Source organism: Mytilus galloprovincialis, chromosome 10 (assembly GCF_965363235.1).
Source record: "Mytilus galloprovincialis chromosome 10, xbMytGall1.hap1.1, whole genome shotgun sequence".
Lineage (NCBI taxonomy): Eukaryota > Metazoa > Mollusca > Bivalvia > Mytilida > Mytilidae > Mytilus > Mytilus galloprovincialis.
In genome coordinates, this window is record NC_134847.1 from 42,940,565 (window position 1) to 43,084,743 (window position 144,179).

Below are 144,179 nucleotides of genomic sequence, written 5' to 3' on the forward strand. Positions count from 1 at the left end.
ATAAGGTACGGAGTTGAAAACTGCATTCATTTATGTCTCAAAAAGTATTGCTGCATTATGTTTTAAAATTTACGAAAATAGTTTGATCAACTATTTTTTACATATGAAAATGTCTGTACCAAGTCAGGAATATGACAGTTGTTATCCATCGTTTGATGTGTTTGAGTTTTTCCCATTTGATTAGGACAGGAACATGTATATTGACTGTTCCAAGATTAGGAACTTTCCGTTCTGAGCTTTTTCCCCGAGTTCGGTATTTTTGTTATTTTACTTTTTTATATTAGTGGAAGATATTAGCAAGCAAAATCGAGGGAATTGTGCAAATGATGATACAAGCATGAAAATTACCTCAAAGCATCATTATTATATTCTTTTTAAGAAATAACTGCTGGCCATTAAAAAAAAATATTTTGTTCAAGATGGCCACGGCCATTTTCTAAAATGGCTGTTTTCTTCAGTTTGAAAATACTGATTTTTCTCGAAAACTTTTCTTTGAACTTCTTTTAGTAAAAACCAATTATCCGGTTTGGCGGCTACCTTCCGTTCATCACATATTTATTAAAAGTGAATATTTGAAATATCCAGTATTTGCGCATGAGCGAAAATGTTACAAATTCTTTCAAAAAACATTTTAACTATTTACTATATATTTAGGGATTTTGGATTTCTAATGATATTATGAATTGGTTTAATAACATTTACCAAGGTTATGATACACATGTATTTAACTTTTTTTGCGCATGTGTAAACTATTTATAGACATCAAGAGCGATTTGTATGCACTACCAGGCAATTCTCGGGTATTCGATGGATAAGGTGAATCCCGGAAAAACATCAATTGTAATTTCAGATTAGCACCTTTTGGAAATGCCTCAGCACATTCACTGGGAATGGCCTGATTTTTACGGAAAAGATAAGTTTATCGTCATGTTTGGTGGATTGCACATTGAAATGACTTGTTATAAAACTCTGGGTGTTATATTGCGTGATGCATGTAGGGGTTGGACATGTTGTCTTAGATTACCTTAGCCGTATTTGGCACAACTTTTTGGAATTTTGGATCCTCAATGCTCTTCAACTTTGTACTAGTTTGGGTTTATAAATATTTTTGATTTGAGCGTCACTGATGAGTCTTATGTAGACGAAACGCGCGTCTGGCGTACTAAATTATAATCCTGGTACCTTTGATAACTGCTTACTGAAGCCAATTTTGCAACACCAAGAACGGCGTATTCGTTTTATATATGTTCAAATGTACGTAGGACTAGACAGGCGCATCAGACAACTGCATGTATTTTGCTTGAACTGTTAATTTCGGATTATGAAAGCTAAACTCAGAATGTATAATTATGTCATGACTCTGTGACGTTCAATGATTTAAAAGACTGGTGTATAGAGTAATCTCGATCACAGTTTAATTATTGGCGTTCAATCATAAATTAAGAACTTTTTCTGATTTTGGTATTATGCTCATTTCATTTGTGAGATTTCGTACTTTACAAACAGTCCGTATAAAGCATGATAACGTATTGTTTTAGGTCTTGATCGTGTAAATTATGCTCGATCGTTACCGACCTATCTCCAAGATATGACTTCCCTTTCCGTACATCACCCACAGGTGACAATGAAAATGATAATTTCACTGTACGTAAGACCAGCAAATTTCTTTCTTATAACACAATTGATCAGGCACAAAAACAGAATAACGCAATTGTGAAGGGCGATGTTGGTGCCATAGGAATAATCGAAGATCCCATTTAGACAAATGGATGGTAGCTGCACCAGGAGTCAGTTTTTTAAAAGATGAATTTGAAAGGTCTTGTGGTTTGGTTCATTCTATAACAGTTGAACGACCTAATGAAGAATCTACAAAAACACAAAAAGATGTCTTAAAACAACTTTAAAGACTTTGTAAAGTGATGAACCAGTTTGGAAATTCATTTATAGAAGAGTTGTCAGATTTGTAAAAAAATCTACAGCATTTAGGAAATTGCTAAACAGGTAAATAAGATATGTAAATAAACTCCAAGATATTGGTGCAAACAATACGAAGCTCTTTTGAAGCAAATGCAAAACAAAGGAGAACCTGCTTTTTATTACCAAATAAAAAATAAAAACTTCTTATTTTGGCCGCAAATTGAAACTGGAAACGTCTTTGTCAAAAACAAAGCTAGAGAACCTTAAAAGTGATTGCGATATATTTTTCATTTCTTGTCACAGTAGACAGTTTTACTTGGAATATTTCTTTATCCATAAAAACCAAACTTCTCCGTCTTTATCTCTGGATGTTTCTTGAAATAATGGTATTAAATCGCTGCAAATGGGTTTACTTGAAATATTCTGCGATTTTCTGATCCAAATTCTGACGCATTTATCGTTGGTGGGGCAGCAATGGTAAATTCCAGGTCACAAAGTTGTGCAAAAATATTTGATGATTATGCAAATGATGTCATACTGCCTTACATAAACTCTTGCATCGATAAGTATTCAAGAGTAGACATTGTATTTGATGTTTACTAAATGAATAATTTAAAGACTGTGACAAAGGTTTTTGTGGCAGATGGAAAGGTGTTGGTTCTGGTAGAACACCAAGGGTTTGGAGTAGTTTTCTCTGTGTAGATGACAACGAATTGTTCAAGTTTCTTGCTGACAAAATAGCTTCTTAAGAGACTAGTAAAAATGTGTATGTTACTCATGGTCAAAATATTCTTTGCAATTTCAATCAGGAGACTTCCTATCTACCCCTTGTAATCATGACGAAGCAGATACACGAATGTTTGTCCATGTTCGGCATGATTATAAAAAGTGTTGTAAAATGTAATTTGAGGTAGTACTGACACGGATGTAATATTATAGTATCAAGAATTGAAGCAATCGCAAAACTAGGTAGAACACATTGTGGATAGATTATAAAAGGAATACAGACATTTGATGGCTTCCTGTACGTGACATATAAAATGCGTTTGGTCCTTGTGTAGCTGCTCTTCCTTTCGTCCATACATTTAGTGACACTTTGTCGAATTGTCGTGGGAAAGGGAAGAGGTCATCTTGGCTAACAATGGAAGGTTTTTCAGACGTAAAGGATGTTTTTCTTTTTACTTAAGTCTGAAGCAAGGGACGATGTGAATTGTTTGCCAGGAAACAGCGGCATTGTGATGCAATTCCGCGTACAATAGGTTCTTTTCCAGAGTACATGAAAAGAGAAGTAAATCAAGGAGGAGTTGTTTGGGCTGTGCCTGATTCATGTATTCGACAGGTATATGTACCAAGTCGTGAAAACTTGGGTTGAATGAAAGAAAGAATCAATGACAGTTGGAAACCGAAATGGACTTCTGTGACTGCCGTTGCATCCTTGTGTCAGGAACTTTTGAAATGCGGACGCAAAAAAACAGCTGTGTTGGTAACTGTAAATGCTAACGTTCTGGCCTTCATTCTACGGGTTGTTGTAGAGGCAACTGTCAGATAATTATAAGATAAGCAACCTGTCTTTCTAACCAAACTAGGCATTTAAATTTAACAAAGAGTCTTATCATTTGTTAAGTTGATGGAAATTATAAAAATATTTTCTCTATATCTGCATCCATGTTGGAACCGGAAATCACTATTTTCTTCATTTATGTGTTGTTTTGTCTTACTTAGGAACTGTTTTTAACGTTTTATCATACATTACATTGGATTATACCTATAACACATCTTTAAAGGACTTACATCCCTTTTGAAATTGCTTGAAAGTATAAAAATTGAAATTTTTGACTTTTTTGCCAGCATTTTGAAACCGGAAGTCACCTTTAGTTTCATTACTGTATTGTCTAGTCGTAATTTAGGAACTGTAATTTACTTTTTATCAAATCTAACATTGGATTTAACATGTAACACACCTTTCAAAGGATTAACGAATTATTGCCAATTTATAATGACGCCATTTCCGAAATGTGTGGTGGCCATCTTGAAAAATTGATTATTTTTTCTGGCCAGCAGCGAAGTTTTTATAAGTATCATTTAGTCAACCTTTATACCAAATTTCATACTTGTATCACGATTTGCACAATTATGTCCATAATATCTTCATGGTGTCATTTATTTCCACAAAACTACATGTTTCTAATATTGAAAAAAAAAATGATAAACAATCAAGGTGGCAAAACACATTATGACATATAAACCACTTTTAAAAGGAACATGATGATTATGTCTCGGACTTGGTTCACATGTGGACAATTGTCATTATGCAGCGTGCGACTTTGTCAAGGAAAACTATAAAAAAAAATATTTACAAGTAAACAATCCTACTTGATTGTAATAAATTTGTAAATGAAAATTGCATATTATTATCATGATCACCAGGTGGGCAATTCGGGTTTTTATGAAGCTTGTTTGAAAGCACCAAAACCGCTCTGTTGAAGATCCATTGGTAGCCTTTGATCTGTTTGTCTGTGGTTTCTTTGACATATCCCCATTTCACTCTCATGATTTTATCTTATGAACCTATTACAAGTTTAATGCGACGCTGAGCATCTATTTTGGTGAATCTAAGGTAATGTGTAGACGTAAAGTGTGCATTTCATATTTTACTTGTATGAAGGGAAAAAAGTAAAATCACAAAAATACTTAACTCCGAGGAAAGTTCACAACGAAAGTCCGTAATCAAATGGCAAAATCAAATGATAAAACACATCAAACGAATAGACAACTGTCATATTCCTGACTTGGTAGAGTCATTTTCAAATGTAGAAAACGGTGGACTGAACCTGGTTTTATAGCGCTAAACGACCTCTCACTTGTATGACAGTCGCATCAAATGGTTCTATACGGGATCGTGTTTGATAGAGTAATGGCTCTTTTTTGTCTAACAGTATACACTGAATTTGTTCAGATATTTGATTATATAAGAATTTAGAAGATGTCAGTGGTTTGATTGCAAATAAGACAACTTAACACTAGAGACCAAATGACATAAAAATTATTCACTATAGGTCATGTTACGGCCTGAGCAAAGCCCATACCGCATATTTAGTTTTTAAAGGACCCAAAATGATAAATAATGATAAATAGGTAAAAAAAAAAATCAAACGAGAAAACAGCCTTCTTTTTGCACAAACAAATGAAGGTAAAACAAATATGTCACCAGCAACATATGGCAAACACTGAATAACAGGATCCTGACTTCGGACAGCCACATACAGAATGTGACGTGCTTAAACTCAACTTCCTTTAATTTGAGACAGCGCGCAACAGTACAACATAAAAACAAACTAGAAAAATGTCTGTTTCAGAGTTTAGATGAAATTCATACCAAAACCAGATAGTTCAAACGCATATCACTTTTGTTATTAAAAATTTTCCCAATACTTGGTTGGAATACTTTTGATCATTATCTTATTACTATATGAAGTTCGTGTCTTCTTTTTCGTATGTGCTTTGACTTCACGTTGCCGAAGATACGTTCACTCTTTTCAAGATAATTCCAACAACAGTGAAATTTGCTTAAATCAAAAACACGTTTTAGAAGCAATAACTCCAAAATGGATTGTCCATTTTTCTGCTGCATTCTACGCAATGACTATTTGCTATAACTGTTTTTGGTTTTAGGTATAGGCCACAAAGTTGTTTTACTCCGATGTTCTTATTTTAGCAATATATAGGCCATAGTTGATGATTGATCAATTCAACGGATGCAATTTTCAAACGATATACCATTAGGAATATTCGGAAAAAGAATGTTTGGTATCCTTTTTGCCTGTAGTTTCAGAGGGGAATAAGATATATCATATTTTGAAAGGTATAACAAGAATTAATCTTAATGAAACCAAACATTTAGGCTTTATAAATTCCATGCGTCCAACACTTTTTTTTAGAGTTTTGCATGAACTTGATTAGGCTTTGTATAATTTAAAACTATACAAAGCCTTATCTTCATAGTATATGTATTGACTTCACTACAAAATAGGTGATCGTTATAAATTGAAGTTCGCGTTTTATTACTTAAGAAATATATCCTGATTTCCATGACAAAGTTTGCAATTTTCAAAGAGTTAATGAACGTCATTTTGTTTTAAATACTGGTCAGTAGCGTAGCCAGGGTTGAAATGATATGGATGCAAAACTATCGCCGAGCGGGTGGCTAAAATAAATTAAGCCATTTTATGCAGAAAATTATATTTATTTTCCCTTTGAGCACATGTACTCCCCCAGAATGCGACACTGGTTAGATTTTTGTTTAATTTCAAAATACCCACCAATTCATATAATATTTCCAACAGAATTTTATTGTTTTTTTTTAAACTAGTACCGTCATTCAATTCATCAATATTCGCTGAAAGTTTCCCACCCATTCTTATATTTGACATCTCAAAATCAGACCCATTACAGCGGCACTTTTTCTTCGGAATATAGGAACTGAAGTGTCACGTACAGGAAGTGATGTCAGAATATGGTTGTTTAGTTCTTAGTTACGTTGCGTCAGATGTAGAACCCATTGCCCCGCTTGGCTCAATTTCAGATGAAACATGTCCGCGAGTCTGCGTAGCATCATCCCCTACGCTTGTCGTAGCCGACGACGTAGACTTTTTACGAAAAAAAGTACGAGAACAATTTTCTACGATTTATCCATCTTATTTACATAAACTAAATTACCCTTAATGAAATATCCACGGACACTGCTTCGGAAATGATTAGACATTTTCCTCATATTCTCATCCTTCTTACATTTGCATGAATATCTCAAGGCCGTAACTACCATTTAGACAAGTGAGGCAGTTGCCTCACGAAAATTTCGACACTGATTTTTTTGTATGTTTATTGTAATTTAATACGAAATATAGTCATTTGTTGTTCTGTCTCAACCTTAATTTCCATAACTTGTGACCATGCCTTTTAAATTATTCTTCCCGAATATAACTTAGCATCTCAGCCGATGATGTTTTTCAATTACATTAATCTAGTAACGATAATAATCATGGATTTGTGGTTAAATATAAAAAAGAAGATGTGGTATTATTGCCAATGAGACAACTATCCACAAAAGACCAAAATGACACAGACATTAACAACTATAGATCACCGTACGGCCTTCATCAATGAGCAAAGCCCATACCGCATAGTCAGCTATAAAAGGCCCAGATAAGACAATGTAAAACAATTCAAACGAGAAAACTAACGGCCTTATTTATGTAAAAAAAGAACGAAAAACAAATATGTAACACATAAACAAACGACAACCACTGAATTACAGGCTCCTGACTTGGGACAGGCACATACATAAATAATGTGGCGGGGTTAAACATGTTAGCGGGATCCCAACCCTCCCCCTAACCTGGTATAACAGTACAATATAAGAACGAACTATAAAAATCAATTGAAAATGGCTTAACTCATCAGATGGACAAATATACAAGTGGACGTGGCCCGGTACTTATACATCCCGACACAAAAAGACACAATGAACAGATCTGAGAGTACTCGCAGTTATCTGGCAGCTAGTTCAAAGCCACTAACAACTAATAAAAAAATCATGGAACTAAGACTAAACTATCAATCCGTACACATCCAACATCCCATGGATTTAGTGTAAAGAAGTCATCGATAGCCAGAGAAATACATGACCTTGTGCGATGCCAAGTTACAGGTATCGACAGATTGTAAAACAGGCTCTTGCAGAAAAGGGAAAAGCGAACTGAAGGTGAGGACGGAATAATTCTAGTTGATTATGAACAGGGATTAAGAAAAAATTGGTATTGAATATAACTTCATTTGAACTAATCGAAAAACTGACTGACAAAATAATTAGGTAATGGGGCATCGCACGGGAGCAGTCCTGTCTGCGTATTTATTTCTCCGTTTTACCAGCTTTATTCACTCTCTTTACAGATAAACAAAATATAAATGATATTAAACCTGCATGGAAATTTTTTTATCTATGTTTCTTTAACGTTAAAAATTGAAGAAAAAAAACCCCATCAATATGACATTATTGAGGAACAGCCTGACCTTTAAAACGGGATTTTGTCTTTAATATAGTTAATTCGGGACTACGAAATTTCATGTTTTTACATTCGAGACTACCTGATACATGTGTGCATAGATGAAATAGAAAGGAGCGTACAACCCGAAATTGCTAGACATTGAACATGCTGAAAACTGGCAGCAGGAGATCTTGAGATTGAAAACGAAGTTTACAAATAAGGAATAAGTTCCCAAATACCTTCAGAAAGCTCTTACATACGCACATCTGGACTTTAACCCAAACGTACGACGTATTCTCATCCTTTTCTTAACTCTCCATGTGACAAGCGTCTGCTGTGCATGTTTTTGTTCAGCCCTAGGACGACTGAAAACTTGGGAAAGGTCATGCATTAGTGGCAGAGATTGTGCGGTCCATCCATGCCCCATGTTCGTATCAATAAGGATATCAGCAGACCAAATGTTCTGAAATGATTTGACGAAGGCAGCCATATAAAAAATTGGCTAACTCAAATTTGATAACAATTTCTATTGAAAAGGCGTTTGTTCTATGTTCTGGCCACAGACTCAAATTAATATTTAAATGTATATCTGACATATATAAATTCAAATAAAGTTGTTAAAAATTTGGTGTAAGTAATTTATTTAATTAAATATGAAAAATTTTATATAAAAAGTGTCCAAATTTGAAATATTGTCAAGCTCTCTGGAACACATGATGACTGATTTTTATATCTTATTGTGCTGAACAGTTCGAGTAAAAAAAAATGAAATTGAAAAGAATTGACGATACAAGACATATAGATTATATATGTTGGTATTAGTAAGTCCCAAGCAGAATTTCTCTGCATGGTGAGTTACTTTTTGAAGAACTCGTAAGTGGTGCTGCAAGCTACATGTATTGTTTCATGTAATTTTGTCCTTTAGTTTGGCAGAAAAAAAAACTCTCACTAAAGCTGAAGACATTGGACCAATCTGAATTAGTTACCACAGACATTTAGTATGTCTCTGATTTAACTGGTAAAAAAACTTAAGGTATGGGTTGATATAAGAAAGTTTTATAAAATTGTGTTGTTTTTTTTTTCATGTCAAATTTCTATGCTGACAATTTTGTAAATTTGAGATTTGTTTCTTCTTTTTTTCTTTAAACAATTTTTTTTTTAATTATTTCAACTTCTTTGTTCTAAATGATTGAACAAAATACATATCTAAGAATTTTGAAAAGAAAAAAAAAATAATATGGGATGTACATGCAAGTTTCAGGTATAAAAATCCTTTATTATACCCTCACCTGGGACTAGTATAATAGTCCCAGCCCTCACCAATTTTCTCGACATTTTGGCTAGGGAAACTGACTTGATTGATTACTAAATTTGAAATTTTATTACCCCCAAAACTACTTATGGGGAATACATTTTTTTCTCATCATGGATTTGTATAGTACTAGTACTACTACTATACAAATGAGTTATTCTTTTATTAATATCATTGATATTTTCCACTTGTATCACAACTTTTGGAAATCAGTAATATTTCAACAAGACTGAAACGGCAGAAAAAAATCCTCGATATATAAGTAAAAAAAAATGAAAACTGTTTCTCGTGAATATTGATAAAACACATAGAGGTCTATTACTTGATTTATTTCACTTGACTGGGCGGAGTTTAACCGGTTCGCTCATAATAATCAAGTCCATCTATAGAAAGGTGCTTTAGGATAAACTCATTAATGAAGTGTCCTGTCATCCTTTTGTAAATTCATTTGATGACACTGATAGGTGATTAAAAATCAGTAATAATTAGAACGGCAATCATTCTTGTCACACACATCTTCAAATAAACTGTCCTTATGCAAGTTAAAACGTACGCTCCGCCCGATCAATTGAAATACCATTGGTACCGTAATACAAGCAAATTACCAAAGTTTAGCTCTATAAGAAATCCGCATTTACAATGTCCGTTTACGTTACAATTTTACACTTCAAAGTCATACATCCGGTTTATATTTTAGACTTGTTTTGGAAAATATAAATATTGAAATGTTGTAAAGAAGCATAATTTAGCTAGTTTGTCGCTTCAGATATAACCTGCTGACGATACTTTCTATCACATGAAATGCTTTGCTACATCCTATAACAGTGGTACATGTACTTTTACTACAGGAGTCAGAAACTCAATTGAGTGTTAAAATATAACCACTATGTATACATGTACATGTACTGTATACACATGACACACATTTCACCTTGATGTAATCCCTCACATGTACATGTAATTCTGCCTCTATTCAAAGTCAATGTATAAAATTAAACCCATGCTTACAAAAACACATATTAGCTTTTGATCAATGTTAATTACTGCAGAAACATATATACTATCATGTCTCTGATTACTGTCACAAGATTTTGATTTATATTCCCTTTCAACCTCTGGACAAACATTTACAGTGTCACTCCATTGTCATACTTAAAATAAAAAAAAATATTGATCTTCTTGAACATACATGAAATATTTGCCACTTGACATTAAGCATCGAACAATCAGTACAAGTACTTTTTTTATGTACTTGAAGAAGTAAATATTAATATACTTATATAAGTAAATTTGAAGGGTAATTATACATGTACAAGTGTATTTTGATTACTTGTATACAAGTCAGGGATATAACTCTATAGGGTTATTACAGAAAAATAACATACATTTGTTATTGTGGACTAAAAAATCAAAGAAAGTTTTACGATAACATATGTATGTTACATGTTTCTAAGGGACAATATACATCTAAGGTTTAATTAAAATTTATAAAAGTTCTATTGATATTACTTTTGTCTACATGTATACTGAACTATTTAAAGATATAAAAATTCATAGTTTGCCAATTATGCATAGTACAGTACACTTATATGTTTAATACAGCAAAAATATGCCTGTAATAACTAAAGGGTGTTATCACAGCTTCATTATCACTTCAAAGCATTTGCTCAGACATACATCATGATAATTACAATGTATTTAAGTTTATTGTAAGAAATAATTACCAGAGCATGTAATGAGGTTCTGCGCAAGTTTCTCAGTAACTCCCAAGTGTCTTAAATAATAAGTTACATTTCTTTAATAACCTAGCCTTGTTATCACAGCTTAGTTTATCTCTTAATAGCCTTGTCTCATTGATTTACCATGTTTAATCAAAATTGTATTAATCTTATTAAAACATTAGTTATCAAGGCTATGCATTTAGTTTCTGCACAAAGTCTCAAGAAATCCCTAGAGCCCACTATAAATTAAATAATTTTACAAATAACAAACACATGTTATTACAGATTTAGAAAATACAAGGAATAAAGACTTAGAGTAGACAACTCATGAAAGTATCTGTAATGACACATGCAAGTTATTTTCTGTAATAACCCTATAGAGTTATATCTCTGACTGTTCTGTAATAACCGTATAGACAGATAGAGTTATATCTCTGACTGGTATAGGTAAATATTTTTTTTGCTAATTAATTATGTCTCTTAGACATTCAGATTTTTTTACTTGTACTTAATATATACATATGCATGTAATTATTGATTATTCTCCCTTTAATCACAAATTCACTGTAAAAATAAACTGAATCACTTTCTTTCTTCAGTGCAAGTGTACAATGAAAACATATTTATATAATGATATAAGAACTGTATAACATATGATGCTGTAAAATGAATACCTGTAAACTCTGTTTTCAGATCTAGATCAGTGTACAATGGAAAAATATCTATATAAGGGCTGTTTGACATATGATACTGTTTAACAAATAAACTATTTTCAGATCACCATCTACAGCCATGTTTGGGGCAGACATTGCCTACATGGAGGGTTGTATGGAAGATGAGTCTTTCACAGACTCCTACTTACCTGAATATCTCTATCCTGCATTCAGATTACCTAACCCATGGCACAAGCAACCTGATATAACACAGCTAGATACTGATATCGTTGTCATAGCTGAATTCTCAGAATTAGAGGGACCAAAACCAGTGGTAAACGAAATTATTTTAAAGCATTTATTATGGTCTGGAAGAGGGGTCCTTCATATCTCTTTTTTTTTTAATTCTTTAGACCAATTTTCTATATTCTTTATCCATTATTTCCACTATTCTGTATTCTTTATTCATTATGCTCATTATTCTCCATCTTTTATAGTTTAACACTCCCTTATTTTCTATATTTAACTTTTTTTGTCAATATTTCTTTTATCTGATTTTGACTTTTTTTTATTTGCCCTTTATTCCTCACTTTTTGTCCCATACTCTGAATTCTGTAAATCTCATCCAGACCCTCATAAATATATCGTGCATATACTGAAAACAGGAGATTTTTTTATTAAGGGGAGTATCAATGCGAATTTCTTCATTTAATAAGAAAACTTGTTAAAATACAGTACCCTGTACATAAATTTAATCTTTTTTCCAGTTCAGAAATAGAGATAAGACAAACATAAAAATAAAGACAAACAAAAACAAACATGGAAAAAAAACCTTTTGAAAAGGTTTGACATTTGAAGAACCGGTAGAAGAATTTAAATTTTAATCTCTTGCAAAAATAGAACTTTTACAAAAATATTTTCCAGTCATTAAAAGTATAGTTTTATAAATTGATACAGCAAACTGAAACAACATTACTATTACAATAGAAACAAACAATGAAAATATGGTACAAGGATGTTTCCACACCTAGCCTTATTTAAATATGCATGAAGCATAGATTTGGCAAGGGTCCTATGCATATTTAGAATATTTACCTTTGATAACTTACTTTATAACAAAAGAGAGGTTTTAATAATTAATGGGAGATAACTCTTCTGCTTATCAAAATTAAATGTTTTTATACGACCGCAAAAAGGTTTTGCTATTGTATTGTATATTGGTATCACGTCATAGTCTGCATCTTCGTCGCCCGAAGACTGATGGTTGCTGGATAATAACTTTAGTATAAGTAAATAGAAATCAATAAAATTTTAACACAATGTTTATAATCACAAAAGGAATTGATTGATTTTGGGGGTTATGGTCCCTAAGGTTTAGGAATAAGCGGTCCAAAGGGGCCCAAAATAAGCATTTTTGTAGTTTCAAGACATTAAATTGGAGTTATCTTTCTTTGTCCAGAATGGTTGTTGAATCACCTAAAACCAATGCTTTATAAAATATTCTTTGAAAATGGGAGTAACCTTTCTTTGTCAAGAATAATATTTGAATCAACTTAAATCAATGCTATATACAATATATAATGCAATATTTACTTTTACTACCAACTGATAAATGAAAGCAATCTTTACCATTCAATGATTACAAGCACTTTGATTACCATTCTAGGGTTATGCCCCTTTACAAGTGGAAAAAATTGAAGTTTTTTTCGTTTCTGTTCTCTTAACTTAAGTTTGCCTCAAACTAAATTTAATGAAATGTGTATATAATGCTTATTACCTCTAAACTCAGTTTAAGTTCAATTTTTGGCAGCTGCACTTTTACAGTTCTTGAGTTATGTCCCTTTATAACGTTTTATGCTAGTGGGGGCATCATCTGTGTCCCTTTTGACACATTCCCCATTAATTTCTATACGACCGCAAAAATTGAAAATTTTTTGGTTGTATATTGGTATCACGTTGGCATCGTCGTCGGCTGAAGACTTTTGGTTTTCGCACTATAACTTTAGTTTAAGTAAAGAGAAATCTATGAAATTTAAAAACAAGGTTTATGACCGCAAAAGGAAGTTTGGGATTGATTTTGGGAGTTTTGGTTCCAGCTGTTTAGGAATTAGGGGTCAAAAAAGGGCCCAATAAGCATTATTCTTGGTTTTCGCACAATAATTTAAGTATAAGTAAATATAAATCAATGAAATTTAAACACAAGGTTTATGAACACAAAAGGAAGGTTGGGATTGATTTTTGGAGTTGAGATCCCAACATTTTAGGAATTAGGGGCCAAAAATTGGCCCAAATAAGCATTTTTCTTGGTTTTCGCACCATAACTTTAGTATAAGTAAATAGAAATCTATAAAATTTAAACACAAGGTTTAAGACCATAAAAGGAAGGTTGGGATTGATTTTGGGAGTTTTGGTCCCAACAGTTTAGGAATAAAGGGCCCAAAGGGTCCAAAATTACACTTTGTTGATTTCATCAAAAATTGAATACTTGGGGTTCTTTGATATGCCAAATCTAACTGTGTATGTAGATTCTATATTTTTTGGTCCCGTTTTCAAATTGGTCTACATTAAGGTCCAAAGGGTCCAAAATTAAACTTAGTTTGATTTTAACAAAAATTGAATCCTTTGGGTTCTTTGATATGTTGAATCTAAAAATGTACTTAGATTTTTGATTATTGGCCCAGTTTTCAAGTTAGTCCAAATCAGGGTCCAAAATTAAACTTTGTTTGATTTCATCAAAAATTAAATAATTGTGGTTCTTTGATATATGCCAAATCTAACTGTGCATGTAGATTCTTAATTTTTGGTCCCGTTTTCAAATTGGTCTACATTAAAGTCCAAAGGGTCCAAAATTAAACTAAGTTTGATTTTGACAAAAATTGAATTCTTGGGCTTCTTTGATATGCTGAATCTAAACATGTACTTAAATTTTTGATAATGGGCCCAGTTTTCAAGTTGGTCCAAAGCAGGATCCAAAATTATTATATTTAGTGTTTTGCAATAGCAAGAAATTTTCAATTGCACAGTATTCAGCAATAGCAAGAAATCTTCAATTGCACAGTATTGTGCAATAGCAAGAAATTTTCAATTGCACAGTATTGCGCAATAGCAAGAAATCTTCAATTGCACAGTATTGTGCAATAGCAAGGATTTTCAATTGCACAGTATTGCACAATATATATATAGCAAGAAATATCTAATTGCACAATATTGCGCAATAGCAAGAAATATCTAATTGCACAATATTGCGCAATAGCAAGAAATATCTAATTGCACAATATTGCGCAATAGCAAGAAATTTTCAATTGGAGTTATCTTTCTTTGTCCAGAATAGTAGTTGAATCAATTTAAATCATTGTTTTATACAATATACACAATATACTACGAACTGATAAATTAAAACAATCTTTACCATTCAGTGATGACAAGCACTTTTTTTACATTTTAATATTTTATGATGTATTTAGATGTGAAGTTATTGTTGCAAACTTCATTAGAAATTTGAATTGAGATCAGTTTTGGAATAAGGGAAAGGGGGATGTGAAAAAAAAATTGGGGTGGGGGGGTTCAATTTTTCTCATTTCAGATTTCAGAAATTAATATTTTTTTTTTGAAAGTGAATTGCTCAAATGCAAAAAAAATGTTAAGTTCATTAGACCACATTCATTCTGTGTCAGAAACCTATGCTGTGTCAACTATTTAATCACAATCCAAATTCAGAGCTGTATCTAGCTTGAATGTTGTGTCTATACTTGCCCCAACCGTTCAGGATTCGACCTCTGCGGTTGTATAAAGCTACACCCTGCCGAGCATCTGGTTGATTTGTGTCATCTAGATTTTTTGTTAAAGTTATCTCCCTTTTAATTTCATACAGTTTGTAATTAAGCTAGTCTTGATGCAAATGGAAAAGTTAAGTTTTTAAACAGTTTTGAAGCAGTAAAAAAAAACAAGCCTTTCATTGTGGACCGTTCAAGGTAAAAAATATACATGGAAGGTTACTTGAATTGAAATATAATTCTAAATTTGTATGCAGGTTTCCAAATAACTTCTTTAGGGAGTAACAATGTTTTCAAGATGTCTTCCATTGGTACAAAAATGCTTTAATAGAACAGCCCTATAAATAGAATGCTCTCAGTCAAGTTCATTACCATATATTAACGATTCTATTTCAGATAACCATTCCAAATGACAGAGAGATACATTTTGACATTAATGATTTTACAGTGAGGATTATGTCAGTAGATCTTGGGTCATCTGGACAACAGTATGTATTATGTTTTGACTTTCATTTTTAAATCCCTGCCACCAATAGCCAGGGGGCATTTTGTTTTAAGGTCTGCACCTCTGACCATTCATCTATCTTGTATCAGGTTTGAATTTTTGTTTAAGCAAATCAAGAGACATTTAATCTCTAGTCTCTATGTTAATTTTATGCTTCAGTCAATCTCCTTGTGGAGTTGATGTGAATCCCTCTGACAGTTCTTGTTTTTTTAGGTAAAGATTGCATGAAATGCATTCAAAACCTTATGGGACTGACTTGATATCTAAATCTTCCAAGACTTATCACTACCTTTTTGATACACAAAATATAGTGCATTGATGATAACATTCTAGACATCCTTTCCAAGAACATTTCAAGAAATTTATCGATGTTATATATGTTCAGATATTCAAGGCACAACATGATGGTACACTTGTCAAGAACATTACATAAATTTTGCAAGGGGCAGGAATCTAATATCTGCTCTTTAATTATAAAACATGTCATTGTTAAAGTCATCTCAATTTAAAAATTGGAGTTATCTTCCTTTGTCTAGAATTGCTGTTAAATCAAATACAACCAATGCAATATTTAATTTTACTTCCCACTGATAAATTGAAGCAATCTTTACCGTTCAGTGCTTACAAGCACTTTGATTATTTGATTGGTATGACATGTATGATAGTATCTGAATAATTGATTTACGCAATTTAAACAACAGTAATTTACTGTTACCTCTAATTTGGTTGATCTATATTGAATAAAGTTTTAGTCACACCAACCTATAGCTTAGTACACCTGATCTATATTATGATTATAATGTTAGGTTTTAAAATCATATGTTAATTCAAATTAAGAAGATATGAATCATAACACAAAAAATATGCTGAAATTGTGAAAAGCTTTGGAAATTGAAATTTAAGTTAAGAGGAAAAAAGATAGTCACAAAAGAAGAAAACATTCTTGACAACTTTGTAATTTGAAATGTCTTGGTAGCCTCATGGTAGCACACTCAGCTTAAACAAATAAGAATACTGTGGATTCATTTATTTATGTGGATTCAGGAAAACTTGCTTTTTTGAGAATAATTGTCAATTGATTTCATGATTTTGACAAAGTTTGGATACATTCTTGTAGAAAATTTGTAATTCGTTATACATCGGAATTCATGGTTCCAGGGTAACTAAGAAATCCACAAAAATTGGTATCCAACAAATAATAAAGGAGCCACAGTTTACTTGACATATTGAAATCATCTCACTTGTTTATAATTTTAGGGGTTTTAACATGCCAGAGGATTCACAGGTCATGATGTCAGATACAAAAGAGAATGTTTATGCATTTGTAAGTAAAAGACAATTGAGAATGGAAATGGGGAATGTGTCAAAGAGACAACTACCTGACCAAAGAGCAGAAAACATTCCAAGGCCACCAATGGGTCTTCGATACACTAAGAAAATTCCATACAAAAATTGTTGTAAACTACTGTAAATCAGAAATTATTGTGAGGTTTTTATAAATGTGAATAATGCGAGTAAGTATTAAAGTATCGAAATAATAAGAACTCGTAATCTGATATCGGATACATATAACTGTATGCTGATTTTCCTGAAATCGCAATAATTAATCTCCTATTTTTTATCCTTTCTTAAAAAATCGCAATAATACATGCACGCAATAATTTCTGAATTTACAGTATGCAGATTGCATATAAATTAGAATAATAATTATTTATTGAATGCAATAATGCAAGGGCCCTTTCCGAGCATATACATATACACATATAAATCCATATGGATTTAAGTAGAATTGACAAAATTGGAAGTAATGGTTTTACATCTCAACTTTTTTTTCCAGGTACATCATTTTTTCCTGTTAGACAAACAAGCTAGGGGTTATTCTAGACCATTTGCTATCAGTTATGTCACTCCAGATCAAAGGTACATACATATAATGTTATATATAAGAGATCTAAATATTTTACATTAATGGGCATTATGTTTTCTGGTTTGTAGGTCCGTCTGTTAGTCCGGTAATCCGTCCGTTTGTCCGTCTGTCCCACTTCAGGTTAAAGTTTTTGGTTGAGGTAGTTTTTGATGAAGTTGAAGTCCAATCAACTTGAAACTTAATACACATGTTCCCTATGATATGATCTTTCTAATTTTAATTCCAAATTAGAGATTTTCCCCCATTTTTACGGTCCACTAAACATAGAAAATGATAGTGTGGATGGGGCATCAGTGTACTGGGGACACATTCGTGTTTAAATTATGTAAGGTATAGCTGTATCATAGGAGTATACGCCAATTTGTTTTTATTCCAACAGAGATATGATAAATATAAAACACATATTTGATAAATGTTAATCTTCATTGAACTTGATCAGTACAAGAAAAGCATAGAAAACATGTAAATTTAGTGAAGATTATAGTTTCTATTGCTTCTGTTAAATATTTTCATAAAGCGTTTAGAGTCTTGTAAGTTGAAAAGCAATTCTATGTAATGACCGACAATTGAATTTTCTATTTGGGGCTTGGCATACAATTATCAATTTTCGTTTCAGGAAATTATTGAACTTTTATGAGGAATTAAGCTGCAATTTTAAAAAGGTATTTTTATATGCAGGGATCTCCATGGCCTGTTTAACGATGGCGCCCCACCATCGTTCAAATGCCATCGTCAAATGACCAGCGCCATCGTTAAATTGTCTTCTGCCATCGTTTAAAACTGTTATCGTTTTTATAGCTCAACGCCATTTTTTTAGCAATTATAATCATATGCATGTAATTGCATAACCCTAGGCTTTTTATATTATAATTCAAAAGAGTTAATTCTAACGCCTGAGGGATATCTGGATTAAGATCGCTAATCACTTGTACCTGAGCTTGTACAGGTAGATCAACAAATCAGACAGGAGAATATTATCTGAAGATCGACGATTGATTCGTCGAATAATTGAACTAAGTTTCCGCAAATGCTTATTATAATTTAGATTAAGTAAATAGATTACTAATCAAGTTACAAAGAAAACAGTTTAACAAGTCAAACACATGCTTTTATTTTGACTTACGCAATCAGCATCCCCCTTTTTAAGAAGTACAAAATATTAAAGACGTAAAACAGTTATTATTATTTCATCGCAAATAACTCGAGTTCTGCTGTAAGGGTACTATAGAATTACTTTAAAAGTTAAAGAGGGAAAACTTACTATTTCCTGTAAACAAATTTTGTATCGTAATTCCGAATTCATTTCGTAGTTTACAATCAAAATGATACATACGCATTTCCGGTTTTTATTCAGCCTCGAAAGATGCATGTTGCATAGCATCAATTTGCTGGATAAAGTCATTAAAAACCTTTTCATTTGTCAATGTTTGCTTTACAAATCTCTTTAACCTTTTACATAACCCGTACGAATAGTTTTGTTGTTGCTGCAAATGAGCCATACCGGTAATGCCTAATGGGTTCATGACTTCTGAATTTGACAGTTTCCATGAAAAATAAGCTCCACATGATTTTTAATCCCCCATAACAATTACCAAAAATTGCAAGAAAACTACATGGGGACCTTCATGACAGCTATTGGTCATCATCTACTAAAGGGGGGACCATGAAGGCTTGGCAGTTGAACGGTTACAAACGGCAAGTATTGAAAATATTTATAATGAAAATTCAAATAAATATAATTTGAATAAGCAATGAATTAGCATGTTCACCACTCCTTATATGGAGGGATGAAATACTTTCGATCGCGCTACACTGTATGGCGTAGACACGGTTTGTGATGGTGAAAGTTCCTCCATCGTTCAATTTTCATCCATGGAGATCCCTGATATGTACATTTAAGTTTTTATCTATATAGTTGCACTGTCATAGTACTGTTTGTCTATTAATATAGTATGTCCCTCCTTCTATTTCAATAAACCATCTTGCGATTCTTGCCTCTCATCATTTCAATCTTAAGTAAGAAACAATACTCTAAACCATCTACGTTTTGTGACTTTTTTTCAAGATATTTCCTTGAAGGTGGAATACAAGTCTCAATCCTAACATTAATTGCCTTGTAGGCAGGTCTGTCCCTTAGGCCTAAATTAATATATTGTTTGTTTCCTCAATCCCAACCCTGCCAAGCCAGGTGTGGGTAGGTAAGTAGGGAATTAATTTTATTTTTCCAAAAAGCTTGAACATTATTGGAGGATCCGGCAAGCCTGAAAATCCAAAATGAATAAAATAATATTTGACTTAGTTTTGACAATAAAATTTTATCAGTTGCCACAATTTTGCAGGGTCGGTCAGGATTGGGGAAACAAACAATGTTTAATTTTAGGCGCCATTTCCAAATTCCTGGATCCACATCTGTTGCTATAGAAGGGAAATAACAATATGTCAAATGTAAATGTAATGATACAATTTTGACTAAGTTTGATCTTACTACATATAAAAACACCAACAAAAAAATAATTTGTGAAAATAAATCTCCTCAAGCTTAATAGACAAATTAAAAATGGTAAAAAAAAATATCAACAAAAGTAATTAGGTTTTATGACAATAAATACATATTGTTTGAGAAAACTATCAACTGGACAGAAAAAGACAAGTATATGTTGTCCGTTTATAATTATTTAAATTATTAAGAAACTAAGGTTTGAACTCCCTCAGGCAAAGTTGACTTTAGATGAATTTGGATATTTATTTTAGGTATTTTAGTCATATAGCTCTTCGATGGTTTCGGTACTTACACATCTTCAGATTTCAAATATTTAGCTTTGAGCGTTCCTGATGAAGGTAAATCCAGAAAAGGGCATAGAAATATTAAACGTGTTGTTTTCAATTTTTTAACACATTTTGTAACAGTGAAAACTTATCAACAATACCAGCTTGTCATTTGGTAGGCTGGACCTGCATTTCCTCAATAAAAAACTCATCAGGGACACTTGAATAAAAAAAGTTTAATAAAACATTAATTGAGAAGTAAAAGAGCAGTCACATGACCCAATCATGTGACTCAAAATTTAGAAGGTTCTGCCAGATATATCAGTGATAATCTAGTTCTGGGTTATAAAGGCCTTAGTATTTGTACAATTCAAAGTTTTATAAATTTGTTTGTGGATGTATACATATTTGTTATGTTCTTTACCTGTAGATTGCTAGATATCTGAAGTATGGCAACAAATTGGTTTTTAAGAATGACCTAGATAAATTTATGATGGATTTACAGTACACTAAAGGTAAGCTTTACAACTGGTATACAACCAGTTCAATATATATATAAAAATTGTTTAAATCAGGAAAAAAAATCCCACAAATATGTATATGTTAACAAAATGATTCCACAAAAATACACTAGATTAAAAAAGCATATGTTACTTTAAAAGAATGTTTGCTCCTCTGTTTCAAAATTACAAGCTTTTAACAAGACTCTTACAAATTGATAGTACATAATTAACTAAACTTAAAAAGTAGAAAAAAAAATAACAGTCAGTGCTCTTGTTTTTGAGATATAATTCAATTCAAATTTGGCAGGAAATTATTCTCTCTAAATTTTACATGCATTTAACATTGGCATCCTTTTTTTTCTGCAAAAAAATGACTTTTTAAACTATTTGTAAAAAAATATAAAAAGTAAAGTAAGATAAGCTGGCAAAATTTTTATTGACACTATATTTGTAGATAAAACTTAAATGATTCTGAATGATTCTGAATATCTGACAAAAAGTCAAACACAAAATAAGTGAACATCCTTAACAGATTAACATATACATGATTTATGCATATTCTCAAGAAAAAAAAGAAAATATGATTCTGTTGCCAATGAGACAGCTCATCAACAGTAGGTCATAACACTGCCTTTCAAAATAAGCAAAGCCTATTGTTTATATAAGTCAGCTATAAAAGGCCCTGATGTGGCTGTAAATTCAGGAAGTATTGCAATGTTTTTATTATAGTGAAAAATGCAACAGGGTTATAATCACAAATATTTAAACTCAGGTTAGAAATTTTTAATTTGAACTAAACAGAATTTTTATCAAGATGCCAAAAGATAAATGCATTTTAATTTAAAATGACAAAATGGCAATTATAAATGCATGCAATAATTTCTGAATTTACAGTATTTTATTATTAAATGTTTTACAGACCAGATGGTCAACAGATACAGAACTACAATACAGCCAGGTCAGACTGACCAGGATAACAAGCTACTGCAGTCTCTTAAAATACTGGAATCACAGATCTCAGAAGTACAGGGAGTCCTGAGTCAACTTAATCCTACTTTGGTATGTGAACTGTGGAAGTGTGTAGATATTAGGAGATGTGGTATGAACGCAATGACACAACTCTCCATCCAAGTCACATTTGTAAAAAAGTAAACAATTATAGATCAAAGTATGGCCTTCAACATGGAGTGTTGGTTCACACAGAATAGCAAGCTTTAAAGGGCCCTCAAAATGACATATGTAAAACAATTCAAACAGGAAAACCATGGGTCTAATCTATTTAAAAACAAGAAACACTTATAAACCACATCAATAAACGACAACCACTGAATAACATACACTTATCTTTATGCTTTTGTATTCTTTCTGTTAAACTTTTATTCATTTATAACATTATTAGTTGTCTTTTCATATACATACAATTTTTTGGCTAGTTGAAGTGATCTGCAATAGTTGTGAAAATTTATGATTTAGATTAGAAGGATATTTTGAAATTTATTAAAGCCATGCATATATGAAAATTAAGAAATAAGTATAAATCAACAATATAATGAAATGATATAGACAAATCAATGTCTTTTAGTATACAATTAATTGAAAAAACAGAACAATTAATAAAAATTAATTATTTCATAACAGCCATGAGATTCTTATTTGCAGAATGATAAAAGATTGGAACAGAGATTTTCAAAAATCGAAGAAAGAGCTCAAGCTAATAAAGGAAAACCAAAGCATGATAACTTAAGTCTCTGTGACTGGGAAAGTATTGAAACACCAGAAAATCAAATACAGTGTAAGACTATAAATACCTTTAATAAGAAGATTATGTAGAATAGTTATTTGTCGAGGTGCTGATATGGGTCGAGGGATGATACCCGGGCTGACATGGAAAAGGCCATGTATTAATCTCTATTTATAACTGTGTAATATTTGCCCCTGGATGTGATCAAAACAAGAATCAATATATTATATATTTAAACAAATTTTTTAGAAAATATTAAAGCATTCATAAAAAAACCCATCTATAAACATATCTTAGCTTTTCAATTCAGACACTCAAATTTGACAAATTATGTAGTTTTGCTCTAAACATGCTAAAACGTTAGACCAAGAAATATTTTGAGAGGTTATCATGGTTATGGAAATCAGCTAACACATTTAACTATCCTGATTGTTGAAATATTCACTTTGTTCCATGTTTATGACTTTTCATTCACTTCAATTATTATTTTTCAGTTCTCTCCCTTGGTAGTGTAGCAGACACAGATAACTTATTGTTCTTTGAAACCAATCATTACAAGGTAAATTAATTTTGCAGCAGCTAGACCACTTCCTGTCTATCTTCCAAATAGAGGAGGATCTTTATGGGGTTTACAAAATATGGATATTTTTTTTTACAAAAATAAAAGAGATTCTAGATTCCCCCCCCCCCCCAAAAAAAAAAAAAATAATTTGTAATATATATAAAACAAACTAAAAAAGAGAAAATATTCTAAAAAAAATTAAGGATGTAGAATTTCATGCAGTTTCGTGTCTCTTTACTTTTCTTCACAATTTGGTGTTTTTAAGAGATGAAAATATGTTTTGTTTTTGTGTTAACCTTTTTCATAACTATAATTGTGCATTTTTTTATCTGTAGTATAAAACAAATTTAGTCGAGTGTCACAATTACATAGTTAAAATCAAGCAGTTGAAGGACTTGGTAACTATCTAACTTGTCTAGTTTAATATAAACCTCATACAAAAAACATTGATATTTTCTGACATTGACCATATATTGTATATATACACCATTCCATACCTATTGCAGGGTAAATCCTTTGAATTTAGGACATATTTTAGTGGACTTCAGCTTAAGTCAACCCTATTTAAATGAGTCTGTCGCGGTGAGGTGGATTAAATGTTACCCTTGTCGGTACATATGTCCCAAAATTACATTGACTTTCTGTTCACTAACTTTAGATTGATTGCCTCAAAAACAAATATTAAGAAACTAGTGCCCAATGCTTTTTACCACGTAACACATACTCAGTTCAATTTTGGAAGGGTCACTTTTACCGTTCTGGAGTTATGCCCCTTTTTAGCGTTATTTGCAAACAGGGGCACCATATGTGTCTCATGGACACATCCTTTACTTAATTTCAATATTTCATTTATGGATAAATATTTAAAGAAATAATATCTTTTCTGTATCTTATAACCTATAGTTCTAATTTTAAAGAATGCATTTTTGTAGCCGAAATTGGTAGAAATCTCAAAAGGAAGAAAATTTGATTTGCATTTAAGAGGGCTACATGAATTATGTTCTTGGGGAGCCAAAGAAGGACTTCAGAAGCTGAGACACATATACCAGGTTTGTTTCACAACTTTTATTCATCTTGACGATGAAAATGTATCATACTTATTTTTAGATATAAATTTAAAACTGAGGGATAATTTTTGAACTTTACTTGATGTGTATGCAATAAAACATGAAAACAACACTTTATGATTTTTAAATTGAAATGTTTAATGACATATTCATGCAGTTTGACTAGAAAACAAGGAAATTTTTGAGTTGTAAATATATGATATTACCTAAGGTAAAGTAAACCTACACTTTCAAATATATATATTTAAAAAAAAAAATTGTATTAAAATTTTTTATGCTACATGTATATGCAAATTTTAGAATCATGCATAAAAAAGAGGCAGCAACCTTACTGCAAAAATAGCTTTAACAGAACAATTAAAGTTTAATAAATTAAAAAAAAAATGCATTGTCTTTTATCTTAACCTTTTTGATTGATGTTGGTTTTAAATGCCACTTCCAACACAATTTATTAGTTATATAATAGCGGTCAGTTTAAAGTGGTACAGGAAATCAGAGTGTACAGATAGAACTACCAACCTTTAGTAAAAAAACTGACAATCCTAGTCAATAAAGATTGGAGTCAAACAGGCTAGCCATTTACAGGTTGCACACTCACAACCTCATTCTTGACAGGCTAGTGGTCCAATAGTTTAACTTCTTTGCCTTCTCTTAACCTATTTGTATCAAACAACAAAGGCTTTTGAAATATCACTGTTATTTATTAAAGTTTTACTTAATTTTTTTTCCAGTATTTCAAACAGGACATTGCAGTTCTTCAGATGGAGAAAAGAGACCTGCCTTTATTTGGTAAGAGATTTATTGCTGGTTAAAAGTAATTTCTGTATACTTTCTAAAACATGTCCTTGAAAGTGACATTTCTCTGAAAGTTGACTGACTGTAAAATAAAATGTATGTTTGTCATTAAATATTCAAAAAGTAGTAATTGTCAAAACTTTTAGTTGCTAAAAAAAACCCACTGAATTTAAAAAAAATAAAAAGAATAAAAAAAAATAACAAACTCACAATTTGACACAAAGCAATTACTGTGTTATTTTATATTAAACACCAACAACCAAATTATAAGCCTGGGACCCTTGATAGATATTTCAACAAATACCTATCTATAAGAATTCTATTTATGAATGCAGAGTCGGAGATGTTATTGTAAGTTATTTCTACTTCAGAACAGATTTTACATTCTCATTACACATATATAAAAAGTTAATTTAGAGGTTTTTATTAATGCAAATGATGTGACTGGATGTGTATCACAATAGTAATAACTTGCATCTTGATATCCTATACCTAAATTTTACTAAAATGACAATAACTAATTGCCTGTTTTATGTCCTTTCTTTTAATTTTGCAATAATTAAAGCATATAATGATTTCTGAATTTACAGTAACACATATTAAGCTATTTTGAGATTTTGATTTTGCATCAATTTTAAAATCTGCTTTCTGTAAAAAGTTTAGGTAATTAATATAACTAACTGTACAGTTAATTCTTATCATTAATTACAGAAATCTGTATTATGTCTTAATTTTATTTATCAATTTTCCAGATCCACCTGCTGGTTTGATGACCTTTGGAAACAAGTTCATAGGTTCTAATTTCATGACTAATATTGATAAGTAAGTTACATATATATGTATATATAACTGTAAATAGAAATAAGGTAATGTGGTATGATTTGCAAATAAGGAGACAACAATATATGTACCAAAGAAAAGCATGTCTAAAGGACATGTATGTACAATTGCATATTTTTTCATAGTTGTGTGTTATATTGTAGTCACCTTGCCTGTACTTCCATTTTTCCTACAAAAATATCCTTCTCGCTTTTTGGGAAAAGATTGGATGAAATGCAATCAAAACCATATGCAATGATATGAGACTTATTACTTTAATATCTAAATCTTCCAAGGTTTATCACAACTTTTGAGATACACAAATATAGTGCATTGATCATAAAATTCTATACATACTATTCATAAACATGTCCAGAAATTTATTAATGATTTAACCACTTAGATATTGAAGAAATGATGTTATACTTGTCATGAAAGTTACATAACTTTTGTGTGGTGCAGGAATTTAATATCTGTTCTAAAAATATCAAATATGTCATTGTCAAAGTAGTCTTTTAAAAAATGGAGTTATCTTCCTTTGTTCAGAATTGAAGTTTAATCAACTTTAACCAATGCTTTATACAATCAATATTTGATTTGAATTCCTAATGATTTATTAAAGCAATCTTTACCTTAAGCTTGAGTGCTAACAAGCACTTTGATTTTCAAGTACTTTTTAACTTCATATTTGGTCTGACAGCAGATTTACAATGATGAGTTTTTATGTGCGAGTACTTTTTATGCTTTATATTGAAATGTAATTTAACCTGTATTAGTATTAATATAAAGACTTGTTACTCATTTAGAAATTTAACTGCCAAAACTTAAATCACTACACTTTTTGTTACAGAATCTGTATCAGTACATGTTGTTTTATGAGAGTACCTGGGACCAGAACTAATGTGGAAACTTGGAACATGTTGGGGCACAGCTGGTCATCAGTAGGTATATTTTAGCAATGTGAAGACAACCAGTACCATTTTGCTAGAGGTTAATGGTTAACTTTAATCAATGATACATTAATATATGAATTTACAGTATATAAGAATAAGGAGATGTGGTACAATTGTCAAAGAAACAGCTATCCACAAGAATTTAAATGACTTAGATTGGATATAAGCAATTACATATTACTTTACAGCCTTCAACAATGAGAAAAACTTATGCTGTATATAGCCAGGTATAAAAGACCTAGACAAGAAAAACATGGAACAATTCAAAAGAGAACCCATTTAAAATCATTGTTTACTTATACCCAAGATGATCTGCTTAATTTGCAATTGGTAACCTACAAATAATAATGAATCCACGTAGTGCAGTTTTGTTCAATTTTTTTTTATTGTGCTTAGGGTATGGAAATAGGTTACAGTACATCTTGTTAGACCTAGTGGTCAAGATGCACAACTACACAGCCTAAGTTTAAATTCTGATAATTAACTTGAAATTTTTAGAACTGTATACATGGTATATTATTTGCAGCTTACTTTTACATCAATATGTATTGAATGAGATTCAATAATATGTAGAAAAAAATAATAGAATAGTTTTACAGACTTTTGCGTTTCTTTATTTGCATGTGAAAGATTCTTTCTCAATTTACAGACAGACACTCTGTCCAGTTTCAAGTCAGTACCAAGTTCTTTCCAATCAGTAGTTAATGACGATTCAGACTCCGATTCCATGTTATCAGCTACAAGTGATCTAGGATTTTACTTGCAGTAAGTGATCTCTCTATCATCCATGATCTATTTCCCGCTGAACATCAAACACCTGTCAATCAATCTTTAGTGATCTCTAAACTGTACAGACTCAGTAAAGTATGTTATGATTAAAATGAGATGTAGAATTCATTTAAAAAAAGAAATGATCAAACAACTCATAAAAAGAACAATAGATTAAAGAACTGATTTCAACTATACTGTGTGTGTGATTTTTTCAAGATCTCTGTAATATTATTGTGGGTTATTGTTATTCATAGGATACCACTGCCGCTGTGGTCTTGTTGTAGAGTGTTTTCCTTGTGTGCAGGAGGTCATGGGTTCAAACACTAGAAGGATCAAATCAATTATTAAAATTTGATATTTGCTGCTTCTCCACTAAGCACACGGCATAAAGGAGTAAGAACAAAGATTAGATTGCTCAGGGTTTGAGTAATGGGTCAGGGTAGGTCTTCCTGCAAGCTGTCACCTTGTGAACTAACATATTAAAAATCCAGCTAAGCCTGTCCATTTCGTACAAATCATATTACATTACCTCTAGCAGGAAATTCCAAATGTTAGTTCGGAAATTTATATTCGGAGTATTCGGACTTTTCCGAGCTCCAAAAAAATATTTTCATGCAAAATGAGAGGTTTTAAAAAAAAAAATCCAAGCTGGTCTCCGCATATATTCGGAATTTCAAACTTTTGTTTGGAGATTTATTTAAAATTCTGCATTCTATTCGTGAATTATTCCGAGTTATTAAAAATTATTAGATATATATATATAATAAGCATGTTCTTGTACTGTATATGCATTTAGTTCAAGCAGGGTTAAGAGGTTAAGCTGCTGACCATCATCAACTTGGATTTTTTTGATGTGTGTTGACCACAAAAGTTAAATGTTCAACCAAAACAAATTATCTATTGGCATACATCATGTACATGTATGCAGACTTTTGCAAAACCACAAAATCAAATATCAGCGAAAATAAAATGTAATTATATTATATAGTGTATTATGTACTGCAGCTATTTTAATCACGAAATCAGTGTTATATAACCAGATTAGGGTAACACTTCTTAATTTACAGAAATTTCATCAAAATAAAGAGTGAAATTGTTCAGAAATAAATTAATAGCAATGCTAAATTTGTTTTAGGAGGACCAACAGTTTAGGATCATTCCAGTTAGTAGGGTCCTTTGATAGTTTCAGAAACTCCATGACGCCTCCAAAGGATGGCTTCCTTCCAGATAGTAACAGATCCTCATTACAGGATGACCATCCTGCTTCAGAGGATCCTTTAGAAAAGACTTTATCCAATGAAATTCAAGGATCAGATAAGACTTTGTCCAATGAAATTCAAGAATTAGAAAATACTTCATCCAATGAAATTCAAGGATTAGAAAAGACTTTACCCAATGAAATTCAAGAATTAGAAAAGACTTTATCTAATGAAATTCAAGGATCAGAAATAACTTTATCCAATGAAATTCAAGGATTAGAAAAGATTTTATCCAATGAATTTCAAGGAACAGAAAATAAAAATACAATACAGGAAACATTAAGTGATATGGGTAAAGGAGACCTTGAAGAAACACTTTGTCAAAATAAAGAAGATTCTATAAAGAATACTGGAAACATTGATAGAAATGGAAGTTTGAAAAACTTGACCACTGATTCTTTGAATGAAGTTGATAATCACAGAGATTCTATAAATGTTGTTGAGGTTGATTTTGTAGACCAGGAAAGGCCAACAACATTAACTGATTCTTTGCAAGAGCTTGATAATCACGAAGCGTCTATAAATGTTGTTGATAATGATTTTGAACACAGGGAAAGGTCAACAACAATTGTAAATGAAGCCGCTCACGATAATGATACTTCGGATGAAATTCAACAAAGTGGGGAAAGTAGTTGCTCAAGTGATTATAGCATGTCAGTGTCAAGAGATAGGTTAAAAACATTAACTAATGTGGATGTTGTTTTGTCAAAGGATATGAAAATAGACGTTAAGACAGAAAGAGATATAACTTTTATTGATGAAGAAAATGAAACAGCAACTGATATAAATAATTTATCAGAAAATATTAGAAAAAATGAATCAGTAAATAATATTAAGACTAAATCTATGAATAATTTATATATTGAATCTGTAAATAATGGAATGGATGAATTGACAAAAAATAGAAATGTGGAATTTACTAATAATAGAATTGATAAATCAACAAGAAATGAATTAGCTGAATCAGCAGAAATTACAAATGCTCAATTTGAAATTGTTGGAAATAAAGATGAGAAGAAAGTTGTTGGCAAAAAATCTCCTGATACAAATGCCAGTGAAAATTTAGGTCAAATGATAACAAAAGGTCATTTAGACTGTGATAATTGTCCCCATGGTGATGTGGATAGTAGTTCTGGAGTGTCATCTTGTAGTGGATGTCCGCCAAAAGTATCACAGTCTATACAATCAGGTATGCTGGCTTTATTATTATCTAAGTACTATGTTTTTAGATAATTGTCAAAATTGCCAAACTCAGGTTTTGTTTAGCTATTGACAAAATGATTAAACTAGCATTAATTTTAAAAGTTATTATTTTAATTGTTAATATACCATTCATCATGTTCATGTTTTTACCCCCTTATGCAATAAAAAAAAACAACATGTTATTAATTTCATGTGTCTGAGCTTTTATTTCTCAAATGTTTTTACAAATGGCATTTAACAAATGTTTAAAGATATATGGTAGGGGATGTGAATTAAGCAGGTAATTTAAATGTGAAAGTATCCCATAAGCACTTTATTTAGATTGTTTAATTGTTTCAGAAGATGAAATAAGTATACAGCAACAGGAGAATATTAGCAGAAGAGGGTAGGTTGCACACTGGTCATTTAAATGAAATTAAGATATATGATTTTTAAATATGTGCAAAAATATCTTAAAATTTGTAACATAGAAGAGGACCATAAAAAATCTTGTGTTGAAGAAGAAAAGTACTATTACAAAATTGGCTAATGCTGAAAAGACTAAAAGAAGTTATTTAACCTGATTTATTTTTTGAATAAATAAAAAAAGAACCCATGCAATTATATGGTACATTTGATGCATGTGGATTTTGACAAATAATTAGTGTTTTTTTTCACTTTTATGAAAAATTATTCTGTTTCAAGAAAAGCGTTTTTCAATATCATTTTTTTCATGATCTTACATTTAGATCCAAGACAGAAATGGAGCAGTGCTGCAAAACAGATCTTTTTAGATTTAGCACTCAAATTGAAACATTAGCTTCAGGTATGTTTATTTTTAATTTTTTGATTTATAATCGATAATCTATATATGAATGCTTGATAACTTTTAAAGCGACACAAAAGCCATATATACATATATCATGTATGTATAACATGTATAAATAATTTATAAACTATTGCAAATTCTTTGTCTACAATATTAATGTTTAAATAATTAAGAAGTGCAAGAATTGCAGAAAATTTCTCACCTCTTATTTGTAGTATACATAATATTTTGGTAGCTATTATTTCTGTTATTAAGCTTTACTTAATTTAAGATTAAATCTAGCAACCAAATTTTATGTGCACTTGGTTCATATCTTAAATTCTTAAATTAATGGTTCCCAATTTTCACATTAAATTGTATTGCTACTTAACATTTAAGGCAGATATATTGTTTGAAGCTTGCAACAGGCCACCTGTTACCCCCCCTCCCCCCAGCTTAAACATAAATCTCCCTACATCAGATTTCAAATTTAAAGTCACTGTTTTGACTGGATGTGTGTGTAATTTTACATCCCACACAACCTAATTCCACAATTATATGAGTTTTATGTTATAAAAGGATGAAATTTTGCTAAGCCTAGAGGAAATGTTGCATAAATATAATGCTACATAATTTTAAAATGCCAGTCTTTATTATTGTGAAACATTTTCTTGTCAAATTTGAAAATAATAGAAACATTTAATTTCATAAAATTTAAAAAAAATACTTACTTCAAACCATTGACACAAATATTAGAATTTCAAAAAACTTCAATCACTCATGTACATCACATCTGAAAAACTTTATTAGATATATAGCAGTTTGACAAACACTAAATTTGGTCATTGAGAAACTTAACTTTTCCTTAACAATAGAATGTGATCAATAAAACATTCAGATGATTTGTACAGAGTTATCTCCCTGTAGTGTTATCTACCACATTAAGTTAAGTTAAAAAATCTCTTATTTCTTGTAGGGTTTGGAATCACTAAAGTACTACAGAGCTATAACCATATCCAGAATGTAATATACAGTATGTTAACGGGGAGGACTGTTGTAATAATTGGTTCATCACACTACGAGGAGGAAGTAAAAAATCTGGTGACTGCACTGAAACTATTTCTACCTGGTTGTCACAGGTAAATATTTCTGACTCATTGTGATATATACATACAAGTTAATAAAATAAGTGATTTGTTAGAATTGTTATTTCATTTATTTTTCATTGAATACAAATTTTCGCAGACTTCATTTGTATGCATGCTGTACCTCAAATTTAATTGTTCAACCAAGTACATATTTGTACATACCTGCCAAATTTTCAAAATGCCCATGGGTATTTTATGTGCAAGATGGTTCTTATAATCCTACAAAACCTTCAAGAAGGCCTTCAAATGTATTTTAATGTTGTTTTTTGGCTTCTTCATGCTTTAACAAGCTCATAGCCAATGCAAAATTTATTATTTTCTTTAAAATTGTTGACAAAATTGCTCTTACAAAATATTCATTTGGGTGCCTCCATGGGGGAAATCCCCCGCAAAAAGTGACAAATGGCAGGTATGTTTGTAATAGGATTGTGTTTAGCTTTTATAGGATTGTGTATAGCTTTTATAAAAACCATGAAATCAAGATGAAATAATCAACTTTTTCATTTTTATACTTTTGTTGCCATTTAAAGAATGCTATATATCGTCCATTTGTTTATAGATGTCAGACTAGTTGTATCCAGTGGTCTTCGAAAGCAATAGCTGTAACAGACCTGATAGAAATAAAACTGATTGGAATTTGTAGACACGAAAAGAAATCGGTAGACAGAATGGTTCCTAAAGCAGTTCAGGTAAAACGAAATAGACTGTTAAGCAGTTCAGTAACTTAGAAGCCATTCAACTGCTAACCAGTTTTCTACTTCTAGGGTGTGTTTAATGATCTAATCTACCCAGGAGGGTTTCCCATGAACAGTTACCAGTTTTCTTTTTACTGTCCAGTTTAATATATAATTATTTTATTTGAGATAAATAATAAAAAGAAATAAAAGTATTGAAAAGCCTGCTATTTTAGTAGAAATTTGCACAAAGGACTTAAAAAGGCAAACCTGTTTTTTACTGTAAAAAGAATATGAATAAACAAGGATTAAGATAAGCACAAATGTGTATTTCATTGCTGTTTGTACATGATGCACCTTTATTACTTTTGTAACTACTTTATTTTTTTCAGAAATACATTACTCTATTGGATGTAGAAAGAAGAGTAATAATTTCACCTGTTTATCAGGTAGGTATAGATTATCGGGTTTTCTACACATTGTTATCGTAAAATATCAGCTGCAACTAAAAAGTTTCACATTATGTCAAGCGGCTGACATTTTACAATATCTAAACGTAGAAAACCCGATTAACTGTTTATCGTTCTATTACTGGTCTTTTTCCTCTTCCTAAGACAGTTTTAGGCTTGATGAAAGAAAGCTTGATAATGTCTCCTCTCGCATTGTGACGTCGCTGATAATGCCTGGTCTCGTTTTTACGCCTTGATATGAGAATTACGGAGCAACAGAGCAGGGTGATATAGGTGTTTGGAAGAACGATAAGTCCTGTTATTGGTCAGAAAGTAGAGGTCTTCACTACTGAGTTAAATAAGATTTTCAGTTAAGCAACAACAATTGACCTAAAAAATCTGTTTTCCAATTTTTTATGGCCCTGCAACAAAGTTGTCTGGCCATATAGCTTTACCCTTGTCCGTCATTCTAAAAGTTATTCTGCAACAAACCATTATACAAACTTTTTTTCTAAGTGCCTTTAGAAATTGGGCTGATTTTTGGTATGGGAGTTAACCATGATGAGTTACAGATCAAGTTTGAGTTTTGTTCCGCTCCACTAATTTTTGCCGAAAATTACCAGCTTTGGACTTTGATAAATTGTTGAAAATCACAGTTGTACAAACTTTTTTATAGCCCCGCCACTAAGAGGTCGGGACATATAGTTTTACCCTTGTCCGCCATTCCGTCATTCCGCAACAAACCATTATGCAGAGTTTTTTTCAAAACCACTTCAGGTATTGGGCTGACCTATGGAATGTAGGTTCGCCATGATGAGTTACAGATCAAGTTTAAGTTTCTTTCCGCTCTGCTAATTTTTGCCAAAATTACGGGCTTTGGACTTTGATAAATTGTTGAAAATCACAGTTATACAGACTTTTTTTCTAAACACTTTCAGAAATTGGGATGATTTTTGGCATGTGAGTTATCCAAGATGAGTTACAAATCTAAATCAAGTTTAAGTTTTGTTCTACTCGGCTAATTTTTGCCAAAAAAATTATGGGCTTTTGACTTTGATAAATTGTTGAAAATCACAGTTATAAGGACTTTTTTTCTAAATGCTTTCAGTTATTGGGCTGATTTTTGGTATGTGAATTAACCATGATGAAATACAGATCAAGTTTAAGTTTTGTTCCGCTCCACTAATTTTTGCCGAAATTACCAGCTTTGAACTTTGATAAATTGTTTTTTTCTAAAGTCTTTTAGATATTGGGATGATTTTTGGTATGTGAGTTACTCATGATGAGTTGCAGATCAAGGCTAAGTTTCGATCTGCTCCGTTAATTTTTGCCAAAATTAAGGGTTCACAACTTTGAAAATTGTTGAAAATGACAGTTATACGGACATTTTTCTATACGCCTCCAGATTTTGAGCTGATTTTGTTATATGTGAGACTATCATCATGTTTGTGTCCACATGTGTTATTGAAATTGCAGATTTTTCAACTTTTGGAGACGGGGCCATTTGTGTCGCTTTGACACATCTAGTTTCTAAAAGCCTTCAGATATTGGGCTGATTTTTGGTACGTGTGTTAAACATGATGAGTTACAGATCAAGTTTGTGTTTAGTTCTGCTTCACTAATTTTTGCCAAAATTACAGGCTTTGGACTTTGATAAATTGTTGAAAACCAAAGTTATATGGTGTTTTTAAAGCCTTAAGATTTTGAGCAGATTTTTGATATGTGAGACTAACATCATGTTTGTGTCCACATGTGTTGTTGAAATTGCAGATTTTTCAAATTTTTGAGACTGGGCCATTCGTGTCCAAATTCATGTCGTTCCGACACTTATAGTTTTAATTTTTTCAATTACCAAAGGTGTCACTGTCTTGATTTATTTGGTTAAAAACCTATAGCTAGGAACAAGAAATGTTTTTTTTTTTTACATTTAAGTGTTTAAAGGTAATTAATATTTATCAAACAAAGCTATTTCAATAAATTTTAACACTTTTAATCCAAAGATCATCATGGTTATATTAAAAAATATTTTCAATAGTTCAGAAGTGTTTTCTAACATCTCTAAGTAAAGAATAGAGAAATTAAATTGACAATCTTTAACTTAACTATCTCTAAATATATCATGTCCTAGAGCATTAAATTCCAGTCAAGAGATAGGCTTTTCTTAGCTGCTGTTTAAAATAAGAGAAACTGAACTGTCATTTTTGTCTGATAGAATTCGAAGTTCCATTTTTATTTTGTATTTCAGGGAAGTTTGATCACAACAATTTTATCAAGAAAAAAGTCATTTAAGACAGAAGAAGGTTATATCCAGTTTATAAAAGTGTAAGTATCCAAAGTATACAGAATATTTATGTAGATTTAGTTGAGAAGGACGACACAGTTCGGTTATATTTTAGTTTTATTTTGATAACATTCAATATAAGAAGATGAGGTATGACTGCCAATGAGACAACTCTCCATTCAAGTCACAATTGTAAAAAGTGAACCACTAATTAGGTCTAACAAGGAGCCTTGGTTCACACTAAACAGCAAGCTATAAAGGGTCCCAAAATGACTACTAGTGTAAAACCATTCAAACAAGAAAACCAACAGTCTAATCTATATAAAAAAGGACAGACGAGAAACAGTTGTGAATCACATCAACAAACAACTAACACTGAACAACAGGTTCCTGACTCCGGACAGGTGCAAACAAATGCAATGGTTTAAAGTTTTTTAAAACAGGTGCCAATTCATTTATTGAACCATTTTGGTTATGCAATATAAAAGTAAATGTTCCCTTCTAAAGTCTTTGAAAAATATTTAAAAAAAAAAAGAAATCGTTTGAAAAAATTTTATTTACCTACCTAGAACCTACTGTATTTTTCAATGAGGAGGCCAAAAATAAGTAATTATATATTTTTTTTTGTCCTAATATCAGTAGTTATTTCCATTGCAAAAAGATCATTAAGCCAAATGTCATAAAGTAAATAACACAAACATTATTTATTAGATAGAATGTTATCAGTATATATTTGACATATTAGGGCTATTTCGTTAAAACTATGTGGGAGGGTGGGAAGGGATTTTCAAAATATCCATACAACCAAGAACCATTTTTTAGATAATTTTGCATAATGGAAAATATAAAAGACCCAATACCCACATTAGATAATTAAACTTTCCTTCCTTCCCTCCACATACAATTCAATGGAATAACCCAAAACACCAATTTCCCTAAAAAAAAACCATGAAAACAGAAATGTTATGAATAATCCTTTGTTTGCATAGAAAAGTACTCGAAAAAGATTGAACATTGGTTGTTTCAAACTGTATGGTGATTAATAATATAAAGAATTTGAAAAACACAATACATTTATTTTTCAGATCACTTTGTGAATTTTCATCAAAAGCATTCATATTTTTCCATTCATTTTGTCTTGGTACAGTTGGAACACTAACAGGGTAGGTATGAATACGAAAACAAATATTGAGTTATCTAGTACTATGGAATGGTTTATTTTTGTGGGTACCAATTTTTCGTAGATAAAGGAAAATTAGCATTTTCATGGATATTTAATTTCTTTGTTTTGGTTAGGCTGCATACATTCTTTTAGAAAACTTGTAATTCCTTGAATATTTAAATTCATGGTTACCCTGTATCCATGAAATCAACGAAAAATTGATATCCAATAAATATTAATGAATCTACAGTAACCTTCCTGCTGGTGTTCACAAAAATAGTGGATATCAACTTAATTGTGAAACTTGCATTCTCCCTTTTTGGTGGATGTTTTATACAGCCAGACTGCCAAAAATTGAAATGAGAACACAACAATATATCTGTAGTAATTTGTGCTATTGGGTTTTGATTACACTACAGCTTCTTATTTCATAAGAAATGGAGCAAATTAAAAGAGGGGCAAAAGATACCAGAGAGACAGTCAAACTCATAGATCGAAAATAAACTGACAACGCCATGGCTAAAAATGAAAAAGACAAACAGACAAATAATAGAACACATGCTACAACATAGAAAACTAAGACTAAAGACCAAGCAACACGAACCCCACCAAAAACTGGGGGTGATCTAAGGTGCTTCAGAAGGGTAAGCGGATCCTGCTCCATATGTGGCATCTGTCTCGTTTCTTATGTTAATACAAATCTGGTAAATAGTCTTAATTGGAAGGTCAAATTTGTGAAAAGGGAAGGGGATTGTAGTTACCACATAAGGAACATATCTGATATCATCTGTGATGAGGGATGATTTCAACTGCACCATTTGGAACTCTTGGTTTAATAGCTTCCTATCGAGCAGTTACCCTCTATCAAGGAAATCATGATATGAAATACAAGCAGGGGAATATTATATCAATTGAGAAAATATACTCTGTATGCAGGCACTGTTGGAATGTTGCTACATAGAAATGGAAAGTTCACGATTGGGAAGCTAAAATCATCTCTTTTGTCATAAAGTTTTGTTTTCAACCGATCTACATTGTCAATTTCTAGATGTAAATCAAGACATGAGGCCGACTTTAAGCATGGGATGTAGTCCAACACAATGTATGATGATGTGTTGATGGTGAATGGCTGCTTAAATATTAAAGATATTAATATTCTAATTTTACATTAATTTTAGCAATAGAGGAAGCATTATAAGTGAAAGTGATTCTGTTAAGAAGACGGCAACAGCTTTCCTCAGTAAACTTGGAATACAAGACTGTGATATTGATATTATGGAGGTAATAATAAGGCTAGACAATTTATCTAGGTCATATATAGCAATACAGGTAGTAAGGTTTTCACATCACAACACTGAAGGTTGATATGTTATTAATTTTGGAGAGGTCAATGGCAGATAGAGTCATGAGCAACCCTTTAACTTCAAGGGGGTTATGGTTTTTGTCGGAGTCAAAAAAAAAAATTGGCCCAAAGGTTGAAATTATTGTTTTAGTTTTTTTTCAAAGCTATCAATCAAACAATTTTTATCAATATTTAACACTATAAGGTATGAGGGGGGGAGGGGGGAGGATAAATCTGGATTAAGAATTTTTTTTTTTTGCCATCTGCTTGGCCACATTATTTTTTTCATCAATTTGGGGATCAGAAATTATTTTTTTTAGTAAAAAATATGACCATGCTTTCATCATTTCTATGGTAGAAAATATTTTTTTATTAGGATTGTAGCTTCATAATATTGAGTTGTAGCATGTGAGTAATTTTTAGAACAGCATGCAGCTACTTTTTGTTTGCTGATAGTTTACATTAAATAACACTCAGGACACCATTTACCTTAAATTAGTTGCATCTAGCAACACTAACACAGCATATCAGAGGATGCTCATGTTATATGCTTTAAGGAGAATGGTTTCAAAATTTGAAACATTAGCATTCTTTTATAAGGTATTGGTTGGGGTTTACAGAAATGAGAATTATAAACCAAATCAACAGGAAAATGGACCTAAATAATAAACTACATAGAAAAATGGTGCAAAACAAATAAAAATAGAGAATAATGGGGTGCTTAGATAAAAAAAGGGGGAATGATGGGCAGAATACTGATATATAAAGAATAGATAAAAATGACTGTAACGCCTAAATTAAAATATTGTTTGTTTGCCCTTTTCTGACCATATGTTTTGAAACAGGGTAGGTAGGTAGGTAAAATATTTTATTTTTTTCCCAAAAAAAATAACTTGGCTCTGTATATTTTTTTTAATGGGTAGGTAGATATAATATTTTATTTTATAGATACAAAATCTGCATAATGTCATTTTTGTTTGTTTTGCTTTTGCTAATAAGTTTCTGGGACTATACGTTTTGAAAAAAATATCATGTAGAATGTGAAGTTAATTCATATGCACTACTATTTTGTTTTCAAATATCAAATACTGCATATTTTCAACGTTTATATATGCCTAGAACTTTGAAGAGTTTTAACTTGCACTAATATTCTGTACTACATACCTTGTACGCTTACCTCTACCTAAAGGTTTTCTGTAAGAGATAACTTTGTCCTGGTAAAATATGTCCAGGCAGACATACATTACTAGTAGAAAAAGTCCCTAGAGTGTTTAAATTTCCATGTGTGCCTATGTTTCCAATAAAAATGCTATAAGACTTAAACTCAATTGTAACGTATTTTACATTGCATTTATAAATGATCTGTATGTAAAACTTAGGCGATTTACTGCCAAATATTCTCCACTGTACAGGCTATTGTCACCTTTGGTTCATGTCAGATATAAATAATATAGCAATGTTGGTCGAAAGCATCGTTAACATAATCATCCTACGGATCACAAAAGGCCATCCCTACATAGAATACAACGTCCGTTTACACAAAAAAGTTTTGTGCACAAGTTGATAATTTTGTATTGAACGAACTTTTTTGTAAATGAACCCTGCTCTTCAAGTATAAAGATACAGAGTTAACGTACGTCATATCATGATTTCAAAGCGTTCAACATCGATTTCAATTAAATGCTTTGAACTTTAAATGCAAGTTTTCATGTCAAACGCTCATTTGATACCAAACGGACTAGACATTATACAATAAAGATAAAACCCGAAGATTCCGATAAAAAAGTTTTGAGCGGGAAATACAAATATAAGATTTTTGGTAGGAACGAAAAAATAAAGTAAAATAAAATCTTGCTGGTAAATACAAATAAAAGATTTTCAGGCGGAACGAATTTATAGGGTCGGTCGGTAAAGGGCAAACAAACAATATTTTAATTTAAGCCTAACAATTCAAGATTTGATAGAGAAAAATTATGCAAAAAATGAAAGAACACAGAAATGAAAAATCCCCCCATACAGACAAGACCTTCTTATTAATTATAATTTTCATGTTTTTTCAGTATCTTACAGAACTGGTGAAGTATCAGCACATAGAAGATCACTACAAGAGTTTAAACACAACTGGTATACTAATAGTTTGAGTTATAGTTGTAAACGATTATTTGATCTAATGTTGAAGTTTCATTTTCAAAAAAATACTGTGGATTCATTTATTTTTGTGGGTTTCAATTATCAAAGAGTTATGAAAGATACTGGATTTAATCGGTTTGCATACAAAGTTATATAAAATTTGTACTTTGTTTTACTATTGGTTCAACATTTTCCTGCTACTCTCAGAAACTTGAAAAAAATATTTTCACTATGTAATGACTATGCATGTTAAGTTATCAAGTTTATTATTATTTGATTGATTTTTTGTGCTATTTGTATTTAGTTTTGCTGAAATTTGCCACAACCTAAGTTAATATATATCATGAGTAATATAAATAAAAAACTCACCCAGGGTTTATAATATATTTGAGTTTCCTCTGCAAGACTCAGTAGTGACTCTAGAATTAGAAAGTACCATATATGGTGTTCTAGCATACACAGAAAAATCTGAAAACAATTCACTACTAAAGAATATATTCCCACATGTAGATCTACGATTATTATGCATTTAATTAAATATTTCAGGTATTCCACCAAGACCTTTCACGAGAAATATTCATCCATGCCAGCTTCACAGATTATAACTAGGCGACTCTGCTTAATGTATAGTTGTTGTAGAGTGGTATCCTTACCATGACAGATCAAGAAGATCTAGATATAAGTGCCAAAGTGGTCTCATGACTGTGATAAACTTTTATTACATACAGTGATTCAGTCAGTCTTTGTGTTGATTTAGTGGATCTTCCAGTTTGAGGGTTTGAGTATGATTTCCTCTTAGTATATTTCCTCTGATTACCTTTTGGTACATATCTGTCAAGTTTTCCTTGTCTCCATGAGTGAAATTAAGCACAAGAGGACCGTATGCTCCTCTTAAATTGTAAAACATTTTTTTTGTTCTCATTGTTGAAAGTTGCCTATAGTTGCTTACATCCACTTTTTTTTTAACTTGGGGGGGGGGGGGGGGGGAGGGGGGGATATTTGTCTCTTTGATAATTGATTATTAGGAAAAAATGGATTGTTCAAAAATAAGTGCTGATCAATTATTATAGCCCACACAATTTATTGCTTTGGATATAATATTTTTAACCTGTCGGTCCGTTCCTCAAACAACAGAATTTTTCACGAAACTTTGTAGATGAGAAGAACATACCATGTAGATCTGCATATCGACAGGAAATTATGAATCAATTTTTTTTCTAGGAGTTATACCCTTTGAACTTATTGGCCTCAATATACTACTGCAACAAATTCTCATCACATTTCCTTTGATACCACACAACAAAATTTCATAAAACTTTGTAGATAATAAGGACAAACTATGTAGATGTGCTTATTGGCAGGAAATTATGATTAATTTTTTTTTCTAGGAGTTATGCCCCTTGAACTTATTGGCCTTAATATACTACTTCAACAGTTTTCATCACAACTCCTTTGAATCAACACAGCAGAATTTCATTTAACTTTGTAGATGATAAGGACATGCATATCGACTGGAAATTATGAATCAATTTTTTTTAGGAGTTATGCTCCTTTGAACTTTGAATATTTGCCTAAATATACCCTTCAACAGTTTGTAATCACTCTAAAACCACACAACAGAACTTCATGAAACTTTGTAGTTAACAAGGACATACTATGTTAATGTGCATATCCACAAGAACAATTTTTTATAAGTTGACTTTTGTAGAGTTATGAGTCTTTGAACTTAGAAATCTGGTGAGATTTTGTTTGTCCAGTGACAATGTGGGGGTATGGGGTATGTGAGCGTGCTAACAAAGGTTCTTTAATTTAGAAAAAAATTATGCCCTTTTGGAAATTTTGATTATAAGGAAAATTGCATTGCTAGCACACTCATGTGTACAGTTCTTGCAGGATTTTTATGAAATTTATCATTAAGGTTTATATCATCAATATCTTAGACAAATTCGAAAAATCAGTGCCAATCAATTATTTCTAAAAGAGTTATGTGCTTTGGAAATATTGATTATATTGTAAATTGCATTGTTAGCACTCATGTGTACAATTCTTGCAAGAGTTATATGAATCTTTTATCAGGTTTATATCATCAATGTTATTGACACTTTTGAAAATAAGTGTGGATCAAATATTTGTAATGAGTTATGCCCCTTGGAAATATTTAATATAGCAGAAATCACATTGCATTTGCTCTGAAGCCTTCATTTCTCTAACATATTTATAAAAACTTTTAAAGAACAAAACAGAATTTGTTTTTAATATATTAGTTATTGCTCTTGGACCTTGGACAGATAAAACATGTGCAACGAAGGGGACATTGGAACTCTGTTCTCTTAATTTTGTTGAAAAATATTTTTTTTATATTCTATGACTTTATCAGATTGATGCATTTGCATGTATGATCAGTATATTCTGCAATATGATTCCTGATTATGATAAAATGTAATTTGATGGTGCACTTACAACTATGAATGATTTTATCTATTATTTATTATTTTATGAACTGCTGTTAGTATCTTGTTATTATTGTTATAATCAAAGTATGTGCAATTTTAATTGTTGATAATGTTTAATGAAAGAATAAATTTTTATTTTCAAAGAGACTTTAGCTTTTTTTCCCGCTTTGTAATATCTGGAGTTGTTTATGATTGAAGTATACCAGATGTCTTTTGTGTGTTTTGTGTTTGCTTGCAGTATTTATAAGAAACTAATGTTGTGGTAGTTGATACACAACTAGTATTTCATATCTGCAGTTTGCTTGTTAAATGAAGTGTGCTATTAACCCCTGTAAGTTATCGATAAATGACTTTTACACAAAGCTGTTAATATTTCTGATGTTATAAGTGTGTGTAATCAACCTGTCAAATAGGGAACAGTGTGTGTAATTGCTTTGATTGCTTACATCCACTTCGTTTGAACTCTGGTGGATATTGGACTCAATCATACAACATTTCCTTATTATCAAGCCCCACTCAGGAGCATTAAGTTTTTATACGACCGCAAAAATTGAAATTTTTTTGGTCGTATATTGGTATGACGTTGGCGTCGTCGTCGTTATCGTTGTTGTCGTTGTCGTCGTCCGAAGACATTTTCGCACTGTAACTTTAGTAAAAGTAAATAGAAATCTATGAAATTTAAACACAAGGTTGATGACCATAAAAAGAAGGTTGGGATTGATTTTGGGTGTTTTTGTTCCAACAGTTTAAGAATTGGGGGCCAAAAAGGGCCCAAATAAGCATTTTTCTTGGTTTTCGCACAATAACTTTAGTGTAAGTAAACAGAAATCTATGCAATTTTGACATAAGGTCTATGACCACAAAAGGAAGGTTGGGATTGATTTTGGGAGTTTTGGTCCCAACAATTTTGAAATTAGGGGCCAAAAACAGGTCCCAAATAAGCATTTTTCATGGTTTTTGCACAATAACTTAAGTATCAGTTAATAGAAATCTATGAAAGGAGTAGGTCCGGTAAGGACCGATTTTGGCCTCAAATTTCAGGTTCATCTAACAATAGTTTTTGGACACTTTTTAAACACTTCAGTGTCTACTTCAATTGATTCGATTAGTTTATGTAAAAGATTTTAACTGATTTAGTTATAAAAAACGCTCTGATTCAAGCTTAAATACAAAAAATCTATAAAATATGCCAACAAACGTCACTTTTCAGAATTTATGGTTTTTGTCAAAAATGAAAGTGGCCGCATACGTGTTCATCCTCAACCTTTATATATGTTTTGTATTATCATCAAATATAACTTCCATTTCAATATTATGAATGAACACGAATGCGGCCACTCCCATTTTAGACGGAAACCGTCTAAAAATTAACCAAAATGCTAAAATTTTGAAGATTTCAGTAATTTAGCATGACTGAATGATGCTAGTACGCGATATGTGTGCATTGCATTGTCAAAAACAGTCCATATTTATGTAGCAGAAGCATTATACTTTCCAAAATACAGCTTAAAGATTGCATTTTCACAATTTTGTAAAACTGCTATATTTTGGGGCCAAAACGGGGTCTTACTGAACCTACTCCTTTTAACACAAGGTTTATGACCACAAAAGGAAGGTTTGGGTTGATTTTGGGAGTTTTGGTCCCAACAAATAAGGAGCCAAAAGGGGCCGAAATTAAGCTTTGTTTGATTTCATAAAAAAATGAATTATTGGGGTTCTTTGATATGCCAAATCTAACCGTGTATTCAGATTCTTAATTTTTGGTCCTGTTTTCATATTGGTCTACATTAAGGTCCAAAGGGTCCAAAATTAAACTTAGCTTGATTTGAACAAAAATTGAATTCTTGGGGTTGTTTGATATGCTGAATCTAAACATGTACTTAGATTTTTGATTATGGGCCCAGTTTTCAAGTTGGTCCAAATCGGGGTCCAAAATTATTATATTAAGTATTGTGCAATAGCAAGAAATTTTCAATTGCACAGTATTGCGCAATAGCAAGAAATCTTCAATTGCACAATACTAATTGCACAGTATTGTGCAATAGCAAGAAATCTTCAATTGCACAGTATTGTGCAATAGCAATAAATCTTCAATTGCACAGCATTGTGCAATAGCAAGAAATATCTAATTGCACAATATTGCGCAATAGCAAGAAATTTTCAATTGCACAGTTTTGCGCAATAGCAAGAAATATTCAATTGCACAGTATTGTCCTGTTTTCAAATTGGTCTTCATTAAGGTTCAAAGGGTCAAAAATTAAACTTTTTTTTTTTGGTTTGATTTTAACAAAAATTGAATATGGGGTTCTTTAATATGCTGAATCTAACCATGTATTTAGATTTTTAATATTTGGGCCCGATTATCAAATTGGTCCACATTGAGGTCTGAACAGTCATGGGCATTACTTAAACAAGTAATTTTTTTAAGTTACTTTTAGAAGTAATTTTTGGTTTTAAAAATAATAAAATTACTTAATAGAGTTATTTCAAATTATAATAGAAGCATAGACTAAATGTAGTTTAAATGAGTTTTTTCATCATTTTATATCATAAAATAAAGAATTTATTAGATTTGAGAGGAGTATAGAGATAAAAGGTTTGGCAAAACTTTTAGGAATTTTGGTCCTCAATGCTCTTCAACTTCGTACTTTATTTGGCCTTTTTAACTTTTTTGGATTCGAGCGTCACTGATGAGTCTTTCGTAGACGAAACGCGCGTCTGGCGTATATACAAAATTTAGTCCTGGTATCTATGATGAGTTTATTTACATAAAAATAATGACATAAATATTACTTGAATAAGTTATTTTTATACATTTTTGAAAAAAATAGTAATAACACTTATTTCAGGAACATATGTAGTTGATTTGGGTTACTAGTTATAAATAACCTCAAATCTTAATTAATTCACAATTATCTATCTATTTATATCAGTCTACCTTCAAGATTTTGTAGGAAAATGATAATCTAATAGTCCTAAGAGACCAATCTTTGACCCAGAAGCATCGGTATGAAAGATAAGTGCGTCAGAAAGTTAATTAGTGTTTCAGAAGGATTAGATTTATATTTCATAGGAAAAATAAACAGATGACTGCGAAAATTTGTTAAAGCTTAAGTAAAATCTGTATTATTGGACACCTATAAAAATAATATTCAGAAAAGTTACTTATATAAGTAATATTTAAAATAGCCTCGTTTTCAACATAACTTGTATAGGTTATTTTAATTGTTACTTGTTTAAGTAATGCCCATGACTGCTAAAGGGTCTAACATTGAACGTTATTTGATTTCATCAAAAATTGAATTCTTGGGGTTCTATGATATGCTGAATCTGACCATGTATTTAGATTTTGGATATTGGACCATAATAGGTAAATGTCCAATTTAATTTTTTTTAGTTTTTAAGTTTAGGTTCTTAGACCACATTCATTCTGTGTCAGAAACCTATGTTGTGTCAACTATTTAATCACAATCCAAATTCAGAGCAGTAGCAAGCTTAAATGTTGTGTCCATACTTGCCCCATCGGTTCAGGGTACGACCTCTGCGGTCGTATAGAGCTGCATCCTGCGGAGAATCTGGTTCAGTTTGTGTGTCCGTTTATTTGTCTTTTCTTCTGTTCGTCTTTCTGTCTGTGCCGCTTCAGGTTTAAGGTTTTGGTCAGGGTAATTTTTGATGAAGTTGAAGTCCAATCAATTTGAAACTTAGTACCCATGTTCTCTATGATATAATCCTTTTAATTGCAATGGGAAATTAGAATTTTGACCCCAATTTCACATTAAACTTAACATAGAACATGATAGTGCACGTTTTTTTTTTATGTCCTTTTTTTTCTGTTGAACTAATAAGAGAAATAGCGGTAATATCGAAATAAAAAAAGAACTAAATTACAAAAATCGCTTAAATTTTACAATTATTTAGTTTATGTACAGCTTATTCGAAAACAACAATAAAAAATATAGGTCACCGATGAGCTAAAAAAAATATTTCAATGTTATTGCCAAAAAAATGGCATTTTTGCACCAAAGGGAGATAATTTGGAGCTTTTTCAATGATATCTACTTTTAAAAGTCACCTGGGGCCAACACGAATTGATTTTTTAAATGATTTTTGTACCATATGATAAAGTAACAACTACTTAAGGTAATAAATAAAATTTGTAATGAACAATTAATGTTTAATTTTTTTCTGATAATCTTATACCCGCGAGCTTCCTTAAGTGCTATATTTGAATAAATTACAAAATTAATAATGATTTACTGAGAAAGTAAACATTTTTGTTTAGGCACTCTTTAAAGGAAATCATGACAGTAAATACAAGCTCTGGAATATCAGATGGGATTTATATACTACATATGCATATGAAGTTTTATATATACCTTTAATGTACATGTTTGAAGATGACTAGAGTTTGTTAACTAAGCCCATTACATGTACTTTTTTACACTTACAATATCTATTCGAGTGCAATATGTAACAAGTTTAAAGACAAACATTTACTAGTTTTCTGCCTTAAACATCGCATGAAAAAAATCGGGGTTTTCATCCTTTTTTTAAGATCCGTATAGTCCATCGAACGAAAGCAGTTATTTACGTTCTACAAAGTCACCTTATGCTCTTAGATAAACGAACTGTGGTCTCTAAATCTACTACTGTATCTATATCTATATTGTGTATTTGAAGTCATCGAATCACCAGTCACTAAGTACATCTACCACAGAAGAAACAAACGTCAAAGCCGAATAAGAGCGTACATTGTACCTTCACATTTATTAAACATTCACAATCAACCCGTCCAAAAGTATAAACGATTCACATACCACTTTGCCAAACATGGTGGTTTTCATTTTGCAATATTATTGTAATTTTTTTTAAAGTAAAATCACACTAGTTTAGAAAAAAAAATCCATATTAAAGTGAATGTAAGTAAACATAAACTATAGGCCAATAACAATGAACATATAGTCTGCTTCATTTATCAAAGGCATGACACAATGTGAAACAATTACAACATTAAAAACATCGTAAGAGCTGTTTATCTGTGTGTATCGTTGGGTGGACAATTAAATGACATTTTTAGAACACAGTGTTGATTCATGTTATTTATTTACAGAACATCTCGCATTTTTGTTTATTGATATCACAATGGGTAAATCAACCATAAAAACAACCGAGAAAGTATGAGTTCATACCAGAGGTCAAGAAGGTCCATGACGTAGGACAAATACGTCAAAGTTGTCCTTATCTTTGGACGAGTGTCAAACATTTAATATTTAATTTCATAGCGTGTTCAATAGTACCAATCTACCTGAAAGCGGTACAATGAACTCTCTTATAGTTTCGTATTTTTATTTAGTTCATGGAACTATTATTAGCAGACGCACCGGTCTTACCGAGTTTGAAATACCTGAACACATGACTGTAGTCAAGTGATAAAATAAACGTATAAAGGGCATTTTCAGTTTTTTTTCGATTGATGAGTTTGACTCTCCCTTTGGTATCGTTCGTCCCTCTTTTTTAACAAGAAATAAATACACACACCAAAAAAAAAAAGATTTGCTTCAAGAGATAACCACTCTATACATGATATATTGACTCAGGTAAACACCAAAACTTAAATACACAAAACAATAGGATAACTATATAAAACAGCCATTTTTTTCAATTCTGTATTCTTTTTCTCGAATAATCTAAATATGCTCCTTTTAGTTGTTGTTTTTTAAAGAAAATTAGAGACAAAAAATAAATAAAAATAAAATAAAATAAGCCAAATTATAAACAGAAATTTATAGACCAGCATGATCAAGTTATTATTATCATTTAACCTTAATAAAACATTAGAAAGAGTGATGTTCAAATTACCTCAACATACAATTTGATGACCAAAGATAAAAGTCAACATCGTGGAAATTGCAAATTTTATAGTAATTCATTCTTTAGGACCAGATAACAAATCTGATAAAAGACTGATCAATTATTTAGAAGACTGTTATATTGGTCATTACGTACATGTTCATTATTTTCAGCATCTATGATGAGTTTACTTGTCTTTTGATACATGCATTCAATGTTGAATTTTGAAGAAGACTATAGCGTGTTAAATAAGTCTGTGTATATACTTTGTACAGTTTTCTAACATATTTCAATATCTTTTCAGTGCAACATTAAACAAATAAAAGGACAAATATGTACTCATCTTCGACCTTAAACTCGCAAAAAAAATCTTGTTTTGTTTATCCTTTTTTCTCAAAATCCGTTCTGTCGATCGACCGAAGACTGTTATTTACGTAATAGAAAACCACCGTTTACTCTTAGATTATTTCAGTATTTCTGAATCTAGTAAACTTTTTTATAATCTCTATTGAACCGAAGCACTTAGCACTAAATACATATTACATAGAAGAAACAAACGTCTAATCCAGATAAGAATGTACCTTCACATTCATTAAACAGCCACACCCAACCTGTCCAAAAGTATAAATGATTCACATACAAATACTAGTAGTGATTTTTCGTTACCAAAGACGAAATATAGTTACATGTACAATGTAGAATGATAATCAGGAATTATAGTCCCAAAACATGGGATTGATAATGAAAAAAATAAAATAGTAACAGGTGGTTTAGTTAAACTCACATTACTTACGTATATTAACCATTTGAACAAAAAGGATATTGGATATAGATTGGCGATACATTTGCATTTTGTAATATTTCATTGGTTTATTGCTTTCAGAAACTTACCCTATACATGTGCCTTATAGTCAACTAGAGTCCAAATAACGTGAATGTAAGCAAACTTTGATTGTCGGTCATCAATATAATAAAACAAAATCAAATATCGTCTAGGAAGCTAGCTACATGTATAAAAGGAAAGACAAAACGTTTTTATCAAGAATACCAACGTAAGTGGTGTTTATCATTGAGTACCGTAAAAATCATGTCATATCATATTTTAAAATATAAGGTGTTACAACTCGATGTTTATATAAGGAGTACCTCGCATTTATATTTATTCGTATTATAATTGGTAAACCAACTACTAAATCAACAAGCAGATATAGAAATGAATGAGGTTCACGTAAGAGGTTAAGAATTTCCTGAAAGTAGGACAAAGACGTAAAGTTGCCTTTATCTTTAGACGAGTGTTATATATTGAATATTTGATTTCATAGCTTGTCCAAAAGCATAATACTTAAAGGTGGCACATTGCAATGTCTCACATTCGCGTATTTTATTTCATAGATATATGAAGATGTGGTACAAGTGCCTATGAGACAACTCTCCATCCAAGTAACAATTATAAAAGTAAACCATTATAGGTCAAAATACGGCCTTCAGCACCTATAAAGGGCCCCAAAATTAATTAGTGTAAAACCATTCAAACGGGAAAACCAACGGTCTTATTTATATAAAACGAGAAACGAGAAACACGATACAACAAGCTGTGACATATATTGGATAACGATGTATTTGTTGACGGAATTCAATCAATAGCTTGAAAACGAGTAAATGAACGCCTGGGTTGCTGATGCAATTTGGTTTGGTTATGTATTCAAATTATTCAGATTATTTATACCAACTTTTCTGAACAAATCACATATGAAATTTGTTTAGATTATATAAATGTACAGCAACAAATGCCACTTTTTTTGAATGATGAAAATTTTCATAAAAATGGAATATCTTTAGCCTAAAGACAAAATAGATGATTTCAGCATTCCAATTGTGAACTTTCCATTTCTAAGTAGCAACATTCCAGCAGCACCTGCATCCGATGTATATATCTCCCAATTGATACGATATTCCCGTGCTTGCATTTCCTATCATGATTTTCTTGATAGAGGGCTGCTGCTCACAAGGAAACTTTTGAACAAAGAGTTCCAAATGGTGAAGTTGAAATCATCACTTCGTAAATTTTACAGACGCCATCACGAGTTGGTTGACCGTTATGGAATAATTAGTTATCAAAGGTACCAGGATTATAATTTAGTACGCCAGACGCGCGTTTCGTCTACATAAGACTCATCAGTGACGCTCAAATCAAAATATTTATAAAGCCAAACAAGTAAAAAGTTGAAGAGCATTGAGGATCCAAAATTCCACCTTTTCACAAATGATATTGGATATGTTCCTTACGTCGTAACTACAATCCCCTTCCCTTTCATGAATGTGACCTACCGAATTAGACTATTTACCGGATTTGTAATCACATAAGCAACACGACGGGTGCCACACGTGGAGCAGGATCTGCTTACCCTTCCGGAGCACCTGAGATCACCCCTAGTTTTTGGTGGGGTTCGTGTTGTTTATGCTTTAGTTTTCTATGTTGTGTCATGTGTACTACTGTTTGTTTGTTTTTTTCATTATTACCCATGGCGTTGTCAGTTTGTATTGTATTTATGAGTTTGACTCTCCCTCTGGTATCTTTCGTCCCTCTTTTAGCCTAAGCATATTTATGAAAAGGAGCTATTCAAAATGAATTCACCAAAATCACTTGTATTTATCATTTGAAGCAAAACAAAATATGTATATTTATCTAAAGGATAGACTATTTCAAGAAAACCACAACGGTTGGTAAAAGGATAAAATTTCGCCCCAAGTTGTTTTTATATCTTGAGTGAATATTTTTTAACATTATATTTGAATTGACGAGATGAAAAATAGCTTGAATGCAAATATTCGTTATAACACCACTGAAACAAAAACGGTATCGTATGCTTTTTAGCCATTTCTCACCCATTATACTATTCTGTTGTGCTGCTTTTGTGTACTATCCTACATTATATTAAGGTATTCGTTGTTATTCTGCGATTTACATGTCAAAATTTACTATTATATGATTTATTTATTCTTGTATTTCTCTGTAATGAGTTTTCTTGCATTTATTTGTACTCTATTCCTGGTATGTAATTTTGTCATTTTATATTTAACATTGCAATAACGCGCGAGGTTTGGCTAATCACATTTTCCCTTAAAATGTCCTGTATCAAGTCAGGAATATCGCAATAGTTATCTAATGGAACTCGGATTTGTTTTCCCTCGATGTATGACTTTTGAGCAGTGGTATACTACTGTTGCCTTTATATAGTTATTCTTATGATGTGTGGTTACTCCACTCTCCCTGGTTATTGGAGGTTTGAGCTCTAAGAAACATGTTAAACCCTGACACACTTTTGATATGGCGTGCAATATATTGTTGAATAAAAAAACCACTTTTGTCAAGAAACTGCAAACCAGTACAATGTGGTTGCCATGCTAATTTTTTTTTCGATAACGGCTTAATCATGAATATTGCTTACTCATTTGAATCGTTTTACATATTGCCATATCGGGGACTTTTGACAATTAAAAAATATCAACAACATTAGAGAGAGAAAAAAAAACGTTGGTAATTTTTTTCCCCATTTTTATGTTTCGTTATCATGGTTATCAATATCAAATGTTTTTTTTCAAGTAAACTATTTTTTTCCAATATGAACTTGAATACCAGCGAACGGAATTAACGTTCTTCACCAAAGTTCGTTGCAATTCGGCTTAAAATAACGGTGTCAATAGAACTTTTAAGTGAGAAAAGGTATTTTAGTAAATCGACCGTATGGATCTTTCACATCTTATCGGAATGTTTAGTACATAGTTAAGTTATACAACCCACATTTATCTTGTTCACGATCAAGATATGAATTAAGAACAACCTATATATATAGTCGTGTCCTTACAAATGTAGTAATTGAGTTTTGAATATAGAACACAACCATGATGCTTGTACTGTTGATCTGTTTCTTTGTTGGACAGGTAAGACTACTTGTTTTGGCAATTTCGCAGGGAAGTTTTGTTTGTTTTAGTATTTTCCTATGAACTTCACTTTTTTGTATTACAGTTCCGAAAAACATTCTTTGTGTAAAATAAGTCTGTTTTTCACAAGGATACCGCTCACTTTCAAGAATTAAATTTTCTAAATAAAGCAAAACAATGATTGATTCATTAGTATACATGTTTAACATGTACACAAATATTGTATATGATATAATATGTACAACAGTATTGTAATTTTTTTGATACAATTTACAGAATGAGTTCTGGAAGATTGAATTTGCAACTTTATACACATGTTGTTTACAATGTAAACTTTAAAAAAAAAAGTAAGTGAAATAAGCATTGTGACCTAGATTTTTGTATGTTTGCTTAACATAAACAATGTAATAGTTTGAGATGGGAATGATATTTTATATCTTCTTGTTCATCCTTAAAAGTATTGTACTAATTCTTGAATATAAAAAATAAAATACTGTATTCCTTTTCTCATGACAACACTTGTAGAAGGTCTAAGCCCGGCCAGGTAAAACCAATAGTGTTAATATTGAAATCTGCACCTTTCCGCTGTTCATCCGGCATTAAGGAGTTACAGCAAAGACTGGTCGAATCAGTGTTAAAATAATGTTTCAAGATAGGTGACATTTCTTAAAGCCGATTATTAGCTTGTGAACTAACACGTTAAAAATCCGGCGTTACCGTGTCGGTCTGGTACAAAGCAGTATTCATAATTATGATCATCCCCGTCCGGAATAAGCATTTAATTTAAAACTGAACAATCATGTAAATCCAGCCATCCATCTACGATACGTTAAAGGTAAAATGAATCATAAAATATTTTGTTGTATATCTAATTTCAGTCTCTTGCCGCTACAACAATGGCACCACATAGTACTAAACATCATCATCACCATGGAACACGTCCAACACACGAACCTGCAGTGGTAGAGTCTTTCGGTTTCAAATATGATCCTCATTCTGTAAGTAAATCTTATGTTTGAAAGAATGTGCTAAAATCGGTAGGACTTTTGTTTCTTATCCTACAATGAGGGGGTAGGAGGGGATTTGATCCTGAAATCTCGGGCTTAAAAACACGAAATTCCGAGGTTCCGAACTTAAATAAATTGAAATCTCGGCATCCCGAAATTCGAAAAAAGAATTCCTGAATCCCGAAAGGGTCAATCCTGAAATCCCGGAATCCCGATAAAGGTCATATACCCCCTCTGCAATCAACCAACTATAATTATACAAAAATCAGGCATAGCAATACAACTTTTTCTTTTCTTTTCATGGTATACAAAACAATTTCACTGGTCTCGTGTGTCTCTTATTAGAAAACTGTTTAATTTATAAAACTATTCCGTAAACAAGCATTTAATATTTTATATCATAACTTGCGTATAACCAATTCAGAGATCTATAACTAACTAGAATGGTTAACAAAACAATTAATTTTGTGATCCTTATTCGAGGTTGAAGCAATATCGATTTATTTAACCATACAATTGATACACAACGACTGATAATGTAGAAGTGTCACGGCTAAATTGTAGGATAACACAATACTATTACATTGTCCAAAAATACCAATTTTATTATTTGTACTTAACGAAACGGGATATAACATATTAAAAAGTTGCATAAAATCAGTTGATAAAGCTACCGCTTACCGGATCAACACAAAATTTACATAGAAAATTTCAAAAAAAGATACAACTCACTGACCTAAGGGAACTCATATAAATACAATATAAAATACCAACAAGCGGTTATAACAGATGCATAGTTGTCTGAATTCAAATTGAAAACTAAATGACTGTTAAATACATAATCTATCGTATGACAATTACATTTATCGCAATCATGAAAATTCCCAAAAATGTACAACAACAAAAATGAGACAACGATACCGTTATATATGTTATTATTTATATATTTTCAGCATATGATGGCTGCCATGACCCATCATAAATGTTATCTTTACACCATGGCTGGCACAGAGTCAGCTGATGTACATACAACTCACGGTCTTCATTTACTTGAGGTATGATTATTTGCAATAATTCATTTTCAAATTATCAATTTGTTACTAGTTTTAACTCCTCAATTATCAAAGTACTTATACACCCAGTATTTAATAACGTTCCAGATGAAATGGCAAGAATATAGGTATTTTATTTATATGATTTACACCAGATGACTTTGGCCCTTTTGAATAGATAACTTCCCTTAGTTGTTTTCTACCGTTTTTTGACACTATCAATCAACTACTTTTTTTTTAATTTTACTTTATAGAATTAATGTATGGGGATACTCTGGATTAGGAATATTGGTTTTGTCATCTATTTACCACACTATTTTTCCCCATCAAAATTGAGGATCTTAATATATGCCTAACAGCATACGAAACACAATCGTTTCATATTTTTGTAAATCTATTTAATCCTGAAAAGGGCCCCCTTTCAGTTAGAGTGATTTTGAAGTTATTAATCGGTAGTTAATGTGATTAAATTGAACATTGGCTAAGTGAAGCAATACATACTTTTCTCTGATTAAACTTTTTGATGAAGTAAATGATTCAAAATATGTCCCTCCCGCTATTTTTTTTCGAAGGTGATAGTCGATGTATCCCTTTAAACATTTAAGGATTTTCTTTTTTCTTGTTTTTGACTTTTTGTCAGATATTTGAAATCTTCTCAACTTATCAATTTAGTTCAAAGATTTTCTCAGCATAACCATTCTCTTTTCATTATTTCATTACATATATACATAGTTCTAAAAGCCATTTCTTAAACTCTTATAAAATCCATATCGTTTTTAATAGTTTTAAAAGAAAAAAGGTCTTAAAAATCTAAAGAGAATCATTTATCACCAAATTTCATTTTTAAACCTAAACAGCAAGGACACTGGTCTGTCATTTTTCTACTTACCATAATAAATAAATTTCATTAGTTGTATACTATCAATTCGTATCAGGTTATCTAAAGCTTGTTATTTTAAAACAGAAGAGCAAACATCATTAATACATCATTTAAGTATTCATTTCAGACAAAACTTATTACAATGGTAGACGACACAACTATGACCTACAGTACCATGACACACGATGAACTCACCGCTATCAGTAAATTGTTATCCCATACATGTAACAAGGCTGGATGGACCACATACAAACTTAATTAAATTTAACTCTACATCATTTGTAAATATGTCTGTGTTTTTATGAATTCTGAAAAATTGAGTGAGTTTTTTTTTTATTTTTGCTTGTTTGGTCATAGTTGTCGTTCAAACATGAGAATTTCATAGTATATTAACACTTATATTCAAAACTTAGAAACTTCTGTGTACGAAGAAGTGTTTCATTTATACATTTAACCAACAATGTTTTATCGATATTCAAATCACATTAATCCACCGAGAAGACAAAAGGAAAAGTCGAGGTAGGTAACAAACAAAACTAGAGGGAATCTCATGAACACTTATTTATAATTTCCTTAAAAGGGCAGACTTAATAAAATTGTTTCTAGTTTATTTAAGAATAATTCATGCGAGTCCTAGATTTGTGGAAATTTTAACATGTCACATGATTTACTTTTGAGTCGAGGGTATAATTGTAAATAATATATAGAAGGAGCAGACCAAAACCCTTCAATTTGTTTTTTTTAAAGAGTTCTATTTCATAGCTAAATTGTTTATCTGCAGACCTCAATTAAACTGATTGAACGATCATGCCTCTAACATATGACAATCATGCACAATCCCTCCCGTTAAGGGTTTGGTATCATACCATCATAAAATATATGAACGGAAAATACGCCGTATCATGCCAACCACTGGTTTTGGAAAAAATGTGTTTATTACCAATACAAATATGAATGAATCATCTAAAAGAATGTATCTCCCTCATGCAAAGCTCTGATTCCTTCCACGGATTTGGCTGTACTTTTTGGACCTTTTGGATGATAGCTCCTCATCTTTTAAATAAGCTTTGGATTTCAAATATTTTGGCAACGAGCATTACTGAAAAGACATGTATTGTCGAAATGCGCATCTAATGCAAGAAAATTGGTACCGTTAATTTTATTAAATGACCTGACAACTGTAACTTAACTGATTCATTTCAGAATAAGTCGTTTAAATCTGTGGCTATTGTTTTAGGTCAATGGCAACATGTTTATGCAATGTTTAGAATATAACCATTTAAGATTGGATGTGAAATTCCTGAAATTATTAAATGATATAAGCAAATTACCTGTAATACGAATAAAACATCCTCTGCACTACTCAAGACGTAAGCTAGAGATGGAAAACGCATAAAAAGTGCGTGTTCAAGTTATTTAAAGGAAAATAATGTCAATATTGAAAGTGAAACAAAAGTAAATCATTTGATTGACTGAATCGATCCACAAAAAAAATTATTCTTATTTAGGTTAAATTGATGATTAATATACATAATCTATGATATGAAATCAAACCGGTCTAGAAAAAATCAATTGCACCATTTTGCTTTCTATTTACATCTATATTTATGTTTATATCACTTATATGACGAGCGGAGGTCTTTGGAGGTCAGCTCGATAGTTAATTAGATGGCGTCAACACTGAAATACACATGAACAAAGTTACATATTATCGAGCCCATGAAACACCAATTGTTTATTTTATACGTATCATAATTTGGATAACTGTTTTACATGTTTATAAATCAAATATAAAAGAGAGATGAAAGATACCAAGGGAACAACCAAACTCATGAATCGAAAATACAATTCCAAGGCTATAAAAGAAAAAAGATAGACAAACAAAAGCACACAAGTAACAAAAAAATAAAAAATATAATAAGAAAAATAAAGACTGAGCCCTAAGAACCCCATCAAAACTTGTGGTGATCTCAAGTCTTCGGAAGAGTAAGCCGATCCTGCTCTACATGTGGCACCCGTCGTGTAGCTCATGTAGGAACACACCTGGTAAAAATCTTATTCGTTGGGTCACATTCGTGAAAAGGGAACAATCGTATTAAGAATTTGAGTCGGTAAACATAAATTGGCCAGCTAATTTTCCTTTAAAAAAGATCGCCAGTGACTGCAGTCATATATTTCATTCGGATAATTCTAGATTTAATATAGCATTAAACGCCTTTTTAAAGGAATATATTGGTGTATAAACTCGATCAATTGACTCACAAACAAATAAAAAGTCCAAAGGACTTTTATGATGTGTGTGAGTGACTTGGTCCAGTTTATACACCAATAAATTCCTTTAAAAGGCTTTTAATTGTTATAATTCTTTATAACTGGAGATAGGGAATATATTTTTCCATACTCGTTACCTCAATCATACGTAAATTGTATGTTTATGTCATTGAATATGCCTGGCGCATGGATGTATTTGTTGGTTAACGCAAAAATATGTACTCAATGGAATTTGCTATCTGATGAAAAGTAAACTGTAAACACTCTTATTATCATTCAAACGAATGTGTTTGTGTATTATTTTATGCAACGGTTAACGTGCAGTGAATGTAAATTTGTTACGTCGGTGTTATTATCGCCGCCATCTTGTTTACATTGGGTACGAAAAGAAGTTCGGTCAACGTCGTCTATCGAAAAATAACCAACGTCAAAATCAACTAACGGAAGCTGTCTCAACCAATCATATCAACGTATTTCCTAATATGCAAATCATATAAGAGTTATTCTTCAATATTAACTGAACAAATTATTGGGCTGTATAAACATGTTCCGTAAAAAATTCGGACATCGATATACACTGGTACGTCATGTGTTCTCTTTTGTAGATTGTCATTGGCAATGTTACCAGATCTAATTTATGTATAGTTATATTATGTGGTAAAACGGGAGGACCAATAATTCTTAAATAGTTATAATTTGTTTAATGCTTTATTCCTTTATATTTTTAAATAAATCTGCAAATGCAGGTATTTATATATACACCAGCCTTACTATATTATAATTTCAATGAGTAACGCAATGAACACAATAAAAAGTATTTCAGTTGTCAATTGTATTTGTCTTGTTATTTCCCCAGTGTAGAGTTCCAAGTCCAGGTACTTGTGCGCTGGCTTGCATCCTAACTTGTTTCGCATTTCCTTTCCATGTCTCCATATATGTTATTTTCACTGTAATCTGACCATCTTCATAGTGTTTCTTTTAATTTCCTGCTTTGTTTAACATTGGTAGATGAGCAGATCCTTATTTTCCCAAATCTGCAAACATAAATGATAACTGTTTGATAGCAGTAAATGATTACAATATGATACTTTTTGTCTTATTCGTCCTTAAAATAACACTTTTTTCAATGTGTATTTCAAAGTGTATGAAAGCGATTTGATGTTTTGCTTTGCCTTTGCCATTAACATGTATTAAGGTATACATATTTAAAACTGAGGAAATGTTGTCAAATCGAATCACTGTATCAAAAATATCTCGAAGATCAAGAGGAAGTTTGATGAATAAATTAAAAGAAAACTACTATATATAGACGTTATGCCTATTCCCCTTAATTTCAATTCAAACTTATTTATAAATGCATTTTATACTATTTATGAATCAGTATGGTGTAACTGGGACAAATTTTATATGTAACAATCAAAGTAAGTGTCCATAAAAACCTTAAAGTTTTATTCATTTGGATATGGTATACATTTAGAGATTAGCGAATAAATCAACGAGACAGCTACCCTATAGAAGAACCTCTTTGTAAGCTGTTTATTAAAACTTGTATTAAGCATATTTATCATTTCGAGTAGTTTTCATTGATTTTTTTCTTTATATATCATCTTAAAATGAAAATTTTTAGTTAAATTAGATTTTTACCGATGGTCATTAGCAATTTGTTATTACGAGTGAATGGCAATATGTGGATTAAAAAAATAAATTCCAAAATTTTCTTAATGAACTGTTACACAAGATTTCACTGGAAAGTAACATAGATTGTTAAAGTTGTATTGTGGATATTTTGTATTGTAGTCATTTTACGATATTTGAGATCTAGAGCTTCTTAAAAACACCGTAGACATCAGAATGGCCAAAGACCTCGGTGTCACTGTACGCAACTGCATAAAGGCTAGCTTTTCACTCGCGAACAAAAGTGTAAATGAAAAGGATCGTGCACTAAATTCTTGCAAATGCAAAAAAGCTATGATACTGTTTGGAAGTGAATGTCACACCAAGCCTACATGCAAGAATTTAACCAGCGATGAAAACTAATTATAGCATCAATATTTAATTTTTTGGATTATAAAATTAATAAACTGTCATGTAACCATCACGGTTTTTTTTAGATAAAGTTTTTGTATTATTGAAACGTTTATAATGTAATTTGAAATAAAAATACCTATATGGTCAAAATTTACATATGGTCCGGCCCGTTAATAACCAAACGAGTATCATACTCGTATGGTCCGACCATACACATACGGTCGGACCATACGCGTATGGTCCAACTACTCATATGGTCCGGAAAATATATATTAAACTATTAATGAGTCAAATTTGAGGTGTTTTAAATTACATTCTGGAAACACATCAGAGCCTACTTGATATGAATTAAACCAAACAATCTGCCCAGATAATGTCATCTAATAACATATTCATATGCTCATGATAGACACACTTTATACCACCGTCTTGGATTGTACAATAGTAGTACAAAATTGGTCTTGTTCTTTGTTTAAATCTGGAAATCTGGAAGTTAGACATGTGGAAGACTATTTGTATAAAGAAAACAATTTATTGATAGTATAATCTAAGATATTTGACAAAAACCAAATATTTTTTTTAAGGAGGGTACTGTAGAAATAAACTCATCATAGATACCAGGACTAAATTTTGTAGATACGCGAGACGCGCGTTTCGTCTACAAAAGACTCATCAATGACGCTCAAATCCAAAAAAGTTAAAAAGGCAAAAAAAAAAAAAAAAAAAAAGAAAAAAAAAAAAACGAAGTTGAAGAGCATTGAGGACCAAAATTTCTAAAAGTTTTCCCAAATACAGCTAAGGTAATCTATGCCTGAGGTAGAAAAGCCTTAGTATTTCAAAAATTCAAATTTTTTGTAAACAGTTAATTTATAACTATAACCACAACAATGACAATTCGTGTCAGCACAAAAAATGCTGACTACTGGGCTTGTGATACCCTCGGGGCAATAAATCTCCACCAGCAGTGGCATCGACCCAGTGGTTGTAAATAAAGTCATCATAGATACCAGGGCTAAATGTTGTATATAAGCCAGACGTCATGATGTTGGTGATGCTGAGGAGGTGATAATGATGTATGAAAATATGAAGAGGGTTTGAACGCCGAACAAGTAAGACCATACCGAGATTTCAAATCAAAATACATAACACAGACAATGACAAAAATCAAAGAAGTAAACAAGAAAACATTACACACAAATACTATAAGTTTAGCACAAAATTTCTCATACAAATCCAATGGTTTAAAGGAGGGTCAGTTGTTTTTGATCCACTCCTGACATCATATGTCATGCATAGGATTTAATGTGTCATGAATTAAAATTACTGAAAAAGTCAGATATTAAGAAAGATCAGTACACTTAGTTCCAAAGTTTGTCACCTTTACACTTATAGAATTTAACTTAGTTCTTAGTACAATGAGAACTGACGCAGGTTGATGTCAACGGAATAAGAACTTGTTACTATTTAAGGGTTTATCTACTAGGACAAACCGGTTAAACTTTATATCTTTCTACTAGACTATTTTGGTTTTTTGGTATAAATACTATCACTAGTTTCAACTTTTCTCTAAAGAAACATTCATTGTCCTACAGATACAATCAACATGATCTTCACAATACTTTTATGCTACATGATCGGTCAGGTTAGTGTTTTTTACATACTTTATACTTATACCTTTATTAATATAGATATAAGGAGGTTTGGTTTGACGGCAAATGGGTCGACCACCTCCACATGTAAGGAAACAACCATATAGCTTCAAAAAAGGTTAAAAAAAAGGGGGAGGGTAATTATAATATATTCTATTCCCTAATTTCTTTAACAAAAAGCTTACCAAGCAGTTGACAAAAACACATGATTAGATTCAAAGTGTTGAAAAGCAAAAAACAAATAAGTTCGCGAGTAAAATTGTTCTGACTTTTTTTGTCGGCTATTAAGACCCTGACATAAAAAATGTGAAACAGTTCAAACAGTATTGTGAAAATGCAAGAATTTTAACAATTTAACAGTATTTTAGATAGAGAGAAATAGCTGATTTGATTCGCTGCTTAGTTCGAAACTAGGAATTAATAGCAGAAAAAATTGGATACTAGTTTTATATATTTAACATGTCTTTCAGTATTTTGCTGCAACAACCATGAACCCTACCACAAAACATCACGCACACCACCATACTGGTACACATCCAACGCACGCACATCGTACTCACCCAACAGTGGAACATCCCGTATTTGAATCGTTTGCATTTAGATATGATCCCAATATGGTAAGTACCCCATGGGAAATGCATTTTTTTTTTAAATTTATTTGATAAAAAGTAATTTTCGATATGATATTATTTAGAAGTGACGTTTTGGTGATGTAAGATCCTGCAGTGTTCGGGATACAAAAGGAAACACAAGGGGAAAATAACACACACAATTTGGAAGTGGTGTTAATGGAAAATTCCAAAATCTAAAATCCAAGCATATTTGATAAGGGCTATTTCTTTTCATATTTGAGTACAAATAGTTTTAAAATGTCATTCTTGAAAATTTTATAAAATCCTTGTTATTTTTTCATCGTTTTTGAAAGAAAATAGGTGTCAATGCTAAATATTTTGAAAAATCTAAAGAGAATTATAACATACAAATAGGTACCGTTTATATTTTATTCCATTTCTTAATTATTTGTACATTTAATCCCTTTATGATTTTGTTTCTTTAAACATGCATCATTTCTTGTTAAACACACATGTTAGTATTTTTTTTTTACATTAGGTCATTTAAAGGTATTTGTAGCACACTGCATTGATCAAGACAAGTAATTCAAATGAAAAAAAAAACAACCTTTTATTTTAATTCAATAAAATGTTTACGATATAAAGAACGTTTCTTACAATCTAAAAATATCCTTTTTTCAGCACTTGATGCTTGCATCTCAACGTCATAAATGTTTCATTTACACAATGAATGGGCAAGAATCTACAGAAGTACACACACCACATGGACTTCATGAACTTGAGGTAGGTCATCCGAAAAAAACATCTTAGGTTGTCAGGTTGTCAGAAGCAAAAGCCATTTAGAACTAAGGAAAACCAAACTAAATGTTTAAGTTATTTCAAATAAGAATAAAAATCAATATTATGCAAAAATTAAAATCACAAAAAAAACTGAACTCCGAAGAAAATTCAAAGAGATAAGGCCCAAATCAAATGGCAAAATTTAAAGATAACAACTGACTTGGTACAGGCATGTTATAAATTGTGGGGTTCACCTGGTTTTTTAGCTAGCAAAACCTCTCACTTGTACTGATTAAAACAGAAAATTCCGCAATAGTTTCTACGTTACACATCTAGAACGATAAATTAAGGTAGAAAGAGTTACTTGTCATAATCATCTGTTGTTAGCATAATGCAAAAGTATTATATTGGTGTAAAAAATATTTAACCAAGAATCATTCAATATACAATAGAAACATCAAATACTAAAAATGTCACCTAAAACTATAAAAAATGAAGAGTTTAAAATTTTCAGAAACATTCTTTTTCGAATCAGGGGCACATAATTATTTTTAGTTTCATTTAACAATGTGTGCTTTTGATACTCTTCAAGAAAAATATGGCCAAAAGCATCCTAATTAAATTTTATAATTCGCTAGTATTACTTAAAAGCAATTTTCTCATTGAATATTAACCAATTCTTTTGTGAAGAGTTGTCTCATTGGCAATCATTCCACATCTTCTTATTTTTATAATAGGAAAATATTTAACTAAACTAAATTCTTTTTGTTGTTACATTTGATTGAAAATTAACCCTTGAAGTAATAATTTATGACCATGTGCATCATGCAAACACCCGAAACATATATAATTATCTATTTCGTGTCTTTTTTGTTGTCAACCATCTTTTACTTTTGTTTAATTTCGTTATATGATAAAGAAGGAATGAAAATATATACCAAGAGACAATATAACACTGATTCATCAAATTATCTGACGTAATCCTAAAATACCTCTTTTATTTCAGAAATCGATCATCACTATCATAGATGACACATCAAGAACATTCAGTACCATGTCACATGATGCCGTAACGGCCGTTAGTAAAACATTTGCACATATATGCAATAAGAATGGAACAACAACATTTAAATTGAATTAAAATATAATATATTCATCTATACTGTTCTATATATTGACCGTAATCTTAATCTTACAAAAAAACAGGTCGAGAACTCTAGATTTCCTGACGTCAGAATATATTTGCATAGCAATTTCCCAAACACAAGGCCAATACGGCCTTGAAAAACTGACCAATCGAATCAAGGAAATGCAATGCATTGTGGGCTACTACGAGTTTACTACTACTTGAAAACACGTGGAATTAGTGTGACAAGTGTCAACTAATATATTTTTGTTCTGCGAATATGTTTATTGTAAAATATATATCATAATCTTCAATTTACATGCTCAGATTAAAAAAAATATTGTTTACTGACTTCACGATTCGACTCTCTTTTTCGCCATGTAAAAGTAGTTGAACAGGTGTTTTCCATTGTGATCAGTGACATTTTAGATGAATAGACCACTGTCTAGTATGAACAATTTTTCAGCTCTTTTAAACCTGTATAATGTCATTCCAAAAATATGTCTGCCTCGAAAAGCATGAAAACTGGCACTGAAAGACTGCAATCTGTACTGGATGTGTAAACTATTTCATCAGGACCTGTACTAAAAGTAAGAGCACCACAATATTCAGTATACTAAGTATTATTTAAACGGGACGTAAATAGCTTAACATACTTTGTATAGTCTCCTCCGTCGATACTTGTAAAGTAAGCAATTTTAGGTTCATTGCTGAAAGGTAAGCTATAAAAGGGACTAAACATCACATGTTAAGCAATTAAACAACAAAAAAAAAAAAAAAAAAAAAAACAAGAAACAAAAACAACGGCTTTATTAAATAAACAAAAGAAGAAGAAATGTATCCAATTAATAAAAGAAATATAATAGCTTTATTTCCAACGCTGCAATTTCCACAAAATACCACTTTGTCGCACATAAAATGGATAACATCATTAATGGATTTAATAAGGTAGGTAAACGTACGAGTCCGTTAAAAAAATCCTAGAATAAAATCGAACTTTGTAAAGACGAAAAACTAAATGAAACTACAGTTGCTGCTTCACTACCTTCAGAACAAAATGACCAGTTTGAAAGTCCTAAATACAGAAATATGTCAAAAATCAAGTATGCCTATAGATTTTGTTAATTAAGGAATGACTGTAATATTTTTTCTGTCTATGAAGAAATAACATAAAAAATTTGGTGCACACTGAATAACGCGCGTAGCGCATTATTTAACAGTGTGCACCACAATTTTATGTTATTTCGAATAGACAGAAAAAATATTAGTCATTTCTTATAAATTATTCTAAATTCCATTTTAAACCGTAGAAAACCATGAAAAAAAGGTCTTGTGTAGTTTCGATGAAATATGATGAATGATATAAGTTGTGATCATGTTCTGTAACTTTTAAATTTTCAAAATGAAAATATTACTTAATGTTCTACAGACGTTACTAAATATATTTCATAATGAAAAATCGAACTTTCTGAAAGATGTTTGTATTCAAAAATAAAGATATGAGGTATGATTGTCCATTTAAGCTCAAATGAAGTGGATGTAAGTAGTGATAGGCATCTGTAATGCCTTCACCAATGAAAAATACCTATACCGTATAATCCAATATAATTGGCCCCGATTGAGAAATATTCCTTGTTATTTAAAACAAAGAAATAAACATATTATTTTCCTCGATTTAAACTACTTTTAATCATAAAAGAAGGTACAATATCAAAAAATAAATTTTGTGAAATCTTTGAAAGTTAAGTAATCCCATCAGATCTTTAACAAACTTTAAGTCTTCGCCTTTTTACGAATACAAAATTCATAGGATCCTAATTTTTCTTTAACTATATATAATAGCTACCAGCTATACAAAAGTTGCTGAACCCCACTAATATTAGCACCGGCTATTATCGACGGCTATAACTTTTGGGTAATTGTATTTTCACTGTTGTTTCGCTGCGGTATGGTGGACGAATACCTGAAATCTTCGTGTCAATATCAAACATATTAATGGCTGTTCATCGGGTAATTCAAACACTTGTTTCTTTGCATAGAAACAACTTTTCGTTTATATGAGCATGCAACGAATACATTATATCACGAACTATAAATGTGATGGCGAATGGTTTGTTTTTCACGAATCAACGCTTATCCACTGTATCTATAACTTAAACTATTGTGTTAATGTCTTTTAAAAATTAATGCCAATACTTAATTAGAAAGTATTGTAAGTGAGTTTAAATAACCATGTAATCGTGTCAAACGATGGATTACAATAAATTACATATCACAATTTAATGGTTAAAAAATACAAATCTGTTATAACACAACATGTCTGCCCTTAAAGATATTCATACTATAAGGCATCTGAATATTGTCTGCTTTTACAAAATAAGATATATTCGAACTTATTTCTATTAAAATCGAAAATGGAAATGGAGAATGTGTCAAAGGGAAAACAACTCGACAAAGAACATATATATAGTGCATATAATAAGTATGTTTCCTAAATTTCTAACAAAAAGCCATAAGGCATATAGAAATCACAAAAAAATAAAGGTAAGTTTTTAAAACAATTCCATAAGTGAACAGAATTCAGTAAAATAGTCTATTCAAACTTAATGAAATTAGGCACACAAAAGAAACAAAAGAATATAATATGGTAAGTCCATTTCAGCGACTGATGTAGGAAGCGTTGATCCTAGAAAACGAATCCACGGTAAATGAATAGGATGACGTCACCACAATGATTTAATCCAGTAAATAACACGCTTGTTTGGTTGATTGTAAACACGTGGTAGTCCATCATACATTGTTACTCATTTAGTAGATTGGTCAAAAACCCAGGTAAAAATAAATTGCGTCACACGTAAATAAATAATTACATGTGCGGGGACATAAGTATGCTAATTCATGCATTTCCATATAAGGAAATGTTCCCGACCTGATAAAGCAAAGGTTGATCACATATTCCAACTTGCTGTATTAAAATAATATCTAAAAAAAACATCGATGTAAAAGTAGCTTGATTATATATTTCACCAACAAAATCAATTTTTCATCAAAGAAAAATAAGTTTTTTTGTGGGTTTATGGCTAGTTGACACCTTATCTGGTTTCTGTAAGTAATTTAAAAAAAATGATAACCTTATGCTCTTAGTTTATAAATTTGGAATATGAATACACTTGTATTCTTTTGTCTGTAAATAGCGCAATGCTTGAATCTGATTTCTGTAAAACACCATCATCTGTAGAATTTGAAATTTCACAATCGTGTACAAAAATTGATAATTGATCGTAATATCACATAAAGTTAACAAATACAACGCTTTTTTAGTTATTTCAACTCTACACAATACATGCATATGTCGATGAAGCAATGTTCCACCTCGTCCCTTATATAATACCTAATACAAATATGCAGACACACGACCATTTGCTCAACTTGCTGGCGTCTGCTTATCAACAACACCAACTACAGCTAGCATCACATTTCCTCTATAATACTCGTTATTCTGCCCATCAAGCGTTCTCCAATATTATCTTTTCTTTTCCTACACACTCAATCAATGTGTCATCTCATTTACATGTTTCATAGAAGGTTTTGATTTTATGTGATATATATAGGAAAACCTTCATTTTACAGACTATTGTTATAAATAAATAATTCTAAGCTTAAGTAGAACAGGCAAGATATAATGTCATCGTGTGCACTTTTTTTTATTTTTCGACTTTTTTCTCAATATTTGAGGTGTGTGAAGGATAAGTTATTTTAATCAAAATATGTCGTACCACCGGAAGCAGCAAACTTTCAAAGAAAAGCATGATGTCATAGTATTACTTGTCGTTTTCTTTTGTCTGTATAAAGCGCAATGCTTGAATCTGATTTTTGTAAAACGCCATGTAAAGAACGATGTCATAGTATTACTATCATATAAAATAATGCGTGCTGTGTATGAGGTGGTTAGATTTCATATATGCATTTTTGTGCTTCGTCGTTTAATATTTGTTGGTTTTTATTGTCATTAAGATACTTCTGGTACTTGCACATCCTCACATTATTGTTTATGATATTCTCCTATTCTTGTCTTTAATGTTTGCTAATGTGCTTTCTGTTAATGTCTGCTTATGGTCGGGTTCTTGTCTCTTTGACACATTCCCAATTTCCATTCTCAATTTTATTTGTCTATCTGCCTTTTGATTTTGCCATTTGATAAGGGACTTTCCGTTTTGAATTCTCGTTTGAGTACAGTATTTTTGTGATTTTACATTTTGGACGCATGAAATTGATCACGTGTTGTATACAGTTTTATTCTAAAGCACTTGGTTTTACCTCTGCTGATGGGCTATCAGTCAAAAAAGGTATCATTAGCTCAGTAGTCATTACTTTGATACTGACATGATTCATAACTCATACAAAATTGTTCGTTTATAGATTTTGAAATTATATAGAAACTAAGTGATCCCAAGCATTAAATGATATCTCCTCAACAACACCTACCGTTTAGAAAACTACCAATCATACATAACCATTGGTGGCCTTCGGCTTTTGTTTGCTCTATGGTCGGGTTGTTGTCGCTTTGACATATTCCCCATTTCCTTTCTCAATTGTATGATACAAAGCAAATCGGCAAGCCTATATTAGACCAGGAATATAGATTACTAACGTTTTATAATTGTTTCATGTATTTTCTTTTTTTCTTTTTTAATCAGTAATTACACGTGTATTAATTACTTATCATTTAACATGTTTTCTGCAACAACAACAAAAAAATTGATTGAAAATACCATCATTACGTTTATTGTCTGAAATTGTACTACCTTTTTTTATTCTGCTACACGTAACCTCAACACATACAAATCAGACAAGTCAACAGTCATGAATGGAAATAACTATACTTTTGACTAGGTGTATCAATTTTCAAGTAGAAATACCTTAATGTTAAATAATAAAATCTGGAAGTGCCCCTCAGACTAGACCCATGGGAAATATAATATATTTTCAGGTACCTAGGTTTCCTACACGAGATACTAGTTAGTCGTTATGATTTAACTATCGTCGCTGCAAGTAATGTTGAGCACCAAGAATCAGACAACACACAAAATATATAAAACTTTAATGTAATATTCGCATAGGTCATTGTCGATCTAACAAAATAGAAACATATCTGGCCGAGGCAATGTCATTGTTTTACAGGAGAGATGTAACATATTCTGTCATAAACCGGTACAAGGAAAGTATTATTAACCTCGACATGACTAGATAAACTTATAGATTCAGGTATGACCTGACGACGAGATAAAACCAGTCGTGATATAAACAAATGTTCAAATTAACGTGAAAAAATTAAACTGAAAGATTCACGTTACACGTGAATGGTGTGAACAAAAGATGTTGGGCATTTACAAATGACAGAGGCACCCAATGGGGGAAAGGGGATCAACACCAAAAATGTCTTAATTATTGATGTTTAGGATAATATAAAGTCTGCACCAATAGTTTAGTTGATATAGTATGTAAAGCAGTACGTAATCGCGAGTATGCTAGATATGTAAAAGCTGCGAATTAGTTAATACAATTAATCAATAATTGTGTCACAGATAGATAAAAGACAAAGTTTAGAAGAAATATTTTTGTTCATGGATTTTTTGTTTTGATTTTGTACATTGTGCATTTTTTTTCCGTTTGTGTCTATGGCCTGGATCATATATTAAACTAAATTTTTAGTAAAATTTGAGGTGTTTTAAATCACTTTTTTGAAGCACATTAGCTTTCTACTAAATATAAATGAAAACAAACAGTCTGCCCAGATATTGTTAACTAATAACATATTCATATGTTAATGGTAGACACACTGTATCCCGCAATCTTGGATTGTACAATAGCAGTACATAACCGGATTTACTCTTTGTTTGAAAATAGAAATCTGAAAATTGTGAGACCGATTTGCAAATTATGTGTGTGTCTGTTTGTATAAAGAAAATAATTGATTGAATTGTATAATTCAATATGTTTCACAAATACCAAATATTTGTGTTTTTTGGAATAAATTTTTAAAGTTTTTGAAGGAAGAGAACTAAAGAAAATTATATAGCTAACGTCATGATGTTGGTAAATGCTGAGGTGATAATGATATTAGAAAATAGGAAGAGGGTGTGAACGCTGAACAAGTGAGAAAATACCAAAAGTTCCAATCAAAATACATAACATAGACAATGACAAAAACAAAAAAGTAAACGAGAAAACATTACACACAAAAACTGTAGGTTTACCACATAATTTCAAGTAAAAAAACAATGGTTAAGAGAAGAGTTAGCGGTTTCTGATCCACTACTGATATCGTATTTTATACATAAGATATAATGTTTCATGAACTAAAATTGTTGAAAAAGTCACATTTTAAGAAAGATCATTGCACTTAGTTCCAAAGTGTGTCACCTTTCCACTTCAAGTACTTTAACTTTGTACCTAGTTCAATGATAATTGACGCAGATTGATGTCAACGGAATCAGAACTTGTTACTATTTAAGGGTTTATCTACTAGGTCAATCCGTTTAAATTTATATCTTTCTACTGGAGTATTTTGGTTTATTAGTATCAATACTATTACTAGTTGTATCGCAATCTCTATTTATTTACTTCTTCTTCGTATATCCTGCCAATTATAAAGACCAAGATGAAACAAAATTGTTTTACTTGTATTATTTATATTTAAACAATACTATATACATCGGATAGTTTTGAAATATAAAATACTATTGAACACTCCAACCCCATTGTAGAAGATACAAGTGCCATCCTATAATATATATACAACACTATCGTGCAAAGCAGGAGCAACGTTTACAAAACAATGTATCCCGACAGACATCCTATTGTCGTTGTGAGGATTGTGATGATGTGGGAGACAATGTTGACATTTTTTCTGTCCTCGATCCTGATTATGATAAAGAAAATCATTGAGATTTTAAAAGCTCTTATCAAAATATGAATCCACTGTCTCTTAATTTTTCTTGTCTACACAAAAAAGACCAATATGAAAATAAGCACCTATCATTTATATTAGTATTTGTCAAATGCATGCCATTTTGGAAGGACCAGTAGATTTTTCAGTCCACTGGTCCGCCTGTCCAATACACAAAAAAAGCATTACGGAACAAATATCATTTCTAGTTTTTCCTGCACAATGACGATCACTCAGACACTTTATGAACGTTAAAAGTGCAGAGAAACAGGCGATACCCTCTATCTTTTAAATGGTGTCATACAGGAGCAATACATTGACTATTGCTAACTTCCACTTTATTTACATATGGTGGATAATTGTGTCAATGCAAATCATACCACGTCTTATTCTTATACGTTGTGGGTATTTCTTTAACAAGAAACTATGTGAAACAGCTCAAACGTGAAGACTAACGACGAAACATCAAAACACAACAAAAGAATTTTCGAAAAGTAAATATCATGACAGACAACAACCAACGACAATCACTGGACTGCCAGCTCTTGATTTGGCACAGGAACATACCTAAATTCGCAAGGTTATCAATCAATATCGCATTAAAAAGTAAAATCACAGAAATTCTGAACTCAGAGGAGAATCCAATCGGAAAGTCCATAATCACATGGCAAAATCAAATGACAAAACACATAAAAAACGAATGGATAAGAACTGTCATATTCCTGACTTGGCACAGACATTTTCAAATGTCTGAAAATATAATGGTTGATTAAATCTGGTATTAAAGCGCTAAACCTCTCACTTTGATAACAGTCTCATCAAATTCCGTTATAATTACAATGATGCGTGAAGTAAACAGACATAATAAATAAAATAGTCAAAATATGGGTACAGCAGTCATCATCGTGTAACAATTTTAAAAGGAACTATTTAACAGAACACAAAAAAACATCTATCTACAAACACATTCATTAATTCGCGTGACTGACGTCAGAAAATGTAATACGTCACATAAATTTGTCGTTCAATGTATATATACAAACAATTAAAAAAATTTCACATGGGCAATGTTAGCATACAGGGTTAAAAATCAAAGTATGTAAGAATTAGTTTCAGAAATAGACCGATTAAGGTGATTTTTACAATTAACCGAAAATACTGAGTTAACTGTAGCAGGTTTTTTCTTTTGCAAAATATTGACAACAAACCGATATCATAGTGGTACATATGTCATCATCGTGTAACAATTTTAAAAGGAACTATTTAACAGAACACAAAAAAACATCTATCTACAAACACATTCATTAATTCGCGTGACTGACGTCAGAAAATGTAATACGTCACATAAATTTGTCGTTCAATGTATATATACAAACAATTAAAAAAATTTCACATGGGCAATGTTAGCATACAGGGTTAAAAATCAAAGTATGTAAGAATTAGTTTCAGAAATAGACCGATTAAGGTGATTTTAACAATTAACCGAAAATACTGAGTTAACTGTAGCAGGTTTTTTCTTTTGCAAAATATTGACAACAAACCGATATCATAGTGGTACATATGTCATCATCGTGTAACAATTTTAAAAGGAACTATTTAACAGAACACAAAAAAACATCTATCTACAAACACATTCATTAATTCGCGTGACTGACGTCAGAAAATGTAATACGTCACATAAATTTGTCGTTCAATGTATATATACAAACAATTAAAAAAATTTCACATGGGCAATGTTAGCATACAGGGTTAAAAATCAAATAAAATTGAGAAAGGAAATGGTGAATATGTCAAAGCGACAACCATCCGACCATAGAGCAAACAACAGCCGAAGGCAACCAATGGGTCTTCAATGTAGCGAGAATTCCCGCACCCGTAGGTGTCCTTCAGCTGGCCCCTAAAATATGCATAATAGTACAGTGATAATGGACGTCATACTAAACTCCGAATTATACACAAGAAACTAAAATTTAAAATCATACAAGACTAACAAAGGCCAGAGGCTCCTGACTTGGGACAGGCGCAAAATTGCGGCGGGGTTAAACATGTTTATGAGATCTCAACCCTCCCCCTATACCTCTAGCCAATGTAGAAAAGTAAAAGAATAACAATAAGCACATTAAAATTCAGTTTAAGAGAAGTCCGAGTCCGATGTCAAAAGATGTAACAAAAGAAAATAAATAAAATGACAATAATACATAAATAACAACAGACTACTAGCAGTTAACTGACATGCCAGCTTTAGACCTCAATTAAACTGATTGAAAGATTATGTCTTCATCATATGAATATCAGGTACAATCCCTCCCGTTAGGGGTTTAGTATCATACTATCATAAAATATATGAGAAGAACATAACCCGTGTCATGCCAACAACTGTTTTTTTAGAAATAAATGTGTTAAGTTCCAATGCAAAGACCCTATCAGTGAATCAATGTTAAAGCCAAAATATGCAATCTTTAATGACCTGACAACAGTATCGTAACTATATCCCCTTTTAATAAGTCTATTTAAAGGTTTTGTTAGTTTCTGAGGAGAATACTGACATTTTTGTGCTTTATAAAGAATATTTCCATAAAATTTTGGATGTGAAATACCTGAACGTATAAGATGTCTGCATGTTGAGTTATATTTACGAATTATTTCCTTATACCGGTGATAAAATTTAGTAAATGTTTTGACCAGTTTGTGATATCGAAAACCCTGGTGTAATAATTTTTCAGTTATACATAAATTTCTCTCGTTAAAATCTAATACATTGTTACATACACGAGCGAATCGTACAAGTTGAGATATATAAACACCATAAGATGGTGACAAGGGAACGTCACCATCTAAAAATGGATAATTAACAATAGGAAATGAAAAATCATCTCTTTTATCATAAATTTTTGTATTAAGCTTCCCGTTTATGATATAGATATCAAGATCGAGGAAAGGGCAGTGGTCATTGTTATCATTAGCTTTATTTAAAGTAAGTTCTACAGGATAAATTTCTTTAGTATACATACTGAAGTCGTCATTATTTAGAGCCAATATATCATCCAAATATCTAAAAGTATTGTTAAATTTTTGTATCAAATGTTGTTTTGATGGGTCTTTGCTAATTTTAGTCATAAATTGTAACTCATAACAATACAAAAACAGGTCCGCAATAAGTGATGCACAGTTAGTCCCCATTGGAATTCCAATAACTTGACGATATACGGAATCTCCAAAGCGAACAAAAATGTTATCAAGTAAAAATTCAAGTGCATAAATAGTATCAAAGCATGTCCAATTGACATAGTTCTTTTGTTTATTGCTACTAAAAAATGATCTAAAAGAGTTTGAACATATGTACTCGCATTCCGACTTTTTAAATGCCCAGTTAATTAGGGATGTGAATTTTTTCTTAATAAGAATATGAGGCAAAGTGGTATATAGGGTAGAAAAATCAAAACTTTGAACAGATTCAAAATCACCAATATATGCATGCAATTTATCAAGTACTTCCAACGAGTTTTTGACACTCCAAAAGTAATTAATTCCACTATTTTCAAAGGCCTTATTTGAACAATTTATTATCAGGTTTTTTATTGTACCAAGTGTACTAGTAAGTAAAACAGACAATTTAGTAGTTGAACAATGGCTAGAAGATGAAATAAATCTATATTTGTAAGGTTTTTTGTGCAGCTTCGGAAGCCAGTACATAGTTGGGACTTTCATTGTGTTTGGTTCTGCTTGTAAAGAAGTAGCTAAAAGTTTATGTTTGTTACAGATGTCGTTTTCTGAAAATGAAGTCAGTTGGAATGTTGGTGAATTCGTGATTTCCTTTTGCAGAACCTCTATATAAAATTTACGTCAAACAATAATGATATTATTAGCAGCTTTATCAGCCGGGACAAAAACAAATTCCTTGGCTAGTTCTGTTAGTTTATTTTTGATACGCGAAATAGGGTTTTTATAGTTTTTGTTGAGGGTAAAATGTTCTTTAAAATGTTGTATTCGAATATCAACTATCTTCATTACTGAATTAAAAAAAGAGTCCAAAGATTTTTTGTCAGCTTTTTCCCGTTTTACCCATTTCAAACAGTAGGCACGGAGTGAGTCGTTGATGATATTACGACACTCATTCCAGTTAATAGTTGACGGGGGACGATATTTAGGTCCTTTACTGAGGAATGATTTTAACTCTCGGTCGCGAACGATGTTAAGGTCTCCTGTTATAACATGGGAAATTGGTCCATAGGTGTATTCTGAATTACTGCAATTACACGACATAGGTGTATTTTCAGTGATATTTACATCTTTACACAATTGGCTATAATTAAACACATATTTTCGGGTAGATTTCTTGTAAATATAACAAATGAGAGGGAGTTCAGTATTATCAAAATATCCAGGAATTTGGTCTTTAACAGAATGGTCGTTAAAAATACCGGCAATATTTACAAAATCAAAACCTTTATTGACATACTTTATTTTAATAAAATGTTTTTTATGATCTTCAGGGCGATCAATTTTTGGAAACAGTTTAGAATAACAATATGCCATTATAATTTGGACAATTTCATACTTAGGACTGTAATATGAAATTGTGTTGCAATCCTCTAAAATTTTATTTAATTTATTTATAGGTAAAGAACAAAGCTTGGTTAACAGATAATGTCTGCCGTTGTTTTTTGAAATGGAAATTAGGTCCGAAATATTTGTATGGTTGGTCCGAAATTTTCTTTGATTGCGATTTTTTCTGCGTCCATGAGAACGATTTTTACGAACAGTTTTAGAAACTATATCCAAAATGTTAACAGAATCGGTTCTTGATATATTGCCAATTCCCATGATATTATCATTAAGACCGAGAGGGTAGACTGTCTGTAATTTTTTAATCCAGTTTAATTCATTTATTTTTCGTGATCGTACAAACTTGGAATGAGATTCACCAGGCTGCTTATTTACTACTTCTAAAGGTTGAACTGTTAAATATTTAATAGGATGACTGTGCTTCTTAAGATGTTGATAAATGATACTTTTGAATTTATTGGGTCTTTTAAAACGATACAGGTGTTCTTGCGTGCGTTTAGATAAATATCGCCCAGTTTCACCTACGTACTGAATACCGCATCCCGGTTTGTTTCATGTGAGTAAATAAATAATACTGTTTGTTTTTCAAGTAATATCAGTTTCAAAATTTAGAGAAAATGTGCGACCATTAAATGTGGACCTTACTGTATTGTTGGTGGAAAGACGGGGACACGTAAGTCATTTTTTGGCATGACACTTATCGATAGAAGGGTAACCACGATTTTTATTGTTAAAAACGTTAGCGATAGTAGTATTTTTAGATAAGCGATTCTGAAGATTTAGACGTGTAGATACCCTTTGAACGAGTTTAGTATTTAATATTTTTCCATTTCTAAGCTTCATATTTGTTTTTTGGTATGTAGATTTATTACAAAGGAGCAAAGACTGGCGTCCAGAATATGAACCATCACACAGTAGATTAAATTGTGTAAAAATGATAAAACTGTTAGTATGTAAGAATTAGTTTCAGAAATAGACCGATTAAGGTGATTTTAACAATTAACCGAAAATACTGAGTTAACTGTAGCAGGTTTTTTCTTTTGCAAAATATTGACAACAAACCGATATCATAGTGGTACATATGTTTTTATCATATGGTGAAATTGAAGAAGTCGACGAAAGTTGTTTTTGCAAGATTTCTTAAAAACTATACATAGAAAATGGGAAAGCCGTTGTATATTGTTGTATATTGTTGAAGGCCGTACGGTAACCTATAGGTGTTAAATTCTATGTCATTTTGGTCTTTTGTGGAGAGTTGTCTCATTTGCAATCATACCACATCTTCTTTTTTTGTAGTATATGGGAATAATCTTACGTAACTTGTTCTTGTTTTTTCGCATGCTGAACATTTTAAGAAAATCAATTTAATATCCATCATAATTCTACGAACAAATAGTGTAAAGTTGCCAAAGTATGTTTCGGTATTTCATCTTAGGTCGCGTTTTGTCATATATAGCTTGTCCAGTATTTTACACAAGTTAGGCTTTCATTTTGTATTTGTGTGTGTGTAAATCTAGATCGCGCACCGGACATATCAAACTTTTAAAGTGTTTTTTTTTCTTCAACCAACCCAAACAAAATAAAGCAGATATGTATTATAGGTATTTGATATTTATAAGATGCGAAACAGTCATTATGCAGACCAATATCATAATATGGACCGTTAAATAAGAAAAGTCCAAAATGAACCTTGAAATCTTCTAGTTTGTTTTGTTTTTACATCCAACTACCAATAATAACTAATTTTATGTAAACTGTATCATGTGTATCTGGAGTTTTAATAGTTACCTTAAACGAGTATGCAGTGTTGGTACGTTTTCTCAAAAAGAGAGGACATCATTTGAGCTAACAAAAATATCAGCAAAAAAGAAGGGGAAAATATAATGCAGTTCACACAATGATCTAAAGATAATCGAGGAAAAAACAACTCTTGATAACAGTAAAGAAAAAAACCCCTCCTCACAGAAAATCACAAATAAAACATTATAACAATTATCAATCAAAATGCACGAATTTGAATAATTTAACAATATTTCAGGGAGAGATAAAGATAGCTGATTTGATTCGCTGCTTAGTTCGAAACTAGGAATTAATAGCAGAAAAAATTGGATACTAGTTTTATATATTAAACATGTCTTTCAGTATTTTGCTGCAACAACCATGAACCCTACCACAAAACATCACGCACATCAGCATACTGGTACTCATCCAACGCATGCGCATCGTAATCACCCAACAGTGGAACATCCCGTATTTGATTCGTTTGTATTTAGATATGATCCAAATATGGTAGGTTCCCATAAATGCAAATACAATTATCTATCAATTTTATTCTATTTAAATGGATAAAGATATAATGTTATTTAGAAGTGACGTTTTTGGTCATGTTAGATACTGATGCAGTGTTCGGGTTACAAAAGGTAAAACAAGGGGGAAATAATTGGCAAGCCCAGGAACTGGAAGTGGTGTAGATGGAAAGCTCCAAGCCTGTTTGATAAAGAATTTTCGCTTTTCTTGTATTTGAAATTTTGTCAGATAATCGGAATCCTCTTGTTTTATCCATAATTTGAGTATAAATACTTACAAATGTCTTCTTCAAAAACTACATAAAATCCATATTATATTTAAGCCAATGTTAAATATAAACTAACTTTTATTTTTTAATGCTTTCTTATCACTTTTGTGCATATGCTATCAATTCATAACATTCTTCTAACCAGGTTTTGTCGACCATTTTCTATCTAAGACAATGCCTGTATCAAGCCCGGAAAATGACAGTTGTTCTCTACTCGTTTGATGTGTTTGACCCTGTGATTTTGCCATTTGAATAGGGACTCTCCGTTTTGAATTTTCGTCGGAGTTCAGTACTTTTGTGATTTTCCTTTTTGGACACATGATATTGATCACGTGTTGTTTTCAGTTTTATTATAAAGCACTTGGTAGATACCTCTGCTGATAGACTATATATATAGCTATCAGTCCAAAAGGATATCATCAGCTCTGTAGTCATTACTTTGATACTGACATGATTTATAACTCATACAAATTTGTTCGCTTATAGATTTTGAAATTATATAGAAACTAAGATTAAAGTGATCTCAAGCATTAAATGATATCTCCTCAACAACACTTATCTCCTTAATCTGTTAATAGCACTTACCGTTGAGTAAACTACCAACCGTACATGACACATTGGTGGCCTTTGGCTGTTGTCTGCTTAATGGTCGGGTTGTTGTCGCTTTGACACATTCCCCATTTCCTTTCTCAATTTTATGATACGTAGCAAATCGGGAAACCTCTATTAGACCAGGAATAGAGGTTACTAACGTTTGATAAATTTTTCAGGTATTTTCTTTTTCTCTTTTTTTTAATCATTAATTACACGCGTATTAATTACTTATTATTTAACAGGTTTTTCGGCAACAACAACAAAAAAGTTGATTGCAAACACCGTCTTTACGTTTATTGTCTGAAATTGTGCTACTTTTTTGTCATTCTGCCACATGTATGCTCGACACAAGATAATGAAACCGTACCTACAAATACAAATCAGACAAGTCAACAGTCATGAATGGAAGTAACTGGACTTTTGACTCGGTGTATCAATTTTCAAGTAGAAATACCTTAATGTTAAATAATAAAATCTGGACGAGCTCCCCAGACGAGACCCATGGGAAATATAATATATTTTCATGTACCCAGGTTTCCTACACGATATACTAATTAGTCGTTATGATATAGCTATCGTCGTTGCAAGTTATGTTGAGTACCAACTAAGAATCAGACAACATACACACTATATAAAACTTAAATGTAATATAAGCATTGGCAATTTTCGATCTAACAAAATAGAAACATATTTGGCCGAGGCAAGGTCATTGTTTTACAGGAGAGATGAAACATATTCTGTCATAAGGAAAGTATTATTAACCTCGACATAACTAGATAAACTTCTAGGTTCAGGTATGAACTGAAGACAAGGTTAAACCAGTCGTGATATAAATAAATGTTCATATTAACGTGAAGAAAACAAATTGAGAGATTCACGTTACAAGTGAATGGTGTGAAAAAAGATGTTGGGCATGCACAAATGACACATTCATCCAACGGGAGAAGGGGAATCAATATAAAAAAAAGTCTTAATTCATGATCTTTAGGACAATATGAAGTCTGTATCAATAGTTCAGTTGATGAAATATGTCAAGCAGCACATTGTCACGAGTAGGCAAAATATATAAATGCTGCGAATTAGTTAATACAATTAATATCAATGGTTGTGTCACAGATAAAAGAAACAGCTGATGTTGTTTTGATTAAGTTGAGTAGAAACGTTTTTGTTGCGTTGACTTTTCGTTTTCGTTTTGATTTTGTACATTGTTCATGTATTTTTTCTGTTTGTGCCTTTGTCCTAGATCATATATCAAACTCATTTTAGTAAAATTTGAGGTGTTTTAAATACCTTTTTTGAAGCACATCAGCTTCCTCCTCAATAAAAATGAAACAAACAGTATGCCAAGATATTGTCATCTAATAGCATATTCATATGATTATGGTAAACACACTGTAAACCACCGTCTGGGATTGTACAATAGCAGTACAAAATCGGTGATGTTCTTTGTTTAAATTGGAAATCTGGAAAATGTGAAACAGATATGTTATTTATTTGTTAGACTGTTTGTATAAAGAAAATGATTGATTGATTGTATAATCCAATATGTTCCAAATATAATACCAAATAGTTGTGTTTTTTGGAATACATTTTTCAAGTTTTTGAAGGAGGGTACTAAAGAAAATTATTTTAGCTAACGTCATGATGTAAATGCTGAGGTGGTGATAATGGTATATGAAAATATAAAGAGTGCTTGAACGCTAATTAAGTAAGACCATACCGAGAGTTCAAATCAAAATACTTAAAATATACAATGACAAAAAAAAAGGAATAAACAACAAAACATTACGCACAAAATTATAGGTTTAGCACACAATTTCTCGTCAAATTCCAATGGCTTAGAAAAGAGCAGCGGTTTTCTGATCAACTACTGACATCATATTTTATACCCAGAATATCATGTTTCATGAATTAAAATTGCTGAAAAAGTCACATATTATGAAAGATCAGTGCACTTATTTCCAATGTTTGTCAACTTTACACTTCAAGTACTTTAACTTAGTACTCAGTTCAATGAGAACTGACGCAGGTTGATGTCGACGGAATCAGAACTTGTTACTATTTAAGGGTTTATCTACTAGGTCACACCGAATAACCTTTGTATCTTTCTGTTATAGTATTATAGTGAATTAGTATAAATACTATCACAAGTTTCAACTTTTCTCTAAAGAAACATTCACTATTCTACAAATACAATCAACATGATCTTCACAATACTTTTATGCTGCATGGTTGGTCAGGTAAGTGTTTTGAAAATGTTTTATACTGATACTTTTTTAATATCAAAATGAAAAGATTTGTTATGACGGAAAATGGGACAACTACCCCCACATGTAAGGGAACACACATATAACTTCAAAAAAGATTTAGAATAAGGGGGTACGAATTATTTTCTTATAATATATTATGTTCCCTAATTTGTTGAACAAAAATCTTTCGAAGCAGATGACAAAAACAAATTCTGAATCCAGATTCCCCTTATACCTTATAGTGTATAATTTGATTAAAAGTAATAAAGTAAGTTCGCGAGAAAAATTGTTCTGACTCAGGAAAAAACACACCCTCTTGAGGCCCCTAAACAAAAGTTGTATTAGGCTAACGATTGAAATGTACATGTGGTGGATCATTGTCTCATTGACAATCATACCACGTACTATTTTAGACGGTGTGGTTTTTTCTTTAGTAGTCGGCTCTTAAGACCTTGGCTTCTAAAATGTAAAAAGTTCAAACAGTATTGTGAAAATGCAAGAATTTTAATAATTTAACATTGTTTTAGGTAGAGAAATAGCTTTTGTTGATTCGCTGCTTTGATTAAAAAATAATGGACACTAGTTTTTATATATTAACATGTCTTTCAGAATTTTGCTGCAACAACCATGAACCCTTCCACAAAACATCACGCACACCACCATACCGGTACTCATCCAACGCATGCTCATCGTACTCACCCAACAGTGGAGCATCCCGTAAAGGAATCGTTTGCATTTAGATATGATCCAAATATGGTAGGTACTCCAATGGAAAATGCAATTATTTGTTAAATAGATTTCGATATGATATTATTTAGAAGTGACGTTTTACTGATGTAAGATCCTGATGCAGTGTTCGGGATACAAAAGGAAACACAAGGGAAAAATAACGCATATAATTTGAAAGTGGTGAATTTCAAAATCTAATATCAAAGCATATTTGATAAAGGCTATATCTTTTCATATAGTTCAGAATGAAATCTTTGAAAATTTTATAAAATTCTTGTTTTTTCCCCTCGTTTTTGAAAGAAAATAGTGTCAATGTTAAATATTTTGAAAAATCTAGAGAGAAAATTCATTCAATAAAATGTTTAGGACACAAAACACGTTTCGTACAATTTATAAATATCTTTTTTTCAGCACTTGATGCTTGCATCTCAACGTCATAAATGTTTCATTTACACAATGAATGGGCAAGAATCTACAGAAGTACACACACCACATGGACTTCATGAACTTGAGGTAGGTCATCCGAAAAAAAAACATCTTAGGGTTTGAGAAGCAAATAACCATTGGAACTAAGGAAAACCAAACGTCTAAATGTTTAAGTTATTTCAAGTTAGAATAAAAATCAATATTATGCAAAAATTAAAATCACAAAAGAACTCCGAAGAAAATTCAAAGAGATAAGTCCCAAATCATATGGCATAATCTAAAGCTCAAACACATTAAAGGAATGGATAACAACTGTAATTTTCCTGACTTGGTACAGGCATGTAGAAAATTGTGCGGATAACCCGATTTTATAGCTAGCTAAACCTCTCACTTGTACTGATGAAAAACGAAAATTCAGTTATAGTTTCTACATACACGTCTAGGACGATAACTTAAGGTAGAAAGTGTGACTTGTCATAATCATCTGTTGTTGACATTTTGCAGAAGTATTATTTTAGTGAAAAAATATTTAACCAAGGATCATTCAATATACAACAGAAATATCAAATACTAAAAATATTTACCTACAACTACAAAAAAATGAAGTGTTTAAAATTTTCAGAAACAATTCTTTTCGAATCAGGGGCACATATTTATTTTCAATTTCATAATACAATGTGTGCTTTTTTTACTCTTCAAGAAAAATACGGCATAGAACATCATGAAAAAAAATATATTTCGCTAGTATTAATTAAAAGCAATTTTCTCATTGAATATTAACCAATTCTCTTGTGAAGAGTTATCTCATTGGAAATCATTCCACATCTTCTTATTTTTATATATAAGAAAATAATTAACTAAACTAAATTGTTTTCTTGTTTCGTTTGATTGAAAATGATCCCTTGAAGGTATCGTCCCCGAAGGTATGACCAGCCCAGTAGTCAACATTTTGGTGTTGACATGAATATCAATAATGTGGTCATTTTTACAAATTTACTGTAAACAAAACTTTGAATTTTTCGAAAAACTAAGAATTTTCTTATCCCAGGCATAGAATACCTTAGACATATTTGTCACAAGTTTTCGGAATTGTGGATCCTCAATGCTCTTCAACATTTTACTTGTTTGGCTTAAAAAAATATTTTGATATGAGCGTCACTGATGAGTCTTATGTAAATGAAACACGGGTCTGACGTACTAAATTATAATCCTGGTACCTTTGATAACTAATTATAATGTATGATCATGTGCATCATGCAAACACCCGAAACATATATAATTATCTATTTCTTGTCTTTTGGTAGTCGATCACCATTTTTTGTGTCAAATTTTTATATATATATATATATATAGGAGTGTAAATATATACCAAAAGACAATATAACATTGGTTTATCAAATTATTTGACGGTAACCCTAAACTATCTCCTTCATTTCAGAAAACGATCATCACTATCATAGATGATACATCAAGAACATTCAGTACCATGTCACATGATGCAATAATGGCCGCTAGTAAAACATTTGCACATTTATGCAACAGAAATGGAACAACAACATTTAAATTGAATTAAAATATAATGTATTCATCTAAACTGTTCTATTTATTGACCGTAATATTAAGCCTACACATAAAGCAAAGGTTGATCACCCATTTCATTTTGGTGTGTTTGAATATTATCTATTGATTTGTTAGATGTAAAAGTAGCTGGATTATACATTTCATAATCATAACCAATGCTTTATCAGAGGTAAAAAAGTTTTTTTTCGTGAGTTTATGGCTGGTTGCCACCTTATCTGGTTTCTGTTAGTATTTTAACAAAATGACAACATAGTGGGCTTAGTTTGTAAATTTTGAATACGAATACGCATGTCGTATTCCTTTGTCTGTAAAAAGCGCAATGAATGAACCTGAATTTGTACAAAACCATCACCTGTAGAATTTGAAATTCACAATCGTTTAAAACAAATTGATATATCATTGATCATAATATCACATAAAGTGAACAAATACAACCATTTAAAATTTTGTTCAACTCTACACTATACACGCAAATGTAAATGCACCAATGTACCACCTCTTCTCTACGCTAATACCCATGAAAGTTGCCAGACACACGACCACTTATTCAACTTACTGACGTCTGCTTGTCAACAACACCAACTATTGGTATTATCACAATTCCTCTATAATAATGCTCGTAATTCTGCTCAACAAGCATTCTCCAACAATATCTTTTCTTTCCCACTACACCCAATAATGTTTCTAATATACCATATTCTTGCAATAGGCTAAATATATTTTGTGTATAATATGGTTGTAAAGTTATTAGGTTTAACCGACCTTCATCTCATTTAGATATATCATTGATGGTGTTGAGTTTATGTGATATGTATAACAATTTTCATTTTACAGACTATTGAGACATAAATTAATCATTCTAAGTAGAGCAGGCAAGATATAATGTCATTGTGTGCACTTTTATTATTTTTCGAACTTTTTTCTGAATAATTGAGGTGTCTGAAGGATAAGATTTTTGAATCAAATAACTCGCGGGAAACATTCAAAGAAAAGAACGATGTTATAGTATAATGCTCATCTAAAATAATTCGTGCTATGTATGAAGTAGTTAGATTTGATATATGCCTTGTTGTGCTTCGTTAAATATTTGTTGATTTGAATTGCTAGCAAGATACTTGTGGTACTTGCACATCCTGTCATTATTGTTTATGTTATTCTCCTATTCTTGTCTTTTGTTTTTCTTAAAGTGCTTTGTCTATATGCCTTTTAGTGTTACATCGAAAACTTGTTTGTTGCTTGTCTATGATTTTGGCTATTTGCTTTGTCTATATGCCTTTTAATGTTACATATATAACATGGCTCTGTACTTAAACACTCCGTTTTTGTGTTATTGTACTATGGTAAATTTGTGTATTCTTGTCTTTAATGTTTGCTAATATGCTTAGTCTTTATGCCAGGTTGTGCTTTTTTGTTACATATTTGTGTGTTTTTTAGTATAACACAATGTTAATTTCTGTATTTTTGCATTCTTTATCTATAATATCTGTTTGTTTTATTCACGCACCGTTGTTAATATAATTTAGTCAACCATTTTCTATCTAAGAAAATGCCTGTATCAAGTCAGAAAATTGACAGTTCTATTCGAATCTATTCGTTTGATGTGTTTACAAATCTTTAAAAAAAAAACTATACCCGATTACTTTACCTTAAGCTTTAAGTTACTTTAAGCTACACCTGTTATTTCTTATAATTACACCAAGTCTATTGCATCCAAGATTTTTAACCACAAGAGAGTTTTAGAAGGCTTTAACCTCAAAGATGTGGAATCCAAGCCTCATGTTCATCGTAACAGTACAATTATAGTTAAGCTGGTGATGTTATTACTGGTGACCTTGGCATCGTTACCAATGAACAACTAAGAGAGTTGTTAGGCAAAGGATCGAAATATATCCTCCAGTCCATCAACTTGAAAAAGAACTTCAAGTTAATGATGGATGCAGTTGAAGACTATGCAAGAAAATGGGTAAAGCGCGAACCAGACGAAGCAGAACTGGACACTTTGTCTGAATGGATCAAATCTATTCGCTCATGCATTCAAAAACTACGAAGCAATATGAGTACTAGAGATACTAGCCCTTTCAAGAATCCGGATGTTGTGGATGCTTTATCCTCTTTGCATGATAAATATGTCGTTGTTCCAGCAGATAAAACCTCAAATAATATTATCTTCATACGTAAAAAAAACATAATTTGCAATGTCTAACAACAGAGCTAGGAATAAATATAACTACTGGTAACCCTACATATTCTTTAACATCATTTATCAAGTTTTGTACAAAATCATAAATCTGTCCTTCTTTCTTTTGGTATCAACATCAAAGAAAACGAAGGAAATTTACCATCATTATACTGGATACCTAAATTACACAAAACTCCATATAAAGAACGATACATAGCTGGGTCTTCAAAATGTTCGACTAAACATCTTTCTAAAGTACTAAATACTTTTCTTTCTACAGTTAAAGATGGGCTTTAAAAATATTGCGATGAGATTAATTCTACCAGTGCTGCTAACCATATGTGGATTCTCAAAAATTCGAAAGATCTACTGCTTAATCTTCGATCACAATCTTTACAATTTTGCGGCAACATAAAAACTTTTGATTTTTCTACGCTTTGTACTTCTATTCCCCAAGCTCAGTTGAAAGATCGACTTCATCATCCCATTAAACAGAGCAAAATGCTAGACTTTTTGATCGACAATAAATTTGTTGAGTTTGGAGGATTTATATTTCAACAGACAGTCGGTATTCCAATGGGTTTTTATTGTGCACCCTTATTGTCCGATTTGTTTTTGTACTCGTTTGAAGCAGAATTCATTGTAAACCTTCTAAAAGACAGAAAGAAAAAGGCACCTTGCGAAATTTTTTTATTTTACTTTCCGATATATTGATGATCTTCTATCATTGAATAATCCATATTTCAGCCCATACTTACATCTCATATATCCCAGTGACTTTGAAATTAAAGATACTACTGAAACTAGAAGGACTGCTTCATACCTTGATCTTTTCCTCAATATTGACGCAGATGGACGACTCCACACGAAAATCTTTGATACACGGGACGATTTCACCTTCCCAATTATCAATTTCCCATTTCTCAGCAGTAACACACCCTCTGCTCCTTCGTATTGTGTTTACATATCCCAATTGATACATTATTCTCGTGCTTGTTTACACTATACGGACTTCATATATAGGAGTGTGTTCCTTACGCAGAAACTGCTCCAACAAAGTTATGTCCTTTTTTTTACAATTTCAAATGTGACGTCACTTTGCGTTGAAGCCTTGACTTATTCGGTTGTGTCTATTTTTTTTAGTTGGATTGTGTTTGATTTTCTTTTTCGAACTTTTGGTCCTCGATGCTGTTCAGCTTTGTATTTGTTTTGGCTTTCAAACTTTTATATCTGGGCGTCACTAGTAAATCTTGTGCGGATAAAACGCACTTCTGGCGTATTAAATTTTAAGGCTGGTGCCTTTTGTTAGCTATTATTCGTGTATTTCTTTTCCAATGAGTTCTTCTATTTATTTGTATTGTAGTCCTGTAATGTTGTGTTGTCATTTTAATGTTATATTTAACATGGCCATAAAAGAGAGAGGTTTGGCATGCCAAAAAACCAGGTTCAACCCACCATTATTTCTTTTAACAAATTTCCTGTACTATTTTAGAAATATGGTCATTGTTATATTATAACTCGTTTCTGTGTGTGTTATATCTTAACGTTGTGTTTCTGTTACATGTATGTCGTTTGTTTCCTCTTATACTTGAGTTGGAATTCACATTATTATAAGACGTGTCACGGTACTTTTCTATCCCAAATTCATGTATTTAATTTTGATGCTATATTTGTTATTCTCATCGGATTTTGTCTTATACTTAGTTCGTTTCTGTGTGTGTTTTATTTTAATGTTACGTCGTCATTCTCCACTTATATCTAATGCGTTTCCCCCGGTTTTAGTTTGTGACCTGAATGTGTTTTTTTTCTATCCATTTATGAGTTTTGAACATCCGTATACTACTGTTGCCTTTATTTTTGACCCTGTGATGTTGCCATTTGAATAGGGACTCTCCGATTTGAATTTTCGTCGGAGTTCAGTACTTTTGTGATTTTACATTTTGGACGCATGAAATTGATCACGTGTTGTTTTCAGTTTTATTCTAAAACACTTGGTAGATACCTCTGCTGATAGACTATCATACCAAAAGGGTATCATCAGCTCAGTAGTCATTACTTTGATACTGACATGATTTATTACTCATACAAAATTATTCGTTTATGGATTCTGAAATTAGATAGAAACTAAGGTTAAAGTGATCTCAAGCATTAAATGATATCTCCTAAACAGCACTTACCGTTGAGAAAACTACCAACCGTACATGACTCATTGATGGCCTTCGGCTGTTGTCTGCTCTTTGGTCGGGTTGATGTCATTTTGACACATTCCCCATTTCCTTTCTCAATTTTAATGATACGTAGCAAATCGGGAAACCTCTATTAGACCAGGAACATAGGTTACTAACGTTTTATAAATTTTTCATGAATTTACTTATTTTTTTTTTTAATCATCAATTACACGCTTATTAATTATTTATTATTTAACATGTTTTTACAACAACAACAACAAAGTTGATTGAAAACACCGTCGTTACGTTTGTTGTCTGAAATTGTGCTACTTTTTCATTCAGCTACACGTATGCTCAACACAAGATAATGAAACCGTACCTACAAATACAAATCAGACAAGTCAACAGTCATGAATGGAAGTAACTGGACTTTTGACTCGGTGTATCAATTTTCAAGTAGAAATACCTTAATGTTAAATAATAAAATCTGGAAAAGTTCCTAAGACAAGACCAGTGGGAAATATATTATGTTTCAAGGTACCCAGGTTTCCTACACAAGATACTCATTCGTCGTTATCATATGACTATTGTCGCTGCAAGTAATGTTTAGCACCAAGAATCAGACAAGACACACACTATATAAACCTTTAATGTAATATTAGTATTGGCCATTTTCGATCTAACAAAATAGAAACATATCTGGCCGAAGCAAGGTCATTGTTTAAAAGGAGAGATGTAACATATTCTGTCATACACCGGTACAAGGAAAGGATTATTAACCTCGAAATGACTAGATAAACTTATAGATTCAGGTCAGACCTGACGACAAGATCGAACCAGTCGTGATATAAACAAATGTTCATATTAACGTGAAGAAAATAAATTGAGAGATTCACATTACACGTGAATGGTGTGAAAAAAAAAGATGTTGGGCATTCACAAATGACACAGGCACCCAACGGGAAAAGGGGATTCAACAACAAAAAAGTCTTAACTAATGATGTTTATGACAATATAAAGTCTGCACCAATAGTTCAGTTGATATAATATTTCAAGCAGTACGTTGTCACGAGTATGCAAAATATATAAAAGCTGCGAATAAGTAAATACAATTTATATCAATAGTTTTGTCACAGATAAGAGAAACAGCTGATGTTGTTTTGATTAAGACAAAGTTGAGTAGAAACATTTTTGTTGCGTGGATTTTTTATTTTTATTTGTACATTGTGCATTTATTTTTTCCGTTTGTGTTTATGACCTAGATCATATATTGAACTAATTTTTGAGTAAAATTTGAGGTGTTTTAAATCACTTTTTTGACTCACATTAGCTTTTTACTAAATATATATAAAATCAAACAGTCTGCCCAGATATTGTTATCTAATAACATATTTATATGTTTATGGTAGACACACTGTATCCCGCAATCTTTGTTTGTATAATAGCAGTACATAACCGGATTTACTCTTTGTTTAAAAATAGTAATCTGAAAATTGTGAGACCGTTTTGCAATTTATGTGTGTGCCTGTTTGTATAAAGAAAATAATTGATTGATTGTATAATCCAATATGTTTCACAAATACCAAATATTTGTGTTTTTTGGAATAAATTTTTAAAGTTTTTGATAGAGGGTACTAAAGAAAATTATTTTTATATTATTTAAAGCTAACGCCATGATGTTGGTAAATGCTGAGGTGATAATGATATTTGAAAATAGGAAGAGGGAGTGAACGCTGATCAAGTGAGAAAATACCAAGAGTTCCAATCAAAATACATAACACAGACAAAGACAAAAATAAAGTAGTGAACGAGAAAACATTACACACAAGAACTGTGTGTTTAGCACACAATTTCAAGTAAAAAAACAATGGTTTAGAGAAGAGTTAGCGGTTTCTGATCCACTACTGACATCGTATTTCATGCATAGAATATAATGTTTCATGAACTAAAATTGTTGAAAAAGTCACATTTTAAGAAAGATCAGTGCACTTAGTTCCAATGTTTGTCGCCTTTCCACTTCAAGTACTTTAACTTTGTACTTAGTTCAATGAGAATTGACGCAGATTGATGTCAACGGAATCAGAACTTGTTACTATTTAAGGGTTTATCTACTAGGTCAATCCGTTTAAATCTATATCTTTCTACTGGAGTATTTTGGTTTATTGGTATGAATACTATCACTAGTTGCATCGCAATCTCGATTTATTTACTTCTTCGTCGTATATCCTGCCACTTATGAAGACCAAGATGTTACAGAATTGTATTTACTTGTATTATTTATATTTCAACCATACTATGTAAATCGGATAGTTTTGAAATATAAAAAAATATTGAACACTCCAATCCCATTGTACAAGATACAACTGCCATCCTATAATATATATACAACACTATCGTGCAAAGTAGGAGCAACGTTTACAAAAAATGTACCCGTCAGACACTCTATGGTCGCTGTGAGGATTGTGATGATGTGGGAGACATTGTTGACATTTTTCTGTCCTCGATCTTTATTATGGTAAAGAAAATCATTGAGATTTTAAAAGCTCTTATCAAAATATGGATCCCGTGTCTTTTTTTCTTGTCCACACATATAAAAAACAACATGAAAATAAGCATCTATCATTTATATTAGTGTTTGTCAAATGCATGCCATTTTGGCAGGACCAGTAGATTTGGAGCAGGACCAGTATATTTTTCCGTCCACTGGTTCGCCTTTCCAATACATAAGAAAGCTTAACAAATTCGGTATGTTGCTGCTACAACCATGAACCCTACCACAAAACATCACGCACATCACCATACTAGTACCCATTCAACGCATGCGCATCGTACACACCCAACAGTGGAACATCCCGTATTTGATTCGTTTGTATTTAGATATGATCTAAATATGGTAGGTTCCCATAAAGGCAAATACAATTATCTATTAATTTTATTCTATTTAAATGGATTAAGATATGATGTTATTTAGAAGTGACATTTTGGTCATGTTAGATACTGATGCAGTGTTTGGGTTCCAAAAGGTAACCCAAGGGGAAAATAACGGGCAAGCCCAGAAACTGGAAGTTGTGTAGATGGAAGGCTCCAAGCTTATATGATAAAGGATGTTCGCTTTTCTTGTATTTGAAATTTTGTCCGATATTCGGAATCCTCTCGTTTTACCCATGTTTAAATTTCACCGACTTACCCTTACTTTTCGTAGCATAATTTGAGTATAAATATTTACAAATGTCTTCTTTGACAATTATATAGAATCCATATTATATATAAGCCAATGTTAAATATAAACTAACTTTTATTTTTTTTGCCTGCTTTCTTATCACCTGTGTGCATATGCTATCAATTCATAACATTCTTCTAACAAGCTTGTTATTTTGAAAGAGAGTACCGAACATCCCTGAAAGACATCTATGCATACAACGATCTGACTTCACTTTGTTTACTTCTAATTTAAAGATCTTATAGTTTTGTCTGATTCATACATACTTTTAACAATTTTAAGGCTGCTGTAATATATACAAAAACTCAGGGAAATGAACTGTTTTACGATCTTAGTAAGCTAAGCTTAGACATTTGATTATATTTTCAAATATGTTTGCTTTGAGAAACATCAATGCGACATGCTTTATCGAAACGTGCATCTCGTTCGACCAATGGGTACCATTTATGTTATTACATTTCTTTTGTATCATATACTTGTTCAGATTTATTTTCTTTAAACATGAATCATTTTTTTAAGCACAATTTTTTTTTGATATACGTTCATTTGGAATGTATCTGTAAACAAATAAGGAAACAAGTTATTCAAACATAAAACAAACTTTTATTTTAATTCAATACAATATGTAGAACACGATACATTTGTCATAATATAAAAATATCTTTCATTTTCAGCACTTGATGCTTGCATCTCAATGGCATAACTGTTTCATTTACACAATGAATGGTCAGGAATCTACAGAAGTACACACACCACATGATCTCCATGAACTTGAGGTAAAATCTATCTTTAGGTGTCAGAGGAAAATTACCATTAGGAACTAAGGAAAAAAACCTGCTGAATGTTTAAGTTATTTCAAATCAGGATAAAAGTCAATATTGTGCAAAAAAATAAAATCACAAAAAACCTGAACTCCCATGAAAATTCAAAGAGATAAGTCCCAAATCAAATGGCAAAATCTAAAGCTCAAACACATTAAACGAATGGATAACAACTGTCATATTCCATATTACTGACTTGGTACAGACACGTAGAAAATTGTGGATTTAACCCGGTTTTATAGCTAGCTAAACCTCTCACTTAAACTGAAAAAAAAAACCGAGAAGATTCCGCAATAGCTTCTACATACACATCTAGGACATTAACTTAAAGTAGAAAAGGTGACTTGTCATAATCATCCGTTTTTGGCATGTTGCAAAAGTATTCTTTTGGTGTAAACATATTTAAAAAAGGATCATTCAAAATACAACAGACACATCAAGTACTAGAAATGTTCACATAAAACTAAAAAAATTAGTTTGTTGAAAATTTTCAGAAACAATCCTTTTCAAATCAAGGGCACATGATTATTTTCAATTTCTTTTAACAATATGTGCTTTTTTTTACTCTTCAAGTAAAATACAGTCAATAACATCATAATTAAGATTTATTATTCGCTAGTATTAATTACAAGCATTTCTCTCATTGAATTTTAACCAAGTCTCTTGTGAAGGCTTTTCTCATTGGCAATCATTCCACATCTTTTTATTTTTATATGTAAAAAAATCTTAAACTAAACTAAATTGTTTTTGTTATTACATTTGATTGTAAATGAACCTTTGAAGGTAATATTATGTGATCATGTGCATCATGCAAACACCCGAAACATTATCTATTTATTGTCTATTTGTAGCCTAGCATCTTTTTTTTGCTAAATTTTGATATATACATATAAAAGAAAGAAAATATATATCAAGAGACAATATGATACAACTTCATCAAATTTTCTGATCTTATCCTAAAATACCTTTTTTATTTCAGAAATCGATCACCAACTATCATAGATGACACATCAGGAACATTCAGTACAATGTCACATGATGCCGTAATGGCCGCTAGTAAAACACTTGCACATGTATGCAACAGAAATGGAACAACAACTTTTAGATTGAATTGAAATATAATGCGTTCATCTAAACTGTTCTATATATTGAGCGTTATCTTAAACCTTAGAAAAAGCAAAGGTTGATCATCCATTTCAACTTGATGTGTTTGAATATTATCTATACATTTGTTGGATGTAAAAGTAGCTGGATTATACATTTCATAATCATAACCAATGTTTTATCATAGGTAAATAAGTTTGTGTTCGTGAGTTTATGGATTTTTGAATCAAATAACTCGTACCACTGGAAGTAGGAAACATTCAAAGAAAAGAACGATGTCATAGTATTATGCTCATCTAAAATAATTCGTGCTATGTATGAGGTTGCTAGATTTGATATATGCCTTGTTGTAATGGCCGCTAGTAAATCATTTGCACATTTATGCAACAGAAATGGAACAACAACATTTAAATTGAATTAAAATATAATGTTTTCATCTAAACTGTTCTATATATTGACCGTAATCTTAAGCCTACACATAAAGCAAAGATTTATCACACATTTCAACTTAGTGTGTTTGAATATTATCTATTAATTTGTTAGATGTAAAAGTAGCTGGATTATACATTTCATAATCATAACCAATGCTTTATCAGAGGTAAATAAGTTTTTTTCGTGAGTTTATGGCTGGTTGCCACCTTATCTGATTTCTGTTAGTATTTTAACAGAATGACAACATAGTGGGGTTAGTTTGTAAATTTGATATATGAATACGCTTGTCGTATTGTATTACTTTGTCTGTAAATAGCGCAATGAATGAACCTGATTTTTGTACAAAACCATCACCTGTAGAATTTGAAATTCACAATCGTATAAAAAAAAAGATATATCATTGATCATAATATCACATAAAGTGAACAAATACAACCATTTACAATTTTGTTCAACTCTACACTATAGAGGCAAATGTAAATGAAGCAATGTACCACCTCTTCTCTAATCTAATACCCATAAAAATGACCAGACACACGACCACTTATTCAACTTACTGACGTCTGCTTGTCAACAACACCAACTATTGGTATTATCACAATTCCTCTATAATAATTCTTGTAATTCTGGTCAACAAGCATTCTCCAACAGTATTCTTTCTTTCCCACTACACTCAATAATGTTTCTAATATACCATATTCTTGCAATAGGCTAAATATATGTTGTGTACGATAGGATTGTAAAATGTACTATGTTTAACTGACCTTCATCTCATTTACATGTATCGTGTGTCATTGATGGTGTTGAGTTTATGTGATATGTATAGTAAAGCCTTCATTTTACAGACCATTGGCAAATATTAATGATTCTAAGGAGAGCAGTCAAGATATTTCAGCGTGTGCACTTTTTTATTTTCGAACTTTTTTCTCAATATTTGAGGTGTCTGAAGGATAAGATTTTCGAATAAAAATAAGTCGTTCCACTGGAAGCAGGAAACATTAAAAGAAAAAAAACAACAATGTCATAGTAATACGCTATCTAAAATATTTCGTTCTGCCCTTTTTGAAGCTTTGAAAATACTATCATGAGCTTCATGTTTTGCACTTGAACACACAGTGCAATAATCATTTTAAATGTCTTTATAAAAAAATTAATTTCTGTCACAATTCTGAAAAATATTGTTTGTGGAAATAATTTGTATTTTCGCTGCTATAAATTGAGACAATTAAATCCAGAAAAGCGGTCTAAAATTCAAAAATAAGAAAGGAATGAATGAGGTTGAGATTTGATATATGCCTTTTGTGATTCTTTGTTAAATATGTGTTTGTTTTAGTTGTTATCAAGATACCTGTGACTTTACTACAAGGTTTATCTGTCCTCATTTCAATTACAGGTATCATTGATGATGTTGAATTTTTATGAAAATAAATATGAAACTATAATATTTTTAGTTTTCCGAAGAGTAGATAAGCATGGTTTGTAAACAAAAAAAAGTTAATTTATGAATGCACTTGTGTATCTAGTTTTGTTTATGGTAAAAACATTTAATTTGTATTATTATGAGTATTCACTTTAAATGACTTATTTCAGATTTCTTCATTTGTGTATCTAAAGATATGACAAAGCTTCATATTGACCCGTTCAAACCTTATTAGATACAATTGTACAAGAAAACACGAAGATATGTAAATAAACTCATCATAGATATCAGGACTAAATTTTATAAAAGATATGCTTTTGAAAACGCTTATCATGCTTTTGTACAATTGTTTTCACATCAAATCTCTGTTTAAATCTCAGTAACTAATTTTATAGACCAATAGACATTATCATGATAATTGTTCCAATTACGTGAAAATAATACTTCCAGTACTAAGACCCAAAAACGTTTTTTAAAAGTTTATATAAATAGCTATATAATGCTATGTCATGTTTAAATTTTTTAGACTTATTCAAGCTTATTAACTGATGTTCAGTTTTAACTGTTTTATTGTATATTAACTTCCAAGAATATTATAGTTTAATCAAAGAAGCCACGATTCATTTACATCATGGTCATTCTGATGAAGGATATCTGTTATCCGAAATATTTATAAATAATAACATTTATTTTCTGTTGTTATTGATGTTGTTTTGTACACTTTTATTCGTTTGCATATGTATACATGTACCAGTATAAGTGCCTATAGATAGCAACACATAACATACACGTGGGATTATTTAGTAGAAAGATAAATATAGATAAATTGCCTTACCATGTAATTTTAACACACTATTTAGTATGTAAATATTAACAGGTAAAAATATTTACAATGCAATGAAAAACAAAGTCAATATTTCGCGAAAAACTAGCGAAATCGAGCTTGCATTTATCTGGGTGAAATCGGATGCATATACAATGCAATAAACTTTTGCATCTCATGCTTCGATATTTATATATGTGTAATATTGGCCAATGGACGTTGTTTCAAATTTTGTAATTATATATGTTATATGAATAATCTTGATTTCATCCAAGTTTTGAATTAAATTATCAGGTAGATGTAAAATGAAATGCAAATCTTTTTATCTGCATCCGATTTTAGATGTATTGATGCACGATCGATGAAGCTATACACTCGAATTTTTTACTTTTTATCATAATTCATAGAGAATGTTATGATTCAAGTCGTTCCCAGTCAATTGCGTATTAGACGATCACTTATCGAGTCTGGTATAAAATTACGTCATAAATTCTTTAATGTAGAGCTGTCAAAAATTCACGCTTCTCTAATTTCAAGTTATGTGTTTACCTTTAAAAAGACATTTAAATTAAGATAAAGAGACGTCATAATAAATCGATACGGAATACACATATTAAATGGCGGACATTTCTCTTTGTTTCTTTATTTAGTTGACAGATTGAGGTGAGTTAAACAGTTATACTTTAACCCGTCGAACAAGAGATTAAAGAAACACATATACAGCTTCGTCTGTCTTATTTCTAGGTCTTCATCTGAGTTCTAGCATTTATGACCAACAAGATGATGTCAATATTGAAACTTATAATTTATATTCTTGACCTTTGCAACAACATCACCCGCATATGAAGTAAACTGCTCTCCACTCATGCGATGTCAAAGAGCTTGCAGCTGCTACGCAGACTGTCCCAAATGTCATCGTAGTTCAGGTGTCAAAATGAAGGTCATGGTGCTAATATCAATAGTGGCCATGTTGAATTGTTTTACAAGTCTACATTTATAATCACTTTATTGAGCAACAAAAAATAACATAAAAAAATCCAAATTCGTATCGCAGACAAAATGTATCCGCATATGATTTATTTTTAACAAAAACATCCCTAACTTGAAAGCAGTCATGCATAAACTTATTATCCTAAAATATTTTTGACAAAAAATGCAACAGAACATATTTCTTAATTGACCGTTTGTCTCTTTCTCATGTATGCATTTAGTTAAATTGTGTTCCGTCACATAATCAATTAACCTCTTTTGTTCTTTTCAGGGTCAGTTAATTTTAAAACATTCCTTATATTGGCATAATAAATAAATAAAATATCTAATCGATATGACACATCTAATCGATATAACATATCATGACATCACATTCTTTGCCCAACCAACAAAACTGTTTTATAAACATTGATGAATGTAAAGAAACACCTAATGCTTACTATATTTCATTTAAATATTAGAGTAATTCAGTAAGTAAGGACTCCTTTACAACTAGCTGGTAAAAAAATTGCTTCTTCTGGTGTCAGGTTACCACAGACCTACATATTCAACCTGAAGAAAATTAGCATTGATGTACTTTTGTGAAGGATTTTTTTTTTTTCGATGAACATTTTATGTTGTACATACAATTGAAATATGTTGAGTCTCAAATTCTAGTTGTTGTCAGGCACTGTAAAAAGTTGAAACGAGCATTTAATATTTAAAATCTATTGCAAGTTACTTTAAAATTTAAAGTTTCCACTTTCTATTTACATATCAGATCAGGCAAAAATTTGCTTAATCAGCAGTTTTCAGTCCCAGGGATGGTATTTAAGAACTGTTTTTTTTTTAATTCTTGTTACCCACATTTATTTTGTGTATATCATATCTATACCAGTTAAGGTTGACAATAGTATTCCCTGGTCAATAAGGACAATAAAAGCCTTTTAAGAACTTTCTAACACTGCCTAAGATTCTACAAAGTAAATTAATTTCATTATAATATTTAGAAATTAATTTGAATATGTATCATGACATTAATTTTTTTTGTATTTCGTTATAAACCTAAGTGGCTAGTGCTTTAATGTTATTCATCATGCAGTCAATACCAAATTCTCAAAAAGTAATTTTCATCTGTACAATGTATGTAAAATTATCTAATATGCATCTATTTTCAAAGATGGCTGTAATCTATTATTCTCAAATCTTTTTGACAATACTCGATTTAGATTGTTTGTCCCTATTTCATGTATTTATAAAGTTAAAATATGTTCCCATATATAATATACCTTTTTTGTGCTAAAAATTAAAACAAATCATTACATTTTCAAACAGAAAAAATAAGCTATATACTCTATCTTACATACAATGATAATCCAATTCTTTGTCCTAGCAATATGGCTTATTTATGTCAAAGAAAACTCTCTATTTCAGCTGAATAAAAGAGCTAATTGAATAGGTCAGCACCCTTAACTACAGACTGGTCCAGACAAAGGTCCCACTGATATCATGTTACCACTCAAACCTGAAATGCTAGTACTATCGGACCACCTCAACCAACCTCAACGTTTAAATTGTGAACAGGCTCTAGGTGGCACGGTATTATTTATATTTCGGAATTTAAAATGCTCATCTTTGTATCCTACTTTTATTAAGTCAAAGTATCTGAACATTATGATTGGTCAAAAATACAGTTTCAACTAAACATGCTTTCCCAAACTGAGGGATGAATCGGGTGTAGAAGGTGTAATACCACCAAATCATGGTACGTCACATCCGGTTGTATATGAAAATAGGTCGAAAGAATATTCCGTTGTATTTGACAGTTGTAGGTAATCAATCCTACATTTTATTGCAGTAAAACATTTCTGTGTCATAAACATATGTCTTCAAAGCACCATTACTTATTTAATTTGGGGTTTCTATAGATTATTTTTAAACTTCAGGTTACATGGTTACTAAACCTTGTTCACAGATTAAATAAGGGGAGAAATTTGATTTGTTAACTTCCAGTGATGGTTATTTTCTTATATGCAATGAAATGTTATGTGAAACTTGTTCTATGGTACTGAACAGGATAAAACTTTACTCATGCCAAGTATTTCTTTGTTTGAAACAAAGATAAATTCTGCACATTTTTTTTGAAAAGTGCAAATTTTAACAAAGACTAATAGGTGAAATCAATGGTGGAAACATATGAAATTATTTTACATGCAGATGCAAATAAATATTTAAAAACTTTTAAGTTTTCTATTCAAAGAATAATAATAATGATAAAGAACATTTTTAGTTAAAATCCAAACCATAGAATTTTTTTTCAAAGAATAAACATATAAAGAACTAAACAATAGACAGAAACAAATACAAAACTGCATGATCAAGGACCGAATAGCACTAGCGACCTTAGGTGTATAAAAATAGCACAAAAAGTAAACAGTCATCATATATTCTCATTTTTTTTTTTAATGAAAATACTTTAATAAACTTTGTATGTACATGATGTAAGTTCTTATGTTAAGAAGAAAGTGTTGAAAGCATATGTTGGTCAGAAACACTACCGTGCCACCCTAATATTTCACTATGATCAACCATACATAAGTTTCCATTAAAAATTACTGAACATTCCTTAATTTGAAATTTTTGTATAATAATGGCAGATACAAAGCGATTTGTATCATAATATGTCTACATATTAGCAGACATTTTAAAGGCCGTACGTTGAACAGATTTTTTTTTGTTATCTAATCAATTTATTGTAAGTCAAATGAATAAAAATTAATGCGTCATTCTTAAATTTGGATTATTTTCGAAGGGCCAAACACCCCTTTTAAAAAAATATGAATTTTAATGAAAACCCCTGTACATGTATGTAATTTATATAAAGATTATTTTGTAAGAGCTGAAAAAGGGAAATAGAAGCTATTATCAACTTAAAAAAATTTTCAAAAGTTCTTTTAAAGGTATTAACTAAAACCTTAGTATGGATTTTTATACGGGTGGAATATAATAATAGGGGAACACAACCATTTATACAGTGATTCAAAGCCACTTTGTCAAGTTAAAAAAGCCATTAGGTAAAACCAACTTCTGATGTTTACGTTAGGTCAGAAGCACCTGAACTATAGATTGGGTTGGCCAGGACTCTCAAATATCAAATTTAGTTTCACAAAGAGTTTTATTTGTTTTTCAACAAATGTCCATATATTATCACTAGGGAAAATGTATCACTAATGCATTTTGCTGGCTGAAAATTTTTATATGACAGTTCTTGTCCATTCGATTTTGATGCGTTTTGTTATTTGATTTTGCCATCTGATTATGGACTTTCCGAATTGATTTTCCTCTGAGTTCAGTATTTTTGTGATTTAACTTTTTGTTGCTGTTTCAAACTTATTTTCAGGTTCCCTGTGGCAGTTGTAACTTTAAGGGCACCGTCGCTAGTAATATCAAGGTCACAACAGAACACTTTAATTTATGAAGTTATTAAGTCTTTAGTTCTGTTTCCTTTATTTAGTTCATTCTTCGCTTATAAATACCCTGTGACCACTGATGTCTTAAAATGATTTCGAGTCAAATTCACTGTATTGCATTCAACATGTAGTCATTTAGTTCCGTCTATTTCAGTGTGTGTTTTGCTTATTTTTGTCTCATTAGCGCAAACCTGATGTCTGTGTTTAAATTAAATTAACCGTCGACAGGCATATTATCAAATTAATTATTTAAGTAGATAGATCTTTGTTTTTATTTATGTGAGAGATCACAGAAAAAGCAAAGTTCGTGTATATGTAGATTTTACCGAATAGTATAAATACCTAGTTTGAGGTTAATTTTTTTATTTGCAAACCAGCAGTACACTGTTGTGTATGCAGTCGAAAGTCACTGTCCTAAATTTGCAGCTAGCGTTTGTTTTTCCAACTTCCTAGTTATCTTTTAAGTTCGAGAGCGTTTGAGCGAAACAATTGTGTTCTATTTTAACAAAGGCACCAAACACCAAGTGAAGAGTTCCTATGACCTTCGGTCAGACAAGAAAAGAACCCTTCTAACTTCAATCATCCACAACATAACTTCAAAAAATGTGTGCATTAGATATTGGAAAATTCTCAAATTCTAACACAAAGGTTCCTGGTTTCTACCTTGTTCCGGCTCTCTCATGACACCCTTTGCAAGTGTGGTCTTGAAAACGATGATAGTCCGTCGGTGGGGACCATAAATGGCTGACCCGTGTTAGGAGAGAGAGCCATATCTCTTGCATGTGAAAGACACACTTGTAGATTTCAAAAAAGAGAATGCTAATATCGCTAAAAGGAAGCACTCGCACCCACAAAGTGAAGAGGGATTAATATAAGTTGCAATTACTTGTTTCCCAATCCACTGTATATAAATATGTTTAAACTAGATAAATGGACTTTAACTTTATGATGGACAGATGAAACACTAAATCCCTTCAACATCTTCGTTCGCTAAAAAGAAGCACTCGCACCAACAAAGTGGAGAGGGATTGATATAAGTTGCAATTACTTGTTTCCAAATCCACTGTAAATAAATATGTTTAAACTAGATAGATGGACTTTAACTTTATGATGGACAGATGAAACACTAAATCATTTTCCCATCTTCGTTTTGTGAATTCTGCTTAAACCAATGCGAAGGGTCAACTTGAACTTATAAACAGTTATGAGAAATATTTATCATTGTTGAATGCCTGATGATGATTTGAAGATGAAGGACAACAATTAAAATGTTCCATATTTGGGTTTTATCCATGAGTTGATATTAATATTGTCTCCTATACATTTTCTCCATATCCCCTTTAAATTTTCATTTGGTATACGACAGACTAAAAAACTGCTTTATACAACAACTCAAAATCAGGAACCTTCAGACAGTACGGTAAATTATTCTTTTCGTAACAACTGGCAAATCCTTGACAAAATGTTTTCATTTCAAACTGTTTGGTTGCAGTAAAATTGCAAAGAATTAACAAACACCAGGTGCATATTTGAGAGGTTTGAAAATCACTTTCAGTTACTGAAACGTGTCACCTATAAAAACTCCCGAGATCATTTACGTTGAAAGTAAAGATATCTTTAATATGATTATTTTTCTAAAAAATGAAAACTGTATATATTATAATCAAAATAGAATATAAAATGAGAAAATAACGCAAACTATAAATCATTTGCCATGATCCGACGACGAGTTGTCGTAAGAATATTGTACCTTGTTTACATTTCTAAAAATAACATGGTTTGGAAAATCCCCAAATACGGGTCATGTATTCTGTGCATGATAAAACAATGAACATTCATTGGTATAAATATTTGGCATATTCTTCTTTTATAAAAATTAATAAAAAAAATTGTCTTTATTTTAATTACCTAAAATCTCTTATTTTCATGTACCGTAGAAAATATTAATGCAGAAATTCATGAAAAAATCTCAAACCCTTGTCATATAATAGACCGGCTTAGTGCTGGCCCACAATCAACCAAACCAACCTTGTTTCCAGCGTCTTTGTCAATTTACTTTTAACTTCACAAACAGATTTGTGAACGTTTTTGTTAATTAACAATCAGTTTTACGAACATTTAATTGACGTCTTTGTTTGATTATTTGTATTTTTGTTTGAATTTTTAATTCAGTCTTGTTATAAATTTGTGATGTATGTCTACATGTTGACAAAGTTTTGGCTGCTGGATTGCAGTAATGGTTGCATTGAACTACTGTGCCTTTTTTTGATTCTCACTAGTTTGTGTCATATAAAAACTGTCAAACAAATGGGAGGTCTTATAAGAAAGTAACAAAACAATGATTACCCTACCATTTTGTCTTTTGGAAATGAATATACCAAGTCATGAATGCTGCAGTTTTTTCTCTCACTTGTTCCGTTGGTTGTTGACGCTTGTTTTCCAAATTTTGAATTTACCATAAAGTTCGGTAATCTCGTTATATGTTTTTTTCATTATTAACAACAACACTACAAATAAAATGGTTCACGTCGAGGATTATATTAGCTTCTATTTCAGAAACTATATTCTAGAATAAAAAAAAATGCATAAGGATGACGATTTTTGGGGGGGGGGGGGTGAATGGGGAGGGTAGAGTAATTTATGGCGAATTGATTTTTTTCACTGTACCTTTAAAAAAATGTGCATAACTATTTACTGAAAGTTTCTTCTTTCGTTTGACAGAAACCAAATATTCATTGTCACCAGGTCTTGACCACTCTCCCTTGCCCCTGCATTATAAATGGTCACCCTCCTGTTTCTACTTAATCAATTATTTAACGGACCGCACAAGTTTAGCGGAAGGTACATATCGATGTCTTATATGTTTATATTGGTCTTAACAGCTAGAAATGCATACATTCTAACATCTTGAACTACATGCATCGTTTTTCGTCCAGTGTTCGTCTGATAAATATTTTTGCTTTTATTGTAGTACATGTAGTATAAACATGGCTTCAAACGTTCCTTTGTGTGGGCCATGCAAAAGAGAAAATGAAAATCACCAAGCTTTGTCATGGTGCAGTACATGTGGAGAGGGATTGTGTAAAAAGTGTTCAATAGAGCATAAGAAAAACCATGCCAGCTCAAAACACACGGTGGTATTGGTAGAAAGTATGAGCAAATTGAGTGAAACAATGATTTCACAGTGGAACCGTTGCGAGACACATTCTGAAAAAGAAATAACTCTATATTGCCGTAATCATGATCAGTTGTGCTGTACTCTTTGTATCCCCGGTTTCCATCGCAAGTGTGATGATGTGCTATGCATAGAAGATGCTTCAAAACGCTGCAGACAAGGGTCTGCCTTATCAGATTTGCAAACGCGAATAGAAAATTTGATGCGTATTTATGATGCAATTTTGAAAAAGAAGAATGAAAATATTATTGCCCTTGAAAACGAATCAGTACTCATTGAAAAACACATCCCTGGAAATAATGTAACAGATTATTTGAAGAGAAACAAAACAATAAGGGAGGATTTTTCTGCTAAAAGGGATATACTTACTCAACAGATTATAGAAGAGAGTGATGAAATAACGAAAAGGAAAAGCCGATTGAGTAGTTTTTGTACGGATTTACACACACTTGTAAAAGATGAAGCAGATCAGCAGCTATTCGTCGATATTAAAAAGTTTGACACTGCTCTACATAAGCTAGAACAAGAAATGCAAACAGACCAGTTTACAAAGCTGCATTCAATTTTACAAGAACGACGATCTTCTGATATCTCAAGCACACTTGCAACACTGCAAATCATTGAACATAATATGGATGACATACCAGAACTTACTAAGCTAAATCAATGCCAAGCGTTATTGATCGGATCTGGGAATCTAAAGCTTACAAAAAGTATTGACCTGAAAAAATTAGTAGAAGTGGAAAGTGTAGAAGTATGGAAAGTCTGTTGTTTTCCTTCCATTAAAAAAGTTGCATTATCTGATACCAGACGCCATTGCATTTACATTTACGACTGCGAGAGTGGCATGCTAGACACAATGTCACTTGGGGATTTGTGTATGCCATTTTACATTACTACATTGGATAACACTCATGCTCTTGTTTCCCCTCAGCTTTTAAAAGTCAACATTTTAGATTTATCTATCGAGGAAGATTTCGAAATCTGTCCAGGATCCCAGTATGAATATCCGATGTGCTGTGTTGGAGAATATTTACTAGTTTGTGAATATATAAATTATATCATAGTATCAAAACAGGGTCAGATTATTAGAAAAATACCTATAAATGTTGAAGTGGGTTACATGTGTCCCTATGGGGATGATAAATTTATTTATACTTCATTTTACTACAAGACTATTGAGTGTATGACTCTCGAAGGTAACTCGGTTTTCAAAATCACTTCATCAGATTTAAGCAATCATTTTAAAGATAATCGTACTTATGAACCAATGGGTGTTTGTGTTGATAAGTATGACTTTATTTACGTTGTTTTGATTAACAAAAACATCCTCCGGTTGACACCAGAGGGGAAAATTGACAAGTTTGTTCTTGATTTGGAGGATCTAGAAAGTGGAATGGCATATAATAGCAAAACTCATGAACTTGTTCTTATTCGTCGACTTCAAACATTAGAATTTTACAAAATCGAATGATATAAAGTTATTACATCACACGTTCTGTTATTGCAGTCCATAATTTTTAATTTCAGACTGCTATTGGAAGGCATTATAGAATCAAAAAGAAATGTATGACTAGACGTGGTTCGTATGACGACATCACAACAATGCTTAGCAAAACAAAGAAAAAGCTTGATAATGTCATGGTTCAAGTATATATGAGCATTGGATTATTCTTTTAAGTTTTATAATGGTGTAAACACTCGTTTGCCCTCTTTCAATATGTGCCTTTGCATGGAATTTTAGTATTTGTATTGTCATCTTATAAAGTCATGCTGATTATAAGGTCCACAGTTTTGTCTGCCTCTAAAGTATTTTTGTTTGAACACATCCTGGTGTTCGTACTTCTACTGAAAATTACATGTGACCTTACCTATATTGGTATCGGTATCGAACTTGTAATATATTGGTTATATAGATTATGTAGAAATCAAAAAGGGCCGTAAATAGTGATATTCCTAATCAACCCCATGGTCCAATATAAGATTCTTCGTTTATATGTCATGCCGGCTAACAAATTGAGCTTCATTTTTAAGTAGTGTAGATAGACCAACAATAAGAAGCATACAATTTTTAATGAAAAAAAAAAACTTTATGCATATTGTATTGGTTTTCGTTGTGTTGTACAAATTAAATTATATATGTTCTATATATTTTATGTGCTTTTTAAGTATATTAACTTTTATTCATCTTGATATTAATACATTTTAAACCTTCCTTGTTATACTAACGAATTGTGCATAAAATCTACTAAATGATTAACGTCGCTGCTGTTTTATTTTAGTTGGCACATATAACAGTCAGACTTTCAGAATGCTTCGAAAATTAAAATTATACCGTGTGGTTGTGTCTTTCGTCAATCGTCACAAGGAAAATTGAAATATGCGTTTAACGAAAATCTCCAAGAATGGTCATAGGTTTGATTATATTTAAGTACAATTCTCAACGAGTACTATATATAGCTAATTATGACAATGGGTGTATCATTCTCACAAAAAACGTTTTATATTCTTAAGTGTTCAATGCTCCAATAATCTCTCGATTTCTTTAAATCAAACATTCGTTTAATTGTCATTTCAATGTTGAGGAAAATGCTTCATTTCCCTTTTCTGCATTGCATTTACGGATAGGCCTTGGTAGTAGTATGGACTTCCCCGTCTCAAAGTTGCGTTGAATTGGTTTTTATTTCTATTTAAGTAATGTAAAGACATTCTAATACTATTAATGAGCATTATGTAATATTTCAGTAATGAAGTATCTTTTTGTAATATAAAAAAATTATCTAAAAATTTATCGTATAGATATAAAGGTGCTTTTGTTAAATTAAGATGCGAAGTAGCTCCGTTGAGAATTGAAACAGGGCGGTATGAAAATAAAAATGTAGACGAAAGAGTGTGTTTTATGTGTAATGATAACATAGAAGACGAAAAACATGTAATATTATCATGCCCATTATATGCAGATTTGCGCTTTTGTCTATATAGCGAAGCTATGAAATATAATGTAGATTTGAATGATTTGTCTGATGATAATAAATTTATTTAAAAACATTAACTGTTATGATAATTATGGTTGTCAAAACCTTCTTTGGTATTTTAAGTAGAAGAAATACCTTTTTATATTCTTAAAATGAAATTACTTTAATAATCGTATGTTTTTTTTAACTAGTTTTATATAGAAATCGTTTTACAGTCTCTAATAATTCTTAGTAGAATGATTCTTGTATTTTCTATTTGTGTATTGAGCTTTATAGTGTGTATATACTCTGTATGTACTGTACATTTCTGTATTGCAAGTAGTGTGACTTTAATAAAATATTGAATCTAAGTACAAATCAATGAATTTTAGATCGCATTTACAACTTAATTATATTATATTCAATATTCATTAAGTGAGATAATTAACTAAAATTTAAATTTTCAAATGAAATGCCTTGCATATGAAATTAAAAGGTTAGTCTTATCTACTGTTTAAATTGTATCGGACTATTTTTCAAAAAAGAGATATATTTATACCAAACGCGGAAGCAGTAGTTTTAAATTTTGTTAGCATATTACTTAAAGATTTGAATTTAATGTTATTTAATTAAAATGTTGTTTTGTTTGTCTTTTTTACATTTTTTTTTTATTGATTTCGTTATGTTTAAAGTTCTGGTTATTTTGAACTTAAAACTTATAACAGTACCAATGATTACAGCTCCAGTAAACTACAACTTATTTTGATTTTTTGTTTGTTAAACTATTTATTTTTTAATCATTGTCAAAATTAGGAATTGTCTGTACCAAGACAGGAATATGAAGAACAAAAAATCTATTGGTTTGATGTGCTTGAACATTTGGTTTTGCCATTTGAAAAAGGACGTTTTGAATTTTGTGTGATTTTTATTTACTTTTTAATTATACAAATCAATTTTTTCAAGCTGATAAATATGCTTCAGGCAGTTCTAAATCATCTATAGAAATTATATGTTTTGAACTGTTCGTCCACAACAAAATAAGTCCACAACAAAAAAATAAGTTCTTACTATGAACATGATTTACATTCATTTTGTGAAGACACATTCATTTTTTACAATTAAGACACACCAAATCAAAAATATCATTGGTCGAGAGCGATTTGCTAAATAGTATAATGTCTTTGTTTATGTGTTACATATTTGTTTTTCGTTTACTTTTTTACATGAATAAGGCCGTTAGTTTTCTCGTTTGAATTGTTTTACATTGTCTTATCGTGGCCTTTTATAGCTGACTATGCGGTATGGGCTTTGCTCATTGTTGAAGGCCGTACGGTGACCTATAGTTGTTAATGTCTGTGTCATTTTGGTCTTTTGTGGATAGTTGTCTCATTGGCAATTATACCACATCTTCTTTTTTATATCTGTAGAATTTAGCTTATCAGAGGAGATGGCTAATCTGTACACTACGTAAAGGTTTTGTTGATGGTGATTGTCTTTTATGTTTGTTAATTGGTAATTTCAGAGGAAAATATTAACGATAAAAATCAAGTGTATGTGATTTTAAAGATTTTTTTGTTTGTAAAAAGGAAGTCTACTACAGACTTTTAAAGTTTCCTAGCAAGATTGCCTGCCTTTTGCTCATATAGTTTTGTAATTGCATTCAGCCTTTGTCATACTTAAGCGTTCGTTGTTTGTCGTTGTTAAGTTAACAACAATTATTCCACTCATAATAATAATAATACTTTTTTTTGTGGTAATTGCCCCTTAGTCAGGTATTTTTGTTCATGCAGTGAATTCGTTCATTAAATTACCAGTATAATAGATGAACAAAGCATAATTAAACAAATTATGTTCGGTGCAATGTTTTCAATAAATATTAAAATTATTAAAAATGATTACAGCACAACTTACATCATCAGATCAACTTTTATCTATTTTTATCTGAAGATTGGGCATTTAATTTAATGTCCACTGAAAAGTTTTATGAAATTTTGAACGGTACCCTTTTTACCCAGTCCGGAATGCGGTTCGATAAAATTGCTCCCCTTGTTTATTTCGCTCTCCTGTCAAATTATATAATTTCGCTACCTCCAATGGTAGGCACTACAACGACGGGTGTTGTCAAGAAAGGTACGATTAATGGAATCAGCTAGGAATTAGACGATCACCATTGGTATAGGTGAGTTGTTTAATAGTTTTTGCTTTGGGATAAATGCATGTTTTGAATTAATTCATCATCAGGAAAAGCTGGAAAGAAAAGAAACGTGTTGCTACGTGAACCCGGAAAAGCCGGGACGAATTTAAAAAAAAATCTAGAGACGATCGTTCTGAGTGTGCCACCTACAGATTCAAATGTGTACACAGACACAGTATTACTTATCTATGTAATGTGTTTTCATAATTATGTGATATAGGGCAAAAAAAGGTGACATTTTTTTTAGTCTTGCTGTTAAGCATTTCCAGGGGAGATAATGTTATTTTTCACGGTGTGTTTGCTAGGTTTGTTACATTGTAACTTTACATAATACACACTCATAAAGTGGATTAAAATAGCCTCCCACACGCATTTAACTAAATTTCAATTATTCTATTTACCGTAGTGCTATTATATAAGACTTCGGAGGTTCATATCACATATATTCAACGTTTTTATATCGGATTTTTTTTTACTATTAATGTTGAACGGTTCATAGTAAAAAAAATATCCGACAAAACCGTTGAATGTAAATGGTATGAACCTCAGAAGTCTTATGTATTGTCCTTTAATATAAGACCGGAGGTTCATATCATTTACATTCAACATTTTTTTATCGAATTTTTGTTTACTATCAATTTTGAACGGTTCAACGGTTCAACATTAATTTTGGTAGTTAAAAAAAATCCGATAAACATGTTGAATGTAAATGATATGTGTTATGATATTGTAATTATTATGTTTATTTATGTTGGCCTAATTTGTGTTGTATGGCCTGATAGTTGTTTACCAAATAATCTTATAACTGTGCAGTTTAGGAATCACTGGAACAATTACAGAATGATTGGAACTTTCTAGAATGATCCTTATAAAAGATGCGTAATTTAAACTTCTACGTTATTCCAGAAACTTCCGTTGTAACTTTCCAGGATTTTCCACAATGTTCCATTATAGAGTGTTCTAGAATTTTCCATGACAACACTATATATACAGACACTAAAGTTAAACTCTCACTCTTGGACTTGGACTTAGACATCGATAGACATTAGTATTCACAGCATTTGGATTGACACTTTTATTCTACAAACAACATCATTCTGGATTGTGACCGTAGTAGTGAACGTAATATTCAGATTGGATTCCGAAAGATATCCGGATACAGATAAAGATAAAAGATTGGACTCATATTTTGACAGTTAAGTTAACAGTAATATTTGTGTAATACTTCTTGTAAACCTTTGTATAATAAATATTGTTAAATTTTACTATTGATTTGTGTCTTTTGTTGGCTACAATTTAAAGGCGATTTCTGGCCGTAACAGAAATTGGGGGCTCGTCCGGGATCTTAAAAATATTTTATTCAAAATTTGTTTAGTATTTGTATTATAACTAGCCAACAAAATTCTACAAAATGGCATTTGATGCCAGTAAATTTTTGAAAACGCCAGACCTGGAGGGGTTTGATAATTTAAAGAAAGAGGAATTAGTGTTGCTTGCTAAACATCTGAAATTAGATTTTAGAGTATCTATGAGAAAACAAATTATAAAAAATTTGGTTATAGACAAATTAGTGGACGCAGAAATTTTAGGTGAAGAGGCTCTTGAACTTAAGGTCGAAAATGTTGACGCCTTTAAATTAAAACAGCTTGAATTAGAACATGAACTTAAATTAAAAGAACTAGAAATGAAGGAAAGATTGGAAATGGATAAAAAAGAAAAAGAAGATGAATTTAAATTGAAACAAGATGAATTAAAGTTAAAACAGGCAGAACTTGAAATGAGGGAAAGACTAGAGATGGAGAAACTAAAACTTGAAATGGTCAAAGAAGAAAGCAACACTAAAGTCCAGTCAAAATCAGAATATTTTGATGCAGCAAAAAATATACGTTTGGTTCCCAAATTTTGTGAAAAAACAGTCGATAAATATTTTCCGCAGTTTGAGAAAATTGCTCATAATTTGAATTGGCCAAAGCCATATTGGACTACAATGCTACAAAGTGTTTTTGAGGGTAAAGCCGCTGAAATATACTCCGCACTTCCATCAGAAAAAAGTTCCAATTATGACACGGTGAAACAGGAAGTTTTGAAAGCTTATGAGCTAGTACTAGAAGCATATAGACAGAAATTTAGATCTTATAAAAAGTTTGATTCGCAAACCTATGTGGAATTTGCTCGGGAAAAAGAAGATCTATTTGATAAATGGCTTACTTCAAAGAAAACAAACAACAATTTTGATGACCTAAGACAATTGATGTTATTAGAAGAGTTCAAACAATGTGTTCATTTAGACTTAAAAGCACATTTAGACGACAAAACTGTTGGGACAATTCACGATGCTGCTGTAATTTCAGATAATTATACCCTTTCACATAAAAGAAGTTTCAAGGGTCAAAATGTTAATACTTCAAATGGAAATTACAAAAATCAAAGCACTGAGCGTACTGATAGTAAGCCTGTTGTACAGAATAAGAGTCAGTCCAATTATAATATGTCTAGTCCAAAATTTGATACTTTTGAGAAGAAGTCACTGATTTGTGCTTATTGCAAGAAAAATGGTCACCTGATGGCTGATTGTTTTAGACTCCAGAAGAAGAATGAACGAGATAATAAGCCAAAATCCAGTGCTTGTACGACACCTTATATTACCAGTACGTTGGAATGTCCTGCGAGTCAGGCTTTTAAGTCCAGTTTTTGTGATTACATGGAGGAATATAAACCCTTTATGTCTGATGGGTTTATTTCTATTGTTGATGATACCACTCTTCAGCCTATTAAGATTTTACGGGACACGGGAGCTTCTCAGTCTTTATTGTTAGAAGGTGTGTTGCCTTTGTCCGAGAAGACTTCTGTTGGTGCCTCCGTTTTGTTACAAGGTGTAGAGTTAGGTTGTATAGATGTTCCTCTCCATCGTATTTATCTGAAGTCAGATTTGATAACTGGACCAGTTGTTGTAGGTGTTCGTCCTAATCTCCCTGTTGAGGGTGTTACCTTATTGCTAGGAAATGATCTAGCTAGGAACAAAGTGGTTGCTGAACCAATTGTTACCAGTGAACCGGTGGTGGATGTTAAATCACCTGAAGATGATGCTGAATTGTATCCAGCTTGTGTTGTTACTAGGGCGATGGCTAGAAAACAACAAAATGAGAATTTGCAAGAAGACAAGTTTGATTACATGGACCTTTCTGACACTTTTATAGCTGATATTGAAGATCCTGGTAACTCAGAAAAGGCTATTATAAAACCACCTAGTGTTAACAAAAATGTTATTATGCCATGGCCAGATGTAAACAGCCATTCATTATACCGAAATAATTTACTCGAAGAACAACATAAAGACCCTGAGGTTCTTCAGCTCAGCCAGAGGGCTCAATCACAGGAGGAAGCAGACAAAGTGGCCGAATGCTATTACCATCAGGACGGCATTTTAATGAGGAAGTGGAGGCCTCCTGATGCTACCCCAGAAGAGGAATGGAGAGTGGTATATCAAGTGGTGGTGCCTAAAGTATATAGGCAAGAAATTATTGGTCTTGCTCATGACACCCCCTTGGCTGGACACTTAGGTATAAGAAAGACTTGCCTTAAAATCTTGCAGCATTTTTACTGGCCTAAACTTAGAAATGATGTTGCAGAATACTGCAAATCATGTCATACATGCCAGGTTGTTGGTAAACCTAACCAGAAAATACCACCAGCACCACTTCTGCCTATTCCAGCCTTTGACGAACCTTTCAGCAGAGTTCTAATTGACTGTGTTGGACCTTTACCAAAGACCAAGACTGGAAATGCATATTTATTGACAATCATGTGTACATCTACCCGCTTTCCTGAAGCTATTCCGCTCAGAAATATCAAGACACCTACTATCGTCAAAACTTTGATCAAATTTTTCACATTAGTAGGACTTCCTAAGTCTATACAGTCCGACCAGGGATCAAATTTCATGTCAGGTTTATTTCAGCAAGTCGTATACCAGTTAGGGATTGCTCAGTACAGATCAAGTGCTTATCATCCAGAATCTCAAGGTGCCTTAGAACGTTTTCATCAAACATTGAAGAACATGATTAGAACTTTTTGTCTTCAATTTGACAGAGACTGGGATGATGGAGTTCACTTTCTACTTTTTGCGGTTCGAGAGGCTGTTCAAGAATCCCTTGGATTTAGTCCCTTTGAGTTGGTATTTGGTCATACTGTAAGGGGACCGTTAAAATTGATTAAGGAAAAGTGGTTTACTGAACATACTGACTTGAATCTTTTAGACTATGTATCTAGATTTAAAGAAAAATTGTATACTGCTTGTCAAATTGCTCAGAAAAACTTAAAAAATGTACAGAACAAGATGAAAATATGGTATGATAAAGATGCCAGGGACAGAGTTTTTGAGCCTGGTGATAGCGTACTTGTATTTCTGCCTGTCCCTGGACATCCTTTACAGGCTAAATATTGTGGTCCTTATACAATAGAGAGTAAAATCAATGATTTGAATTATATTGTAAAAACTCCAGGTCGGCGTAAACAAAACAGAGTGTGTCATATTAATATGTTAAAACCATATTTTGAGCGTACTAATGAATGTGATAGTAAACCAGTTGCCACTTTAGGCATGGTTAAATTTGAGAACAATCATGACAAACCAGATGTAATTGAACAACCTTTTAGTTCTAAAACTATGGAAGAGACAGTTAGATTGAAAAATTCTGAAATTTTATCAAATTTAGACTCAAAACTTGCACATCTGTCTTTTGATCGTAGAGAAGAAATAAAAACTTTGGTATTTTCTTTTAAAAATCTTTTTCCAGATGTGCCAAACAAAACCACTGCTGTTTATCATGATGTTGATGTAGGAGATGCTTCTCCAATTAAGCAACATCCTTACCGGCTCAATCCACTCAAACTTGAAGCTATGAGAAAAGAAATTAAATATATGCTTGACAATGATATTATTGAGCCGAGTAACAGTGAATGGAGCTCTCCTTGTCTCCTTGTGCCGAAACCAGATAAAACCTTTCGTTTCGTGACTGATTTCAGAAAAGTAAATTCAGTCTCAAAATCTGATTCCTATCCTATTCCAAGGATAGACGATTGTATTGATAACATTGGTCAAGCAAAATTTGTGAGCAAATTTGATTTGTTGAAAGGTTATTGGCAAGTTCCATTGACACAGAGAGCTCGTGAAATATCAGCTTTTGTTACACCAGATGGCTTATTTCAATATGCTGTAATGCCGTTTGGCATGAAAAGTGCACCAGCTACATTTCAAAGAATGATCAATAATGTTATAAAAGATTTAAACTGTTGTTATGCTTATATTGATGATCTAATTGTATGTAGTGATAGCTGGGAACAGCATTTAACACATTTGTATGATACTTTTGATAGATTGTCACAATCAAATTTGACTGTTAATCTTGGTAAAAGTGAATTTTGTCAGGCCACTGTTGATTATTTAGGGCATACAGTTGGCCAAGGTCAAGTGAAACCTATTATGGCTAAAGTAGAAGCCATTTCCAAATTTCCTCCTCCTACAAATAGAAAACAACTTATGAGATATTTAGGCATGATTGGATTTTACAGAAAATTTTGTTCATATTTTGCTACTGTGGTTCAACCATTGACTCATCTTTTACGAAAAGATTCTAAATTTATATGGAGTGAAAATTGTCAAAACGCTTTTGAAAATAGCAAATCACTTTTAATTAATAGTCCAGTTCTGATTACTCCAGATTTTGAAAAACAATTTAAACTTGCCGTTGATGCAAGCGATGTAGGAATTGGAGCTGTTTTATATCAAGAGACAGATGATAATGCTGAAAAACCTATATCATATTTTTCTAAGAAATTAGATAAACATCAGAAAAATTATTCAACTATTGAAAAAGAGTGTTTTGCAATGTTGTCAGCACTTCAACATTTTGATGTATATTTGAATCCCACTGTATATCCTATTCTTGTTTATACTGATCATAATCCTCTCACCTTCATGCATAAAATGAGAAACAAGAATCAGAGGTTGACAAGGTGGAGTTTATTGTTACAGGAATATGATGTAATTGTAAAACATATTAAGGGTAAATATAATGTAATAGCTGATGCTTTATCTAGAGCTTATTAAATCACTTTGCATATATTATGTATTTTTGTTCATATTATTCATGATAAGTTTTTGTTACACTAAAACTTCTTTTAAGGGGGGAGGTGTTATGATATTGTAATTATTATGTTTATTTATGTTGGCCTAATTTGTGTTGTATGGCCTGATAGTTGTTTACCAAATAATCTTATAACTGTGCAGTTTAGGAATCACTGGAACAATTACAGAATGATTGGAACTTTCTAGAATGATCCTTATAAAAGATGCGTAATTTAAACTTCTACGTTATTCCAGAAACTTCCGTTGTAACTTTCCAGGATTTTCCACAATGTTCCATTATAGAGTGTTCTAGAATTTTCCATGACAACACTATATATACAGACACTAAAGTTAAACTCTTACTCTTGGACTTGGACTTAGACATCGATAGACATTAGTATTCACAGCATTTGGATTGACACTTTTATTCTACAAACAACATCATTCTGGATTGTGACCGTAGTAGTGAACGTAATATTCAGATTGGATTCCGAAAGATATCCGGATACAGATAAAGATAAAAGATTGGACTCATATTTTGACAGTTAAGTTAACAGTAATATTTGTGTAATACTTCTTGTAAACCTTTGTATAATAAATATTGTTAAATTTTACTATTGATTTGTGTCTTTTGTTGGCTACAATTTAAAGGCGATTTCTGGCCGTAACATATGTAACTCTGAAGCCTTACATTATAGGACTATCGTTTATTAGTTCTTCGTCGTAACTAAATGTTTTTCAGTGTGGTGTATATTACAAAAAAAGGGGGGCTTTTAAAAATACCAAAATACCTTAACAATCCTACAATATCTGTTTACAGAATGAGAGAGATATTTCGTATTCTAAAACTAATTTTTCACACATGTTTGTTAGATATGTTGAAAATACAGACAAAAGTTTAGTACATATATTCATCCCCTCTTTTTCAATTTATTAGTTAAATATACAGCTCTGAAGAATATGCAATAACCTAACATTGATAATTTAGCTAAACAATAAATTCAGTACATTTTTCTAACAAGTGAAGACCAATGAAATCATTTGATAGGATTTGAAAACATGGCCAATTAAGGAGGATCTTGTGGTTTCGTACTCGTAGACATAAATGATAATTCAACATTTTCGATTTATATTTTTCTTTATTTCATATTCTAGTATATTTAATAACATTTTATATTTTGTGATGCATCTGATGTATAAATCCAGTGGCAGATCCGGGAAAGAACTCTTGGTTCTGAACCGTTTGTACGGGGAACATGTGGTTGCACCCCCCTCATTAATTGCCTATTCGATTTTTGTTTGCAGTGTCGAAAAGGGAGATAGACAGCAGTTTTATCAAGAAAATATGCCAGTCAACCGTAAATGTTAACACCCAAAAAAGGTCTTTAGTATTTTAATTTTTCAACTTACAAAATATGTCAAAGGTTTAAGCATCCCAAACATTACCATGTGACTTGAGTTTTTGATTTGTCAATATCAAGCTCGATATTTTCCATAACATCATAATAGTTCCGTTTTATCATTAAAACAACAAAGGACTAACTAAATATCAATGTAAGATAAAAAAAAAAAACTTAATTCAAACAGTTTGGGGGGGGGGGGGGGTGAACTGCTGCAAGATGTGGTTATCCGACATTGATTTTTACATATATCTATATGGGTCAATCAATTTTCCCAAATTAAGTTAAGGTTAAGAGGAACGGGGTGGGGGGCATAGCAGTGAAAAAACTATGTGAATTAAGTTTTTTTTTTATCCTTCATTGAACTTTTGATGTCGTCCTTAAGTACAATTTTAACCCAAGCCGGGTGTAGGGGCGGCTTTCGTCGGAAAAATATGTTTGATTAAACATAGGGAATCACTGGAGCGACTGGAGCGAGCTACCCTTAGCTCAGTTAGCGCCTCCTCCCCCTAATGTAAAATTCTGGATCCGCCACTGAATCATGATTGGTTTGAACAGTGCGATGGAAGTCTTCAAATGTATAAAAAAAGATTATGAAAGTCTGTGCTGGTTATTTACATATGGGAACGAAAATTTTACTTCAAATTGTGAAAAAGAGTGAGGGGTAAGATTCATTCAAAAAAAATTTCGTCTGACTCAAAATTCGTTCGAAAAAATATTGTTGTCAGGCAAAATTTGAAACCAAAAAAAAAAAATGAATTCTGATCAAGATTCTAAAACCTTACAATGTTAAGTTTTGAAAGAACAAAATATTTGATTGATGGAGGCGGACAATAAATGTTCAGACAAGAAAACCATGCCCTAAACTAAATGATTAACTTACTTCCTTGTTGATGGATTATTTCCTCGCTTGCTTTGGTAGAGTATTGTTGCATGTTTCACACTCGAGTAATATATACGCATGTGTAGTACATGAAATATGAAGACACCGGTGTAATACTATAGTACTTGACTTGTACTAGTGAGTATGTATGAGAAAAATAGAGTGAGCCACCGTATACGGTAAAAAATCAATATAAGGGAACTTTGATATTCTTGAATTTGTTGTGAAGAACTAACATACAAATAACGGTTATTCAAGTAAAGTACTATAATACAATCGAGTCTTTATATGATAAACTATAATAAAATTGAGTCTAATGTAAAACTGTTAGATAAGTAAAGACTCTTTATGTCTTGCAAATTTCGACTGTAGGTAAACTATAAATAAGAAAAGAAAAAGATATAAATAGTAAATTCAAATCGTATCAATCGTATGAAAAATATTGGCGAACAAAAAAAGTTTCATATGTCGTCGAACAATTGTAAGATGCTATAAGATAGACTAAAAATGTATCGAAAATATAGCACAAAAGAAATCATAAAATAACTCAGTGCAATCCCAATTTAAGATGCAAAAGAAAAAGAAAATCACACAATATCTCCACACGACACAAAACAAAAACCAACTGCAATAAAAAAATAAGACGCAAAGAGTCACAAGAAATAAAAAAATATCCATTCGCGGGCAACTACCGACTTATACTGTATGATCGAACAAAAACATAGCCAAAATATGACACCAAAGAAATAAGACGCAAACTAAATTACAAGAAATTGCAAGATCAATAAATGATGTATAAAAAATAATTCCGAACGACAATTGGTTAACACAAACAAAAGGAATACAACGATATAAATCTATGCTAAAAACCCAACTTCACAATGGTAACCAATCTGGGTTACTGTATAACTGAGGTGTAACAAAATGTGTAACAAATTTTTTTTTAAAATAAAACAGAAAATATGACTGTCGGTGTAATTGTAATTGTTTAAGAAAAAAATATGTCAAACATGCAAATATTATTAAAAAAAACAATAGTTTTAAATCACTTAAAAGTCATGTGATGTTACATATAAAGGACGGGTGTGTTCGATGCGTAAATTAATTAACAAAACCCCGTCATATAACATCCAACTTGGAAATTGCGTCCAAATGTCAAATTTAGGTGTGCCACTTTGGGAATGGTCTTAAACGATTGGCAATTCATTTCTCAATTTTTGTAATTTTTCCCAGATTGTTTCTGTGCCGGGCAAAAAAAGTAGCAGTTTATAAGGAGACCCCCTAAATGACGTAACAACTTGACTTATGGTCGTTTTAAAAACGATTGTTTGCGCAAGTTGCATTGTTAACAATTGTACAGTTTGACAATTAAACAAACGTGGATGCAAATATTTATAATGACTTTACGGAAAGCTACTTTTGTGACATCTTGACAACCGTATACAAAGTTCATTTCACTTTTCTACCTTCTAAACACAAGAGGTCGAATTCTTTTTCGCATATCGGACTGTACCAAAACTGTTTGCTAAACTGTTTTATCAAATTATTAACATTATAAACTACGTTTTTTTTAGCATGTTTAGGGAAATCGAAAAAAAAAATCAAAATATAAAATTTGGATCAAGACCTTTAAACTTGACCTCGATTTATTACAGTATATTTATGACATCAAATCAATCTTACGTAGGTCTCTATAATTTACAGGAAAGTAGAAATTATAAGATCTACAGATCGGTTCATTGGCTAAATTAGTCACATGAGTCATTAAAAGATTTCTAAAAATATTTTTTATTCTTGTTTGTCATTTTTTATTATTAAATAGATTGGAAAAATTCCGAAATGAATTATATGTGCCTGTTCCAAGTCAGGAACCGATAATTCAGTGGTTGTCGTTTGTTTATGTGTTGCATATTTGTTTTTCGTTCATTTTTATACGCCCGTCAAAATTTTGACAGGACGTATTATGGTATACAAATGTCCGGTGTCCGTCCGTCTGTCTGTCTGTCCGTCCGTCTGTCCGTCTGTCCGTCTGTCCGGCGTAAACATGTCGCACCGTAACTTGAGAACGACTTGTCCAAATTTCATGAAACTTAATATAGTTGTTTCTTATGATGGTCAAATGATCTGTATACTTTTTGGTGAAAATAAGATTTAAACTTTTTGAGTTACGGCACTTTATAACTAAAACAGGGGTGTGTTTTTTCACATGTCGCACTGTATCTCAAAAATGATTCTTGATTATGACTTAAAACTTTAAACACTTTTTAGTTTAATTAATCTCAATATCTGTATACTTTTTGGTGATGATTCAAAATTTGATTTTTGAGTTATTGAGTATTTTGTAAAAAAGGGGGAGGTTTTTTTTACATGTCGCGCCATATCTCAAAATCTATTTATGATTATTGCTTAAAACTTTTCACATGTCTTTGTTATATTTATCTCAATATCTGTATACTTTTTGGTGATGATTCAAAATTTCATTTTTGAGTTATTAGTATTTTGTAAAAAAAGGGGGAATTTTTTTTTTTACATGTTGTGCCGCATCTCAAAAACGATTTATGATTATTGCTTAAAACTTTACACACTTCTTTGTTCTATTAATCTAAAGATCTGTATACTTTTTGGTGATTATTCAAAATTTTATTTTTGAGTTATTGAGTATTTTGTAAAACAGGGGAGGGTTTTTTACATGTCGCGCCGTATCTCAAAAATAAGTTATGATTATTGCTTAAAACTTTACACACTTCTTTGATATATATTAATCTAAAGATCTGTATACTTTTTGGTTTTGATTCAAAATTTTATTTTGGTAATATTTAGATTTTGTAAAAAAAAACAGGGTGGGGGGGGGGGGGGGTTCACATGTCCCGTCGTGTCTCTAAAACAATATATGGTTATTGCTTAAAACTTTCTCATAAACTATTAATGATTATTGCATAAGACTTCCACATAAGACGTCGGGCGTATCATGCGCTCATGGTGCAGCTGTTTATTTTTATATAAATAAGGCCGTTAGTTTTCTTGTTTGAATTGTTTTACATTGTCATATCGTGGACTTTTATAGCTGACTATGCGGTATAGACTTTGTTCATTGTTGAAGGCCGTACGGTGACCTATAGTTGTTAATGTCTGTGTCATTTTTGTCTCTTGTGGACACTTGTCTAATTGGCAATCATATTACATCTTTGTTTTTATATTAGTAAAATGGATGAATAAAATATCATCACATTGAAAACTTGTTTGGTCCAGAACTACAGAAGACAGGCAAAAACGATAAACTAGCCGTTTATTTATTGGAGTAATTGTCATTAGTTAAACATAGTATATAAATTTGTTACCCATAAATCGCAACCTCAAACTTTTATTTTATTTCTGTTCATAAACTTTATAACTATAATGTATAAACAAAACTTTAGTAAAACTAAAACGTTTAGAAATACAGTTTTTACCAAATACAGTTTCAATTCTTATATGTTTTTGAGCGGTATAAATGAATCATTCAACAACATAAAATGTGTGATAGGATATCAGTAATTCAATAAAAGACGGACGAAAGATACCAAAGGGACAGTCAAACTCATAAATCGAAAATAAACTGACACCGCCATGGCTAAAAATGAAAAAGACAAACAATAGTACACATAACTTACACATAACAATAACTTATGTAACGGAAATCCCTTCATTTGTACTTGGTACGGAAAGTACAAAAACAGTCTAAACTAACATATACACATTCATTTTTTCTTCTTCTCAATACATGCAATACATAATTAAAAATTGCTATTTTACAAAGGAATGGTTAGGATTGGCTTTGGAAGGGGGGTTTTTGCTGATACCGTTTAGGAAGTAGGTGCAAAAAAAGGCGGAAAGTTTCCAGGTTATATTTGAATTGCCTCCATTATATTGCGTTTAAATTGAATAAAGGTGTCTGCTTGTTCTGGTATGAATTAATTTTTCAATGTTTTTAGAACCATCAAATACTGTTATGGAAGTATGTTTGATATAATAATAGTGTATATCAAAGGGTTCGTTTTTTTTCTCCTCAATATTTTAGAAATTAAATACAATTCTTCAATTTTTTTTTGTTGCAAAAACAAGGATGGAAAGGGGCGAAGGGAAAATGGGGGAAGGGGGGGGGGGGGGGTATTTACAACAGCAAAGTGTATTGCACATAAACAACACAATTGAATATAAATTCACATCATGTAACTAATTTGACTACAGTTATTCTGTGTCACAAACCTATAATGTGTCAATTATTAAATTAAAATCCGAATTCAGACTTGTATTAAGCTTTAATTTTGTTTATATTTATGCCCCAAACTGTTCAGATTGATCCTCTGCGGTCGTATCCCGCTGCGCTCGGCGAATCAATTTATTATTTATATATTCATTTTGATTTATAATTTTCCAAAGTTACAAATTTGAAGGTTGTCGTTTTTTAATATATCTATTTTTATTCCTAACAGCATGTCCTTTTCATCAATAAGATTAATTATTCTTATGTTTGATTAAAAAATGTGTCGTAACTATGAAATGTTATCAATATGAAACAATTTTTCCCAAAACTTGAGGACACGTGTACATGATATGTACGTGTAGTTCCTATTTTGATTGGTTATGCTACATCAGTAACTAAATATTACCAAGTCTTAAAACATAAAACAAAATCTTAGAAGTAAACAACAAACTTAATTATGGGTTTGACAATTATTTGTTTTTCTTTCCAATGACTATTTTAGCTTCGGCTATATTTTTTTCTATGTATCTTCTATAATTATATTGATTTATCTTGAATTATCATACATGCCACGTTTTGGCCATAATCTGAATCTTTTCTTTTTTTTGCTAGTACAATTGAATGAATTAGAAATAGAAAATAAATGTTATCTGTTAGTTAAATACTTGTATTTTAAATGAAGATTATATAATTAGTAATAAATCTTTCAACTCAAAGCGTGTTTCGATGGAGAGGAGGAAAGGCTATTCATTCGAGAGGTTTTTTTTCTTCATAAAAGTCAATAATAAAGTCCTAATAAAAGTTACTTCTAGTGCCATTAAAGTTAAAAACGAATATGACAACCTCTCGCTGCTAACACTGCTACGCATCATTTCGGCATGAATGCTATCAATATTAATATGATATTGTTGCGTGGAATTGCTCGCCATTCAAGTTGCAACATTTATATGCGTTGATCAAGGGTCTGAGGTGGGAGTTGACGCTGGTGAACACGTTTGTTTAGTTAGTGTAATAGATGCTCAAGAGAATTGAAGTCCAATTCTTTTGGAGGGTGAAGATAGCACGTTGATGGTATTCTGCTAACGTTAGTTTATTGTTAAACGCGCTGTGTGAGGCATATCATTGTCCTTCTTTAATGAATCCCTTTTTCGGTAAAAAAAAAAAAAAAGTATAAAGTGAGGTCTATTTTGAAATACCTGGAACATGTTTCCAATACTGTTTTATGGTCATCAGAGATAGCCACCCATATCAAAAACTCAAAACGGGTCCAAAACACAAACTTTGATGCCATGTTGCTGTAGTAAGTTACGAACTGTTTGTGAGCTGAGTCCTCCTCAACCGTGTTTCTCAACTGCAGTGGCTATTGCGGCAACGGATCGATTCTGTTAATGAAATACCCGGATATAGCAATATCTTCCATGAGTCGTTATACGAGGTCACCTACTCCTATTGAGTCGTCAGTGTAGTAGGTTTATTGGTATCTATCCTTAAGTCGCGAACTTGTACTGTAGTTATCATTTTCAGTTCTTGCTAATTTCTGCAAAGTTGAAAATTCGAAGTTGCAATTGGCAGTTTTATTCTAAATTGTAAAAGATTTATTATGAAATTCGGAAAATTCATATGAACCATTTTGGACATTTAAAAAAAGACATATCTGGCCTTAGCAAGGTCCCTGTTTTATAGAACAGGTGCAACATTATCTGTCATTTCAAGTATAAATATTCTCGTCATAACCTTATGAGAACAGGTACGACTTTGTTTACTATTGATAAAAAAAAATTGGGACTTTTTAGTCAAAACAAGATAAAACCAGTCTTGACATCAACATATATGTATAGTCGCCGTCACATAAAATTGGCACCATGTTTTTTGTCAAAATTTTCTTAAATATCGACCGCGTTTACTAAAGATCATGTTTATCAATTAGCGGAATAAAAATCCGGTCCAAATATCTACTACTGTCCTACCTTTTATTGTGTTTGCACTGTATAATCCTGACCTTCACATAATTCAAGATTATTTTGTATGGTGGAATCCGACATTGTTATTACCGGAAGTGTTGCCGTGGAGTTCCACGTGCTCTCTATTTTCTTGTGTCTCTCGGAGCTTTTCGTCATCTTTACGTAAAAAAGCGCGGGAAATTGTATCATCAATGACAATGATATTACCGGAGAGTAACGAATGTTATGGAATAAGGGATCCTCATAGAAACCAAGATGGCGGTTTTACACTGTAAATAATGTTGAAAAATGTGAAGGTCAGGATTACACAGTGCAAACACAATAAAAGGTAGGACAGTAGTGGATATTTGGACAGGATTTTTATTCCGCTTATTGAAAAACATGATCTTTACTAAACGCGGTCGATATTTAAACTTTTTTTTACTAAAAACATGGTGCCAATTTTACGTGACGGCGACTATACGTGAATATGATTGTATTAAAGATTCCCATTTTAAAAGAATTGTCTGAATAAAAGAAGCTGTCGGGCGTTTGCAAATAACCAGTAAACAAATATGTATCATTATTACCTGGATGTCCCACTCGCACTATCCTTTTCTTTATTTAGTAGATCTTGAAATTGGATTACAATATTTAATTTTACATTAAATTAGAAACATCATATCATAGGGAACATGTGTAAGAAGTCTCAAGTTGTTATAAGTTACAAATTCATCAAAAACTACCTCGACCAAAAACTTGAACCTGAAGTGGGACAGACGAACGTACGAACGGAAGGACGAACAGACGAACCGACGCACAGACCAGAAAACATCGTAGGTGGGGCGTTAAAATCAACGAAGTCATCTTAATGATATGAGGACAAAACAAAGTCTTAACCATAGATGCGTGTGTACACAATATGCCTAGCAGTCACGATTATAAGAAAGGAATTAAAGTTGTGAATAAGTTAATAAGATTCATATTTATTATTGTGCCATTCCAAAAAAAAAAAAAAAAAGCCAGTGTTGATGAAACTTTAAAGAAAATAAACATAAATATTTGTGTTGCGTTGTTTATTCCCTTCATTTTTCAGTTTTGTACAGTATCCAATTCCTTCTGCCTACTTCAGATTTCAGATTTACAGTCTCCTAAATATAAATGTAGGCAGTCTGTCAGCTTATCACTTATTTTATTGCTTATATGAAATACAACGAGGGAAAAACAAGTTTACTCTTCAGCACATTGATTTCATCAAAGTATGCGAATGAGTGACAGAAGAAACAAAAACCTGAGGTTAACCATTGATATCTTTTTGCATGCAAAATTGTACTGATCCATGAATTGAAATTGCTTTAAAAAAATCAAATATTTAGAAAGATCAGTGCACTTATTTCCAGTCTTTGTCACCTTTAAACTTCAAGTACTTTAACTTTATACTTTATTCAATGAGAACTGACGCAGACTGATGTCAACGGAATCAGAACTTGCTACTATTTAAGAGTTTATCTACTAGGTCAAACCGGTTAAATTTATATATTTCTACTAGAGTATTTTGGTGGATAAGTAAAAATACTATCACTAGTTTCAACTTTTCTCTAAAGAAAAATGTATTGTCCTACAGCTACAATCAACATGAACTTCACAATACTTGTAAGCTGCATGATCGGTCAGGTTAGGGCTTTGCTAATATTTTATACGGATACTTTATATAAGATAAGGAGGTTTGGTTCGACGGCAAATGTGAAAATTAACCCCACATATAAGGGAATGACCATATAACTTTAAAAAAGGTTAAAAAAAAAGGGGGGGGGGTAATGTGATATTTTTTTATTATATATTCTGTGCCCTAATTTATTGAACAAAAATCTTTCCGAGCAGATGACCAAAAAAAAATTCTGAATCCAAATTCCCCTTTTACCTTATAGTGTTGAATATTGAAACACATAATTTGATTAAAAGTGTTGAAAAACTAAAAAAAAATAAGTTCGCGAGTAAAATTGTTCTGAATCAGGGTAACACACCCCTCTTGAAGCCCCTAAACAGCCTACTACCACTTGAAATGTACATGTGGTGGATAATTGTCTCATTGACAATCATACCACGTACTATTTGTATACCGTTTTTTTTTTTCTTTAATAGTCGGCTAATAAGACCTTGACATGAAAAATGTGAAACAGTTCAAACAGTATTGTGAAAATGTAAGAATTTAAACAATTTAACAATATTTTAGGGAGAGAGAAATAGCTGATTTGATTAAAAAAAATTGGATACTAGTTTTACATATTCACAAGTTTTTCAGGATTTTCCTGCAACAACCATGAACCCTACCACAAAACATCACGCACACCACCATACTGGTACTCATCAGACGCATGCGCATCGTACTCACCCAACAGCGGAACATCCCGTATAAAATTCGTTTGTGCTTAGATATGATCCAAATATGGTAGATAACCCCATGGAAAATGCAATTATTTGTTAAACTTTTTCCATAAAAATGGATTTATATATGAAGGGAATGTAAATATACATCAAGAGACAATATAAAGCTGATTCATCAATTATCTGACGGTAACCCTAAATACTTTTTTTTTATTTCAGAAATCGATCATCACTATCATAGATCATACATCAAGAACATTTAGTACCATGTCACATGATGCCGTGATGCCGCTAGTAAAACATTTGCGCATCAATGCAACAAAAATGGAACAACAACATTTAAATTGAATTAAACATAATGAATTCATCTAAAATGTTCTATATATTGACCTCAATCTTAAGCTTACACATTAAGCTATGGTTGATCGCCCATTTCAACTTAGTGAATATTGCAAAGTAGCAGATAGCATTGGGTCGTTGCATTTTATCTTTATATTTTTATTTTTTTTTTAGACTTGAAATACATTTATTAAAAATCAACAGAATACAATTTACCTTGTATAACTCAGTAAAGTGTACACGAGGGGTCGATAAATTTACGTTAAACCTGGGTTTGAATGTTATCTAAAAATGTCTTAGATGTAAAAGTCGCTGGATTATAAATTTCACAACCATAATCATTTTTTCATCAAAGATAAATAATTTGTTTTCGTGCTTTTATGGCTGGTTGCCACCTTACCTGCTTTCTTAAAGTAAAAAAAAAATGTTAACCGTATGCGCTTAGTTTGTAAATTTGGAATATGAATACGCTTGTCGTATTCTTTTGTCTGTAAATAGCGCAATGCACGAAACTTATTTGTGTACAAAATCATCACCTGTAGAATTTGAAATACACAATCGTGTCAAACAAATTGATATATCATTGATCATAATTGTATCGCATAAAATGAACAAATACAACCCCTTACCAGTTGTTCAACTCTACACTATACACAAATGTTGATGAAGCAATGTACCACCTCGTCTCTAATCTTATACCCAATAACAATAAGCAGACATACGACCATTTATTCAACTTGCTGACGTCTACTTGTCAACAACACCAACTATTGCTATCATCACAATTCCTCTATAATGCTCGTAATTCTGCGTAACAAACATTCTCCAACATTATCCTTTCTTTCCCACTACACTCAATAATGTTTTTAATATATCAAATTCTTGCAATAGGTGAAATATATTTTGTGTATGATATGGTTGTAAAGTGTACTAGGTTTAACCGACCTTCAGCTCATTTACATGTATCATTGATGATGTTGAGTTTATGTGATATGTATAGTGAAACCTTCATTTTACAGACTATTGGTATAAATTAATCATTCTTAGTAGATCAGGCTAGATATAATGTCAACGTGTGCACTTTATTTTATTTTGCGAACTATTTTTCTCAATATTTGAGGTGTCTGAAGTATAAGATTTTTGAATCAAAATAAGTCGTACCACTGGAAGCAGGAAACATTCAAAGAACAGAACAATTTCATAGTATTACGATCATCTAAAGTAATTCGTGCTATGTATGAGGTTGTTAGATTTGATATATGCCTTTTTGTGCTTCTTCGTTCAATTGTTATTGGTTTTTATAGTCATTAAGATACTTGTGGTACTTGCACATCCTGTCATTATTGTTTATGATATTCTCCTATTCTTGTCTTTTATATTTGCTAAAGTGCTTTGTCTATATGCCTTTTGGGGTTACATCAAAAACATTTTGTTGCTTTTCATTGATATGGGCTATTTGCTTTGTCTATATGCCTTTTAATGTAACATATATAACATGGCTCTGTACTTAAAGACTCTGTTATTGTGTTATTGTACTATGGTTAATTTGTGTATTCTTCTCTTTAATTTTTGCTAATATGCTAGGTCTATATGCCTGTTTGTGCTTTTTTGTTGCATATTTGTATATTTTTTAGTGATTACGATTATAACACAATGTTGATTTCTGTATTTTACTTTCTTTACCTATAATATCTGGTTTTTTTTTGTTCACGCACCGTTGTCAATATAATGGAATTTGATGCAACTGTCATACAAGAAAGAGATTCAGCTAGATATAAAACCAGGTTTAGTCGATCATTTTCTATCTAAGAAAATGCCTGCATCAAGTCAGGAAAATGACAGTTGTTATTTATTCGTTTGATGTGTTTGACCTTGTGATTTTGCCATTTGAATAGGGACCTTCCGTTTTGAATTTTCGTCGGAGTTCAGTACTGTTGTGATTTTACTTTTTGGACGTATGAAATTGATCACGTGTTGATTTCAGTTTTATTCTAAAACACTTGGTAGATACCTCTGCTGATAGACTTTCAGTCCAAAAGGGTATCATCAGTTCAGTAGTCAGTACTTTGATACTGACATAATTTATTACTCATACAGAACTGTTCGTTTTTAGATTTTGAAATTATATAGAAACTAAGTTTAAAGTGATGTCAAACATTTAATAATATCTCCTAAACAGCACTTACCGTTAAGTAAACTACCAACCGTACATGACCCATTGTTGGCCTTCGGCTGTTGTCTGCTCTATAGTCGGGTTGTTGTCGCCATTTCCTTTCTCAATTTTCTGACAAGTAGCAAATCGGGAAACCTCTATTAGACCAGGAATATAGGTTACTAACGTCTTATAAATTGTTCATGTATTTTCTTTTTTTCTTTTTAATCATTAATTACATGCGTTTTAATTACTTATTATTTAACATATTTTCTGCAACAACAACAAAAATGTTGATTGAAAACACCGTCTTCACGTTTATTGTCTTAAATTGTGCTACTTTTTTTCTTTCTGCTACACGGAAGCTCGACACAAGATAATGAAAGTCATCAGTCATGAAGGGAAGTAACTGGACTTTTGACTAGGTGTATCAATTTTAAAGTAGAAATACCTTAATGTTAAATAATAAAATCTGGAAGAGCTCACAAAACAAGACCCATGGGAAATATAATATGTTTCAAGGTACCCAGGTTTCTTACACAAGATACTCATTAGTCGTTATGATATGGCTATCGTCGCTGCAAGTAATGTTTAGCACCAAGAATCAGACAACACAAGAACTAAAACTTTAATGAAATATTCGCATTGGCCATTTTCGATCTAACAAAATAGAAATATATCTGGCCGAGGCAAGGTCATTGTTTTACAGGAGAGATGTAACATATTCTGTCATAAACCGGTACAAGGAAAGTATAATTAACCTCGACATGACTAGATACACTTATAGATTCAGGTATGACCTGACGAACCAGTCGTGATATAAACAAATGTTCATATTAACGTGAAGAAAATAAATTGAGAGATTCACGTTACAAGTGAATGGTGTGAAAAAAGAGATGTTTGACATTCACAAATGACACAGGCACCCAACGGGGAAAGGGGGATCAACAACAAAAAAGTCTTAACTAATGATGTCTAGGACAATATAAAGTCTGCACCAATAGTTCAGTTAATATAATATGTCAAGCAGTCCGTTGTCACGAGTATACAAAATATATAAAAGCTGCGAATTAGTTAATACAATTAATATCAAAAGTTGTGTCACAGATAAGAGAAACAGCTGATGTTGTTTTTATAAAGAAAAAGTTCAGTAGAAACATTTTTGTTGCTTGGATTTTTCGTTTTGATTTTGTACATTGTGCATTTATTTTTTCCGTTTGTGACTATGGCCTAGGTCATATATTAAACTAATTTTTGAGTAAAAATGTGAGGTGTTTTAAATAACTTTTTTGAAGCACATTAGCTTCCAACTGAATATAAATGAAAACTAACAGTCTGCCTAGATATTGTTATCTAATAACATATTCATATGTTTATGGTAGACACACTGTATCCCGCAATCTTGGATTGTACAATAGCAGTACATAACCGGATTTATTCTTGGTTTAAAACTAGAAATCTGAAAATTCTGAGACCGATTTGCAATTTATGTGTGTGTCTGTTTGTATAAAGAAAATAATTGATGTATTGTATAATCCAATATGTTTCACAAATACATTGTACCAAATATTTGTGTTTTTTTGGAATACATTTTTCAAGTTTTTGAAGGAGGGTACTAAAGAAAATTATTTTAGCTAACGTCATGATAATGGTAAATGCTGAGGATATAATGATATATGAAAATATAAAGGAACGTGAACGCCGATTAAGTAAGACCATATCGAGAGTTCTAATCAAAATACTTAAAATATACAATGGCAAAAAAGGAATAAACAACAAAACATTACACACAAAACTATAGGTTTAGCCCACAATTTCTAGTAAAAATCCAATGGTTTAGAGAAGAACAGCAGTTTCTAATCCACCTCTGACATCATATTTCATGCCTACAATTTAATGTTTCATGAATTAAAATTGCTGAAAAAGTCACATATTACGAAGGATCAGTGCACTTAGTTCCAATGTTTGTAACCTTTACACTTCAAGTGCGTTAATCTAGTACTCAGCTCAATGAGAATTGACGCAGATTGATGTCAACGGAATCAGAACTTGTTACTATTTAAGGTTTTATCTAATAGGTCAAACCGGTAAAAGTTATATCTTTCTACTAGAGTATTTTGGTTTATTAGTATAAAAACTATCACTATTGTCATCTTTACTCTAAAGACATATTCATTGTCCTACAAAAACAATCAACATGATCTACACAGTACTCTTATGCTGCATGGTCGGTCAGGTAAGGCCTTTGTAAATATTCTATACTCAACTTTTATCTTATATATCTCCCAATTGATACGATATTCCCGTGCTTGCATTTCCTATCATGATTTTCTTGATAGAGGTTTGCTGCTCACAAGGAAGCTATTAAAGCAAGAGTTCCAAATGGTGAAGTTGAAATCATCCCTTCGTAAATTTTACGGACGCCATCACGAGTTGGTTGACCGTTATGGAATAACCGTTTCACAAATGATATCGGATATGTTCCTTACGTCGTAACTACAATCCCCTTCCCTTTCATGAATATGACCTACCGAATTAGACTATTTACCGGATTTGTAATCACATAAACAACACGACGGGTGCCACATGTAGAGCAGGATCTGCTTACCCTTCCGGAGCACCTGAGATCACCCCTAGTTTTTGGTGGGGTTCGTGTTGTTTATTCTTTAGTTTTCTATGTTGTGTCGTGTTTACTATTGTTTTTCTGTTTGTCTTTTTCATTTTTGGCCATGGCGTTGTCAGTTTGTTTTAGATTTATGAGTTTGACTGTCCCTTTGGTATCTTTCGTCCCTCTTTTATCAACATAGCAATTAGGCCTAGACATTTGGTATGATGGCACATTGGACAACTATCTAGTAATCAAGAGGAAGTGGTAGTAGGCTAAACATGTTAAATAGCATTTTACCCCCTTTATTACATGTGTTGTATAGTTGTCGTATGTTGTTCTTTATATGGTAAAATTAAGTAGTCAAAGAGATTTGCAAGATTTCTAAAATTAATACATAGTACAAGGACATATATCTACGTAACTTGTGTTTGTTTATTCTCATGATGAACATTAGATATAAGACAATCAAATGAAGTTCCAACTTGGACCTCGGTGACCAAATGGTCTAAGTTGTACTACTGTTATCACCACTAGCCAGTCAACACTGAGGTTTTGAGATCGAAACCCGTCCGTGCAGGTGCACTCGACGACTACAATCGTAATTGCCAATTGTTAAGTTTCCTATCAAAAGTTGGTAGTTTTCTCCGGGCACTCCTGCGTCCTCAACGAAAAAGCCCAAAAGTGGCGCTTAAAAACGTTAAAAACACAAACATTCAATCAATTATTCACAACTGAATTTAAAAAAAAGGTGTGTTGTATAGCTTGTCAAGTATTTTACACATTTCAGGCTTTTATTAGAGCGGAAATCTAGAAAAGCATATCGAACACACCAATTTGTAAAAGTGTTGAATTCAACCCTTCAAAAAAATATTCAAGCATATATGTATTAGAAGTATTTGACAATAATGTAAAAGAGAGACGAAAGATACCAGAGGGACAGTCAAACTCATGTATCGGAAATAAACTGACAACGTCATGGCTAAAAATTAAAAAGACAAACAATAGTATACATGACACACCATAAAAAACTAGATAATAAGATACGAAACAGTTTTAAGGCATACATATATCATGATATATATGGACCGTAAAAAAAGTCGAAAATGAACCTTAAAATATTCGAGTACGTGTTGTTTCTTACTTCCAAATACCAATAAAAACTATTTTTATGTAGACACTATCTGAAGCTTTAAAACTTGACTTAACAAGAATGAAGCATTGGTACGTTTCCTCAAAAAGAAAAGACATTATTTGAGCAATCGAAAATCACCAATAAAGAACGGGAAAATAGAACGCAGTTCACACAATGATCTATTGATAAACGACGAAAACACAACTCTTGATAACAGTAAAACAATCCTCCTCACTAAAAACCACAGATAAAACATTATAACAATTATTATTTAAAATGCACGAATTGTAACAATTTAACAATATTTCATGCAGAGATAGAGATAGCTCATTTGATTCGCTGCAGTAATTCAAAGCTAGGAATTTGTAGCGGAAGAAAATTTGGTTACTAGATTATATATATTTAACATGTCTTTCAGTATTTTGCTGCAACAACCATGAACCCTACCACAAAACATCACGCACACCACCATACTGGTACTCATCCAACGCATGCGCATCGTACTCACCCAACAGTGGAACATCCCGTATCTGATTCGTTTGTATTCAGATATGATCCAAATATGGTAGGTACACCCAAGGAAAACCCATTAGTATGGCGTTTATTATCACTGGACTAGTATATATTTGTTTAGGGGCCAGCTGAAGAACGCCTCCGGGTGCGGGAATTTCTCGCTACATTGAAGACCTGTTGGTGACCCTCTGCTGTTGTTTTTTATTTGGGCGGGTTGTTGTCTCTTTGACACATTCCCCATTTCCATTCTCAATTTTACCAGTTATTTATTAATTCTATTCCATTAAAATGAATTCAGATATGATGTTATATAGAACTGAAGTTTTCTTTATGTAAGATATTGATGCAGTGTTCGGGATAAAAAAAAGGGGAGAACAATAACGGGTTAGCACAGTATAGAAACTTAAAGTAGTGTTAATGGAACATTCCAAAATCCAATTTTAAGGGTTAATGGAAAATTCTCAAATCCAAGCCTTTTTAATTACTAATGTTCGCTCCTCTTGTATTTGAATTTTTGCCAGATATCGGAATCCTCTGGTTTTATCTCTAATAGTGCCTTGAACGTTTTTGCCAAATTGCCTTTACTTTTAGCAATGTTTAGTACATATATATATATAGTTTTTCGTTGAAAATCTTATAAAATCCTTGTTAATTTTTTATCGTTTTTTTTTTTAGAAAAAAAAAGGTGGCAATGTTAAATATATAAAAGTCTAGAGAGAATTATGTCCGGCCAAGATTTTAATGGCTTATATCTCTAAAACAAGCACACGGACTCTAAAAATTTGTATCTGCCTTTATTAGCTTCTTTATTTATATACTGTTAGTTGTTAACTGCCTTTTAAATAAACTAATCATAGATACCAGGACTAATTTTTGTATATACGCAAGACGAGCGATTCGTCTACAAAAGACTCATCAGTGACGCACAAATCCCCAAAAGTTAAAAAGACCAAATAAAGTACGAAGTTAAAGAGCAATGAGGACCAAAATTCGTACAAGTTTGGCAAAATCCAGCTAAGGTAGTCTATGCCTGAGGTAGAAAAGCCTTAGTATTTCAAAAATTCTAAATTTTGTAAACAGTTAATTTATAAATATAACCATATCAATGATAACTCATGTCAACGCTTGTTATTTTGAAACAGAGAAGCAAACATTCTTTAAAAATAACGTTACTTATAAATATCTGATTATACTTCGGTTACTTCTAATTTAAAGATTCTACAGAATCCTATGGTTTTGGTAGATTTAAAAACACTTTAAATCTTGACGGCTTAAGTAATATATACAATAATAGAATTGAATCCATGCTTATTTTTATTTTCTAATATTTTTCCCTCGAGAACCACCAATGCATTATCGAAACGTGCATCTGGTTCAGACGAATAGGCACCGTTTATCATTGTACGTTATAACATTTCACTTGCAACTTATGTTACAAGACATATTCACTTTATGATTTTATTTCTTTAAATATGCATCAATTGTATTGTATTTGAATATACGTTCATTATAATGGTTTTGTAGCTCAATACACCAATTAAAAAGTATAACACGTGTAAAATGAACCTTAATTTGAATTCAATACAATAGTTGGGACATAATACACGAGTCTTCTAATTAAAATCTATATTTTATTTTTAGCACTTGATGCTTGCATCTCAACGCCATAAATGTTTCATCTACACAATGAATGGGCAGGAATCTACAGAAGTACACACTCCACACGGTCTTCGTGAACTTGAGGTATGTCATTCGTAAAAACAAAAACCATCTTGAGGTGTCAGAAGCAACTTACCATTTGGAAGGAAAATATTTGCTAACTGTTTAAGTTATTTAACATTAGAATAAAATATAAAACAAAAGATGTGGTATGATTGCCAATGAGACAACTCTCCACAAGAGACCAAAATGACAAAGAAAAAAAACTATAGATCACCATACGACCTTCAACAATAAGCAAAGTCTATACCGTATAGTCAATATCATGCAAAAAGTAAAATCACAAAAAAACTGAACTCCGAGAAAATTCCCAGAGATAAGTCCCTAATATATGGCAAAATCTATAGCGCAAGCACATTAAATGTATGGATAACAACTGTCCTATTCCTGACATGGTACAGCCCTTATTTATGAGGAAAATGGTGGATTGAACCTGGTTTTATAGCTAGCTACATTGTAAAACTCTCACTTGTACTGATAAAAACAGAAATTTCTGCAATAGTTTCTATATACAGATCTAGGACCTTGTAACAATGTGAGCTTTTGTTTACCCTTCAAGAAAAATTCGACCAATAACATCATGATTATGTTTTATAATGTGCTAGTAACTGATAACATAATAGTGATTATGTTAATTTCAATGTTTTTTTAGGGAAAACACAAAGGGTGTGATCCATAGGTTTTATATTGAAATAAGAAAGTCCTTTTACAAAGAAGTCATTTTACAGACGTTAAAAACAAATCTATCGTTGGACATTCAGACACCCAAATTGTCTAGTCCCTGACAGTAATTAATCTAGTTGTCAAATCATTATCTCCCTTGAAAAAGCGAAACAACTTTATCTTTTCAATGTGCCATTTACACAATGATGCTGTTGATTATAAATTATTGATTTCAAATTTTCTTTCACAAAAAAGTGTAAAATGTGTCTGTTTAAAGAAAAAGGTTTATTTTCACATAATGCGACAAAATATAATAAAAACTAACTAATAAATGTTTACTTCATAATTATTTGAATAAAGACGAGCCTTGAAGGTAAAAAGATCTTATCACGGGCATCCCGCGAACACCCGAAAAATATATAGTTTTGGAAGTCGAACATCTTTTTTTGTTAAATTGTTGTTTTATACATACGTAGGAATGTACATATATATCAATAGACAATATAACACTGATTCATCAAATCATCTGAAGTGATAGTTACCCTGAATACTTTATTTTTATTTCAGAAATCGATCATCACTATCATAGATGATACATCAAGAACATTTAGTACCATGTCACGTGATGCCATAATGGCCGCCAGTAAAACATTTGCACATCAATGCAACAAAAATGGAACAACAACATTTAAATTGAATTAAAATATAATGAATTCATCTAAAATTAGTGTTCTATATATTGACCTGCATCTTTAGCCTACACATTAAGCTAAGGTTAATCACCAAAGAGTTAGCAAAATTAAATGTTAATAACTTGTGTGCTGCTTTTACATAAACCAATTTGTTCACGTTTAATTATATTGCTTCTTTAGACGAATATTTAAAGTAATCATGACTAAAGTTTATCAACAACTTCGAATGGTAATTCCTCTTGAATTTAAATTGGCATATTTTGAGCCACTTGAACTTACGATACTATCAAATAATAACAAGGAACTAAGTAAATTTGATTGTATCTTAATATTTCATTCAAATTGCTTGATAAATGAATTAGGTATTGACATTTCTCTTGAAAACTCTACATATACCCCACATACACTCTCAGCATACACTTACTTAAGAACAAAAATCCTAATCATAGGTATTTTCTATGTGACTTTGGAATTTCAACCAAAGATAAAGAATTGGATCTACCGTCACTATATTTTCTACTTAAGCTACACAAGTGATCTTTCAAACATTGGTATATTAATGGGTCTTGCAAGTGCTCCATGAAACCTATCTCTGAATTATAAACATCAATTTTATCAGCAATCAAAGCCATGCTTCAACGTTATTGTGAAACTGTCTATTCTAGAGGTGGCGTGGATCGGATGTGGATATTTAAAAAATTCAAAGATCTTTTCGAGTACATACATATAACTGAAAACTATAAAATAGTTAACGCTTCTCTAGTTTCAAATTATGTGTGCACGAGTACGTACACATATAGCTATTCTACACACATAAGGTATGTACATGTAAATCGATACGTAATACAAATATTAAATGGATGATAGAGTTTTAAGTTTCTAAATTAAGACTACACATCGAGGTGAGTTAAATAGTTTTGATTTAATAAAACCTTATGCACTAGAGATTTAAAAAAAAAAACACATATTAAGCTTCCTCTCTCTCTTTTCAACATGTTCACGTCAAATTTTGACAACATCAATCATCTCAGATCCAGAAACCAGGACACACAATAATATTTTAACATAAAACCAAAAAGTTTCCTGAAATAAGCAGCACTGTACCAATTTCACCTGAATATGCAGTACACATTTCATAACTCATACGATATTAAAGAGCTCGCAGCTGTTATTCAGTTTTTATAAAATGTCATCGTGGTTTGAGCGTTAAAGTAATGTGCCAGTGCTTTGTGAAAGAACTACTCATCCTTTTTTCTCAAAATGTTCATCGGATAGAACTAAGACATAGTAGATAATGAGTACACGGTGTGGGATGTTTTTCGCTGTCTTGAATACCCATTGTTGGCCTTCAGCTATGTTCAGCTCTTTGGTCGGGTTTTGTCTCTTTGACACATTTCCTATTTCTCAATTGTATAGTAGTTACATATTTTTTTATCTTTTGTGTTTCTTGTCATGTCATTATGTTATTTCCATGTAGAGGCGTCAATGGTTTTATTCTGTTCACATGAAATGCTAGGGTCATTTTAAAATTCAATTAGCTGAAAATATGCACTTTTAAGTTTTAACATTTCTATATATAGGGTGCTATCATAAGTATTCAACAATTCAAACACTGATAGTTGTTTTATAATTTAGATTCAAATGATCACTATATGTTTTAATAGTATGATAAAAATAAAAATTCTTTACAATAATGTTCTTTCAGACATTATTGTAAGGAGTTTAAATTGTAGCTTCAAGCAAAGGAGTAGTTAAATATTTGTTGTTTTTTTTTATATGAAAAAAGATGCCAAATATTTTGTTCGATATTAAAAGTTCCTGAAAAGCTATTTAATGTTTCTTGAAACAGCTTGTAGTAAATACTATTAATTATACATTATGTTCATGCAATAAATTTGTTTTGTTAGGAAAAATATTGGTCTATGTTTTTGGGGTGTAAAAGCAGTCATTTCCAGAAACCACGCTCTTCACACCCTGTGGTCAAAATATCCATTGTCATTCCTTATTTTTTAGAAGGAAAAAACTATAAAGTAAAACAATAGAATTGAGATATAAGCTCAGATCACCCCTGATAAGGAGGACCTTGAATGTATTAAGTATTCACTATAAATACTATTTTCATCGAGCGTGCGTCTATCCGGATTTACAGACTATGTACGAAACGTGTGCAGATCATGTTGCGTCGTGTACATTTGTGTTATCTTGGCCAATCAAGTTTAAAATGACGTAATTAAACAAATAGTTTGAGTTCATCCAAAAGAAAAAATCAATGTACATCATAAAATGTAAAAGCTTATTATCTTTATTCAGATTTAAGCTGTATACTATATGCAGCTCGATGACGCTTCATTCAAAGCTTTTACTTTTTATCACAATTCAAAGACAGTTTCATGCTTCAATGCAAGTCGTCCTCATTTATTCGATTATGTCTTACACGATCACTTAATTAACTGTATACTTTTATGATACGATTTTATAAATTCATCTATATTTAAGGTGTTTCCCTTTATGCTGACAAACCATAAACAGTATCATTTTGTTACCTTATTGCTTTTTTGAATCTAGCCTTTACAAAACAAATGTTATAAAAAATGCAAGCAAACTACGATGACATTTTATATTGTCCGACTTAAAGGATCGAAAGTTTTCAAAGTAAACAATGTACATCATTTTTATACACGAACAAAAAGACAAAAAAACCTATGCAAAATCAGATATATGTGGAAAAATATTGTTGATTCAACATTGCAGATGGCATATTTGCATTGTTTATAAGGATATGTGTAATCCTATCGTAATGGCTGTCGTCATGAACAGACAATATGGCCGCTAAGCAAATTAGAGAAGTACCCCTTAGTTTGCAATATAGAGCAAGGACTTTGTCAACGAACAGGTCCTCCTTTTCTAGTAGATTCATCAGAAAGTATCACGAAATAGTAGATATCTATTTAAAATAGAACAATATAGTCTTGAGTCATAGATTTTATGAGCTGAAGATATACATCTTTGTATTTACAACATTTTTTTTCGTGCTTTCATGTTACTTTGGTAGCGTGACTTTTTACTTGACTGGGCATCTATACTTTCCACTATCGAGTTTTTAACTTCATGGATTCTTGGTACAGTTGAGTTTTGAAGTTGTGATTCGGACAAACGAGGTTTTTTCATTGTAGTTTTTCGTTTTTCGTTTTATTCATTCTTGTATATAAGTAGCGATTTTTGTCCAGTGTTCGTTTTTTTTTTTAACAAAGACCTAACTTCAAAACTTTAGTCTTTGAACATATATCTACCAAAATATTTGCACTTTGATAAATGTTTTTTTTGTTTTTATTGTAGTATAAACATGGCTACAAACATTCCTTTATGTGGGCCATGTGAAAGAGAAAATGAAAATCACCAAGCTTTGTCATGGTGCAGTACATGTGGAAAGGGGTTGTTCAAAAACTGTTAAAAAGAGCATAAGAAAAAACAGGCGAGCTCAAAACACACGGTGGTATTGCTAAAATGTATGAGGAGATTGAGTGAAACAATGATTGCACAGTGGAACCGTTGCGAGAAGCATTTTGAAAAAGAAAAACATAACTCTATATTGCTGTAATCATGATCAATTGCGCTGTACTCGTTGTATCCCAGGCTCCCATCGCAGGTGTGATGATGTGTTATGCATAGAGCATGCATCAAAACGCTACAGACAAGGGTATGCCTTATTAGATTTGCAAAAGCAAATAGAAAATCGGAAGCATATCTATGATTCTATTTTGAAAATAAAAGAATGACAACATCATTGCCCTTGAAAATGAATCAGTTCTCATTGAACAACATATCCCAGGAAGTAATCTAACTGCCTATTTGGAGAAAAACCCCAAAAAAAACTAGGGAGGATTTTTCAACTAAAAGGGATATGCTTACTCAAAAGATTGCAGAAGAGCGTAGTGAAATAACGAAGCGAGTGACCCGTTTAAATGGTTTATTACGTATTTACACACACTTATCAAAGATGAAGCAGATCAGCAGCTATTCGTCGCTGTTAAAACGTTTGACACTACTCTACATAAGCTAGAACAAGAAATGCAAACAGACCAGTTTACTAAGTTGCATTCAATTTTTTCAAGAACGACGATCTTCTGATATCTCAAAAACGCTTGCAACACTGCAAATCATTGAACATAATATGGATGACATACCAGAACATACTAAGCTTAATCATGGCCAAGCGTTATTGGTTTGATCTGGGAACCTTAAGCTTACAAAAATATTGACGGAAATGCCACAAGTGTGGAAAATTTGGTGTTTTCCTTCCATTAAAAAAGTTGCATTATCTGATACGCTAGGCAATTGTATTTACATTTACGACTGCAAAAGTGACATGCTTGACACAATGATACAATGCGAAAGATTTTAACCGTATTACATAACTACATTTGATACCAATCATGCTCTTGTTTCTGCAATGAAGGATGGTCAGCTTTTAAAAATCAACATTTTAGATTTATCCATCATGGAAGATATCAAAATCTGTTCAAATACCCAGTTCCCGATGCTATGTGTCGGAAATTATTTTCTTGTTTGTGATGACCATTTTAATATCATAGTATCAAAGCATGATCGGATTATTAGGAAAATACATATGAATGCTGTAATAGGTTATTTGTGTCCTTATGGAGATGATAAATTTATTTATACTTCATATTACCACAATATTATTGAATGTATTACTCTCGAAGGTCATTCAGTATTCTAAGTTACTTCATCAGATTTAAACAATCACTTTTAAGAAGAATACAGTTATGGACCAATGGGTGTTTGTATTGATAAGTATAACTACATTTTCGTTGTATTGCTACACACACACACACATCCTCCAGAGGATTAACTCCAGAGGGAAACATTGACAAGTTTGTACTTGATCTAAAGTTTAATGGATATGGAATAGCATATAATAGTGAAACTCATGTACTTGGTTTGATTAGTAAACAAGATATTATTGAATTTTACACAATCGAATAAAACACAGTTAACAGAAACAGAATATATTGGAAGATAACCTGTCCCGTAGTATTTCTTATAGCAAATGTAACACCTATTCCGTTTAAATTTACTTGAAAATATGCAATTTGAAATCAGACCAAGTATTTGTATGTTTTTCGTTTACCATTCACGAGATAAATGCAATGAGATTTTTAGTGTCTGTAAGTGATTGACTTATTAGACGCTGGCAATTACACCTACTGTAGGCAAAATGTGTACTCTATGTCGGGACTTTGGAAATGAATAATTTCTTGTTTTATGTGCATGTCAGTAAGATTCTTTTGTGAATTATAAAAAGAATTGTTTACCATATACTATATTGATGAACACAATTGATGCAATATTGATGAACAACATTTCAATAAAAAGAGGGACTATTTCCAATTTGTAATTTGAATGATTTATATTTTTTTGGATTACTTTTTAAATTGTACAATAGCAGATATTCTACGAATGAACTATTTCAGTTTTACTATTAGGACATACACATTTTCAAACTAACTACATTTTGTACAACTCGCGTGAAGTTTTTTTTTTCAAACAAGCAGTTATTGTCTAGCAATGGCATTTAAAAATAACTATACGAATACTGAAATATCTGTCTTCAGAGAACGTGTACAACCAAAACCCTATTATATCTGTCCAGAAGGCTAATTTTAGCTATATTTAAGGCAATTAGATGGACTTTAAATCTATATATGCTCATGTCAAGCAAATATAATTTATTGATAGATTGATAATATACACTCAGATATTCAAGTTACAAAATGACTTGTATGTTTATAACCATACTTGATAAGACAACAATTTAATCAACAATTTCATTATGAATATTGTACTTGTACTTTCAAATTTTCAAAAATATTACCTCATCCAAAACATCTAAATATAGGCAAATAGAATATGAATGTTAACATTTAAATATTGTATTTTGTAGTTATTGTCATGTGTGTCTTGGTTACAATCGAATATTTGGATTGAACACCAATACAATGATTAGATTTAATTTATAGTATAATAACCTACAATATTTATGCATGGCGTATGAATTTTACTATATAATCTACAGTTATGAAAAAATGAAGCATTCCTCCAAATCAAAATACATTGTATTGTATAAATATGTTTCATTACTTGATTCTACGTTTCGATACGCTTCGTTACGTATATTCCCGTTTCGCTACGCTTTCAAAACGTAGTAAAACATAGCTCTTGAAAGGTGACAGTGTGACTGGGGCTTAAAATATTTACAAAGGAACCGAATAAGAAAGGTAAATAAACTTTTAACACAGACGTATTAAAAATGTATTACATGTAAAATGTATCGCCTGTTTAAAAAATTTGATAACATAATGTACATTTTTAATTCTAAATAGCAACCCATTTACATATTAACTATGCAAACAACAATATTCCATGGCTGTTGAATGTCGACAGCAAAGATGATTTGTTGGAAAGAATTCAGTTGCATACAAAATTTGATTGATATACATGCCACTAGGGATATCATTCAAACCGACCTTATTTGCTGACTTTTTTTTGCAAAATATGCAATATTTTCAAAGTCAATAGATTATTAGTAGGACCAACTAAGGATTACGAGACTGAATACTTTTAATCTCGCCCGAAATCCAATAAGAAAAATAATTCCCTGTAAGTACCTACATGTAAATGATATTTACGAAATCATTCCAAAAAATAATCGTAGATAAAGACCGGTGTCTTTATTTCTTTATAATTATGACATTTCTTCCGCTCGCCAAATATTTTTTATTCTTAATGTATGAACAGCATTGGCCCAATATTTTCTGTTCTGTAATTCCCATGACCATCATATATTGTATATATGGATAGTGGGTTACTAATGTCGTATTCGACAGATGCGTTCGTTGGAATTTCACAGAACAATGTAACGAATAGATTGATAATGAATGACCTTGCCAAAAGTAAACAAAAACAAACGTTCAGTTGTGTAAAAAATCGTGAGGAAATTTATTTTAATTATGAAACAAACAAAATGACAACCGTAATATATATTTGGAAACACCATAACAATAGCTTAGAAAATAAAAGGTGCATGTTACATGAAATGCTTATACGTCGTTATTAATTAAAAGACCGGACATACAGTTTATTTGACTTACACATTATATCGGTCAAACTTCATTTCATGTCTTAAGGGTTAAAGTCTTATCTGTAAACTGTAACAATATTAAACTGGAATACTCTAGACAAGATACGTATTCGGCTCTATATATACATGCTATCGTGCTATACTTTTCTTGTGTTTCATGTTCTAAGGCATGTCATTGTAATTAATAAATAACAAGTTTGAGGACAATAAAACTGTCTTACAAGTGGGAAGTTTGCTTTTTAGAACATGTTTATCTTTTTCTTCAGATTGCCGGTCAGTATTATGGCAGTTATATTTTACTTGTTTCGTTGATTGATAGCGTTTAATTTTGTCAGTTTTTATGGAACTCTTTTGAATATGCTTTGGAGTTCATTGGAAAAAAAAACATTACGATATTTCACGGTGGTTTAGTGGTCTAAGTAGTCGGACTATGGTGTTGCTATTCTGTTAACACATAGAATTTACGTTCAACTCTAATCGATATTGATTAAAATTGTCAGATGTTCTACCAAAGGTCGCTCGTTCTCTCTTAGTTCTCTGGTTTCCTCCACCACACCACCACGAAATAGCGCAATAGTGCTGAAGGTGGCGTGGCATGAAAAGCTAATCAATGAATCAATAACATGTGGAACTTAATATTATTGAAAAAAACATCTCTCCGCTTACCCCTCCTAATCAGCACATTTTATCACGCGGTTTTAATTGCTTAGTAAATAGTTATCAAAGGTTCCAGGATTATAATTGAGTACGTCAGACGCGCGTTTCGTCTACATAAGACTCATCAGTGATGCTCATATTTATAAAACATTAAAGTGCAGTATGCTTAAGAAAATTCATAACTAGTTATTCTGACGACCGAAATCAGTATGGGAAAAGAGGTGGACGACACCAATGAGACCATAATCTCAAACTCCGAAACAGTGGTGACGTTGCTTCGCTAAACTATCAAAGTCAACGTAGCGTAGTAAAGAGGACGTAACCGCTGTTTCGGAGTTCGCCATAATCTAAACTGATTAGTTCTTCATTAACTTTGTTAGCTTGATCGCCATGGTAAACACAAAATAAAAACCCGAAGAAAAATCGAAAAGTGCACAGAATATTAAACAATTACATAAGGATTGTACAATATAAAAATTTAAACGCTTTGCTCCTTCTATTATCTAACATTGTATAATGCATACACATGCATTAACATTTTATATGGTAAACGATATTTTTCTGAAGGCATTGTTGTCTATATAATAGAATTATTTATGTCTGTCATACAAGTGAGAGTTTGAGCTAATTATACAACAAAGTGTAATCTAACATTTTTGACATAAGGTAATGCCTGCTTAAATTCAGGAATAGGATAGTTTGTTTTCCGTTTGTTAGATGTATTAAAGCTTGTGCTTTTGCCATTTTGTAGAGGATTTTCCGTTTTGAATTTCCCTTGAAGTTTAGTATTTTCATTATTTCACTTTTTACGTTCTGTACTTTTTTACCGCAATGGATCAATTATGATTCATAGATTGATTGTTGCTTTAGTGGCGTCTTTAGGGTGGCAGATATAATACACTAGTAGAGTCAACAAGATTGGACGACAGAAATCTGAACTGCCATTTGAAAACATTTGTAAACTATGTTTGATCGGGGGAGAATTTTTGCCCTTCAAATAATTGTTGCAACAGTTCTCCAGCGTACTGATCGTGCACTAATTCTACAATTTTTTTTGAATTTTACGCCCCTTTTTGGCCGGATGTGACTTAC

General features: G+C 31.6%; 5 protein-coding genes across 6 annotated transcripts; all 5 read left to right on the forward strand.

Moving 5' to 3' along the window:
* The first annotated feature begins 9,936 nt into the window (after positions 1-9,936).
* LOC143047601 (uncharacterized) lies at positions 9,937-41,245 on the forward strand. 2 transcript variants are annotated; one of them, XM_076220732.1, is made up of 26 exons: positions 9,937-10,100; positions 11,771-11,981; positions 15,817-15,908; positions 17,183-17,249; positions 17,763-17,845; positions 18,469-18,514; positions 21,049-21,133; positions 22,041-22,180; positions 22,781-22,913; positions 23,357-23,421; positions 24,357-24,473; positions 25,223-25,280; positions 26,039-26,108; positions 26,956-27,046; positions 27,708-27,823; positions 28,965-30,277; positions 30,631-30,676; positions 31,020-31,096; positions 32,055-32,217; positions 32,786-32,915; positions 33,293-33,349; positions 35,595-35,671; positions 36,716-36,793; positions 37,971-38,073; positions 40,195-40,258; positions 40,811-41,245. In XM_076220732.1, exons 2-26 carry the CDS (start codon positions 11,787-11,789, stop codon positions 40,867-40,869), a joined length of 3,525 nt encoding a protein of 1,174 aa, XP_076076847.1. In that variant the 5' UTR covers positions 9,937-10,100; positions 11,771-11,786; the 3' UTR covers positions 40,870-41,245. The 2 variants fall into 2 exon arrangements, with proteins under 2 accessions (XP_076076847.1, XP_076076848.1); XM_076220733.1 differs by having other exon boundaries at positions 30,634-30,676.
* Positions 41,246-52,384: 11,139 nt separating this feature from the next.
* On the forward strand, positions 52,385-55,734 carry LOC143049178 (uncharacterized). Its single transcript, XM_076222911.1, has 4 exons — positions 52,385-52,509; positions 53,388-53,507; positions 54,470-54,571; positions 55,576-55,734. The coding sequence occupies exons 1-4, from the start codon at positions 52,471-52,473 to the stop codon at positions 55,708-55,710; spliced, it is 396 nt and encodes a 131-aa protein (XP_076079026.1). The 5' UTR covers positions 52,385-52,470; the 3' UTR covers positions 55,711-55,734.
* Positions 55,735-61,255: 5,521 nt separating this feature from the next.
* On the forward strand, positions 61,256-63,904 carry LOC143049179 (uncharacterized). The gene is made up of 4 exons (XM_076222912.1): positions 61,256-61,389; positions 61,867-62,013; positions 62,650-62,751; positions 63,755-63,904. The coding sequence occupies exons 1-4, from the start codon at positions 61,351-61,353 to the stop codon at positions 63,887-63,889; spliced, it is 423 nt and encodes a 140-aa protein (XP_076079027.1). The 5' UTR covers positions 61,256-61,350; the 3' UTR covers positions 63,890-63,904.
* A 16,765-nt stretch (positions 63,905-80,669) lies between these two features.
* Positions 80,670-83,556, forward strand: LOC143049181 (uncharacterized). Its single transcript, XM_076222913.1, has 4 exons — positions 80,670-80,798; positions 81,417-81,563; positions 81,948-82,049; positions 83,401-83,556. Exons 1-4 carry the CDS (start codon positions 80,760-80,762, stop codon positions 83,533-83,535), a joined length of 423 nt encoding a protein of 140 aa, XP_076079028.1. The 5' UTR covers positions 80,670-80,759; the 3' UTR covers positions 83,536-83,556.
* Positions 83,557-130,062: 46,506 nt separating this feature from the next.
* On the forward strand, positions 130,063-135,300 carry LOC143049182 (uncharacterized). Its single transcript, XM_076222914.1, has 4 exons — positions 130,063-130,177; positions 132,100-132,246; positions 133,836-133,937; positions 135,144-135,300. The coding sequence occupies exons 1-4, from the start codon at positions 130,139-130,141 to the stop codon at positions 135,276-135,278; spliced, it is 423 nt and encodes a 140-aa protein (XP_076079029.1). The 5' UTR covers positions 130,063-130,138; the 3' UTR covers positions 135,279-135,300.
* The last annotated feature ends 8,879 nt before the right edge of the window (positions 135,301-144,179 follow it).

Coding starts and splice junctions, on each gene's coding strand:
- LOC143049179 (XM_076222912.1), top strand. CDS start 61,351: ATGATCTTCACAATACTTTTATGCTACATGATCGGTCAG. Junction 61,390..61,866: donor TATGCTACATGATCGGTCAG/GTTAGTGTTTTT, acceptor CATGTCTTTCAG/TATTTTGCTGCAACAACCAT. Junction 62,014..62,649: donor TTAGATATGATCCCAATATG/GTAAGTACCCCA, acceptor TCCTTTTTTCAG/CACTTGATGCTTGCATCTCA.
- LOC143049178 (XM_076222911.1), top strand. CDS start 52,471: ATGATGCTTGTACTGTTGATCTGTTTCTTTGTTGGACAG. Junction 53,508..54,469: donor TCAAATATGATCCTCATTCT/GTAAGTAAATCT, acceptor ATATATTTTCAG/CATATGATGGCTGCCATGAC. Junction 54,572..55,575: donor ACGGTCTTCATTTACTTGAG/GTATGATTATTT, acceptor TATTCATTTCAG/ACAAAACTTATTACAATGGT.
- LOC143049181 (XM_076222913.1), top strand. CDS start 80,760: ATGATCTTCACAATACTTTTATGCTGCATGGTTGGTCAG. Junction 81,564..81,947: donor TTAGATATGATCCAAATATG/GTAGGTACTCCA, acceptor TCTTTTTTTCAG/CACTTGATGCTTGCATCTCA. Junction 82,050..83,400: donor ATGGACTTCATGAACTTGAG/GTAGGTCATCCG, acceptor CCTTCATTTCAG/AAAACGATCATCACTATCAT.
- LOC143049182 (XM_076222914.1), top strand. CDS start 130,139: ATGATCTACACAGTACTCTTATGCTGCATGGTCGGTCAG. Junction 130,178..132,099: donor TATGCTGCATGGTCGGTCAG/GTAAGGCCTTTG, acceptor CATGTCTTTCAG/TATTTTGCTGCAACAACCAT. Junction 133,938..135,143: donor ACGGTCTTCGTGAACTTGAG/GTATGTCATTCG, acceptor TTTTTATTTCAG/AAATCGATCATCACTATCAT.
- LOC143047601 (XM_076220732.1), top strand. CDS start 11,787: ATGTTTGGGGCAGACATTGCCTACATGGAGGGTTGTATGGAAGATGAG. Junction 24,474..25,222: donor AGCTGAGACACATATACCAG/GTTTGTTTCACA, acceptor TTTTTTTTCCAG/TATTTCAAACAGGACATTGC. Junction 25,281..26,038: donor AAGAGACCTGCCTTTATTTG/GTAAGAGATTTA, acceptor TCAATTTTCCAG/ATCCACCTGCTGGTTTGATG.